Source organism: Mesocricetus auratus, unplaced genomic scaffold (assembly GCF_017639785.1).
Source record: "Mesocricetus auratus isolate SY011 unplaced genomic scaffold, BCM_Maur_2.0 Super-Scaffold_100676, whole genome shotgun sequence".
In the NCBI taxonomy this organism is placed as follows: domain Eukaryota; kingdom Metazoa; phylum Chordata; class Mammalia; order Rodentia; family Cricetidae; genus Mesocricetus; species Mesocricetus auratus.
In genome coordinates this window covers 122396901-122541079 of record NW_024429266.1, presented here as the reverse complement: position 1 = coordinate 122541079, position 144179 = coordinate 122396901, and the positions used below count along the sequence as shown (strand labels likewise).

Below are 144179 nucleotides of genomic sequence, written 5' to 3'. Positions count from 1 at the left end.
TTCTAAGCACTTAACTCTTTCCATTGAGTTTCATTTTTATTTGGGTGCCTTTCATCTTTCACTCGATAAACAAATAAATAATATAAATAAAATGGTTACCAGACTCTTCCCATTTCTCCATTCATGGACAGGACTCTAGTTCACTTTCCTGATCACTTGTTATCCATTGATAGCAATAAGCCACTCTGAACAAGCACAGTTTGCTTTCCTCTGAAACTGGGTTCATTTTTTCTATAACTGTGGTGGTAGAACTTCACATTCAATCTTAGTCCCCAAAGAAATAGAGCAGTGGGCACTGGGTTTATTTTATAAATCTAAACACTCAGAAGACATATTATAAAACACTGTTGTACTGTGCTTATAGGTTTATGAAGGTTCATAAAATATTTATATATTCAAGATAATGAAAATGTATACCTCTCTCTCGATCTGTGTGTGTGTGTGTGTGTGTGTGTGTGTGTGTGTGTTTGTGTGTGTGTGTGTGTGTGTGTGTAGACCAGAGGTTGAGTTTGGGTGTCTTCTAGGATTCTTCACCTTGTGTTTTGAGACACAGTCTCTCACTGAACCTAATTTTGTACTAGACTGTTTAGTTAGTGAACTGTCAGTTCCATCTTTCTCTACCTCCTCAGCAATGGGACTAAAAATCCACACCACGACATTTGGGTTTTCTCTGTGTGGTGAGGATCTAATGTCTTCTCTTCACACTTGCACACCAAGCACTTTAGCCCCTAAGGCATATCCAGAACCCCTGTTTTAACTTTCACATGGTGTGAAACACAGATCAATTAGAGTCAATGAGCTCAGCACTGCTGATTGGCTATAAAGGTATCTATAAAGATAACTGTTCCTCTGTTGTCATCTCCATTTAAATTTGTTTACAAACACTGCTTCCCTACTACTAGCATCTTTGAAAATCTTTTTCTCTACAGCTTTCTTTTAACACCACAGCCAGTTGAAAATTCCATGTTCATAGTGTAACAGCTGTCGTGTGGAACTAAACTGACAAACGAAACCATAAGAAAGTACTTTGCTATTTGCAAAATTGAGCCTCCTTTGTGAGAATATTATTTTGGAAGGTATTATGACAGTGCCAAGGGCAATAAGACCGTCTACAGAGAAGAAGAACATTGTGACTTACTTGAATGGCCTGATATGTTGAGTTTTTTCCGTATTCTAAATTTCTAGTATACAGATTCTCACAAGCAGTACTGAGTTTTCAAAACTATTTTTCCAATGTAATGAATTATAGGAGTTAATATCAGTTAACTAAAAACAAGTTCAACAGATGAAACCTCATTGTTCTGAAGGAAGGCAAGGTTGTCTACCACTAAAATAGTTAGGGATGACAGAGATAAGGAAAGGTAAAATGCAGAGGCACTTCTGCCCTTCCTCTCTTTTGCCTTAAAGGTGGGACAAAAATCTCCTCTGTGGAGATAACCACTTACCAGCCCAGAGACAGATGTGACAGGAAGCAACAAACAGACTGCCTCACCTTAGTACTCTAGCTTCTGGAATTGCTTGCTTCTCCCTTTGTTTGTCACTATCTAGAGTTTTTTTTCTTCTTTCCTTCCTTCCTTCCTTCCTTCTTTCTTTCTTTCTTCCTCTCTCCCTCCTTCCTTCCTCCCTTTCTTTCGTAAAATATATTTGAGAAGGTTTGTTATAAACCACTGCTTTGAAGGAGTCTACTCTCTGGGGAGTTTCTTCCTGACTATAAAATGGAAGGAGATCACACATTAATAAGGTAATTTTCTTGGGATTCCTGAACTTGTTAGTGGACGGGTCTCATGATATTTTTAAATGTATCCTATCATTGGCCCCACTAATCTTAATAAATTACTGCTAATGATCTATAACACAATGAAGTTGTCTTTTACAGTGTTTTTCTGCTGTGTAGAGTCTTGGACTTGGGTTCTATTTGATGGCATGTAGTTTATCTCATCTGTGTTATTTTGTAAGCAAAGGATTTTGTTTTGGAAATAAAGTAGAATAATGGAGTAATCAGAGAAGCAATGGGGAAAGATGAGGGTGCCAGGAACCCCAGCGAGTCCAGCTTCAGGAAAGACATCAGCCCCTCCAAAACCCCAACCCCAGCGAGTCCAGCTTCAGGTGAGATTGGGTCTCTGGGTGGGACCGCCCGCCCATCCCCCATCCCCCTTGATCTTCCAGGTTGGTCATGGGGAAAAAGGAAGTTGAGGGGGTGGGGGTAGAATAGGGGGAAGAGGGAATCATAGGATCGAATACAGATCAGGCACCAGAGTGACCTCGAGTGATCTAAAGGGATAACACCAATTGGCAAGCTAAGCAATAGTGGAGAGACCACCTCGAATGCCCATTCCTAATAATGAACTTGATGTCTATAACCATCCGGGAGCCTTCATCCTGTGACTGATGGAAGCAGAGGCAAACACACAATTAATCACTGAACTGAACCCAAGGAACCCAGTGACAGAGAGAGAGGAGTGATGAGCAAATTGGCAAAGAATGGGCTGGCAAAACCAGCAGAGACAGCTGATCTGAGCAGGGGAGAGCTCTTGGACCCCAGACCGACAGTGGGGAGGCCAGCATGGGACTGATCTGGACCCCCAAATGTGAGTGTCAGCCAGAAGGCCTGGGCAACCTATGGGGCCCTGAGCTGTGGATCAGTGTCTATCCCTGGATACAAACAGTCTTCGTGTGCCTATAGCACAAAGAGGGATGCTCTCTCAGCCTGGACTCTTAGGGGAGTGCCTGGACCCTACCCAGAGTAAAATGACAGACTCTCATATCCCCTATGTGGAAGGATTTGGCAATAGGGTGGGAGGGTGGAGGGGAAGGGGAGTGTGGGAGTAGGGGAGGGAGAGGGAACTGGGATTGACATGTAAAACAAGCTATTTAAAATTTTAAAAAATGATAAAATAAAAAAAAAATAAGGGTGCCAGGCCTCTAAATTTCTGAAGAAACGAAAGTTCCACGTCTGAAGATCAGCAGTCTATCAGAGGGGATAGAAGATGTGTTCACAAAAGACATTTCACATGGATGTGGGCACAAGCATATGTCTTGACCTCGGATCCACCCCGACCTTGCCATTGACCACTGAGGAGTTTTAGAAGTTCATGACTTAGAGGATCCGATGGGCAACACTTACAAAGAACAATGGCAACAGAGATTGTGAAGGTGACTCAATCAAATAAGGCAAATAGCCAACAAGTTACATCACTGTAGAATCAAGAGATAGCAGTGGCAACTTTAACAGGGAACTGAAGAAGGTTCTGGTATCAGCAAAAGAGGCCAAGTCATTATGACTTAGAAATTAACATGATTTCACTTTAATAAACTACTGAGACTGAGGAAATTTTAGACTGCCTAAATAACAAATGTACATCTGTAAGAGCACTGAATTCTGAAATCCCCATCAGTCCCAGATTCTTTATGTATAATTTTAAATCCTAATAAGTTTTATTAGCAGTATTTAATTTGGTTTGCTCAACTTCTTTTCCAGAGAAATTTGAAACATTTGGGAAACTATTGCTTCTTAATGCCAGTTGAACTTTTTCCATACTGGGAACTGAATTCAGTAACTTGCACATGTTCAGCAAGCTCTCTGTCACTAGGATCTATTCTCAGGTTTTTTGTAGATAATTTTCATACCTATTTACTTAAGCATAAATACCATTATCATAATCAGACATTTCAGAATTGGTACAAGGCATGAGACTCCAGAGACCTTAGAGGCATCTCATTTATTGAATAAGTGAATTGCTTCATATTAGCCCCGAGATTCTTGAAAGTTTATTTCTTACTTAGGTAATGTAATACTGTGAATGAAGTATAATACTATTAAATTTTGTAAACTGGGCATTGGCACACACCTTTAATGCAAGCACTCAAGAGGCAGAGGCTGATGGATCTCTGTGAGTAGGAGGCCAATCTAGTCTACAGTGAGTTCCAGGGTCACTCCAAAGCTACACAGAGAAACTGTCTCAAAATGCCAAAAAAAATTTAAACAGGAATTTCTGGGGTCATGCTAACTCACCCCTATCCCCTTGTGACTTGTCATCACATACAGTAAGAACACACCACATTCCCCAAGTTAATCCTCTACTGTCACTCTCAGTCATTACACCCAACCTATCTCCACTCTATGCAACCTCACACCCACACACTCCAGGGACCCCACAGCTGCAGCCATTGTAAGGGACTCAGGTAAGTTACCTGTGCCCTCTTTCCCCTACTCCATTCTGGTTTCTCTAGGGTACCCCTTGACCTGGTTCCACTATCCATCGGAAGCCCACCACCTAGCCTATATGTATTCCCTTAAGACTTGCGGCTCTCTGTGCCAACACAGGATACCCAGAGATCTGTTTCCATTGCCCTTCATGGAAACCAAAAGAGCCTAAACATACTATAATACTGAGCAAGACTGTGAATCGTGATCATCAGAAAAAGAAAAACATTTAAAAATTTAAAAATTAAGCAGCTTTCTCTACATTCAAGAGAATACAAGGAATAAATAATCCCTGAACAGTTAACCAAATGGATAAAAGTTTTAAAAAGCAACAATAATAGAACAACAAATAACAGAAATGAATAAAAATTGTTTACTAATAGCTTTCAATACTGACAGTCTCAATTCCCCTTAAAAAAGACAAATACTAACAACTTGGATTAGAAAGCAGGATCCATCTTACTGCTGTTTCATAAAAAAAAATTCTACTAATCAGAAATAGATCACATATTGCCCCTAGTATAGTATATTAGTTATGGTTTTTTTAATTCCTGTGAAGAGATACCATGGCTACAAAATCTCTTACAAAGAAAAGTTAGTTGGGGCTGACTTACAGTTCAGATGTTTGGTCCATTATTGTCATGGTGTGAAGCATGGTGGAATGCAGACAAACAAAATGCTGGAGAGATAGCTGAGCATTCTATGTCTGGATCCTCAGGCAGCAGAGACAGACACTGAGCCTGATTTGCTCTTTTGAAATCTCAAATTCTATACTCAGTGACACACTTTTGCAAAAGAGCCACACCTACTCCAACAAAGCCATAAAAGTCTTAAAATTAATGTCACCCCTTATAGGCCTATGGGGGCCATTTTCATTAAAACCACCACACATGGTAGTATCTTCAATACCCCACTCTTACCAATAGACAGAATATCCAGGCAAACCTAAACAGAGACATTCTGGAGTTAAATAACCTAAATCAAAGTAATCTAGCAGTCGTCTTCAGAACATTTAACCCAAACACTTAAGAATTCACTGTATCTGGAAATGGAAACTTTTCTAAAATTAACCACATATTAGAACACAAATCAGTCTTAACAAATATAGAAAAGTTGAAATATCTTGCATTCTGTCTGACAAGTGTAGATTAAATATGGATACCAGGAATAAGAATGGCAGAAATTATACAAACTAATGTAAGCTAAACAACTCACTATTAAATGAAAATTCAATCAATACAAAAATCAAGAAGGAGATTAAAAACATTTTAAAAATTGAATGAAAATGAAAAGACAACATAATAAAATATGTGGGACACAACACAGGCAGGTCTAAGAGAAAAGTTGACAGCACTAAGTGCCCACATAAAAAAAAACTGGACAGATCTTATATTGATAACTTAAATATATACTTACAAGCTATAGAAAACAAGAAGAAAACTCCTCAAAAAGGTAGACAAGAACAAGTAATCAAAATCAAGCCTCAAATTATTGAAATACAAATTTCAAAAGTACTAAGTATCAAAGAAAGGAAAAGTAGATCCTTTCAAAAATTCAACAAGATTGACAAACCTTTCATCAATTCAACAAAAATTTTAAAAAAGAATCTTTGAATTAATAAAATTATAGATGAAAAGGTAAACATTATAGTCAATGCTGAGGAAATTCAGAGGATTATAATGACATTAAAATATGTATTTCACAAAACTATAAAACCTAAAGTAGGTGAGTTTCTCTCTCTCTTTCTCTCTCTCTCTCTCTTCTCTCTCTTTTTCTCTCTCTCTCTTCCCTCCATAGATAGATAGATGTATATATGTCAACCAAAGTTAAATAAAGATGAAATAAAGAATTTAAAAATTTAAACAGACTCATAATCCTTGCTGAAACATAAGCAATAATTAAAAATCTTACATCTTAGAAAATTCCAGGACCAGATTGATTCAGTGTAGAATTCTACCAGACATTCAAAGAATTATTACCAGTGACCCTCAAACTGAAGGAACATTTACAAATTATTTTTATAAAGCCACAAAATCTCAAACCACACAAGACTCAAAATAAATTATGAACCAATATTCCACATCAATGTAGATGCAAAATTTCTCAATGAAATACTTGCAAACCAAATTTAAAAACACATTTAAAAAGATTATTCTTCATAATCAAGTGGGATTTATCCCAGAGATTGAGGAATAGTTAAACCAATGTAAATCAGTAAACACAATCCACCACATAAATTAAAAACCACAATCTCATCTCATTAGATGTAGAAAGACTTTAACAAGTCCAAACATCCCTTTGTGATAAAAGACCTGAAAAGATTAGGAATATGAAGGACATATTTCAATATAATGAAGGTAATACAGCAATACCATAACCAATGCTATTCTAAATTTAGAAAGTCTCAATGCATTAAAAACAAGACAAAGATATTTATTCCCTCAATGTCAGTTCAATACAATGATTAAAGTCTCAGCTAAAGTAATAAGATACATAAAAGACATTAAGGATAAACAAACAGGAAAAGAAGAAATCAAAATGCCCTCATTTTCAGGTGATTTGGTTTTATGCCTACAAAGACCCTAAATAATCTTTCAAGAATTGTTTTCAGTCCCCCCCCCAAGGAGGGTCTCACCTTCCCTGGGGAATGATGTGGGGATTGGGTGGAGGTTGGGGGACTGGTGAAGGGACAAGGGAGGAGGGATGGGAGAGGGAGCTGGGCCTGACATATGAAACATTCATGTTTCTAATTTTAATAAAAACATATATTGAGGGTAAAAAAATGAATTGTTTTCAGTTGATATCAATGAAGTAGTATGATACAAAATTAACATACAAAAATCAGTGCCCTTGTTGTACACAATGATAAATATATTGAGCAAAAAATGGGAAACCATACCTTTTTACAATGGCCTCAGGAAAAAAACTATATTGAAGATGGGCCTGGAGAGATGGCTCAGCAGTTAAGAGCACTGACTGTTCTTCTAGAGGTCCTGAGTTCAATTCCCGGTACCACATGGTGGTTCACAACCACTTTGAATGAGATCTGGTGCCCTCCGCTGGCATGCAGGCAGAAGACTGTATACATAATAAATAAATACAATATTTTAAAAAGAGATTGAAGAAAGAAATTGAAAAAATCAGAAGGAAAGAACTTCCATGCTCATGAATAAGTAGTATTAACATTTTGGAAATGACCATTTTACACAAAGCTATCTACAAATACTGGAATCACCATCAAAATTCCAACACAATTATTCACATAAATTTTAAAAAATAATTTCAAACTTCATATGAAGCATATAAAAAACAGGATGGCTAAAGCAATACTGAATAATAAAAAGAAGTGCTGGAAGTATCATAATTCGAGGTTTCAGGTTGTATTAAAGGGCTATCAAATAATACTGAAGACTCACACACAGCTCCACACATCTATTAGCACCATAATTTAAAGAAGGGGATGAGGAGGAAAATAGAAAGAAAGGAAGAGGAAGAAGGAGGAGGAGAAGAAGAAGAAGAAGAAGAGGAGGAGGAGGAGGAGGAAGAGAAGGAGGAGGAGGGGAGGGAGAGGAGGAGGAGGAGGAGTGGGGTGGAGTAGAGAGCCTGATCCGTGACGCAGAACCCATAACAGACACTGTCAATAAGGTGAATAACGTAAGCCTAGACAGTTCATGGGCTCCTGAAAAAAGCCTACAACTATTATTCTGCTAAATGAACACAATATAAAATGACACTGAGTGGCATGTTTGATATTCCCATAAATCAATGCATTGCTTAGGCATCATCAAAGAATGTTCTTCTTGCAGTAGGTAATAATTAACACAGAGACTCACACTGGAAAAAATGTGCAGGAAGTCAGACCTTTGGAGCATCTGGCCCTAAGTTGGATGTCTTTATCACCATCACCACTACCACCACCACCACCACCACCACCACCACCACCACCTCCACCGCCGCCGTCACCTCTGCCACCACCTCAAAGCTCATGGATTTATGCAAAACAGTAAACAGAAAGATTGGAAGAGCCCAAAGTAGTAGCAAACGCCAAGAAAACAATGTATTTGAGACAAAAAGAGCTGATGAACTCCCAGAGACTGTTAGAGCATGCACAATATTTTCATAAGCTCAAGACAGACAAAACTGCAGAATGGAGAAGGAGATTTAGGCATCCTTACCCTGGAAGTTAATAGCAATTGATTGTTACTGGGAGATGGAAAATAATTTCTCTTAAATGAATTGACAACAATTATGTGCACTATAACAGGTCTCATGCTTAGTAATTTTTCAACTTAAAATTCTCGAACTGACTTGTGAAGCAACCTTGTTTCTTATCTAAATTTAAACTGGAAAATAAAATAAAATAAGTAAAAAAATTTTTTAATTTTGTTTTTTAGCTGCGTGTGAGTACACACATTTGCTTGTTTGTGTTTTGTTGCTGTTTTATATGAGAGAAAAAGAACATATGGTTAGGAAGGTAGGAAGGAAGGAAGTAACTTTGTGTCATATGTTAGGTATAAAAGAAAGAATACCTCAGAGAAAATAAAGGGTGTCTCCTCACACCAGTTCTTGGGATGAAGCATGTGAACCTTGAGTTTGATGCTTACCAATGATTTTCATGTTATCTACAGTAATGAGCTCTTGTATTTGATGCCTTTGTTTTTCTACTTTGAAATGAAAGCAAAATTTGTTGTCACCTATGCTGGCTAGTCTTATGTCAACTTGACACACAAACTAAAACTATCTGAAAGGAGAGAACTTCAGTTGAATAAGTGTCCATAAGATCTAGTTATGAGGTATTTTTTAATTAGTGATTTAAGAGGGAGGGCCAGTCTATTCCCTGGTCTGATGGTACTGGGTGCTATAAGAAAGCAGACTGAGAAAACCACAATAGCAAGACAGTGAGCTGTGTCATTCCACAGCCTCTGCATCAGCTTCTGCCTCCTTGTTCCAGCTCTGTTCGGGTTCAATGATGAGAAGCAATATGAATGTGTATGTAAGAAATGAACCTTTCTTCCAACTTACATTTTGATCATGGTGGTCATTGTAGTAGAAACCCTAATTAAGACATTACCTCTCAGGCATAATCAATCCATTCAATTTCATTCATTTGGTGTATTAGTCAGGTTCTCGATGTCTCTCTCTCTCTCTCTCTCTCTCTCTAAATATGTGTGTGTGTGTGTGTGTGTGTGTGTGTGTGTGTGTTGATGTAGGTTTTCTATTCTGCCTACTGATTACCCCCAAATAAACACACAGAGACGTTATATTAATTACTAAACTGTTAGCCAATATCTAGGGCTTCTTATTGGCTAGCTCTGTCTTAATTATTAACCCATTTCTATTAATCTAAGTACTTCCATGTGGTCTTATCTTACCAGAGAAGGGTCCGGACCTTGTTAATCCTTCCTCAGCTACATGACATCTCTTTATGTTCTCTTTCTGCCTACCTTTCCTAGAATTCTCCTTGTCTCCTAGTCCTGCCTATCTCCCTGCCTCTATTGACCAGAGTGTTTTTTCATCAACCAATAAGAGAAGCATATATACAGAACATTCCCCATCACCCCATCATATATATATATATATATATATATATATATATATATATTGATTTACAGGCTATAGTCCAGCTAATCCAACAATAGTTGCCTATAAACAGAAGATCGAAGAATCTCGTAGTTTCTCAGTCCATGAGGCTGGATATCTTAGCTGGTCTTCAGTATACCTAGAATCCCAAAGAAGTAGGCTTTAATTCCAGTGAAGAAATAAACTTGCTAGCAAGGCAAAAGTAAGCAGGAAAGAGCTAAAGCTTCCTTCTACCATGCCCTTATATAGGCTTCCAGTAGAAGGAGTTGCCCAGAATATAAGTAGGTTTTTCCAGTTCAAACAATCTTGATTAAAGGTGTGTCTTCCCACTTCAAAGATCAAAATTAGATGTTGATGATTTTCTTACTTCAAATTAAGCAAAAATCTTTGACAGGTGTACCTTCCATTTTGGGGTTTTAGTTAATTTAGTTAATTGAGCTGGTAACCAAAAATATCAATTACAAGTCCACCCCTTGTCAACTTGACACATAATCACATCTCCTTATGCAATGTTTACTTTCCAAATGAATATAAGAACAGGTCATAATAACACCTAAATATGATAGAACTGTCCCACATACAACCTGAGGGACATTCTTTTAGTGTCTTAGACTTAAAAATTGAAAAAATTAAGAAAGAAAACACAAATATCTGCACAAATACATTCTTAATAAAATATGACAGAAGCACTCATATCAATTATAACCTTTTTTTTCTATAACTGGTCACATGGCCTTAGTTGGTGTTTATTACTACCTTTCTCTACTACACATTCTGTATTTCTTCATACTCTGCAAGCACCTCTATAGTTCTTGACTGATGCTGCAACGATAAACGGCACACTTACTGAAAATATAAGTAAGTATTTATTGTAGAAATTACTCACAAGAGACAAACAAGTAACTCAGATGAGCCGAGAAGTTTTCCACTGCCGAACTGGAAGCCGTAAAGCCAGACTTCCGCTGTCTAGTCTTTTATACCTTCCTCCGTAACGCCCTGAGCCACGCCCAAAGAGGGCCTGGCTAGTGATGTAGTTCACCGCCTACATCCGTATATGTCTTTAGTCATGCCTAAAGTGGGTGTGGTTAGCAGCGTGGTAAACCGCCCTTTTATTACTTCATCTGTATGTGCCTCTAATAAGTCACATGACTAATGTTTTCCTCCTACACTTGACTCTTTTCTTGGAGAAATGACCCATACCTTCATTCTGGATGGGTCTATGCCCTTTGTCATCCTTTAGGGATTAGGCTGTTGTAGTTTCCCTTTGACTATAATCACAGGACATAGTAGCCCTAAAGAATCTCCTGCACTCCAGAAATAATCTTTCTTACATATATTGTGTGGAAGCAATACAATTTCCCTATGATATTCTGTGTCAGTCACCCCTCCAAACACTGTTAATTGTTTCTTTGCCTGATGGTTTAAGCCCAAAGTGGCTAGAAGTCTGAGTGCCAGTTCCATGGATTGTTTGTTGTGGCAGGAATGCCCTCTCTCTGGAAGCAGAACTTCAAGCCAACAGAACTCAAGGTTCTGGGAACAGGAAGCAAATTTTCCTAGTAGGTCACCAGGGATGATAATGATGGAACTATTCCTCTGTCCACCACCTGATTTCTGGAATTGTGGATCCTGGCTATGGGATAAACTATACCATATGTTGATTCATTGCATATACTGCCTTCTGGAGAACTCTGCCCCAGCCTTCCAGGCTCTCAACTGTGTCTTCAAAGCACCATTCTATCTTTCTGAATGGTATGAACACTGTTTTTCTAAGGAATTTGTGATTTAAAGTAACACGAACGGTTTCTAGAAACAAAAAACAAACAAGCAAAACAAGTTATAAGAGAGAATGTTTCCATGCGGACAGATTGTATTCCTGAAGTAAGGGCCATGTAGTGACAGGATTTACTGGAAGTGGGAACTTAACTAGAGTTGACTCTGCATAACCACAGGAAGATGTTAGACTTGAAGACTAGCCAACATCAAGACCCCAGTTACAGAGAGACTGTTTCAATGTGGGAGAATGGTTCCTGGAAAGTACTCTCCACAACTGGCAAGCATCCAGGTATTGGGAGCTCCTTATGGAAAAGAAACAAACAAACAAAAATCAGCAATCAGACACTTTTCCATCAGAGAACCAAATTTTAGAAGGAGAAAGTTGGTGTAGAAAGAGTGTGTCTTTTGAGGTAAACTGCAAGTTAGCAACCTTGCCTCTTTCATCACATGAATACTCCAGAATATAACTTAAAATTACAAAGCTAAGATGACTGATCAATACAACAAGTGTGTTTCTAGAGTTGTGTTGCTAAGCTGTTCTATTATCTCTGAGCCTCTGCTTTGAGTGCTTTTCACAGCTCTAATTTTCTTTTAAGGTAACAGAAATAATCAACAGTTCTCAAGCCCCAAGAGTACCATTTCTATGCATCTTTCATGGGTAACACTCCTACCCTGCTGTGTGTATAATTACACACAGAAAGACAACAGTCCCAATACTGGAGTAATAGACATCTGAAAGAGGTCACCATGATTTAAATATTTACTCTCATCTGATTCCAGGGATGGATTTGTTTTCCTCCTTACAGTTTTTAATATGAAAATTAGAGCCTAACATATTAACATGCTATCCAAGCCCTCCACTACTCAGCTATACCCCCAGCCCAAGAATTGGGCATTTTGATTTAGATTTTTAAGACTGGATTTTGATTTGACCTAGCAATTCAAAGGTTGATATTTCGCTGGCACAGAGAGACTGGGTATAAGATGCTACCTGGTAAGATATTTGAGAATGTGTCTCCCAAACTTGTTTTGCAGAGTTTCCCTTTCCTATGAGATACAAGATGATACACATATGAACAGTTGATCTTTGACAAAGAAGCTAAAATTGTACAATGGAAAAAAGAAAACATCTTCAACAAATGGTGCTGACATAACTGGAGGCTGGCATATAGAAGACTGCATATAGATCCATGTCTATTGCCATAAACAAAACATAAATCCAAATGGATCAAAGGCCTCAACATAAATCTAACCACACTGAAACTGTTAGAAGAAAAAGTGGGAGGCACCCTTGAACAAATTGGCACAGGAGATGGCTGGCTTCCTGAACATAACTACAGTAGCACACACACTAAGATCAACAGTTAATAAAAGGGACCTCCTGAAACTGTAAGGCAAAGGACACAGTCAGCAAGACAAAAAGGCAACCCATAGATTGGGAAAAGATATTCACTAACCCCACATCTGACAGAGGGCTGATCTCCAAAATTTACAGAGAACTCAAGAAGCAAGTCTCCAAAACACCAGAGGATCCAATCAAATAGTGGGGTACAGAACTAAATAGAGAATTCTCAGTAGAGGAGTCTAAAATGGCTGAGAGACACTTGAGAAAGTGCTCAACATCCCCAGCCATCCAGGAAATGCAAATCAAAACAACTTTGAGATACCTTCTCACTCCTGTCAGAATGGCTAAAATCAAAAACTCCAATGACAGTTTATGCTGGAGAGGATGTGGAGAGAAGGGAACACCTATCCACTGCTGGTGAGAGTGCCTACTCATACAGCCACTTTGAAAATCAGTATGGAGATTCCTCAGGAAAATGGGAATCAATCTACCACAAGACCCAGCAATTCCACTCTTAGGCATATATCCAAAAGATGCACATTCATACAACAAAGAAATCTGTTCAACTATGTTCATAGCAGCACTATTTGCACTAGCCAGTAACTGGAAGCAGCCTACATGCCCCTCACATGTAGAGTGGACAGAGAAAATGTGGTACATTTACACAATAGAGTATTATTCAACAGAAAAAAACAATGGAATCTTGAAATTTGCAGGCAAATGGATAGCACTAAAAGAAACCATCCTGAGTGAGGTAACTCAGTCGCAAAAAGAGACACATGGTATGTACTCACTCATTTATAGATTTTAGACATGAATCATGGGAGTGCCAGCATACAATCCCACTGCCAGGGAGTCTGAGAAACAGAACCTTCATCCAGCGATTGATGAAAGAAGGGCCAGATAACCACAGGCAAACACTGAACTGAACCCCTGGAATCCAGTGTCAGAAAGAGAGAACTGATGGGCAAAGGAGTTAAGAGTGGGCTGGTTTAACCCACAGAAACAGTTGACCTGAACAAGGGGGAGCTCTTGGACCCCAGATTGATGGCTTTGTAGAAAGCATGGGACTGCCGGGCGTTGGTGGCGCACACCTTTAATCCCAGCACTAGGGAGGCAGAGGCAGGCGGATCTCTGTGAGTTCGAGGCCAGGCTGGACCGACAGCCTCCAAAACAGAGAAACCCTGTCTCGTAAAACCAAAAAAAAAAAAAAAGAAAGCATGGGACTGACCCAGACCCCATGAAAGTAGGTGTAGTGAGGAGGCCTAGGTAATCTATGGGGCTTTCGGTAGTATTTATCCCTGGTGTTGCTGAGGGATGCTCTCTCAGTCAGGACTCTTGGTGGAGCGCCTGGGCCCTGCCCTGGATGAAATAACAGTTACTGGAGATCCACCATGGAGGGCCTCACCCTCCCTGGGGATCAGAGTGGAGATTGGGTTGGGGACTTGGGAACCTGGTGGGGAGGGCGGGGGAGGAGGGAAGAGAGAGGGAGCTGGGATTGACATGTGAAACAAGCTTGTTTCTAACTTAAATTTAAAAAATTAGAAAAAAAGAAATGCATAAAGACAGCCTGCTTGAGTCTGCAATTGGCAGAGAGGAAAAATGTACGAAATAATGAGGGGAGGCAATCCCTGAAGATGTTTGGATTCCTGGTTCCACTACTACATGATGTCATCTGGACTTCTCTGCTTAATGACCTATTAAATATCTGTCTTTTCTTTTTTATCTGCCTTCTTATCTGACTTTATAATCAAAATACATCTAATACATAGCCTAAACTCCCTCTGTAGCTTTTTTAAATACAGAAAGTGTCGCTGTATGGCCCCAGCTGGCTTAGGACACATTAGCTAACTAGCTTGGATTGATCTATAGTTCATTTTCTGCCTGTCTCAGACTCCTGAGTGATGGAATGCATCCCTGTTCCAATGGTTCCCTCTATAAATTCCCATTAGATTCCAGTCATAGTTTTTTTTAGAAACATTAAGTCAACACAAATTAGAGAAGATTCTATAGTAGACAGAAAAATTTGACCCAAAGAGGTCTATATGCTAATCACCGGGACCTGTTATTGTCTTTCATGGAAACACTTTCTTTGTAAATGTGATTAAGGATCAAGGCCTTGAGAGTAGGGAGATCAATGTTATCAAATTAATCCTTGAACAAGGAGCAGAAAAACAAGATAGAGTCAGTGATGAGATGAGCCAGGTGATTGATGTAACACACCAGCAATCCTAACAGTTACCAGCAGAGGGAGAACGGTTGAAAGTTTACAACCAGCCTGTGGCACATAGTGAGATTTAAGGCATGGTTAAAGAAAACAGAAATGGGAGAATAAAAAGAGATTCTGAGTCCCAACCTGAAAGTAAATGTTTACTTGAGAAAGTGTTCCCTGTAGAATCTGGGAATGGCTTTAGCAGGCAGCAAGAAAATAGACACATAGTCTCACAAATAGGAGGAACTGAGTTCTTCCAAATACCAGAACAAGTAGGAAGCATATTTTTGTCTGTGCCCCACCCCCTAAAGCACCATTCCACTAACACCATGCCTTCTCTCAAGACCACAGTAGAGGTCTGACAAAGGTAAAACCCTTTCAAGTGGTGGTTGTCATCCAAGCAACAAAAAAACTATTAGATATTCATCACTACATTTACCTGAAGAATCAGATAATACCACTAAAGTCTTTTAGAACATATCCAGGGTGAATATGTAAGCACATCCACACAAAACAGATGACAGCAGGGTAGCCCACTGTAGGCAGAGTTTTCTGCCCCTCCTGCCAGCTCCCAAATCAAGACATGGACACTTACTAATTATAAAAGCTCGACTGACAGCTTAGGCTTGTTTTCAACTAGCTCTATAACGTTAACCCATTTCTATTCATGTACATGATGCCACATGGCTCACGGCTTGTTACCTCATCTCCTGCAAGTCCTGATTCCTCTGTATCTCTGGTTTTTCAAATTGACTAAACCTTCACATATCAACAAGAAGGGAATTTTTATTAAAGAACTGTCTCCCTTTTCTTGCTTAATAATTGTAGTGGTGGGGGCAGCTCACTGTGAATGGTGACAACCCTGGGAAGGTGGTTCTGGGTTGTATAAGAAAGCTGAGTGAGGCATAAGGAACGATCCAGTTATCAGTATTTGTCCATGGCCTCTGTTTTAATTCTTCACTCCAGACTACTGTGTTGAGCTTCTTCCCTGACTTCTCTTTGTGATTGACTATAACTTGTAACCTGAAATTAGCACATCCCTCCACAAACTACTTTTGTCCCTGGTCTTTATCAGAGTAATAGAAAGCCTGGTCTGCCTACATGCTCAGTACTCCCCACCATCATAGTGGGGCAGACTAAATATCTAAAACTGTAAACAAGCCCAAATTAGATGCTTTCTTTTAAAAGACTTGCTGTAATCATAATGTCTCTTCATAGCAGTAGACTAAGACAGATAGGAAAGTTAAAGCAGTATGATTGCAATTATTGCAAAAATTCTAGTGTGGCCATGATCCTACAGCCTAATAGTACAACAGATTCACTCTAGTTCCTATTTGTACACCTGGAAGAAGGTCCAAAGTGAGCTCATTCCTATATCTTCACTCTGTCCATGCCTTTAGGATGGTATCTTGGAAACAATCTTGGTAACCATGATTCAAGCATAATAACGAATCTATTATCAGGGTTTTTATGTTGTGATCATAGATACATTGCATATATACAACTCATTATGTGGACTGGACACAGTGAAGGAAAATTCTATGGCCTTCAGGAAGAAATGTATTTATCCCAATGTACCTGTGAATTACAGGACTGTCTTCAATCCAAACTGCCATCATCTTCAAGAGTTCTGGGCCTGCTTGCAAAAATGCCATCACAACTGAGCCTGTTGGTTGTTTATCTACCCTCACTCATAGAAAGAAGGAACAGTGAAGGTCCTGGGGTCCTTTATACCCCTTTCATAATTCTTTCCCAATTGCATGTAGTCTTGTGGTAAGGTAGAATGAAGGAGGAAGTGCACCATGGGAAGCCATCTTGCCTGCTGAGAGTGGACTTTCCAGTGTGGTGACTTTAAGGTCACCTGTGCTCCTTTCTGTAACACCACACCCATTTTTCCATATATGATACTAAAAAATCTTGGATTTCCTGAATAAACTTTGTGGAATTGCATCTCAATTCCATGTTGAGACCTTCGAAGGAGGGGTAGATGTTGTTTCCATCTCTCCCAGGGAAGAAATCTTAGCAGCAACCAAAATGTCTGCTGAAGAGTGTAAGAGTGTCCATGAGGACGCAGCCGAAATAGCTCAGTTGGGAGAGCGTTAGACTGAAGAGTGTCCGTGAGGACAGTGCTACTTAGTTCCATGTGCCTCAACAACGACCTCACGAAAAGGAGATAAAGTTTATGAGGCAGAACTGTTGAGGAAAATACCCTTGCTTTCATTCAAGGGCAGCATTCACTGCACAATCATTCAGGTCAGCTTTCATCCCCTTTTTCTTTCTTTGTTGCAATGGGCTAGCTTTGTATTCATAGAAAGAAAGGTTATATATCATCTGAAAGACTACATTTGAAAAATCCTAGAACATCTGAATTATTCATTAAGTTTTTAACAAGCATCACAATTCTATTCAAAAACACTTTTTAAACTTTGATATTAAATTGGTCAAACTGGAAAGTATAGAAAAACATGAATATTATTGATAATAAAAATAATTCATCAGGGCCTCAAATTTCTGTACACTGAGGAATAATTAGGAGTTAATACAGTATTTCAAAATGTCACAGTTTAATGCACTTTCTGTTTCTGTAAATTATTCCATAAAGCTGATCACATGTCCCGTTAGACAGAGCCAGGAACCTCTCCATACACAACTTGGAAGAAAGACTTCCAGCTAATACTTTGCCTGGGAGGCAGAGCTTGGGAATTTTTTTACAGAAGAACCGGGATTTTTTGGTTTTGTTTTGTTTTCCTGTGAAACTATATTTAGTTTTATTTGTTTATCTTCCTTGCTGCTTAATTGAGATGTGAACAAAGATAAGCTGATTTCTTATCTAGGAATCTACATCTACAAAACAAACAAAAAAAAAACATTGGCATGTCCCTTCCAGGACCCAGGGGTCCCTGTGCTTTATTGCAGTCGCCTACAAATTATCCCCATTACCAGTGGTGAATGGCAGTGCAGTGCCTTTCTTTGATAGTTAAGATTAACTGTTACTTATAATTCTGAGAAATATCAATCAGTGAGGTTAATAGTGTATAGAAACACTGAGTGCGGTTTTCTACTGTTTGTTTATCTTAGGGCAAAAGTATAAAGAACATTAAGCAACTGTTATTAAACGCAGGGCACACTGAAACAAAAAAAATGTGGTGACTTTCTATTTTCCTGCAAATGCTTTTGATTCTTGGATTTCTGGGAATTTCTTGTATAACAAGTCTAGTTTTGTATAATATCAGCTTCTCCCAAAACAAACAAGTCCTGGAAAACCTAGTAAGTAAAAAGTAAAAATAACCAAACAAATATCAGGAATTAAGTTTCCGTTCAATCCTATCACTTCAGCACTGTGTGAGTAGTGGTGAACAGTGTCTTAAAATGATTCAGAGAATTTAGTGGTAGAAATAATCCTTGTCTTGATTCATTCCTCTTTTTCTCACATATCACAGCCCTGCCCTCAGACTGGAGTGTGTCTCTGTGTGGGGGCCCATGTATACATCTGTGTGTGTGTGTGTGTGCGTGTGTGTGTGTGTGTGTGTGTGTGTGTGCGCGCGCTCGCGCGTTCGTCAGTAACCTGTTTTCAGAAGAGTAACTGAGGCTCAGGAATAAGAAGTGAACAGTCACTGCCTTTAAGAGATCCCAACTCCCAACCTCCTGACCAGTTTTCACTTCTGGTGTCCTTTGTCCCTGGAAGATATGAAGGATCATAACAATAGTCTCCATAATGCTGCTGATAGAACATTGGTGCAATAAGGAATGTAGCCACCTAGACCATGAGAACTATGAGACTCAGTTAGATTGTAATTATCAAGGCTAGACACACATCAAAGGAAAATGAGATCCCAGATATGTGGTCCCCACCCCCCACAACTAGTAATCAGTATACTTTTTACAGTGAGACCTGAAAATGTGAGTTCAGCATCTGAAATACATCAGCTCGCTATTTTCTTTCCTTAACACAGGAGATGAATGTAAATTTCTTCCTCCAAATACCAACTAACTTCCTCATCCTTCTACTTCTCCCTCTTTTCTTCATCCCCCCCCTCCCTGCCTCCCTCTTCCTCTCCCTCTCTGTTTTAATTGAAGGAATGGGACCATTTTCTGCACTAGCTAGGAGCTGAAAATCATAACTGTTTCCCAAAGAAGCCAAATTTAAATGAGGAAGTATGTGGTACCATTGAGCATGGCCCAATAGGCCATGTTTTAGTGCATGAAAAAGAAACTAAGAAAGAGAGGGAAGAAAAGAAAGAATAAAAGATGGAAGGAAGGAAAGCCATTAGTTGAGGGTTGCTACATTGAATATGAAAAAGGGTGTTTTCAAAGAGTCAGGGCAGTTGGCCGATTACCCAAGACTACAGGTACTTCTGGGATGAACAAAAAAAAAATTGAATAGCCAAGGACAAAAAAGGTGAAGAAAGATGAAAATGGTTATTTGTTGAATCAAGCAAAGAGCAAACAACAGAAAGTAGCCTATAGGAAGAGTAGGGTCAGCCGGGCAGTGGTGGCACACGCCTTTAATCCCAGCACTCGGGAGGCAGAGGCAGGCGGATCTCTGTGAGTTCGAGGCTGGGATGGACCGATAGCCTCCAAAACAATACAGAGAAACCCTGTCTTGAAAAACCAAAAAAAAAAAAAAAAAAAAGAGTAGGGTCCCCAGTGCTAGTAGACCACCAAGTGGTCTGTAGACTGGCCCTATTATAAGGGCTCTACACTTCTTTCTTTTTTTTTTCTTTTTTTAATTTCAGCACTTGGGGTCACACACCTTTAATCCACTCATATACACTCAAGGTATATAAGATAGAAGCAGACATTTAGTGCTTAAACCCCAATATCAGTCTTTGGGTTTCTATTTTATTTTGTTACTGGTTTGATGAGAAATTTCCCTAGGTCCGTCTTTAGAATCACTCTTAACCAACTAATGAGAAAATGTTATGAAAGAACATGACATAATAAAGGGCATTTTAGGAAAGGTTGAAATAAAGTTCATTCTTCATTGATCAGTTGTCAGGATCAGCTGCTGTCAAAATTATTTAAAGAAAAGACAGTCCTCAAGAACTCAGACCCTGTGACAATAGAGAGAGCCTGATCTGCAGTAGCAATCTCCAGTACTTTTTCCTGGACACATTTCCAACCATTTTTCATGGGTCATCCAGCCCTCTTCCATGAATTATCATCTCATTTTATCACTTCTTACCATTATCAGTAAGCTACAATAATGAACCATTTTCAACCAGAGTTATATTGTCTATCTATGTATCTATGCATGTATCTATCTGTCACCTATCTATCATCCATCTATCATTTATTTATCACTCCTACTAATTTATGCTTCCTTTTCATGTCTTTATTTTTTTGTATTTAAGAAAAAAGTTCTAATAATTTTTTAAAATTGAAAATATAAATTAAATAACAGAATAATGAAGTTATAAGATTAAAATACCTGTAACTTATGCCACCCATAAAGTGAACAAAGACCTTGTAGTGGTCCTAAGGAAAAGTGAGCACATTTCAAAATTTCAAAAGGAAAGAAGCAGTCTTTCGATTAAAATGGAAATAGATTTTGGGAAGCATATTAAGCAACAAGGATTATATCTTTTTATTTTCTTTTTTATCATTTTTATTTTAATTTTAAATAGCTTGTTTTACATGTCAATCCCAGTTCCCTCTCCCTCCCCTCCTCCCGCACTCCCCTTCCCCCTCACCCTCCCACCCTATTGCCAAATCCTTCCACATAGGGGATATCTAGAGTCTGTCATTTCACTCTGGGTAGGGTCCAGGCACTCCCCTAAGAGTCCAGGCTGAGAGAGCATCCCTCTTTGTGCTATAGGCACACGAAGACTGTTTGTATTCCAGGGATAGACACTGATCCACAGCTCAGGGCCCCATAGGTTGCCCAGGCCTTCTGGCTGACACTCACATTTGGGGGGTCCAGATCAGTCCCATGCTGGCCTCCCCACTGTCGGTCTGGGGTCCAAGAGCTCTCCCCTGCTCAGATCAGCTGTCTCTGCTGGTTTTGCCAGCCCATTCTTTGCCAATTTGCTCATCACTCCTCTCTCTCTGTCACTGGGTTCCTTGGGTTCAGTTCAGTGATTAATTGTGTGTTTGCCTCTGCTTCCATCAGTCACAGGATGAAGGCTCTCGGATGGTTATAGACATCAAGTTCATTATCAGGGATGGGCATTCGAGGTGGTCTCTCCACTATTGCTTAGCTTGCCAATTGGTGTTATCCCTTTAGATCACTCGAGGTCACTCTGGTGCCTGATCTGTCTTCGATCCTATGATTCCACTTCTTTCTTTAGATCCACTTTCCCCATACTCTGTCCCTTGAATACATGGCCCTATAACAGGTAATAATGGCTAAGACTTGTAGCCTTATAAGATGGATTGCTTTGTTAGAAACCTATGCAGAAAAAACAAAACAAAAGGAACCTATGCAGTTAGGAAACAGGATGCCATACTACATATATGAGTAGCTGTTTCTGGAGGAAAAGTATTCCATAAGTAGCAAAGATGTGATTAGATTTTCTTTAGCATTAGAGAGGGTGGTCCATTGACTCAAGGAAAACATTGATCCTATTTGGATTAAGATGCCTAACTGAACATTCTAGGCAATCTTCCAAGTTATAGTGGAGGCATGCTATTGAAAAAAAATGCATTCCAATGTTATTAATCATTCTTTTTGAAAAAATAAGTCAAGTTGGAAGATGTTATTATAATTAAAGCTACCCTGGGATGTCCAGTTTTCAGCATATCCCAAGGGCTATATCTCCTGGCAGAAAAAAAGACTTGATTTTTTTTATTAAGATTTTTGGGTCTAATTTTATACCTGGCATTTGAATGACTATTTGGAGAGCTTTTATAACCAGGCTGTCACATCAGCAATTATATTGAGGAAGAAGGACAGACAAGTTTTAGGTTGGATATGACCTCTCCTTTCTAGCATTCTATTGTTTGCCAGGAGGTATCTCCAGTCTGCCTATTGGGTGAACAATGGTCTAGCATGTCCCAGAAAGGTTCTATCTAGCCTGAGTGGTGAAACTTCTGAACTTACCTGTGACTTGGTGCCTGATTCCTCTTTCTGCATTTCCTCCTGCTTTTGAACTAATTCGGAGGATCATATTCAACTTCCTTCTTTGCCACTTATAGGAAAATGGAACCATATCCCTGGTCCTTCTTCTTATATTTTTTGTATGTATAAAATTATCACTGTTCAAAATAAATAATTTACCATTTGACATACTGAAACCAGGTTACAATGAGACAACAAAAAGCTAATAAATGAAGGACAGTAAAAGTATCTTGTGGTAAGGGATCAAAACCAACTATTTGGGTCATGTTCAGGCAAGAAAAGAAATGACTGCTGTCTGAGTGCCCATAGTGAAGAGTGGGACTAGGGCAGAAGGGCTCAAACAGACAATGTGGGTGCCTGCAAGAAGTACATTAGCTACCGTGATAGCTAAGTTTCCCTTATATGTTTGCATGTTTATGCCTGAAAAATATGGGGCAATGGCTGAGGGTGATGTCCAAAGTGGTAGATATAGGCCAGGAAAAAAGGAGGTTGGCACAAGGAAATTATGCAATGGAAAGGTAAGGGATAGAGGACACAAACTGATGGGAAATTTTAGAAAATAAGATGTCACCAAAGTAGGAATACTACTTCGCAATACAGTGTCAATCATGGTTGATGAAATACCTCCATTCTATTTAGAGACAGAAGTAATGCCCAGATGAGGTGAAAAATTGAATTTACCTAGCCATCATGGGTTTATGGGTTGTAACTAGTAAGATTTAGCTATCTCAAAGAAAACAATCAAGTAAAGAAGAACCCCAAAGAATGGGAAAGAATTTTGGCTGAATATACACCTGACAAATGGTTGATGCCCAGAATACACAAAGAACTCAAAACAAACAAACCAGAGTCAGAGAAACAAATGACTCAATTAAGAAATGGGCCTGGCGACCTCTCTTAACCTTTTGGTGCCTACATGCCCTGTACCCAGTCCCACACCCTCCTAGTTCCCTTATCTCATCCCCAAGTCTGGCAAAGAACCCCTGCTCAATCACAGGCCACACTGACTGGAGGAACAGAAAAAGAATAGAAATCAAGGAACAAAACTCCAAACCTAAAAAGACAAATCAGAAATCAACACCTAGGCCTATCTCACCCAAACATAGATGCCTAGATAACAGGTAGGGCAACATGTCACTACCAGAGCCCAGCTATCCTACTACAGCAAGTCTTGGATATTCTAACACTGCAGAAGTACAAAAATAACCTTTAAAACAACTTTATGAAGGTGACTGAGGTCCTTAAAGAGGAAATGAAGAAATCTCTTAAGTAAATCATGGAAAAGACAGATAAAAGATTGGAGGAAATTAATCAATCCCTTTTAAACAGCAAAGAAAGACAAGAAAAACACAAACAGAGGAAATAAATAAAACTGTTCAAGATCTGAAAATGGAAGTAGAAACAATAAAGAAAATATAAACATAAGGAATTCTGGAAACAAAAATTTTAGGTAAGCAAAGAAAAAGTACAGACCCAAGTATCAACAACAGTGTACAAGAGATGGGACAGACAATCCCAGGCACTGACGATACAATAGAAGAAATATATACATCAGGCATAGAAAATGCTAAATCAAAAAATTTCTGATACAAAACATCTAAGAAATCTAGGACACTATAAAAAGACCACAGCTCAGAATAGTTGGAATAGAAGAAGGAGAATAATCCCACCTCAAAGGCACAGAAAATATTTTCAACAAATTACAGAAGAAAAATTTCCTAATACAAAGAAGGATATACCAATAAAATTACAAGAAACTTAAAGAGCACCAAATCGATTGGCACAGAAAATAAAGTCCCCTCACCACATAGTAATCAAAACACTAAACATACTGAACAAAGAAAGAATCTTAAAAGCTGCAACGAAAAAAGATAAAGTAACAGATAATGGCAGACCTATCAGAATTGCACCTGATTTCTTAAGGGAGACTCTAAAAGCCAGAAGGACCCGAACAGGTGTGCTGAATACTGTAATAGATCACAAATGCCAGGCCAGATTATATCCCACAAAATTTTCAACCACTATAGAAGGAGAAAACAGGATATTCCATGATACAATCAAATTGAAATGATATCTATCCATAAATTCATACCTACAGAAGTTACTAGAAGGGAAACTCCAATCCAGGCAGGTTAACTATACCCAAAACTATAGAAATCAATAATCCAATAATCTCATACCAGTAAAACCAAAAGAAGAGAATCAATATCTTTCTCTCTCTCTCTCTCTCTCTCTCTCTCCTCTTTGTCTGTCTGTCCCTCACAAACACACCATCATCAATGATAACAACAAAAAAGAAATTAACAATTTTTGTTCATTGGTCTCTCTCAATATTGATGGAATCAATTTCCCAATAAAAAAGACACTAGCTAAACAGAATTGATACAAAAACAGGATCCATCCTTCTTCTGCATACAAGAAACACACATCAATAACAAAAATAGATATTATCTCAGAATGAAGAGCTAGAAAAAGAATTTCAAACAAATGGACCAAAGAAATAAGCTGGTATGGGTATTCCAATATCTAACAAAATAGACATCAAACCAAAATTAATCAAGAGACACAGGGAAGGATTCTTCATACTCATCCATGAAAAATCCACCAAGATGATGTTTTCATTTCTTAACACTGATGCCCCAAACATGAGGGAACCAACATATTTAAAAAAATTTATTACTAAAGCTTAAATCACAAGTCAGACATCACATATTAATTGTGGGAGATTCCTGTACCCCACTCTTACCAATGGACAGGTCATCCGATCAAAAACTAAACAGAGAAATAACAGAGATAATGGTATCAATCAAATAGATCTAAAAGACAGCTACAGAACATTTCATCAAAACACAAAAGAATGTAGCTCCTTTTCAGAACCACACAGGACTTTCTTCGAAATTGACCATATACTCAGCCACAATGAAAGTGTTAACACATAAAAGAAAATCAAAATAAACCTTCTGCAACCTATCATTACACCAAGGATTAAAGCCGAATTTCAACAAAGACAGAAGCAACTGAAAATCTACAAACACATGGAAACTAAACAACTCTCTACTGAATGTCTACGGGGTTAAGCCATAAGTAAAGAAAGAAAAATTAAAGATGTTTTATAATTCAGTGAAAATGAATGCACAACATCCTCAAACTTAGGGACACAATGAAAACAATGCTAAGAGGAAAGTTCATAGCACTAAGTGACTACATAAAGAAATTGGAGGGATCTCATAGTAGCAACTTAACTGCACAGTGCTGAAACAAATAAAATAGAAACAAGGAGAATAATACAAAAAAATCAAGAAAACAAAGATTTAGCTCTTTGAGAAAATTAATAGACAAACCTTTTTCCAAACTAAAAGATGGAGAGAGAATATTGAAATTAACAAAATCAGAAATGAAAAGAATGATACAATAGACATCAAGGAAATTCAAAGAATCATTAGGTCAAACTTTCATAACCTGTACCCCACACAATTGGAAAATCTAAAAGAAATGAATAATATTCTCCATAAGTATCATTTACCAAAGTTAACCAAGACAGGTAAACAATATAATCCCTAAGGAAATATAAATAGTCCTTAAAAGTCCCCAACCAAAAAATATGCTCTGGGTCAAAGAGTTTTAGTTCAGAATTTTCCCAGACTTTCAAAGAAGAGCCAATGCCAAGACTCCTCTAATTATTCCATACAATAGAAACAGAAGGAACATTGACAAATTCATTTTATGAGGCCACAATCAGCCTGATACACAAAACACACAAAGGTTTAAGAAAGAAACAAAATTACACATTAATTTCCCTCATGAATATAGATGCAAAAATGCCCAATAAAATGCTTATAAAAGAAATCCAAGAACACATCAAAGAGATCATTCAGTAGGCCAAGTATGCTTCACCAAGACATGCAAAACTAGTCAATGTAGTTCACAATAAAAACAAACTGAAAGAAAAATGCCACATGATCATCTCATTAGATACTGAAAAAGCCTTTGACCAAATCGCACACCCCTTCATAATAAAAGTTTCTTACATATAGGGAATTAACATCAAGTCAATAGCCAATATCAAATTAAACAGAGAGCAATTCAAAGAAATCTCACTAAAATTAGGGATAAAACAAACTATCTACTCTCTCCCTATCAATTCAATACAGTACTTGAAGTTCTAGCTAGAGCAATAAGGCAACTAAAAGAGATCAAATGGTTCCAAATTGAAAAAGAAGAAATCCAAGTATAATTATTACCAAGATAATATCAATAGTACACTTAAGTGACCCCAAAAATTCTACAAGGGAACTCCCATAGCTGATACACAACTTCAACAAAGTAACTGAATACAAGATTAACTAAAAAAGAATCAGTACCTCTCCTATATACAAGTGGCAAATGAAGAGAGAAAGAAATCAGAGAAACAACAGCCTTCACAATAGTTACAAACAATATACAATGTCTTTGGGCAACACTAGCCAAATGAGTGAAAGAATTGTACATTAAAACAAAGCCACAGAGAAACCCTGTCTCGAAAAACCAAAAAAAAAAAAAAAAAAAAAAAAAGTTCAAGTCTTAGGCCAGGCCTTGGTGGCCCACACCTTTAATCCCAGCACTAGGGAGGCAGAGCCAGGTGGATCTCTGTGAGTTTGAGGCCAGCCTTGTCTACAGAGCTAGTTCCATGACAGCCTCCAAAACAATACAGAGAAACCCTGTCTCGAAAAACCAAAAAAAAAAAAGTTTAAGTCTTCAAAGAAAAAAATTGAAGAAGAAAGAAGATGGAAAGGTCTCCCATGCTCATGGATTGGTAGAAATAACATAGTATATATGGCTATCCTACCAAAACTAATTCAACACAATTCTATCAAAATTCCAGTACAACTTTTTGCAGACTTTGGAAAGCCTATACTCATTTTTCTATGGAAAAACAAAATCCCAGTATAGCTAAAACAATTGTGAAAAATAAAATAACTTCTAGAAGCATCACCACCCTTGATCCCAAGATGCACATGACATTGACATAAAAACAGGCATGTGGATCAATGGAATCAAATCAAAGACCCTGACATAAATTCACATACCTATGTACGTCAAACTTTTGATAAAGGAGCCAGAAAGACACAATGGAAAAAAGAAACTGTCTTCAACAAATTTATGCTGGTCTAGCCAGATATCTGATTATGGAAACATACAAAATGATTCATATCCATCACTACACATAAACCTCAAGTTCAAGAGGATCGAAGACCTCAGCATGAAATTAGTTACACTGAACTTGATAGAAGAGAAAATGGGTTATACACTTAAACACATTGGAATAAGAGACAACTTCCTGAGCAGAACACTGATAGCACAGGCACAAGATTGACAAATAAATGGGACCTCATGAAACTGGAAAGTTTCTGTAAGTCAAGAGATACCATCAAAAAAGCAAAATGACAAAGTATAGACTAGGGAAATATTTGCACCAACTTCACATCAGATAACGGGCTAATATCCAAAATACATAAAGAACTCAAGAAATTAGATATCAAGAAAACAAATAATTCAATTAAAAATGGGGTAAATAAAATTCTCAGCAGAGGAATCTCAAATAACTGAGGAACAGATAAAGAAATGTTCAACATCCTTAGCCATCAGGGAAATGCAAATCATAATTACTTTGAGATTCCATCCTACACTTGTCAGGATGCCTAAGCTCAATAACACAAGAGACAGTTCCTGAAGGTGAGGATGTGGAGCAAGGGCAACATTCCTCCACTGTAGGTGGGAGTACACATTTGTACTACCACTATGGAAATCAGTATGGCAGTTCTCAGAAAATTGCTAGTCAATCTACCTCAAGATCCAGCTATACCACTCTTAGGCATAAACCCCAAAATGCTTCACCCTACCATAAAGACACTTGCTCAGTTATTTTCATAGGGGTCCTATTCATTACAGATGGAACATGAAAACAACCTATTTGTCCCTCAACCAAAGAATGGATAAAAATGTGATATATTTATTTACACAGTGGAATATTAATCAGCTGTTAAAAACAATGACAACACTGAAATTTTCAGGCAAATGGATGGAACTAGAAAAAATCATCCTGAGTGAGATAACCCAGACCCAGAAAGACAAGAGTAGCATGTACTCACTTATAACTACACATTAGATGTTAAAGCACTGATACTCATGCTATAATCCACAGACCCAGAAAGGCTAACTAGCAAAGGGGGCTCCAAAGGGCATGCAAAGATCACCTTGGGAAGAAGAAAAAGAACAGATTTTGTGAGTGGACTAGGGGCAGGTAGGAATGGGAAGAGGAGGGATCAGGAGGCAGGGGATGGAGAAAGATAATATAGGAGTACAACTGTAATTGGAGGGCATTGGCAGGAAGCAATGTGGAAACTTATTCCAGTAGAAACTCTCAGGATTTTACAAAAGTGATCCTAGTGAGGACTCCTAGTATTGGAGGATTTTGAGCCCGACCTAGCCAAAATCCAGAGGTGGGAATGGGACATCAACCAAAGCATAAAAGTTTCAACCTATAATCTATCCTACCTGCAGGATACACTGGGGAAACAGAGGCGCAGACTTTGTGGGAGTGGCAGACCAATGAAGGGTCTAATTTGAGGCCCACACCACGGGAGGGAATCCCTGCCCTATATGAACTGAGGCTGTATAATCCAGAGACCTAAGATAGGAAAAAAAATCAATAAAATGACTTCTAATGATATCCTTAAATACTCATAGATCAGTGCCTACCCCAATCATCATCAGAGTCGACCATCAGAAGCTGATAGGAACAGATGCACAAGCCTACAGCCAAACATTAGGCAGAGAGCCCAAATAGGAGATCTCCATCAAGTCTCTCCCCTTGGAGCTTGTAGAATACCGTGGAAGAGGGGAAGGAAATACAGGAGCCAGAGGTTTGAGGATACCAGGAGAACATGGCCCACAGTGGAGTCATCAAGCCTGCATGGGTCTGTACTAGTAGTATGTGTTATAGCTGTTAACTTGATATTTTTTGTAGATCCCCAACAGTGAGTAGGGATGTCTCTGACTCTCTCATTTGCTTTTGAAACACTTTTTCTCCTACTGGATTACCTCACCCAGACTTGATATGAGGATTTGTGCATAGTTTTATTGTCTCTTTTTATACCATGCTTGGTGAATATTCCTGGGAAGCCTGCTCATTTCTGAAGAGAAATGGAGGAGTGGATCTGAGGAAGGGGGAGAAAAGGGTGGGGCAAAAGTAAAGTGTGGTTGGGATATGCTGAAACCAAAAAAGGAAAAGAGAGGAGAAAAGAGGAGAGGAGAGGAGAGGAGAGGAGAGGAGGAGAGGAGAGGAAGGTAAGCAGAAAGTTTACAAGAGAAAAAACAAAAATGTCTAAAAAGTACTTCAGAAAATGTTCTTCATCCTTAACAATTAGGGACACTTTGAAAGCAGTGCTAAGAGGAAAGTTCATAATACTAAGTGCCCACATAAAAAACCTAGAGAAATCTCAAACTAGCAACTTAACAGCACACCTGAAAGCTCGAGAACAAATAGAAGCAAACTTATGCAGGACAAATAGACACCAGGAAATATCAATTTGAGAAATGAAATCAAAGAAAACAACACAAAGAATCAGTGAGACAAAGACTTGGTTATTGGAGAAAATCAACAAAGTAGACAAACTTTTATACAAACTAACCAAAAAACAGAGAGAATGTGCAAATTAACAAAATCAGAAATGAAAAGGGGGACATAACAACAGACACTGAGGTAATCCAGAGAATCATCAGGTTATACTTTGAAAACTTGTACTCCACAAAATTGGAAAATTTAAAGGAAATGGATGATTTTCTGGATAGGCACTATATACCTAAATTAAATCAAGAATTGATAAACAGTTTAAATAGGCCTATAACCCTAAGGAAATAGAAACAGCCATTAAAAGTCTTCCAACTAAAAAGAATCCATTACTGCCACTTTGATAAATCAACATAATCCCTTATGACATTCTGGATAGCATCCTGAACCCCACAGATAAGTATAGCTACCACTTCATATCAAAGAAGCCTTTCTTATACAGCAAATGGAGACTATCTTAGTAAACCACAACAGGACACAATTCAGATATCAATGGATTGTGGGAAGCTCAGCTCTAACAGATACATCTAAGTCACAGCTTCTGCATCTATCACTCAAGAAACATAATGGAACAGGAGTGAAAAGACTATTAATGTCAGAATACCAGGAAGTCTGTTTGGGAACAGTTTCTCCTATAAATAACTCTATAAATAAAATCATAACAATAGCAATATCAATGGGCATGTTAATGCAGAAAGGGTTCTACCTGGAGACAACTACAGGCAGCTGTTGACCGCTGGGTAAAGGGGAATTAGCCTTTCCCAGGGGTGAGCTCTCTTATTAGTTATCCAATGCAGAGTGGTCAGTTTTGAAATCATATACATACAAACAACAGAAATGGCACTCAGTAGGATATATATGTATATAATACATATATAAACATATACATGTATATTTGAGAATACACAAATACACATGCATGCATGTGTACATGTAACAAATATAATCAAGGAAAAAGTGAGAACTTGAGGGTGGTGATGGTGGAAAAGGTTTAAGTGAGGATTGACAGGTTACTTCAGAAAATGGGCTTTCTCGTTGTTTCCACAGAAAATGAAAAGCTGTGGATTCCTTCCAGACCAATATGGTTTGCTCAAGCAAGACCCCCCTGAAGCATTGGCCCATCTGATACAACATTCAAAACAGCTGAGATGATGCAGCCTTGCAGAATATTGCAGTCAGGATTTGGACAGGTTTCTGTGTTTTCTGATGATCCCCTTGGTTTACAGCACCCCCAAACAGTAGGAAGCAGTTTGGAATGAACAATGCCCAAATTCCCAAATATTTTTTATAAAACTTTGTCTTCATTTAAATGGGGTTTGTTATAAATAATTAGTGATCAAAGACAATATCTGTTTTAAAGAAAAGGGGGGGATGATATAGAAGTGAATACTTTGCATTGGTATGGATTTTGATTTATTGATAAAAATTTAAGGTCAATTTTGCTTTGTTATATGTATATTTCTCCTTTTGTTTTGATGTTGTGTTTATACAGCTCTTTTTAAAATGTAACATATAATTGAACATAGATTGTAGTCACCTATGATAGTCAAAACTTTTAGTTAGTTTAGGTTTTCTAGATATACAGAGATATATTTGAGATAGTCTTCAAACCTTTCAAAGACATTCATAGTATGTCATTTAAAATGGTTTAAGATTTTTCATAACTATGAGACACAAATGCTCCTGAAAACACTGATTACTGATGAGAGGAAGATGGCCATCAAAGAAACTTATTATAGAGGTTGCTTTTGACAGAGCAAGACTAGCCATTCGGGCAAGAAACTGCTCTTTTCTAGACGTTTTTACTGTATGCTGTATAAAATGGACATACATTTGGCATGCTGAACATGCCAAAGCCAGATGGGACAGCCTTAAAGGGTTCCCGCTTTATGGAAAAGTGCAAGACATTCTTCAGGACACAGAGGAAAAAAGTGACTAACAAACCATCAATGCAGGCGAACAGTTTAAAATGTCCTGCTTCACTGAGAAGTCTGCAAGACACACTAGGCCTGTAGGCTGAGGATGGATGCTCCAACATTACAGAAAAACTTCAGGTAACTGTCCAGGAGGAAAGATGTCTCTGTCAATTCCAGAGCTTATATGTTATCCTTCTGCTTCTTTGATGGAGTTGAAGACGGATAGTTATGGTTATGGTTTTCCTTAGTTATGATAAAAGATAAGTTACATGTAAGACTTTAGACTCACAAAGATAGGATAGGTGACAGAATATATTTTTTTAATTTGCCAAATGTAAAATGGACTAAATATTGTTAACTGTAGTTATTACTTGATAACTGCTTTGCTATATGTAATTTTACTATGTTAAAGTTAAACCTTTCTTTATATTTATAGAAAAGAAGAGATGATGGAGGAAAGTCTTTCTGTATATTTGTTTCTCTTTTTGGTTAATGAATAAAACACTGATTGGATGATTGGCCACACAGGAAGTGACATAGCTGGGCAGAAACAGGAGATCAGCAGGGACAAACAGGAATCACTCTCTTCTCTGGAGATACTGAGCAGTCATCACGTAGCAGGCAAAGAAGTTGCAAGTCCAGCAATCACTGGTAAGCCAAGACCATGTGGAAATATATTGATTTTTTAAAAAAATGGGTTAATAACTAAGACAGAGCTAGCCAATAAGAAACCCTAGTTACCAGCCAACAGTTTCATAATTCACATAGCATCTGTGTGTTCATTTGGGACAAGATGGCTGCAGGACCCAGCAGGAAATCTTGCTACACAAAGTAGATTCTCTATGGATGCTTTCCGGTTGAGTATTAAGAACACTGTACAGCCACACTCTCTAGACTCCTTATCCTACTTATCTGGTACTCTAAGAACAGCATGACTTGGCCAGAATGTGATACATGAAATTTGACTCTAGAAAGTCTAATTCTTTATCAGTTTATTTGGGTACACTTATTTCTCTGATGTGAATAAGAACTGGCAGGGCAGTGGTGGTGTGCACCTTTAATCCCAACTCTCTGGAGAGAGAGAGGCAGGTGGATCTCGTGAGTTTGAGGACAGTCTGGCCTACAGAGTGAGGTCCAGGACATCCAGGACTTTTTCACAGAGAAACCTTGTCTCAGAAAAAAAAAATGATCTGCCATCAAATGGGTTCCACAAATACGTATGACAGACTGTTCTGCGAAAACATCAAAACCATTTCACAGCATACATGGTAAGTCTTTTCTCTTGACACACATGAGAGGATCAAGATTCCCCAAGAGGCACACATGCCAATCTTGATGCGGGCTAACTTCACCTGTTTTTCTTTCTTCTCTAAACATTTTCTAGCTAAGAGGCTAAATCAACAAAAACTATAGGACAAATCCAATATAAGGCTGTTGTTTTTCAATAGTCTTTTCTATTTATATGTGTTCTGCATTTTGAATGGGAACAACAGTAAAGTCCACATTACTAGATCACAAAAGTTGGAGATTCATATGGGGACTTTGGTGAAATAAGCATTTGAGTGGGTTGAAGATGTTGGAGCTAAGGAATACTAGAGATTGAAACTTGACACCTTAAAGTCAGAATAATATTCAAATCCAAAAAGTGGAACAAAATAAGTACTAACTTTGAAATAGAGTGGGTGGAGGAATCAAAAAGATTAAAGAGGTTTAGAAATACTAAGTAAGTTAGAAGGAATGTGGAGGTGGTAAGGTGATGGTGTAGTTGGCAGGGTGGAGCTTTAGTCTAATTTCAAGTATATAGGTGATAAGGTTTAAATTGGAGCTGTGAGAGAACCAATTCCTCTATAAGAATAACATATATGTAGAGACTCAAAAGATTAGTAATTTGTTACTGCCTCTTAAGTCTTTGCAAAATATTACATAATTATGTTGACTCTGCCGCAATAAAAATTGACCTGCCCTGCACAATAACATAAGAGTTACTCTCATCTACCTTTACTTAACAATCTTGTAGTAATGATATATTTTTCATCAATATTTAGGCTTTATTTGGGGCATGAAACTAATGGTTCATTTAAGATATAATATTAACTTGTATTAAAATAACATTTTTTCCAGTGATTTTTCAGACTCTAGCAATGATTTAAACTCTGATCTTTACTCTCACAAGAGTAACCTTTTTCTTCTAAAAGGCAAATGTGAACCATTATGGACTGAATAAAGTAAAAATTCATCTATGAGTGAAAACATGGTTTCTCTTGTTTTCTAGGCCCCCAACTATGAAGCAGCATATAGAACTCAGCATACAGTTAAGTGGTAGAGGTTGGTCCAGTGTATTTATGAGTCCTTTAGTTCAATCCCAAGCACATAAAGAAAGAGGGGTGCAGGAGAAAGAGAGGAAGGAAGGAAGGAAGGAAGGAAGGAAGGGAGGAAGGAAGGAGGGAGGGAAGGAAAATCAGAGGGACAGAGGGAGGAAGGGAGAGAGGGAGGAAGTGGGGAGGAAGCCAGGAAGGAGAAAGAATGTCACTGTTTATCCTAACATTTGAAGCCTTATTTATTTTTGTAACTGTGATTTTGTAGTCATGCAGCTTTCACAAATGTTATGAAAATTATTGATTATTAAGAGCAGTGCATAGGAAAGAAACAAACGGGGCAGACACATGTACACATCTGCCTAAGTGTCTCTGTGTGCTGAGTGCCTACTTTTATTGTTTTGACCAAGTTTCATATAGGTGAAATATTTTAACAATTTTTGATTTTCAATATATATCAGGCCTACATCAGAAATTGGTAATGATTGGGTAACTTTGCTTATGGAACACTCTAATATATCACAAAATTAAGTCATACTACCATAATGAGAAAGACAAAATATGAAATTCAATAGAGAGAGGAGAGAGTATGTGTAAGTGAGAGAGAGAGAGAGAGAGAGAGAGAGAGAGAGAGAGAGAGAGAGTACATATTCTTGTTATTTTGGCCCTGCCCATCAATTTCCCTATTCTAGGTCACTCTGTTCCAACCAAGCATCCATACCTTGAGCCACCATCAATGTCTTTCAATGTCTGTTGAGCTTTCTTTCCTTAATTAGTGAACAATGGGAGAGGACCTTTTCTTTCAAACCAACAAGTTGCCTTTCCAGCCTCTATCATGGCAAGACACTTTGTTACAGCATGTTAATCTTCATGAAAAAAGGAAGTGGTTAGTCTGAGGGTCATTGTTTGTTCACTTTTGACACTAATTATCATAGCTTTCAACATAAACTTCTCTTAAGAGAGCTTTGCAATGTATAGAGCAGAGAATAAAAAAGTTTTATGAATCAAAAATAATAATTTTGCTACTAAGTAGCTAGATGCCGTAAGCACTTTTAAGTGTAATATTCAGTGTCTGGGACAAGGAAATGGATAGTCAAAGGAGCTTCAATCTCAAGGAACTTATCCCTTAGCATGGAGCAGCAGGCCCAGGGAAGGTGTGTTATTCTGCAATAAGAAAACATAAACAGTGACTCACTAAACTGTCTTCAGTCACATCATCATAGCCTGATGACTTGTGAGTTGAAATGAGAAAGGCAGACTGAAAACATTACTAGTGAGGTTGGAAAAGTAAGGGGAGGAGAGCTTGCTCAGTTTCAAGTCATGTCACTGGAAATGTTACAAAGAACTTAGACTGCTCAAGGTTAAACTCTTACCAGCAGTTAAAGTGACCCTTGTTCCTGTTAGAAGAACAGCAAAGTCAGAGAGGGGCAAGAAACTTTCAGTGCAACAATATTCCAGGGCTATTTATACTTCAGGTATGTACATTGACCACTTTAAACAGAGTGTACTCTGTATTTCAAGAATTTCAAGAAGAGAAAGAAAAACTGATTACTGCTACTGTCATATATTTAGCAATGCAAAGATGTTGCCTACATATGAGTGCTGTGGTTTGGATGAAAGAAGAGAATTCACCTATCTCATTCCTGACGACACTGAGTGAAGAAACCTGATACGAATCGGTAGAGTTGTTTACTAAAATGACTTTAAGCATTTAACAAATGAATTAACCCTTAAAAATGGCAGGGCGGTGGTGGTGCACGCCTTTAATCCCAGCACTCGGGAGGCAGAGGCAGGCAGATCTCTGTGAGTTCGAGGCCGGGCTGGACCGACAGCCTCCAAAACAATACAGAGAAACCCTGTCTCATAAAACCAAAAAAAAAAAAACCCTTAAAATGTATGGAAAAATATAGATCATATTCACCCCCAAATACTCATATATATATATATATATATATATATATATATATATGTATATATATGCAAAAACTGCATAAAAACCCCGAAGAACAAAGATCTGTGAGAGCCTGCATCTGAATTCCCTGGAAGTCTGAGTATGACAAGTTAGGGGTGATCCACTAAAGGGAGAAGAGTGAAGCAGATTTGATTCGCTGCCAATGGTGTCATTTCAGATCTCACCTCACAGCTGTACTAGAACACACTGTGTTGTTCCAAACCAATAATGTGTCACAATTTTTTACTATAGTTTAAAAAATACAACCAAGTTAAAGTAAAATCAAAATTTCTGTCTCTAAACCTCATGATAGCAGGAAAGTTTGAGTTTCCAGCACTTAAGACAGTTTTAGAAAGATATCAGATGCTTTAGTGAATAGATAGATAGATAGATAGATAGATGATAGATAGATAGATAAATAGATAGGAAAATTTATTTATTTATTTATTTCTAAACCAGTGCTTGCTCTAGTAACATGTCATCTCCCAAAGATAGAGCAGAAAGGAGCTTGAGTAACATTTCCATGGGGAAAATATTAAACTCTCATTGGTTACCATAAATATAACTATAATTCACAGTTACAGACTTGGTGAGTGTGTATAAAAAATATCAGCCAAATTTTCAGATGAAATTATGACAAATGAGCTTGTCCATGGGTCAATCGGATGGAAATATTTTCTGAATTAAGGCCTCCTTTCCCACATGATCCTGGCTTGTGTCAAGTGGACATAAACAGAAAATAAAGAAACAGAAGGAAGGGAGCTAGGGAGGGAAGGGAGGGGAAGGAAGAAGGAGCAGAAGGGAAGAGAAGAAAAGAAAAGAGAAGAGAAGAGGAGAGGAGAGAAGAGAAGGATAATCATAGCAGGACAATCTTATTATTTATGAAGGAGTAGCTCAATTTCAAACTTTTCTAATAAATAGCTCTATTTTCTTCTCACACATTTATGCTCGTTTCTGTGATGGGGAGAAAGAGGCTTTGGATGTCGCCTTTTGGTACATGTTAGAATTTATATGACTCTGGAGAGCCTTGAGTTCACGTCTATCCTCTTTAGTATCATTAAGACAAAGCAGGTGACTCTCCTATTTCAAACAAAAATATAGCTTGATCTCCTATGACCATATTAATTCTTTAAACTTCACCAAAAATTGAAATGAAGAAAAGGATTTAAAATATTAAGTTTGCTAACTATATCTTCTAAACTCTGGGCACTAGTTAGATTTATTTTCAAAGACTCTGGCTATCATAATAAATTCCAAAAACTTGGTGTGTTAGAATAATTCATTGCATTAATGTTTACAAAAAGTTTATTGTAAACACTTGGACTTAGTAATCCGTCGTTCATGTGGTCAGCAAGACCACTATGATGTCCCAGGGCCTTGCATCTGATGAACACAGAGATAGCCAGGTAGATAATTGACACGGTAAATCTGAAAAGTTTTACACACCTCTACTTCATGGCAAGGGCTAGAATGCATTCATATAACTACACATCTCACTCCTAAGAATGCTGGGAAATCCCATTTGTGTGGTGATATATTACTTATGATTTATGAAAGCTTGCCTGAGGATTCAGAAAGCAAAACTAGACACAAACCATAGAAGCCAGGCACACGCCTTTAATCCCAGGACTCAGAGTTAAGAGGTAGACTGATCACTGTTCATTCAAGGCCACGCTGAGCTACAAGAAATGTATCCAGTCATAAAGAGAAACAGCTCACACAAAAATGATCTCAGCACTTGGGATCACACACCTATAATCCTGGGACTTATGAAAAGTGTTTAAGACAGGAACAGCGTCTCAGAGAGGGCATTCATTCTCCAGCCACATTTGGGATAGGAAGGCATTCAGTCTCAAATTCTCCGACCATATTGACGAGAGCATAGCAGTCTGGGATTAAAGTCTGAGGTCTATTGGAGCCAGGATCATCTTTCAGTCTGAGGTAAAGGTAAGAAAATGGCAGCCTGTTTTACTTTTCTGATCTTCATCTTGAAGCTTGAACCCCAATACCAATCGCTGCGTCTGATCATTTTTAGCTCCTTGCTGGGTTTGAAGCATACCTAGGACTTCGCCCTAAAAGGCTGATGCAGCATCTAGCTTTCCCATCATTAACAAAATACCTGCCAAAAGAAGGTGAGAGGAAGGCTTATTTTAATGAAGGACTTGGGAGACAAAAGGGTCTATGCGGGGGGGTGATGGGAAACTCCAACAACTCAAAATATATCATAGTATCCGGAAAGCAAAGAGACCGACCAGCATTCTTTAACTTTTTCCTGATTAATTTTTCCCCACCTATACCCCATGTGCATGCACAATATGCTAAAGTATCCTAGGAATTCTGTTATCTTTGTTAATCCTTTTTGCAGATGGCCATGTGGATACGCTCATGGATGTGCTTCACTGACCTCCTGAATGCTCCTCAAACTCTTCAAATTTGCAGTCAGGATTAGCCATTATAGGCCATGAATTGGAGATTTGGTCTCAACTCTAACAATGTGAAGAGGTTTTAGATCTCTACAAGTTGGAGCAAAGTGGAAGTTGAGCACATCTTAGGGGTTTCTCCCTTAGAAGGGATCAATGCAGTTCTCACAGGATCTGTTTAGTTCAGACAAGTTATGGGTTTTTACAAAGGAGAGATCTCCACCCCTCCCTGTTCTTTCTTGACATGAGATGTGGAATTCTCTCATTTCCATAATATTCCTGTCATGAGTGACACAGGGATGTCATAGGAGACACATTAGGTTCAGCCACTTCATCTTAACACTCTTCCTCCAAAATTTCTATTTCTTTATTCATTTATTTATTTTGTTTTTTTTTTTGAGACAGGGTTTCTCTGTGTAACCCTAGCTGTCCCGAACTTGCTCTGTAGACCCAGCTGGTTTTGACCTCACAGAGATCTGCCTGCCTTTGCTTCCCAAGTGTTGGGATTAAAGGCATGTACCACCACTGCCCAGCCAAAATTTCTTTATATCAAATAAAATATCTATTCTTGGGTGTCTTGTGATAACACTAAGTGTATAAGACCCCAAAGCATCTGTACCAGCCCCTCCTAGTATCTACAATGCCGTTTTTCACTGAGAACCTCTAATATTTCCTCCGTCATTCAGAAAGGCACACCCCGATTCCCACCCCATCCACATCAGCACAATACCACCCTCCATCTCCTCCACTGCCCTTTTCTTTCATTGCATCCATCTCTAAAATCAAAGCACATGTTGTCTGTGCATCCAATTTTCATGCTTGCTGCACTAGAATGTAAGATACTAAAGTTCAGGCTTTTGTCAGTTCTTTGTTCACTATGTAAACTGCACCTAGAATGCTACCCAGGAAGCATTCTATCAAGTTGATTGAGTTTCTTAATAAACACTTCAAATATGCAAGTACTGTCTGGTGTCTCAATCCTGAGATCAGCCTGGTTATACTTCCTCTAAAATATCTCCTGTTGTTTCCATTTCCTCCTTCCACTAAGTCCTGCCATTGTAAATCCTCATTGCAAAGAGCCTCACTTTCCCCCAAACTTCAGGTACTTATGTCAGCTGATTCACAGCTGACTCATGTCTCTTCGAAAACCAGCTCTTTAAATGTCTAGTATTAAACCTGAGAACTACAAGAAGAAAGAACAAATCTGTGACTGTCTAATTAAAGCAAGCTTTACTAAATACTGGTCAGGAAGATGAACACTTTCCAGGATTATACCAGGTATTCCCATAGAGAATGGCCATGAGCTTCATTTGTCTGATGCTTATAAAGGCAAACCTAAAAGGTTGTATACTTCCCTCCTTCATCCAATAAGGGCCAGGCATATATCCTGACATGATTTCTGCATACCTATATCCAGCCTACCTGTGATGAAGAACATCATATGCAGTTGGGACAACCAACCTTATTTACTGAGGTGAAAACATCTGACTTGTTATTTTACATGAACAACAGTCCCAGTATTTCAGGAAATTATTAGTGCTTGAGTAAGTAGGGCTTACAGGTTAACTTGAGCTACCTACCTTTTCATATCAGGAAAGGACTAGGCATTAAAGCATTCAGCTCACTGATGTCATTGTCTAGTGTATTGTGTGTTTTGTCATACAATGTAAGAAGCATCTTATGCAGCTGAACTTTCTTAGGCAGGTTTAGTAACAATCTAGTATGACATAATTTCTTCTAAATTCTTTAGAATACTAAGAAGGCAAACAAAATCCTTTTCCTGAATCATGTATAATTAATTCATTGACTAATAGAACTATAGTACTTGATTTAAATAAGTCATATAATTCAATACAGTTCAAATTGCTCAGAGTTATATTTGTTTATATAGTACATGGAGAATCCTTAAATAATTTATGTATATGTCTTTTCATATCGCTTTGCAGAATTTTAACATAATACTATTTTAAATGACAGCAGATGTTTTATTACTTGTTTCTATGATGTGTTGTTAATTTTTAAACTAAAGCATTTTCATTATTGAATTAATAATCAGAAAAACCATATCTATTTGTAACTATTTCTCCAAGGAAAAAAATAGTATGCTCCTTTTACATGGCAAATGGATAATTAGGCAGACAAGTTACTAAGTTACTTGCAGAAATAAACAATTTGAAATGATCACCTGAGAGGTGATTGGGAAAATTAAATGTTTTTGTTAAACAGACATGATTTTTTTTTATATTCCGTGTGTGTGTGTGTGTGTGTGTGTGTGTGTGTGTGTGTGTGTGTGTGCGCGCGCGCGCGAGCTCGTGCATGAAGGCTACAGAAAGATTTCGGGTCCTTCATATGAGGAGTTATAGATGGTTGTGAGTCACCTGATATGAGTGATGGGAACCAAACTCAAGGCCCTGTCGAAGAGTAGCAATTACTCCTAACTGCTAAGCTCTCCAGTCTAAAGAGAAGACTTATTAACTGACTTTTCATATATATGGTATTTTCATGAAACCTGGCCATATTTTGATAAATTCAGTTTTATCAGAATAATTTCAATCTCTAAAATTAAAACACTAGACTTTATTTACACATTACAGTTCCCTGAATGAACTCATATATTCTGTGTAGTCAGAAATTTGAAGTACGAGATGTGAAGAACCTTATTCTTCACACTCCAGAATCCCCATGTATTTTAAAATAGCCACTGACTACATCAGACTCTCCATTTTATACAACATAGAAGGCACCATCTAATGAGAACACAGTTTAAGTTGTTCCACTGAGTTAAAACAGTTTTAGTAGAAACTAGCTGAACTTAACCAACCTGAGACAAATAGAAATGCCATCAATCCATAAACCCTGTGCATACAGAGCAAATTTACTCATAATTTAGTATTTACTAACACTGATGTAGACAGTGAATGCCTACATCATTCTTTTTACAATCATTACGGACAACAAATTCTAGAACAGAATCTTACTAGCAATTTAGTTCTGGTTTATTTTGTTTTATGGTGTGATGCCACACAATTCTGTCAGAAACTCCCATAGCTCTACATTGAAATAAGTTCTATCTGGTACACTTTAGATTAGTCCTGTCAAAACAAAGGTCAAGGGCCAGCTGCTTGGATGGCTAATTTAAGCAGGGTCCCTTGAGGAATGTAATACTTGTGTAAGCTTATCATAGGCCTGCATTTAGCTTTGTGGTTTGCTGTCAGTTCTGTTGATTCACTACAGTACAATCAAAGTCCGTGGAAGTTATTTATAATGGAAAAATATATAAGACATAGACAAGAAAACTACAATATCACCAAAGACTGACATACTTGGCAAGATAAGAAATACATTGGTCAGATAATGAATCAAGTAAATAGAGTTAATTGTTCTGCAAACTTGGCCTAAGGACAATGGGAGTTAAGGGTTTATAAAACTATTACATAAAACTAAACTACTTCTCCAAATAGTATTTTCAAAGAGATTTACTGAGATATAATTCACAAATCAGACAATTCACCGCTTTGAAGTGTACATCTCAGTAATTTTAGTTCATACATTGGGTCATGCAATCATCATTATTAAAGATGAACCAAAATCAACTCAAGAGAGAATAGGTTATTTGTTTTATTATTCCACGACATAGTCCATCACTGGGGGAAGCTAATATAGGAACTTGAGGAGAAACTGGAAGAAGGACCTGATACAGAGAACATAGAGAAATACTGATAGCCGATTTGATTTTTGTGGTTTACTCAGCTGGCTTTTTTTTTTTTTTTTTTTTTGGTTTTTCGAGACAGGGTTTCTCTGTATTGTTTTGGAGGCTATCGGTCCAGCCCAGCCTCGAACTCACAGAGATCTGCCTGCCTCTTCCTCCCAAGTGCTGGGATTAAAGGCGTGTGCCACCACCGCCCGGCCTCAGCTGGCTTTCTTATACAACCCAGGATCATTTGCCTGAGAATGTCACCTCTGTCACTGGGCTGGGACCTCCCATATCAATCATTAATTAAGAAAATGCCCCCACAGCCTAACCCACAAGCCAGTTTCATGGAGACAATTATTCAACAGAGGTTACCTCTTCCCACATGACCCCAGATTATGTCAAATTGTTGAAAAAAAAAAAAGAAAAAAGGGAGGAAGGAAGGAAAGGAGGAAAGGAGGGAGAGAGGGAGAGAGGGAGGGAAGGAGGGAGGGAGAGAGGGAGAACCCAGCAAGTACTCAAGCAACATCTATACTTTTTTATTCAGAACCAATCTTATTTTGCACATCAATCTTATTTTGCATTCACTCTCTCTCCAAACCTCCCATGTCCCCCACAGACCCACCCACTTCCCAAGGATAACGAAGCCTTCCATGAGGGAATCATCAAAGTCTGTCACATCACTTAGGACAGAACCTAGGCCCTCCTCCTCCTTGTATCTGGTCTGAAATAGTACCCCTCCATAGGGAATGGGCTCCCACGGCCCATTTGTGCACTAGGGATAAATACTGGTTGCACTGTTAGAGGCCACATAGCCTGCACAGGCCTTCTAACTGGCACCCACATTCAGAGGGCTTGATTCGTTCAATGCTGGTTCCCAAGCTTTACGATCGGAGTCGCTGTGCTTTCACTAGGTCAGGCCAGATGTTTCTGTAGTTTTCTCCAGCATGGTCTTGACTTCTTTACTCATACTTCTTCCCTCTCTACAACTGGATTTGAGGAGGATGGCTCAGTGCTTAGCTGTGGGTGCCTACTTCTGTTTCTACCAACTGCTGGATGAAAGTTCCAGGATGGCAAGTAAGGTAGTCATCAACTTCATTTTAGGGGAAGGGCATCAAAGGTGGCCTCTCCACTGCTGCCTCGATTCTTAGTTGGGGTCATCTTTGTAGGTCTCAGACCATTTCCCTGGGGCGCGATTTCTCTTTAAACCTGTACTGGCTGCCACTATTATGCTATTTTGTTGTTCTCCTCTATTCCACGCCTGATTTAGTCTTCCTCATCCCTCTTGCTCTCCTCTCCCCTTGCCTTTTTCCTACCTCCTTCCCCTCCCACCGGTGCCCTCATTTTGTTCAGGAGTTCTTGACCCTTTCCACTTCTCCAGGAAATAATGTATATCTGTTTTAGTGTCCTCCTTGCTTTCTAGTTTCTCTGGAGGTGTGAATTGTAAGCTGGTAGTCATTTGCTCTATGTCTAATATCATTGTATGAGTGAGTAAATACCATGCTTGTTTTTATGTGACTGAGTTACCTCACTCAGGATGGTTTCTTTCAATTCCATGCATTTGTCTGTGGATTTCAAGATTTCATTGTTTTTATCGGGTGAGTAATATTCCATTGTGTAAATGCACCAGATATTCTCTGTCTATTTTTCGGGTTTGAGGGGCATCCAGGTTGCTCTAGGTTCTGGCAGTTACAAACAATGCTGTTATGAACATAGTTGAACAGATGTCCTTGTTGTATGAATGTGCATCCTTTGGGTATACGTCCAAGAGTGGAATTGCTTGATCTTGAAGTAGACTGATGTCCATTTTCCTGAGGAGCCCACATACTGATTTCCAAAGTGACCACAAGGTAAGAGTGTTCCCCTTTCTCCACATCCTCTCCAGCATAAAATGTCATTGGTGTTTTTGAGTTTAGCTATTCTGACAGGTATAAGAGAGCATCTCAGAGGTGATTTGATTTTCATTTCCCTGATGGCTAAGGATGTTGAGCACTTTCTTAAGTATATTTCAGCAAGATTACTCTATTGAGAATTCTCTGCTTTGTCCTGTACCCAACTTTTTAATTGGATTATTTGGTGTTTTGGTGACTAGCTTCTTGAGTTCTTTGTATATTTTGGAAATCAAACTCTGTCATATGTGGGACTGGTGAAGAACTTTTCCCATTCTGTGGCTACCCTTTAGTCTTGTTGACTGCATCCTTTGCCTTACAAAAGTTTCTCAGTTTCAGGAGGTTCCATCTATTAATTGTCACTCTCAGTGATCTCTTGAACCGCATCATTCAAGAGTACCTTCCATTTTCTCTTCTAAGAGGTGCAGTGTGGCTGGATTTATGTTGAGGTCTTTGATCCATTTGGACTTAAGTTTTGTGCATGGTGATAGATATGAATTTATCTGCAGTCTTCTATATGTCAGCATCCAGTTATGCCAGTACCATTCGTGGAAGACGCTTTCTGTTTTCCATTGTATAATGTTAGCTTCTTTGTCAAAACTCAGTTGTTCATAGGTGTGTGAGTTACTACCTAGATCTTCAATTAGATTCCACTAGTCTGACTGTCTATTTTTGTGATAATCACAAGCTGCTTTCAGTACTATAACTCTATAATAGAGCTTGAAGTCAGAGATAGTGATGCTTCTGGAAGTTCCTTTATTGTACAGGGTTGTTTTGGCTATCCTGGGTCTTTTGTTTTTCTGTATAAAGGTAAGTATTGTTCTTTAAAGGTCTCTGAAATATTGTGCCAGTATTTTGATGGGGATTGCACTGAATCTATAAATTGCTTTTTGCAAGATTGCTATTTTTACTATGTTGATCCTGCCTATCCAAGAGCATGGGAGATCTTTCCATTTTCTGATATGTTTTTGAGTTCTTTCTTTAAAGACTCAAAGTTCTTGTTATACAGGTATTTCCCTTGTTTAGTTAGTGTTACCCCAAGATATTTTATGTTGTTTGTGTCTATTGTAAAGGGTAATGGTTCTCTGATTTCTTTTTCATCCCATTTATTATCTGTACATAGTAGGGCTACTGGTTATTTTGAGTTAGTCTTGTATCCTGCCACTTTTCTGAAGCTGTTTATCAGCTGTAGGAGTTCCCTGGTAGAGTTTTTCAGATCACTTATGTAAACTATCATCTGCAAATAGTGAAAGTTTTACTTCTTCATTTCCAATTTGTATGCCTTTGATCTCCTTTTGTTTTCTTATTGCTCTAGCTAGAATTTCAAGTATACTTTGAAGTAATATTGACAGAGTGGACAGCCTTGTCTTGTTCCTGATTTTAGAAACATTGCACTGAGTTTCTCCCCATATAGTTTGATGTTGGTTGTTGGTTTGCTGTTTATTGTTTTTGTTATGTTTAGGTATGTTCCTGTTATCTCTGATCTCTCTAAGACCTTCATAATGATGGGGTATTGGATTTTGTCAAATGACCATGTGGTTTTTTGCTTTTTCAGTTTCTTTATATGGCAGATTACATCGATGGATTTTCATATGTTGAACCATCCCTGGGATGAAGCCTACTTGATCATGATGGATGATTTTTCTGATGTGTTCTTTGATTAAATTTGCCAGTATTTTATTAAGTATTTTAGCTTCGATGTTCATGAGGGATATTGGTCTGCAGTTCTTTCTTAGTTGTGTCTTTGTGTGGGTTGCATACCAAGGTAATTGTAGCCTAGTAAAAAGAGCTTGGCAATGACCCTTCTGATTCTATTGTGTAGAACACTTTGAAAAGTATTTTATTAGCTCTTCCTTGAATTTCTTGTAGAATTCTGCACTAAAACCATCTGGTGCTGGGCTTTTTTTGGTTGGGAGGCTTTTGATGACTGCTTCTATTTCATTAGGAGTTATAGGTCTGTTTAGATTGCATACCTGCTCTTGATTTAATTTGGTAAGTGATATCTATCCAGAAAAAAATTTTCATTTCCTTTAAATTTTCGAATTTTGTGGAGTACAGGTTTGCAAAGTATAACCTGATGATTCTCTAGATTTTGCCAGTGTCTGTTGTTATGTCCCCCTTCTCATTGCTGATTTTGTTAATTTGCATGCTCTCTTGGCATTTTGGTTAGTTTGGATAAAGGCTTGTCTATCTTGTTGATTTTCTTGAAAAAACAACTCATGGTTACATTGATTCTTTGTATTGTCTTCTTTATTTCTACTTTATTGATTTCAGCCCTCAATTTGATTATTTCCTTGTGTCTCCTCCTCTGGGGTGAGTTTGCTTCTTTTGGTTTTGGAGCTTTCAGTTAGTTGTTCAGTTAAGTCTCTAGTGTGACAATTCTCCAATTTCTTCATGTGGGCACTCAGTGCTATGAACTTTCCTCTTAGTACTACTTTCAGAGAGTCCCATAAGTTTGGGTATGTTGTGTTGTCATTATCATTGAATTCTAGGAAGTCTCTAATTTCTTTTCTTATTTTTTCCTTGACCCAGGAATGGTGCAATTGCACATTGTTCAAATTCCATGAGTTTGCAAGGTTTCTGCAATCTGTGTTGTTATTGAATTCTAACTTTAAACCATAGTGATCAGATAAGATACATGGAGTTATTCCAATTTTTTTGTACCTGTTGAGGTTTGCTATGTTGCCAAGTATGTGATCAATTTTAGAGAAGGTTCCATGTGGCACTGAGAAGAATGTATATTCTTTGTGTTTGGATGGAATGTTCTATAGATGTCTGTTAATATCAATTGGGTCATAACTTTTGTTACTTACTTTGCTTCTTTGTTAAGTTTCTGTCTGGTAGTCCTGTGGAATGCTGAGAGTGGGATGTTGAAATATCCAACTATATGTGTGTGAGGTTTTATGTGTGATTTGAGCTTTAGAAATGTTACTTTTAAGAATGTAAGTGCCTTTTTATTTGGGACATAGATGTTCAGAATTGAGACTTCATCTTAATGAACTTTTCCTAAAATGAATATGATATGACCTTCATCTATTTTGACTGATTTTAGTTGAAGTCTAATTTGTTAGATATTAGGATTGCTACATCAGCTTGTTTCTTGGGTCCATTTGATTGGAAAATCTTTTCCCAACTATTTACACTGAGGTAACGTCTGTGTTTGAAGTTGAGGTGTAGTTCTTGTATGCAGCAGAATGATGGATTCTGTCTTTGTATCCATTCTGTTATGCTGTGTCTTTTTTTATAGGCAAGTTAAGACCATTGATATTGAGGGATATTAATAACCATTGATTGTTAATTCTTGCTTGTTTTGGATTTGTTGTTGGTGGTGGTGTTTTGTGTGGATCCCTCCCCCCTTTTTTTCTTTTGGTGTTTAGTACAGTGGGAATATCTATTACCTATCCTTTTGTTTGTAAGTGTAGGTAACTTCCTTGGATTGGAGTTTTCCTTCCAGTACTTTCTGTAGGGCTGGATTTGTGGATATTTATTGTGTAAATCTGGTTTTGTCATGAAATATCTAGTTTTCTCCATCTATAGTGATTGAAAGCATTACTGGGTATAGTAATCTGGGCTGGCATCCATGGAAACTTAGCATTTGTAGAACATCTATCTAGGACATTCTGGCTTTCAGAGTTTCTATTGAGAAGTCGGGTGTGATTCTGATAGGTCTGCCTTTATATGTTACTTGCCCTTTTTCCTTTGTTGCTCTTAATATTTTTTTATTGTATAAGTTTGGTGTTTTGATTATTATATGGTGAGGGGATTTTATTTTGTGGTCCAGTCTATTTGGTATTCTCTTAGGCATGTCCTTCTTTAGTTTGGGGAAGTTTTCTTCTATGATTTTGTTGAATATGTTTTCTGTACCCTTGAGCTTTATTTCTTCTCATTCTTCTATTGCTATTATTCTTAGATTTGACATTTTCACAGTGTCCCATATTTCCAGGATATTTTGAGTTAGGGATTTGTTGGACTTAAGATTTTCTTTGATCAATGACTCTATTTCCTGTAGTGAGTCTTCAACACATTAGATTTTCTCTTCCATTGCTTGTATTCTATTGGTTATACTTGCATCTGTAGTTCCTGATCATTTATGCAGCTTTTCTATCTCCAGCATTCCCTTAGACTATGTTTTTTTGTTTCTATTTCAGTTTTCAAGTCTTGAACTATTTGAATTGTTTTCTTCACTTAGTTGGTTGCTTTTTCTTGGCTTTACTTGCTTTTTTTGAGAGATTTGTTTATTTATTGAATTTTTTTGGTATGTCTTTTCCTCCATTTCCTGAATTTTTGTGTTGTTTTCTTCCATTTCTTTAAGGGTTTTTCTCATTTCCTGGTTGATGGTTTCTATCATCTTCATACCATTGTTTTAAGGTCTTTCTCTTTTGCTTCGTCTGCCTTGGGACATTCAGGTCTTTCTGGTATAGAGTTCCTAGATTCTGGTGGTGGCATACTGATCTTTCTGTTGTTGAATGTGTTCTTCTGCTATCATCTTCCTATCCTTTCTTCCAGTTCGTGCAGGTGTGGTCTCTTCCTCTCCTCTTCTCCCCCTGTGGGTGTAGGTGGGCCAAGACTTCAATGTTAGCAACTCTGGATGGTCTGGCCTCTCCTGGTGTTTTCTCACCCAGAGGATGTAGGAGGCCCAAATTGAGATGTGGAAGGTCCACTACAAGTAGAACAGACACAGGAAGCCCCAAAGAGGATAAGGGGGATGTTGGGCCTGAGCAGAACCCACACTCACCTCAAGTGGAGGGCATGGGGGTCAAGACTGCAATGTGGACAGATTCCTGATCTAGATTGTCTTTAACTTTAATCTTCCATGTGCTGCTACTCCTGTGAGCACCCCTTCATTATTCTATATTAATGGCCGGAATGTTTCTTTGAAAGAATAAGAGATCAAAGTAAGCCCATTCCTCTTGTACCTTCACAGACTTCATGAATAATCTAATGACCAAATTCTAGAAAATGACTTGGAAGTAGGACTGATAGGGATTGTCCTTCTGTATATATATTTCTCTTCTTGGTTAACAAACAAAACACTGTTTGGACAATGAGGCAGGAAGATAGGCTGGACTAGGAGACAAGGAGAATTCTGGGAAGGGTAGGCAGAAAGTTCTTGTAAGAACTGGGAAGAAAGGAAGCACCAGATGTTCTCTGGTGAGACAAGACCATGTGGAAATACTTAGAATTATAGAAACGTGTTAATAATTAATACAGAACTAGTCAATGAGAAGCCCTAGTCATTGGCCAACAATTTCATAACTAATAAATGCTTCTTTGTGTTTACTTTGGGGCTCAAGGACGGCAGGACCTGCCAGTCCAAGAGTCTCCTGTAACATAGGACAGTTAATTCTAGAAAATAATATTTTCTTTTATGAAGAAAAACAGGTCTCTTTTCTACTGGGATTCTCTTCTTCTTTTCTTGAGCATGGCTTGTAACATATGGTTTTGGAAGAGATGCAGCCATCTTATACACATGGCAATAATTGTATTCGAAGCCCAGTAACAAGAAGAGTATAGGGACATATAAGGTAGAAAAACTGTGCCCACAGAGACAGAGGAATCCAGAGGGTAGAAACATATCCATGGATTATCTGGCAAACAACATTGATGTCATTATTCGGTGGTAAATTGCACATGTGTCTATGTATTGCAATGTGCATGTTATGCACTATGTGTGTTTACATGTTATATGTGCAAGTGCTTATGTACGTAACGAATGTTTGTTTACATGTTGTGGTTTGTGCGTCCGTGTGTATTGCCAGTACTTCCTGTCAGTACAGCTATAATGAATATAACCAATGAAAAACATGTCATTTAGAAAAAAATGTTTAATATAAATTTCTTACATATTTTATATGTATTGTGACCCCTGCACATCATTTATGACTTTCACTTCAAAAACACATGGTATCAAAAAAAGTATTGGGTTAGATACTGAATTTTAGTGATGGTAAAGACAATAAATAGCTGTGGGACACATAAATTCTGCATCCTCAAAATCACTCCTAAGCTCCTGTCTATAAATGTCTTGAGCATAAGAACATTCAGTAATGCTTATTGTTATTTTGTCTGGTGTTTTGGTTTATCATTAATCTGAAAAGTTTCTCTAATGGAATTGGCATCATACTTGGGGATTAGTTAGAGTTTCCATTGTTGTGAAGAGACACCATGATCATGACAACTCTTACAAATGAAAACATTTAATTAAGGAAGGGCTTGCTCACAGTTTCAGAGGTTCAGTCTACTATCATAATGGCAGGAAACATGGAGATACGCAGGCAGACATGGTGTTAAAGAAGTAGCGGAGAGCACTACGTCTTGTAGGCAACAGGAAGTGAACTGAGACACTGGGCAGTATCCTGAGCACAGGAAACCTCAAAGCCTGCTTCCCACAATGACACACTTCCTCCAACAAGGCCATACCCACTCCCTATGAGATTATGGGGCCCTATTACACACATGGCTTTGGAAGTATTTTTTGTCAGTACTCGTTTGTTGATATCATTTCTTGAATGATTTTCATGTGGGTGCTTAAGTTGAAGGAACTTCCCAACAGTTTGAAACATCAGCACAAGAAAGGTGTAAGTGAAACTTTACAGAAGCTTGGAACTCACTCTGTGCAATTGGAAAGCAGAATAAAGACTCTGTGTAGGCCCTGACCTTAGGGACCTGTGAAGATGTCTTCCTTTGTATTGCAGAAGAGATTTTTCCTATACATTAACTGGGTGTGTATATAATTGAAATAATTACAGGAATAAATAATTACAGTAAGAGATCCCTGTAGAATAAGTAAATACACAAACTATTTATCAATCAAAATACAAAACCACCCAAATTATGCCCCTTAGTCCACATCTTCCTTTTGTTGAACCCACAAAAGACCCAAACAATAATTAGGCTTTGAGAACTGTCACTCATGTGGCCTGCTGTCCTATCTGTCTTGATAGTGTAACCCTCTAGGACTCTGAACTGCCACTTCCATCTGAATAAAGTCATCTTGCTCTGTTCACAAATGAGATCCTACTTTCAATTCTTTGGTTAAGAGGCCAGGAAGCTGGAAAGACCAAACCACACTGTAGCCATTCTTGTAAGAAAGCTATTTCAGGAGTGACCTGGGCCACTACAACCTTTTCATTACCCCCTCCTTCAACCAAAAGGAGACTTGAGAACTGCTTTCCACTTCTTTGCTCAAGAGCTAAGATATAATCTCTGAAAAATCCATCTTAATCCACCCTCAGGAAGTAGCTAAAACCAACATTAAAGAAACATATTTAAATTCCCTGGCCTAATGACTGAGACTGTTCGACCTGACCTGGGATTCTATTCAACACTCAGATCCTTGGACTCCCCTGTAGTCCCCATCCCAACAGGATCCCTGGGTAAACCCTGAGTACTAGCTGAAAGACTACTTCTTTGAGGGTTTGGGACCTCAGCCAGGCTGCTTACTACCCCAATCTCAAGCAAAGTTTCAAAACATGATGCACTAGAAGGAGTAACACCCCCTTAATAAGTAGTTGTGAGAACTATAACTGCACATTTTGCAAACAAATATTCAATTATAGTAGTTCTTGTGGTGTTAACACCATCCACAGGAGCCCACTAGATTGCACACCACCTATTTGGTGCTGCCACCGCAGATCAGAGGGGCTGTGTTCAAAGCCATCAGACTCTTGGAGGGAGGTAAGAGGGGGAGGGACCCGAACGGTTTGCAGTGACGATTAAGATAGCGTCCATTTTACAACACATACTAAACCCCAGAGGTGTGCTTTCTCTCAAATCACTGCCTGTGACTTCATAAGGAGCCACCTACTCCTCTATACCCAAACAGTGGATATAGTGAACTGCTCCAGGGAGTAAGGGCTAGACTTCCTGCTGAGTGCTCTGTCTGGGTCCCCAGCCCTCTTCCTTAATCTCCCTCTTAACTTTCCATCTGTCACTTGTCCCCCTACTGCAGAAGCGCAGCCAGCCAGACTTCAGAGCTCCCCAGGGGCACTAGGCTTCCAGCGCTGGGGCCTGGAGGGCCAGCTGGGGCGGAGCTCGGCTCACGGGGAGGTTGTCGAGCCGCAGCCGAGACTCAGAGGCTGGGGCCTGGCCACGGGGGCGCGCAGGGCCGGCGCGGATCTGCCAGCACGTGAACTCCACCTCCAGGCTGGCTTGGCGCCTAGCGGTGGGGCTGCTGGTCTCCGCCCAGCTCCAGCGCCGCCTCAGCTCTTGGCATAGTAATCTCAGTTCCTGATCGCGCAGAGCTAGCTCCAGGCTGCAGTGGACGGAGGCATGCCCACCAGCATCGGTGTGGCCGAGCCAGGGCTGGGAACACACGTGCGACTGGAAGCCTAGTACCCCGCACAGGCAACGGCCCAGCCAGCGACAGCCCGCCCGAGCAGGTAAGCAACCCGCGGCCGGAAAGGAGCCGCCCCCGTGGCCACCTGGCCCAGTGGCCAGCCTTGGGACTGGAGCTGGCATTTTGCCTTGTGCTGGTGAAGGAGGAATTTGGTCCCACATTTTGTTCTTGGGTTCTTTGCCTGTTGCTCACGTCCCCAGCCCACCCTCAGCCCACCCTGCTTCACAGGAAGAGCCATGTTCCCCGCAGGTGATGCGTTTCTCTGCAAGGTTATTGCTCCCTTAAGCTCTGGCCCAAAGGTAAAAGAGAGAAACCGCTTGCTGCTTCTGACCTGGGAATCCTAATCAGTAGGATATGCACACGGAGAATATGCGAAAAGGGGCGTGTGTGTCTGTGTGTGCATGTGTGTGTTTGGCATTTTGATTATTTTCCTATGATTGTTTTCTGTGAGGTCAAAAACCTACATGCGTGTATGTATATGTATTTATTAATACATTTGCATATGTATTTATTCTTGAGCTAGGAAGAGAGAAAAAGAGACAGTCAGGCTGAGGCTGATAAAGGGAAGTCATTGTTGAGTACGTTCAGTGTCTAGAGGTGAACTTTGGAACCACAGCAAATCAAGGTAGCGACTAGAGGTGATAAACCCTTCTCCGGGTAGATTACAGCAAAGGTCTGAGATGTTCATCCAGTACACAGCAAATCTCCCTGCTTCCCAGACAGATGGAAAAGACAGGCGTGGGCAAGATCTTAAAGAGTGGACAGAAGGGAGCGGAGAGAGGGGAGACTTGGTGCTGGAAAATGACTTGGGGTGGAGGGAAGGCAGATCAGGCTTCAAGGGCTTCTGAAGGGTTGTCAAGAGCGGTCACTGGTTGCATGTGGGCAGTTCAAGGTTAGCATGATATGAGAGCATCTGAGGAGGTGGGGGACAGCAAAAGCCTGGAGTTGGTAGGGAGAAAGAGAGCTTTAGGTACCCCCCACCCCCAGCAACCAACCTTTCCTAAAGGTGTTTGCTTCCTTCCGTTTCCACAACACATTCCGTCAAGATCCAGAGGTCCATGCTTTCATTTTATTTTTTCATGGAATCTGGGTCATGACATGACTGGAAGAAACTGAAGTGTTTACAACACCAGAAAGATTTGGAGAGAGAAAGTGATTAAGGCTTCGTTTCATGAAATATTTACACAGCTCTTGCGTGGGCTTTTGTTTGCTCTCGTTGGTGCTTCTGCATATTTTACCTTGCTGATGTTTTGAGCAGACTTCTCCTGAAAGAGCCTATTTTCCAGTTATAAACTATTCTTTCCTTCCCACTGTGTTCACCCTTGGCCTGTACCAAGCAGCAGTTGTGGGAATAAAGATACATGAGTCAGAGTACAAAGAAGAAAATCTTCTCTATCGCTCACCTCAACTGGCCAGAGTTTATGTAGAGAATGTTCATTGATGAAGAGTAAATAAGAATGTTTATTATTTTTTCCAAGTTAGTGTGGTGTGTGTGTGTGTGGTGTGTGGTGTGGTTTGTGTGTGTGTGTGTGTGTGTGTGTGTGTGTGTGTGTGTCTGTGTGTGTGTTTAATGGGATGGGGGGACTGTATTGATACTAAACAGGAAAACAATAAAGTAACCACCACCACCAGTCTAGACGTTCTATGACTAAAACAGAGCCAGGAACACAAGGAGACACATGGTGGTGAGGTGTCACCTAATCACCAATTACTGGGGGGAACATAGCACAGCACGCCATAGCACACTCCCAGGGTAGAGGGATGAAGGACCAGCTAAGTCAAGTCAACCTCAGTTGATGAGGAAGTGTACTTCCAGCAGGAAATACTAAAATTGGAGTCCCTCAAAGACTTTCCCATCACAATTATTAGTTCCTACAAAATTTTCTTGATTATGCCTGAAATATACTTAAAAGGATGCATTTAGATACAACTGTCCTCCACTGTTGGAGTTCTGTCACAAAATCTGTCCCTTAGAGGGAGGCCATTAAATATCAATCATAGAATCACAAAATGATAGACGAGAAGGGCGCAATTTTCATCACAGCTTGCACTGGGGCAATCTGTGGAGGCTGCTTCCGCCCCTTCTGTACTCACTCACTCCTTCATTCAGCCAGAAAGTCACTTGCTCATTCATGCAGTCAACATGTATTTTATTGAACAAGGCATGGTCCTCGAATATGAAATACAAGAATAAATAAAACACAGTGTGAGCTTACAGCACTTAATGAAGAGACGGATGACAATCGCTAAGGGACTGTGAGAAGGAGCTTCAGTGACCAGGCTGAGGAGGAGAGGAGCACAAGGCGAGTTTCTCAGGCACCAACTATGATGAGAGCTGCTGTCCTGGAGAAGGGATGAAGGAAAGGTCTTAAGGAAGCAGAGGCCCGGGAGGGCAATCCTGTGAGTCCATAGCTAGGAGATGGGGACAGAGAAAGAAGCGGTCTATTGCCAAACTCAGTCCAGAAGGGCTTCTACCTCAGCCTTCAGGAAGCCCTTCTGTTTGGAGACAATGACTCCATTCATAGTGAGGTTGTTCTAGATTGTGTTTACCGACATCTATATCCTCCCAAGATCTACAAATCTTAGTTAGCTTCATTTGCAATTGTCTGCTCAGAGGAGAAAAAGGCCTTTGAGTCAGTCCTGACTTTGTGTGCCCCAGGGTCTATCGTCACTTTGTGTGTTGTGAAAGTAATGGAGGGAGGAGAGATTGAGTTTATAGAAATGAATTTTAGAAATGTGGGAAATCTTTCCTGGCTTCTTTTTAAATTTGTATTTTTTTACTTACTTGTTTGTTTTGACACATGATCTTGCTCTGTAACACAGACTACTCTTAAGCTCACAATCTCCCTGCCCCAGCCTCTCGAGTTTGATGAAAATAGGCGTGCACTACCACACCTAGCTTGGAAATCTTATTTTTATGGTAACAGAATTCAGGGATAAAGGATGGATATTAGTGACTACACAAAGCATTTAAATATCTCAAGAGTCTACATGAGTCAAGTGCAATCAACAAATAACAATTTACTCTGGAAAATGGATCAGAGAAATCCCAAAAGCCACATAGAAGTTTTAGTTAACTTTTAAGTGAGAGAAATAGCTATGTCAATCCCATAGTGATCATCAGTAAGTGACCTTCTGGACCTGAACTTTTCAAACCTCAGACATAAAATGACCATGGAATCAGTTTAGTGAATGTGATCAGCATTGTTATTGCTGAATATACCAAAGATCAAGGTCACATATAAAGGTGGATATAGCCCAGGACACTTTTAAATGATATGTTTGTATGTAGGTATGTAATGATCCATGATGTAATCACGTACCTCCTGCTCCCCATGTCCCAAGACGTTTGGGGGCTACTGCCTTAGGTAATGGAGAGGCTTCCAGTTTCCAAGGTGGAGCAATTGAACTAAGATCCCCATCCAGGCTTTTTTGCACTGTCCTGAGCAACACAGCTGCATCACTGGGAAGATAATGCCCACCTGGGAACTGACCATATGGGTCAACAGAAATTCAGACAATACACCCTCAGTGCAGACTTCATCTGCAAAGCTTCTGCAAGAAGCTGGAGCTTGAGTTAATTTGTGAATGAGGGTTGGATTCAAGTGGGTAGTGAGAAAAGCGTGGTATGTAGACATGTGGAGAATAGATGTTTACTATAGAGAAGCCATCAACACACGAATGAATCATCTCCCAGTTGCCCATTTCCCACTGTCTACTCTCCACGCCTGTGGCACTCTACCTGGCGGCGGCAGCCCTCACGAATGTAGCAAACTCTGGATTCTGCACACTGTTACCAATGACAGTCTTCATGTTGTACCCAAGAACTTTAAACTTGTTCTTCCTTCAGGTCTCCTGCTATCTGTCATTTTCCCTACACCTTTCCATTCCTCCCCACTGCCCCCCCGACAACTGCTGTCTTATTCTCTATTGATGAATATATAGCATTTGATGTTGTTGGTTATTTTTCAGCTAAAATTTATTTTCTTAATACTTCTTCTTTAGACAGCATGAATCTATCCTTTCCTGCCATTGTTTTTCTGTTGCAATCGTTTCCTGGTTGGCCCTAGATTCAGTTGAATATGATAATTGAACTACTGACTATTGACAAGATGTACCAAAGTGTAGCATGACTCATTTCTCAGAACAGAGCTACAATCACTGGAACAGAGAGGGCAGGGGATGGTCACGTGATTGTCAAGTTCAAAAAGCAAACACCCATCATAAGCAGAATCCCAGGCTGGGCACCATCACTAAGCAGCCACAACCCCAAAGGGAAGCACACCATCGGCCTTATTGTCTTTCCTTTTGTTTTGTGTTATGAATGTCATCTTAGATTAATGTTTAAATAGGTTTGTGTGAAATTCTTGGGTCGGCAAGATGGCTCAGTGAATAAAGGCACTTGATACTGAGCCTAGTGACCTGTTCTATTCCCACATACTGGAAGGAGAGAACCTCAAGGGAGTGCACGTACCAGGTATAAACTCAAAGGAGGAAGGAAGGAAGGGTGATAAAAATTAAATTTTAGGTGGGAGGTTGTGTCACATCCCTTTAATCCCAGCACTCGGGAGGCAGAGGCAAGCAGATCTCTGAATTCGAGGTCAGCCTGGTCTACAGAGCAAGTTCCAGGACAGGCTCCAAAACTACACAGAGAAACCCTACCTTGAAAAATCATGAATGAATAAATAAATAAACAAATAAATATTTTAAAAAGGCAGTTAGCACCTACCTGTTCTGCTGTGGGTGACCTAATGGTTATTGTGAGGAGAAAATGTCACAGGAGAAAGTTTTTTGTGTCCCCGAAAACTCTTTGCCTTTCTGGCATCTCTTGCTGTCTCTGCTCTGGAATAACGCCACCTTGTGCTATTGGCCCCTTCTGAATGAAGCTATGCCTTTACTCAGAGCCACCGAAAGAGGTCATAAAGATTGAGCAGCCTGAATTCGTTGATTTGGAGTCAAAATCTGAGCATTTTGGGGGTTTCTGACTCCATCCTCCTTTCCTGTAGTGGGGTGTTCAGATCAGTAGTAGTCTGCCAGCTCAGCATTTTATTCAGGATTGACACCTTGAAATCTGTAAGTTTTTTAAAGGTTCCCCAAAGGTTCTTATAGGCATATTTTGGACCATTATATAGTTACAGCAGAGTCCCTGTGAGTCTACATTAGGTTAGAGCCTAGTTACAGGGCCAGGGGGTGGTGGTGGTAGTGATGGTGTGTGTTATCAGAGTCTCCTCCTTGGAGGGAGGAGAAGAGCCTAACTATGTAGTCTTTCCTCCCAAATCTAGGCTTAGTGAAATATGCCTTTGTGAATCACAAGATAACGAGGAAGATCAACAACAACAAAAATCTCTGTGTTTTATTCAGTATCTCTCTCTCTTCCCAGCCAGAAGGCATCAAGAAAATCTGGAAGCCATGCCCAGTTTGGCAGCATGGAGAATTTGTATAGTGTGCTCACTCAGAGCAGTATATGGGCAGAGCTAGTTACACTTCAGACCCTCTCTGTCCCTCTAGTCCAAGGAGTTCGTAAAATTGTGGAGATCAGCTAGATGGTGTTGAGCACACCAGGTTCCATTCGGAATGTTTAATTCCTGGATCCTAAAGCAGAAGCATACCTCTCTTGCTACTGCTAAGAAGTTTTCTGTAGTTAGAATTCACTTTCAGAACCAAGAAATCCTTTCAAAAGAAAGCAGCATCTCTAGGGCCTCCGTAGTGTTGCTAATGAGTGGTAGCTATCACAGATCCAAGCCTCCTTCAAAACTCACATTTGCATATAGCAATTTTCTGAAGAAAAGGAAAGATTCAGAGAAGATATTTTTTAACCCGAATTGCAAACAAACCGTCAAAGTGGGAGATTTACTTTGGGAAGAATAGGATGTTGATAGATTCTTGATTAATTTTCAGGACTATCGATTATAAATAGCCTAAATGTTAAGTACACATATCATTTCCATGGGAAGTTCCTTATAATATATGCAAATTTGCTTAAATGTAACCCTTCAGGAAGTAGAGTGCTAGTGTTAACTCCATTTTCCCATTTTCTGAGTAATCGGAGCATCCTTATTTCAGCACTTGGGGACCATTGATTTCTGAAATGTAATCGGCTCTGCCCAACCACTCCCCTTAGCGAGTACAACTATACAAATTCTCCACATTGCAGAATTTGGCATTGCTTCCAGATTTTCATTCTGAATAGTGGCTCTGTAGCAGAGAGATACTGAATAACTGAGACTTCTTATTGTTCACATCCTGTGTTAGCCTGTGTGTGATAAGAGTGTGCTTTCCCATGATAAGGATTTGTAAATTGTTCAAAAATGCAAGTGCCATTCATTGTGAGCTCCATTTTGTTCAAATTTGGTCTTTGTCTTTGCTGTATGGCATCTAGAAATAAATGCTCATCTCTTTTAAGCCTGTTTCTCAATGTGCTCAGTCAGGTTGAAGCTCTGCTATTTCCACAAACTCTTCTTGCTTCTTGAGCACTGCCTATGAAATTGTTGAATATATACCATGAACATTTTGATGTGTGCTTAGTATATCATTATTTAAGAATGCCCTTTTTAAAAATGCTTCTACAAATTATTTCTGTTTAAAAATGAAAATTAAAATGAAGTAAATAGAGTTTTAAGTGGAGGTTGGTTTTATTTTCATGTTGAACATTTTCTGAATGCAGTCAGAGAGCAGAAACATGTCAGTTAGGGGGTAGAGACTAAGCTCTAAGTAGGGGGATAAAACAACTTTACGATCCTTACCACCTTGGCATGATTTCTTGCCTTTCTGTTGATTCTCGGAACAGATGAAAGGATCTCAGAGATCTTCACTGCATGGGCCTCAGGTTTGTGACACAGGTGCCAGCTTAGAAACTGAAACCCATCAGTCTGCAGGCCAGCAAAAACATCTTAGCCTGCAGGTATTTGCTTTTTGCTAGGTCAACATTCAAGATGGGATCTGTTAGAAAAACATGAAATACTGGCCCCGTGTTGTCTGGGTTGGCACACAAAACAGCTGCATGTGCTACCGGCAGTGAGTTTCTTACAGTCTCCATGTCCCCCTGCTGCCCCTCCGACCTTGAGGTTTCCTGCAAGCCTCTTGTACTCAACCCTTCCACTTTATTCTGAAATGCACTTAGGACTCAGAGTCTTGGAACTCCGCACCAGGTGTCCCAAAGGTACCATGGGACTCCAAAATTCCATGTCTCAGCTAACTCCCATAAGATAGTGCTCCATCTTCAAAATTATGTAGATTAACCGGGCAGTAGTGGCGCACGCCTTTAATCCCAGCACTCGGGAAGCAGAGGCAGATGGATCTCTGTGAGTTCGAGGCCAGGCTGGACCAACAGCCTCCAAAACAATACAGAGAAACCCTGCCTTGTAAAACAAACAAAAAAATATGTAGATTATATAAAATCCTAATGAGTGTAAATTGAGTTGACCTAGTCTGTTAGTAAGAGTAGAGGAGCCTTATTTTTTATTTGGTTAGTCACTTGCTTGATTTTAAGTGTCTTGAAATTGAAATTGTTATCAGGTTTTTTTCCTCTGAAAGAGCCATGGCTAAGATTTTTATCTTGAATTGCTTTACATAATTTTAAATGCATCGTATGTTTACATACAGCATCATATGTTTATATGCCATATTTGCATAGCATTTCTGAAAGCTCAGAGAAAATTCTAGTCTTTGGTGTAGGGGTTCTTGAGTAGCCTTCCAAGAGTTGCATGGATGTGGATCCCAGTTCCTGGCTGGGTCTTGTGAGCTGAGATATGTTCTCTAAAATGACAGTTGGCTGTGCATACAGCCCTTCTCTGAAGCTAATCACTAATGCAGTTGCCACAGGACCCCAGAATCCTGCTGTTGATATGGATAGAGTTGAGGTGACTTTGTCAGTATTAATGAATTTGTGTAGCAAATAAAGACAGATGCCCCCTTTGCTTAGTTTGTTTGTTTGTTTTTTGTTTTTGTTTTTGTTTTTAAGGCAAGATTTCCTGTATCCCAGTCTGGTCTCTAACTGACTGTATGGTTGGAGATGACCTTGACCTTCTGATCCTCCTGCCCCTAGAATGTTGATACTTGTACTACCCAGACCAGATCTTTAGTGGTGATGGGAATGAATCAAATCCAGGACTTTGCTCTCCTCAGTCACTCTGCTGACTAAAATGCACCGCTGTGAGACAACAGGATGCTAATCTCAGGCCTTTCGTTCGGTAGCTAAGAGCTGCCTCAGTAGCTCTGAAGACTCTCATCCTTTCTCAGCCTTCTTTCCTTGTGAACACTTCACAACCCTCCCCCCATGTCAGACCTCCTACCTTACTTCTAAAAACACCCCCTCGTCTAATTATTAATCCTAAAAGTGTCGGTGCTTCGGCAGCCTCATTCCAAGAAGACAGTGCTGAGAATAGAATCATTTGAAGGGAACAGAGGACACGGTACTGCATCTACTTTCTGGAGAAGTAGCATTTCCTTGTGCCATAAGAAGTGGGGAACTGTAGGTGCCATGCCCTCTGAGTTGTCCTGATAGCACATAGGCTATTGATCAATAAAATTCTTCAGAGAAGTTTTTTTCTCTTAGTAAAAGTAATATAGGTTTAATATTTTTGTTAAGAACCTGATCTCTAGATCTCCAACTGATTTTTTATTTGAAACTACAATGATGGCTGAATAAATGACTACCCCTCTGGGTTTTGTGGCTTCTGAGTCCTGGGCCTCCTGGATATAATAATGTAAGCCAGGATGAACTAGGGATATATCACCTACTTCAGTTTTATAAAGATTTATTCTGGAGCTGGATTTATTCTGGAGCTGGCTTTTTAAAATGTGGCTGGGGAAGGCCCTGCTTGGGGGAAGTGCACTTCATTGGTCATTAGTCAAAGCGTGCTGAGCCTGTGCTACGTGCTAGGGATCCAGAGTTGAAGGAAGTAGTCCAAGCGTTTAAATAATCCCCAGACTCCTGGAATACTGCTATCAGTAACTGTGATTCATCAGGATTGCAATGTGCCATTTTCCAGGCCAGGATCTCAGGAATTCCCCCTAGTAACCTGACGACAAGCATCCACCATCTGTCCCCTGCATCTCCTCCTTCATGTAGGTACCAGCAATTAAGCATAGCTTCTGTGCGTCTTCCTAGTTTCACTGCATGCTTGCGTCACCCATGTCCCTTTCTTCCCTGGTAGGCCAACCTGAAAACCAGAAGTAATCCTCAATCTAGTCTTAAAGTGCTTCAGAAAATTAAACCTCTGACACGTGTGTCTTCAGTCTGTAACTGTTAAAAGCAAGAAACAGGTCAAAATGAGAGCAATGAGGCAGACAGAAGAAAAACCTTCCAGTTTCTGTTGGTGGCTAGTGTTAGCACAGGAAATCTCTTCAGTGTGAGTTTGTCACAGCCTCGGTGAAACTTCAAGAAAATTGCCGCAAATGAGGTAAGCAAGAGGGACATTATTACAGAAATTATCAAGATAATATAACAGGGGTTAGAAAAGGTTGCTTGAATTGTAGGTGATACTCCAGCAAATCTTCAGGGTTTAGTGGCCATTGGTTTGGAGAGTTACTTAGACTTGGGGACAATCTCTACCCTAGAGCCACATTATTGGGCTCCCATTTCAGAACACTGGAAATATCCAGCTCTATCCTTAACTGCTCTTTAAAATGCCTCAGACCCTCGTGTATCGCTTCCCCCCAGTCCTCCCCCCCCCACTGCCCCAACTTGGTGATGCCCATCACTCTTCTGTGGGTCTCCTCTCCTCTGGATTCAGGAAGTTTCCTAAGGCAATTGTTCCCATTCCTGTTTCTATTGCAAACTGAGAGGGAGGTGTCCTTCCTTACCTTATTACCCAAAAGGCAAAAGAGGAGGCTAAAGGACAGGGTGCCACTTGTGTAGTGATAGAGCAACCCTATCTGGGGGGCAGGTGTGTGTGTGTGTGTGTGTGTGTGTGTGTGTGTGTGTGTGTGTGTGTGTGTGAGTGAGTGAGGAAGGACCGGGAGCTGAGAGGAACCTTGGAGGCACTCAGTAAAGTTGGCTCCAAGCAGTAGGAGAACTCTATTACAGTTTATCAATCTACTTTTTAAAAAATTGACGACATAGATTGCAACCCATACACCTCTCAAAACGTTCTTCCAGGTTCCCTGTCAGCCTCATTCTGCTGAACCCATTTCTCACGAAAGCTGGAAGGTTGTATTGTTATTCCCCCATTTTAAAAATGAGGAAGCAGGATCTATAAACTACACTGGAGGGAGAGGAGCACTATGCACTCGGAGTCACCCAGCCACAAAGCTAGCTTCCCAATGCCCTTGCTGTGCTGTCCTTCAGAAGTTATCAATAGGAAGAATTAACCAGTATTTTATGGAGAAATTTCTTCCAACTTGGATTTCATTTCATGGTACTTTAAAAATAAACAGGAAAACTTCTGAAATAGTCATAAGACATATTTTGTAATAAATGGGTAAGTTCCAGGACAAACCTTTTAAGTCTGTAAATCATTGTATAGGCAATAAAACCAGCAAACATGACTTTATCAGAATATCCAGGTAACACATATGTTCAGCAAACAGCATTTCTTTGTTTCTCAAAAGCAAAATCAAGTGCATTCTCTAAAGTCACGTGCACAGGCAGTCCACACACGTGCACAAGCACATGAACACTCACGTGCACAGCAAGGAAAAGCCAGGCCTGTGTTTTGTTGAACTCGCTGTGGACTTTGGACCTAGGAACTATTTATAGAATTGTGCTTCCGAGATTGATCTTTTAATCTTAGAGGTTCATTACTCAGAAATGTTAAGCAATGCCTTATGATAGCTTGTAGCTAAGAATTCTACGTGAAAATTGAAAACTGAAAAATGGAAAATGTATGCACAGGAGACTGGAAATACTCTTTAAGCTCTAATGCCAGGCAAATACTAAGGTCTTCGTTTTTTGCTGTTCTTTGTGGCACACGCTATCGGACCAGGGCCTCCTACATGCAGTGAGCTACTTCACTACCTCCAAGCTATGGTTGTCAGACAGTAGTAGATTTGAAATACATCTATCTCTGTCAACTTTGAAGATGAAAATGAACTATTCTTAAAAGTCATTGACATTTTCTCAGAAAGTGAAACATTAAAGTAATTCTCCTCAGGGCTGGTATGGTCCTGCCCCTGGCCCTCTGGAAGTCTTTTGCGGCCATTATCATGTCAAATGTCTCTGTTGCTGGAGGTGGTGGCAGAGAACTGTGCTCTGCTGTGTCTGGAGACTTCCAGAGTAGCGTATGAAGTGAACTTAGGTAGTCATGGGTTTATGTCTAAGTTTAACTGTTACGAAAGTATCAGTGTGTCTTTTAAAAGCATGTGGCTGACATCCCAAACCTGTGAGATCAAGGGTAATAGTCCTTATGTAGAGGCTGATCATTTTCTAAATAGGTCAGCAGTGAAAATCTACTTAATGAAAATAGTCACTGAAAGTTAATTTAGATGAGTAGTATGTAAGAGAAGACCGATGTAAGTTGGATGGAAATGTGCACGTAGCATGGGAGGCCATACTGTGGGCCCCAGAACCTTGTGTTCACTCATTTCCTGCTTGGATGTCAGCTCCAATGCCTGCTCCTTTTCCCCCAGGCCTTCAAGGTTTATTCTTTAGCTGTGCTCCCTGTTCATGGAGTTAAGGTGTCCTTGACACTTTTTCCAACATATATCCTTCTTATCTGTACCCTTCTGCTCACCAGCAAGTTTGCTTTCATTCACTTATACGTGGATTTTTCAGGAGACACCCTATGGACTGTTCATGCTCTATGCCAGTGGTTCTCAAACTGTGGGTCATGAGACCTTTGGGGGCATTGAATGATCCTTCACCAGAGTCACCTAAGGCCAACAGTATGTAAACACAGATTTTTTTTTTACAGTACATTTCATAATAGGAGCAAAATTAGAGTTATGAAGTAGCAATGGAAATAATTTTACAGCTGGGGGTCACTGCAACATGAAGAATTGTATTAACGGGTCACAGCCTTAGGAAGCTTGAGGACCATTTTGCTTGAGGTAGTGTAAATACGTAGGAAAACTGCAGAACTCCGTGCCTCTGTCTGCAGGGTTCTGGGAGTGTGAACATCTGCCATTTATACTGAAGACAAAGCCCTTGAAAGCCCTGGACCTCTGCCATAATCTTTTCTTTGTCCTTCCTGGACGCTTAGCGATCTTCAGTAGGAAGTTCCTTCATTGATAACACGCACCGTAGAGACTCATATGGCAAACCTCAAGGTGTGTTCTAAAGGGTGGTATTATGAGCATGGACAAAGGAGCTCTATTTTCACAGCTAGACACAGAGACTCTGAAGCCACGTTAGATATAGTAGGAGAAACAGGTACTGATTTGGGGGTATAAGGTAATTGGCTTTTGTTCACTTGGAGATTTTTGCAAGGTTGAGACACGTGGAAATATAGTGCGTCAATTTCTTGGAATTTAAAAAAACACAGCTACATAGAGATGGGAACTAGATTTCTTAGTACTTCATTGCTTCTTTTCACATAAATTATCCCCAACTAAATGGTTAAGGTGTAACTATTATTAGGGCTGTTTTTCCTTGGGAATTTGCCCTCGGGGAACATCTCTGAATGTTCAAATGCTCCTGAGCTCAGTGAACATACAATTGCTCCGGCATCTGTGTAGTGTCACATCTGCTTTACTCTGGCTGGCAATTCCTGTGATTTGAATTGGTGAAGAGGAAATCGCTGTGGTTTCCTGTCGGAGTTTCTGTGCAATAGTGAGAAGAGCAGGAGAGGACACATGCCCTTGTGGTTGCCTGCTCGCACACGGCTGCTCTTTTCTTTTTTGTGAACAACAGGAAGCCAAAATTTGTACTTAAATGATTTCAACTAATGTTCAGTAAGGACTAATTTGTATACCAGTGGGGAGAGTGTAAGATGAAAAGAAGATCCCTGCCTTTAATGGGCAAAATTGTAAAAAAGAAAGTAAAATATCTAGAATTTAGACAAAGGAAGAGGAAGCAGGAGAAGTTATCTGTGGTTACTGGAAGCACATTGTGATAAACCTGATTAATAGGAATTGTTTGCAAGTTTTTAGTGGTATGTTTTATTATGAGTAAACATATCTCTGCAAGTAGGGTAGTATTAGGGCATGCTTTAAAGGAATAACTAGTGAACTCTGGTAGTTTGGGTGGTGATTGGTAAGGTGTTTGATTATTTTTGAGACAGGGTCTGACCTTCAACTTACTTTGTAGCCCAGGCAGTGTAGAACTCAAGGCAATTCCCCTGTCTCAGCCTCCGGAGTGCGATGGATAGATTTTCAGTCTAGTTATTAAACCAAAGTGCAAATTATTTTGGCAGTTTTTCTGTTCTCTTAGGTCTAAAAAGGTGAAGTTTTCAAATTTTATGCTTAGGATGGTGAAGGTTCAAAGGGAAGGGGCTGAAAAACCCTGACAGCAAGTACAAGCAAGGACATAAAAACATGAATCATCAGGTCATGCTCTTATTTTGCTAGTGGGTGTCTGAGGTCCTGGGACTGCAGTGGCTCCTAGATCTCTATATGGTTTTGAAGATCCATCGAAGCTAAATCAGCGTTAGGGTGAAATGAGTTAAATCATTAACTGAGCCGCTATCATGGCTTAGCACCATAGAATAAGCACAATACTGGCTGTTCTCTCCCCTGCTTGCACAGGTGACTGTCCTGTGGCTCCCTATTGCTGCTCAGAGTTTTTAAAACAGTTTAATATTATGTGTCATTAGCCTGGACAAAGACCAGATCCCACATTTGAACATGGTTTCTATTCAATGTGTATTGAATATCAGTGAAGTAAAAAAAAAAAAATTAAAATGGCAGTCCACCAAGGATTATCTACTCTCCTGATTGTCATAATGGTTATACCTTGAACATTTGTCAGAATGCATAAACATGTATCCCATAAAAAGAGTAGATATAACTGTATTGAATTGTTTTCATTATTAAAGCAATAAAATCCTACTTAGAATTGTGACCCAGAGTAAAGTAGCCTGTGAATACTATATACATCTGTGGAAATGTGTGTCACCTGGAGAAAATGCTTATCCCGATTCTGTGAAAATGGACCTTAGATTTGAGCTAACAGCTCCACCGCCTAAGATAATGCCATGTTGCCACTGTGTTGAGCACGTATGTGAGTATCATGTGCAGTGAATATATCCTCTGCTGTCTGTGTGACTGGGCCATGTCTGGTGTCCACACTCACATTCAGACTGGGGAATGATGCCTTCCCATTTTTCTGACTCCTGGAAGGTGCCCTGCTTCCTGTTGAGCTACTTAAGAGTCCACATAAGACTAGGGCTTCTAACCTAGCCCAAAAGAAAGACACATGCCTCAGCAACTGTCAGCCAATCAGATTATAGCAAATCCTGTAATCAAGGTTGCCTCCCTGCACTGAGGTGAGAGAGGGATACCAGGAGAGGATTGTGTCACAAAGACTGGCATTTTCCCAGATATTTACATTTCAGTAATTCTAACCTCTTTGAAAAAAATGATTTTTCCCTGCCATTCTCACCAGTTTTTCCCGCACACATTGCCACTCTCTGTATATGGTTGATATACCAGTGCTTTGGGATAGATAGAAGGGAAGGAGGGAGGGAGGGTGGGAGGGTGGGAGGGAGGCAGGGACCATGGGTATGGTCAAGGTAAGCAACACCTGTGACAGAGGCGGAGCTGAAGAGGACAGGTAAACTGCTGCCACATTTTAAAATGGGAAGGATTCTCACTGACTGCAGTCCAGGCAGATTGCTGGAAGCAATGTTTTAAAGCAGTGTTGGAAGTACCGTGAACAACCGGAGCTTTGTCACCATTAGGAGTCACTGAAGGGTTTTTGAGCTCAGACTAATGGGATCAGACAGGTTTCAACAGGATGCCATTTGACACAGTGCGACTGTGAGATACCCAAACCTCATGCTTGGCTAGAAATCAGTTGCCACTGTGCTATTCTACCTGGAGAGGAGGAGGGGAGAGCTGGGACAGTGCTCTTAATTTGACTGCTACACTACAGCACAGCACAGTGTCAGAAGCTGTAGCTATCAGTGATGTCACTATGAATATCTAAGGGGGACCGGAGAGAGTGCTGTGTGGCAGAGAGCTATGCAAGGATGGTTGAGCCTCAGCTGTTACTGTCAGCAACAAAGTTTCTGGCACAGATGAGACAGGAATTGGTGACTTCGTGACTAGAGGCAGGAAGGGTGCCAAAAACACCAAATGACAGAGAAAGCATTGGTGTTATTGACACAAATGGAGATGCCAAGAACGAGAGTCTCTTTAGGTAGAATAGCACTAAATCCAGCGGTAGATGCACAGCACTCAGCTTAGCTGTCCAGCTGCAGAGGGAGAGCTGTGATTCCCAAGGTCAGGAGGCAGAAGTCTAATGAAGGCAATTCAGAGTCGGAGAAGGGGAAGTTGAAGTCAAAGCCACCAAGAGGCCATCTGCCAGTGAGATGGAGTATCAGGCAGAAGTGACAGTGGCAAAACCATACCAGACAGCATTGCAATTACAATTGGGCTCGCTGTGGAAAGGAAATACGATACAGCACCAAGCAGTCTCACCCATAGTAGGCATAAAAGTAGGAGCAGTTACTAGACTGTCATTGAAAAGTCAAACTCATCTTCCCCAGTCTTCAGGAACTTTGAAAACTGTAACCCAGATGTTATGAAGGTTGTTTGTGAGGCTGCTTTTTTTCTTAAAAAAAAAGTAATAGAAAAATCACAGGCTAAATGTCTTGCATAATAACATCTCCTGACCTTTAAGGGGTAAAATGATGGAGTTTGCTCCAGTTTAGGAGAGCTGTGTAGTCCTGACAGAGCATATTGTTTTCCAGTAGCTCTCCTGAGAATGCTCTGTTTGCAAAAACAAATTTCTCTCAAGCAGGCTGAAGAGCAACTCACATGTCAGCTTCTCTCCTCTCCCGTGTAGTGTGTGTCAAAGGCTTGGTTGCAGTCCTGACAGAGGCAGGCATATGGATTTATGGAAATCATTAGCTAAGAGAAAAACTAAAAAGACTGTTGATGGTATGAACACACCCGCAATTTCCTATGCATGAGTCGGACCCAAGAGCACCATCCAGTCTGTTTGCATTGCTCTGGCCCAAGAGGCTAAGTATCTCTACTGTGATGCAAACCAAAGTTAGCTTGCTTTGCTGAGAAATGATTCAAAACGCATCTCTTTTCCAGGATCATCAATATTTCCTCTCTCTCAAATCAGCTGTTTAAAAAATGTACACTAAGAAATCATAGCGAGAAAGAAGAAAAGACTTCAGACATCTGCAGTTCCCCAGGAGAAACCACTGCAAGGAGCAGGGTTCTGTGATCTTTATCTCCCCCATAATACATCATGGCACAAATAAAGTAATTCATCAGAAAGTCTGGGCATTCCCAGGGCCAGGAAGATGGCTCAGTTGGAAAAGTACTTGATATGCAAGCATGAAAACCTGAATTGGTATCCCAAGCACTCTTGTCTAAAGCCAACACAACAATGCACATATGAAATACCAGCAATGAGAGACAAGAGGATCCCTGGGTCTTCCTAGCCAACTAGTAAACTGTATGATCAGTGAGAGACCCTGCCTCAAAAAATAAAAGCTGGAGAGCAAGAGTAAGACACAATATCTACTTTTATCCTACACATGAGCATACACACACACATACACAGACATATACATACCCATATGTATACACATGTATATACACATGTAAATACATTAATACATATATACACATGCAATGCATATAATGCCATATGTACACACATACATACATACACATATATTCATGCATGCAACACATACATGTACACACATGTTTGTATACGCATACATGCAAGCACACAACACACTTATATGTGCACACACTTATATGTATACATGTACACATACTTATGTGCATACACAAATATTACACAAACATGTACACATACTCATGTGCACACTTGCAAACACATACATGCACACTCACATACACATGTATATATACTCAAATATGCATGCATATACATGTGCACACACATACATGCATGTGCATATATGTACATACATATACATACTCATGTACACATAAGGAAATCCCATATATATACACACACATATATATATACACATGTTTACACACACATACATAGATAGATGATAGATAGATAGATAGATAGATAGATAGATAGATAGATAGATAGATCCACACATAGAGAAAATACAATACTGAGCATTTCCAGTAAAATTTTATTTGGAAAAAATGAACACTCTCAAGAAAATTGGTGCAAACTTCTGTCCCTGATGCTGACACTCGAGCCAACACATGAGTGCCTTCGCTCACCTTCATCTCCTGCTCCCTCTGCATCTAGCTGGCAATTCCAGATTCAGATTCTGCCCTTCTTCCTCCCAGCATTCTCCTCTTCTGGCTCTCCTGCCTGACCTTATTCTGTTCTTCTACTGGCCAGTCAGTTTCTTTGTTAAACCAATCACAGTGACATATATTCACACACTGTTAGAGGAATTTTCCACAGCACACTGGTGATTAGAACACTTGCTTGTGCATCCCTATAGAACTTCCTTTTATATGTGCAATCGAAGGGTTACCTTTATTTGCCATATATCCCCTACAATGTTCCAGCAGGATACGAGCATTCAGATTTTGCATGCCTTAATTTAACTATGTAGCACTTACAGAATGTATGCCCTGTACAAGTGGAAGCCTCAATACATACTTACTGAATTTATTTCTATTTTCTATTGAGTTAGGTATTGAATTCCTCAAAATTCTGAGACTAGACTAGCATATTTACAGAAATAAGTTGTTTTCTCAGTATTTTGGTAGAGATGTTTCTAAATTTTTACATCATTTGACAGTGGGTTGTTATTTTTAAATGCTTTGGTATGTTTATTGCAATAATAAAACCATGCATTTTCCATTAGTACTTAGTTGATTCTCTTTTGTTTTTTACTTTTTGAGACAGGGTGTTGTGTCACCCAGGTGGAACTTGAGCTCCTTATACAACTGCTGAAAATGACCATAAACTGATCTCCATCTTCGCCTGCCCACGCTGGGGTGACATGCATGTGCCAACACACTCTGTAGTTACTTTTTATTGCTTTTTTCTTTAGAATTTCATACAAGTACTGTATTTACATCATCTTTCTCTCCTTCTCCCTACTCTAATCTTCCAATTTGGTGTTGCTAATATGTATATGTGTTTAGAACAGACAAATTATATAACCCACTAGAGGTCATATCCCTGGAGAAGGCTGATTCTCCCTCTCTTACCAGCCATTACTTGCCGGTAGCTATTGATCTAGGTCTGAGATTTCTCCCATCCACAGTTACATGAGTTGTCTGTGCAGGTCTTGTTTAGGCAGAAATGTGGTTAACGTGTCAACTGTACTTCTCCTACATATACAGTACATCCCACAAGGCGTCCTGGTCCTCTGGCTCTTACGATCTTTCTTCTCCCTCTCCCACAATGTCCCATCAGTATTAAGTGTAGGGCTTGTATTGTATAAATTTTAGAGTTGGGTACCCCATGGCCATTCGTCTTCTGCATTTTTACTAGTTATGGATTTCTGTAATGGTCTCATCTGCTGCAAACAGAAGCTTCTTTGATGATGGGTGAGGGCTATGTTTATTTGTGGTCATAAGGATGAGTATTTTGCATGCAGTTAGGAATTACACTGGTTTAAGAAAGTGGTGATATCAGGTTCTCTATGGTCCATGACCTCACCAGTTGGTCATGGGTCATGTTTACAGTGTCAGGCATGAATTTCCTCCTGCCAAGTGAGTCTTAAGTAAAACTAAATGACTGATGATTATCTCCAGTGGTAGCCACTTTTGTACCTTTGGTGCTATCTTGATGTGATGGTCATTGTTGTGCTTCTTAAGAATTACAGTTGGGTAGAACTATGTATTGTTTTTCTCTCTGGCAAGTTTCAGTGCACCTTCAGAGAATCTGAGAGCTAGTCCTCAGTGAGGAGGCTTCCAGGCCAGTTTCAGCTTGATTCCTCCAAGTCATGTGTCTGAAGTATGTGGTTCTTCAGTAATAAGGTCTTACCTTCAAGTTCTGGGAGGCAACCATGGGTAATGACAATAGCCCATATTATTTTGAGTCTTCTTGGATCCTGTGACCCACAACTCAAAAGGAAGTTCCACAGTCCTGGCCCTGGAACTTTGTTAGATAGTCTATAACTGCTATAGGGAACAATAGAGGTATAATTTCATTTAAATTGTATATGTGCATACACATATATTTTATGCATGTATTTTTAAGTAAATAATATATTCTCTATGAATTTTCAAACATCCTTATCCCTCTTTCTTCCTTCTCTATTGTATTTACTCCATTACTGTTTAAAGTCCTCCCATTTTTCTCATTTTCTCCTTTATACCATCTGTGTCCCTCCTTCTCCCTCTCTAGAGATCCTTCTTCCCTTTCCCCAAGGTCCCTCTTTTACTTTCTCAGCTTGTGTAGTTATTCCAGGTTATATACTCATAGGTGATAGTTTAGAGAAAGAACCCCCAAATAATAGAAAATGTGCAGCATTTTCTTTTAGGGTCTGAGTTACCTTACTCAATAAGATAATTTCTGGTTTCATCTATTTTACTTGCAAATTTTATGATTTCCTTTTTTGTTACAGCTGAATAATAGTCAATGTATATGTATCACAGTTTCATTATCCATTCATCTGTTAAAGGAATATAGGCTGTTCCATTTCTTAACTATTCTGGTTTGAACCTGTGCATGATGTAATAATCTTTGTGAGTTCATATGTGTATCAATCTTGTGCCTGAACTCTGTTCCCTTGGAGTCATTCACCACCTTTGTCTCTCACAGTCTCTCTGCCTCCTCTTCTGCATAGATCCCTGATTCGTGCGGGGATGGAATTGATGAAGATATCCCATTTAAGACTAAGTGCTACAAATCTCTTACCCTTCACTCATTATCCTGTTGTGGGTCTCTGTGTTAACTGCCATCAGCTGTAAGAAAGGGCTTCTCACATGAGGGCCGAGTGATGCTAGGCTCTAAGGGTATAGCGGTATGTCAGTAAAAGTCATTTTAATGCTATGTTCTTTTAACATAATAGTAGTAGTAGGTGTTCCACCAGGCCCGATCTATATAGCTTCAGGTTTGTGGTGACTTCAGGAGTGACAGGACTGTGTTTTCCACCTCCTGCAGTGAACCTTGAATTACAACGTGGTTGCTTACTCTTATAATTTCTGTTTCACTATTTCAGAAAGGTGATTGTTGCAGGTCACAGGGTTCATAGCTTGGTGATATTAATGATGATTTTTTTGTACAATAGCATACAGGGTACCTTCCAACACTATGAATACTAATGAGTAGGGGTAAAGCTTCTAGGTTAGTACCAGCTTGATTTCTCTGTGCTCAATGATGGAAGTAAACAATGTCTTCACCAATATGGCTTTATTATCAGGTTGTGGAGAGTAACCAGTAGCCTTGGAAATGGCCTGTGGTATTTGAGGTGGGGGGGGGTCTGTGGGACCCCTTTAGCCAACGATTCAACAAGATGTAGCCAACTCCTGGCACAGGAGTTTTTACATGGTGGCATAGGATGTCTAGTTAAGGTTTTGTTTCCCCCATTATATGGTGGCACCATTTAAATCCCTTTAATATGCGTATGTGTTTTAGGAAACTTCTACAGTAGTAGAAGTTAATTATGGGTCTTTAAAAGGCTTTTAGTGTTACTTGTCCCTCCCCCAATAATCCTTCCTTTACCCCACTCTTCCATCCTTCTCCCCCATTTAATTCTTTTTTAGTATCCTATTTATCTCTTTATCACACTGTATTCTGTTTTGCTTTCGTTGGAAGATCCCCTCCCCCTGCCACTCCTTCACTAAGTACCTAACTTCTGTGATTACTCAGATAGAAACTTAAGAGTTAACATCCACATACAAGAAAAATTATGTGACATTTCTGTTTTGGGGTCTGGGCTCCCTCACTCAGGATAATTTTTTATCTTCCTAGCTCCATCCATTGACCACCAAATTTCATTTCTATGAATAGAGTAGCAATAAACTTGACTTGGCAAGTATCTCTGTAGTAAGGTATAGAGTGCTTTGCATATATATCCAAGGATGGTACAGCTGGATCTTGAGGTAGATTGACTTTCACCTTGTAGATGGATCTTCACACTGATTTCCATAATGGCAATACCAGATTGCACTCTCACCAGCAATGAATGTTCCCAATTCTCCACATCCTTGCCAGCATAAGCTATCATTTCTTTTCTTGATCTTAGATGTTCTAACAGGGATAATATGAAACTTCAAAGTAGTTTTAAGGCTAATGATGTTGAACAGTTTTTAAGTGTTTCTCAGAATGTTTCATCGTATGAGAACCTCTGTTAAGTTTTCTACTCCATATTTTAATTGGGTTGTTTGTTGAATTGATGTTATTTGGGTTCTTTATATATTCTAGATAGGAATCCTCTATTAGAAATATAATTGATAAAGCTCTTTTCACAAACTGTGACAGCCACTTTGCCTTTATGCTAGTCTTTGTTATAAAGGCACTTTCCAGCTTCATGAGATTCTATTTGTTAAATGTTGGGCATAGTACCTGTGCTGTTGCTGTCCTGGTAAGAATGTCATATTCTGCGCCACTGAGTTCAATATTTCACACTTTCTCTTCTATCATATTTTAGTGTATGGGGGTATATATTGAGTGCCTTGATATATTTGGAGTTGAGTTTTGTGCAGAGGGATAGATGTGGATGTATTCACATTCTTCTACATGTAGTCAAACAATTTAACGAACACCATTTGTTGAAGATACTATCTTTTCTACAGTGTGTAATTTTGACTTTTGTGTTTTGTTGTCAAAACTCAGGTATTTTCAGTTGTGCTGGATCATGTCTGGGTCTTAAGTTTTATTGCACTGACCACTGTGTCTATCCAATGTCATGTTGTTTTGATTGCTTTAGCTCTTTAATACAACTTGGAATCTGGTGATACTTCTAGTGGTTCTTATATTATTCAAGACTTTTTATATCCTGCTTTAGGGGTTTGCATAGGCAGTTGAATTTTTTAGTAATTTCTGTGAATAACTGTGTTGGAATTTTTACTGGGGATTATATTGAATCTGTAGGTTGATTTTGTGAGGATGTCCATTTTCACAACATTAATCCTACAAATCCATGAGTAAGAGAGATCTTTCCATCTTCTATTGTCTTCTTGGATTCCTTTCTTCAATGTCTTAAAGATTTTATTGTACAAGTTTTTTCTTGCTTGGGTTGTCCCAAGTTACTTTGTTTTATGAGACTATTATGAGAGGTAGTTTTTGTTTTTAATTCCTTTCCCACTATGTTTGTTATTTATATATATAAGAGGCTGATTTTGGTACATTAATTTGTATGCTACTACATTGCTGAGAGTTTATCAGCTGTAGACATTTTTCTTGTCATGTCTTTAGGGGATTTTGTATATAAAATCATGTCAGCTGTAAAGAAAGATACTCTGATGTCTTCTTTCCTATTCATATCCTCTTGGTCCACCTTAGTTGTCTTAGTGCCCTAATTAAGATTTGAAGTATGACACTGAATAACTATGGAGAGTAAGCATCCTTATCTTGTTCCTGACTTAAGTCAAGACTTTTGTCATGAAGAGATGTTTCGTTTTGTCAAAGCACTTTTCTGCAGCTAATGAGGTGATCATATGGTTGTTTATCTCTCAGTATGTGTATGCTGCACCTTATATTTATTAATTAATATATGTTGAATGATCTCTAAATCTTTGAAATGATAATTGCAGATAATCTTTTTATGTGTTCTTATATTCAGTTTGCTAATATTTTACTGAGAACTTTTACATCTGTATTCATCAAGGATACTAGACAGATTATTTTTTAGTTGGGTCTTTATGTGGTTTTGGTATCAGGGTAATAGTTGCCTCATAAAAAATTAATAAATGTTCCTTCAATTTCTATTTTTTAGAATAATTTCAGAAGAATTGGCATAAGTTTTTCTTTTTAATATCTGGTAGAATTCTTGCTGTGTCTGTCCTGGGAGGTTTTTTATTGAGAGATTTTTTTTATTAATGCTTCTATTTCCCTAAGAATTATGAGTCTTTAAATTGTTTGTTTCATCCTGGTTTAACTTTGTTTGTCATATATGTCCAGAAATCCATCCATTTCTTAGAAGGTTTGCAGTTTTATGTAGTGCAGATTTTTAAAGCATACACTCAGGATTCTCTGAGTTTCCCCTGTCTCTGTTGTAATGCCTCCCTTTTCATCTCTAGCTTTATTGATTTGAATCTTCCTTCTCTGTAGTTTGCTAATTTTGCAAAGTGTTTGCCATTATTGTTGATTTTTTCCAAAAGCCACGTCTTTATTACATTGATTTTTTTATTTTTTCTTTTTGTTTATTTCATTAATTTCAGTCCTGTGTGTGATAATTTCTTCCCTTCTTTCCCAACTACTATTTGTGAATATTATTTCCTCTTGCTTTTCAATTGTTTTCAGGTGTGTCATTAGGTTTCTAATATGAGATCACTCTGGTTTTGTTTGTTAGTTTGTTTTTAACTATGAACTTGCCTCTCAGAATCACTTTTATTGTGTTACATAGGTTTGGATATTTTGTATTTTCATTTGCATCCAATTCTTAAAATAGTAGATTTTTCCCCTTAATTTTTTTCTTGACACAATTTTCATTCATGAGTTGTTCAGTTTCCAACATTTTGCATAATTTCTGCTGTTTCTGTGGTTGTTGATACCTACTTTAATCCTTGATGGTCAGGTAGGATATAGGGTGTTATTTCTTTTTTATTTTATTAACTTTTATTTAAATTAAAAACAATCTTATTTTGCATACCAATCTCAGTTCCCTCCCCCTGGGGTGTTATTTCAACATTCTTATATCTGTTGAGACTTGTTTGTCGTCTAATATGTGGTCAGTTTTTGAGAAAGTTCCATGAACAAATGAAAGTGTCTTCTTTTTAGTGTTTGGATGGAAAGCTCTGCAAATGTCTGTTAGGTCCGTTTTATTTATGTTATCATTTACTTTTATCATTTCTCTGTTTAGTTTATTCTGAATTACTTATTAGTGAGGACAGGATGCTAAAGTCTCCTACTGTCATTATGTAAATGTAATTATGTTATTTTTAGCTTTTCTAGTGTCTCCTTTATAAACTTGGGTGCCATTTTTTTGGTATATTAGTGATTAAAATTGCAATATTCTTTTGTTGGGTTTTCTTTTAATATGGATGCAGAGTCCTCCCCTGTCTCTTCTAGATTGTTTTTGTTGTTGAAGTCTACTTTGTCAGATATTAAAATAGATTGCATGCTAGATTCCTGGGTTCATTTCTTTAACCTAAAATAATTGTCTGTCCATTGATGGTGGGGAATGTTTCCTGGATGTAGTAAAAAGTGACTATTCTTTTCTAATCCAGTCAGTTAATTTGCGTCTTTTTATTGGGAAATCAAGACTATTAATGTTGAGAATTACTAATGAGTGGTATTTATTCCTTCTCCTTATTTTGGTGTTCTGGTGCAGGGTTGTCATGGCATCCCCCACCACCCCTACCTTTTGATTTACTGCTCTGGGGTTATTTATTCCTTGTGTCCTCTTGGATGTAGTTAACAGTCTCTTACGGCTGGAATTTTCATTCTAGTGCCTTTGTGGAACTAGATTAGTGGACAAAAATGCTTATTTTTTAATTATGTAAAGCTTTGATTTTTGTTGCTTGTTATTGATAGATTTGCTGGGTATGGTAGCATGGGTAGCATCTATGATCTCTCAGAGCTTATAGAATGTCAGTAGAGGACCTTTTGGTTTTCTAAGTTTCCCTTGAAAACCCAGGTGTTATTCTAATGGAACTCACTTTATATGTAATTTGGTCTTTTTTCCCTTATTTTTTTTATTTTTTTTAAATTTCAATTAGAAACAAGGTTGCTTCACATGTCAATCCCAGGTCCCTCTCCTTTCCCTCCCCTCCTCCCATATCCTCCCAATAACCCCTCTCCTTCCCCTCCCCTAATCCCCACTCCTTTCCCCAGCAAGGGTGAGGCCATCCACGGGGGTGTCCATAGTCTGTCATTTCACCAAGGCAGGGCCTAGACCCTCCTCCAAAAGTCAAGGCTGAGAGTGCATCTCTCATTGTGGGATGGGCACCCAAAGTCCATTTGAATGCCAGGGATAAATACTTCCCAAGGCCCTATAGATTGCCTAGGCCTCCTCACTGACACGTATATTCAGGGGGTCTTCATCAGTCTGAGATTCCCAGCCATCAGTCTGGGATTCAAGAGCTCCCCCTTGTTCAGGTCAGCTGTTTCTGTGGGTTAAACGAGCTCAGTTTTGACCCCTATGCTCATCAGTCCTCCCTCTCTGTTTCTGGGTTCCTTGAGTTCAGCTCAGTGTTTAGCTGTGGCTGTCTGTGTCTGCTCCCATCAGTCATTGGTTGAAGGTTCTGTTTCCCAGACTCTCTGGTCATGGGATTGTAGGCTGGCACTCCCCTGAACCATGTCTAAAATCCATATATGACTGAGTCCATACCATGTTTGTCTTTTTGTGACTGGGTTACCTCACTCAGGATGGTTTCTTCTAGTACCATTCATTTGCATGCAAATTTCAAGATTCCATTGGTTTTTTTTCTGCTGAATAGTATTCCATTCCACATTTTCTCTATCTACTCTTCAGTTGAGGGGCATCTAGGTTACTTCCAGTTTCTGGCTATTACAAATAATACTGCTATAAACATAGTTGTACAGATGTCCTTGTTGTATGAATGAGCATCTTTTGGATATATGCCTAAGAGTGGAATTGCTGGGTCTGTGGTAGACTGATTCCCATACTGATTTCCAAAGTGGCTGTACAAGTTGGCATTCCCACCAGCATTGGAGGAGTGTTCCCCTCTCTCCACATCCTTTGTAGCATAAACTGTCCTTGGTATTTTTTATTTTAGCCATTCTGACAGGAGTAAGATGGTATCTCAGAGTTGTTTTGATTTTCCCTTACAACACTGAATATCTTTTGTTTTTATTTATTATTATGTGTTATAGTGAATTTCTTTTCTGGTCCTGCCTATTTTATGTTGTTTATGCTTCCTATTCCTTGATAGGCACTTCCTTCTGAGATTGGGGAGATTTTCTTTTATGAATATTTAAAAATTATTTTCTGTGTCTTTCTCCTGAGTTTCTTCTCCTTCATCTATACCTTTCTTTGTAGGTTTAGTCTTTTCAAGTTGCCCAAATTTTCTGGATGTTTTTGTACCTAGCCTCTTTTAGATTTAGCATTTTATTTGATAGGTCTATCCATTTCTTCTACTTTTTCTTCAAGACTTGAAATTCTGTGCCCATGTCTTTGAAACTATTGGTGAGACTTACCTCTAATGTATTTTTTGGCTTCCTCAGGTTTTCATTTCCGTTTTTATTTTCACTAGGGTTTTCTTTGGTAATTCTACTTGTTTGTTAAATTCTACCTTCATGTGTTGAATTATTTTTATTACTTCATTCACTGTTTGTCTTTCCACAGTCTTCATTAAGGAATTTATTAATATCCTATCTAAGGTTCTTGAATTCATTCATAATTTGAAGTTGGTTTTGTGTGCATCAGCTTAATTGTTTTTTTTATGGCTGTTTAGAATGAAGTTTCTAGAAGTGGTTTTTGGTTGTTCATGTTTATGGTTTTGTACTGGGTACCCAGTATCTAGAGTTATAAAAAGTTTGGCATTTTTTTTTTGGTGCAGATATCTTGTCTTGACTTTGTTGGGTGGGACTTAATGAAATTCAGAAGCTTTTGCACTGCATGTAAAACTTAATTGACAAATACTGGAGGAAAGATACCTTTAACAAATGACGATGGAAAAACCAAATATCCACATGCAGAAGGGTTAAACGTGATTCTTCTCTCTTACGCTGTACATAAATTCCCAAATGGATCAAAGATCCCACAGGTAAACCTGAAACTCTGAAACTTCTTAAAGAAAGACTAAAGAGTGCACTTCGGGATGTAGGTTCAGGTAAGGACTTTCTGAATAGAACTCTGGTTGCCTAGGAAACAAGACCAACAATCAACAAGTGGGACTTAATGAAATTCAGAAGCTTTCTCACTGCATATATATAAAACATAATTGACTAAAGAGGCAGCCTACATAATGGGGGGAAGTCTTTGCCAGTTATGTATCTGACAGAGGGTTATTTGACTAGAATATACATGAAACCAAAAATACTAAAGACCAAGAAAGAAAGAAAAGAAATAGTGAAACACTGGGCTATGGAACTGAATGGAGAATTCTCAGAAGAAGAAATATAAATAACTAAAACATATCTTTTTAAATGGTCAACAGCCTTAGGAAGCATAAGAGAGAACTACTTTAAGATATTATCATAGTCAGTATGGCTAAGATTAAGAAAACAAAATAAGTAATCCTGGAGAGGATGTTAAGGATGGGGAACCTTCATGCGCTATCGGTGGAAGTCAAGTTGCTGTAGCTATTGCAGAACTTTTGAGAAAATATATGGAATCAGAAAACAATAGACAAAGTGCGGTAATCCCAGCCCAGAAACATAAGCATTGCCTATTCTTATTCATATATGGATAATAGTGTCTAATCTGCAGATTTGTGTGCTTAATTTGGCATACCTAAAGACTCTTGAAGCTAAACAGGAACTATTGTTAGGTAGAGGGAAGAAGTTTCTTAATGCAGGCAAAGAGAATAGAAGAACATAACTGTGCATTCCCCCCAAAAAAGTATCAGGTAGAAGTTTAGACAAAAGAATGAATTTTGTCAGAAGCCACTAATTATAATTTCTTGCCAACACCCCCACCCCCAACCTTTGCTTTGGGTCACACTGGTTTTCTTTATATATCTTTTACCCATGTGTGTCCATTTCTGCTAGTGCATGAGTGAGTATTCAGTAGTTTCCTTTAGAAATGATTATGCAGAAGGGATTATATGTCCTACTTTGTAAAAAATAAAATGATGTGCATTGGATAACAGAAAAAGGAGCCGAGGTTTATGCAACATCACCTAACATTCCCAGTGCAATTTTGAATTAAAATGCCAGTCGTGGACAATGATCCAGTTACTCTGTGAAGACAGAGTGGATATGGTTGGAAGACAGAGAGTGGTGATATGTAGTGAATGAAGAGACTGGCCTAGTGGTGAATTCTATTAGTAAAGAAAGTCCATAAGGTTGAACTACCCTTTATCACTAATGCTGAGACAGCCAGATTGTCCTCGTTGGTATGTTCTAAACCTCCCTGAAGAACAGACACTAGAACCACAAGTTAGGTGCTTTCCCTGCTATGACAAAAACATTATAAATGTTAGGCACCAAGGAATTAATTTACGTAGGGACCACATGGCTAATAAGAGGCAAGCTGGTTGTGAACACAAGCACTCCTGCTCTGGAGCCATACCACTGACACCTGTTCTCTCAAGGACAGTATTTACTGTCAGGCATCCAGTCATTCTGAATAACTAGTACATAGTTCCAGGTTGTGTCTACCATGTGTTGTTGCTGTTCCTCCTCTGTTCCTGTTGTTTCCTTGGCCTTATAATCCTTCACTTGACTAACTCCTCACATTCAGGTCAAAACTCGGGTGCTACCGGGGACATTTTCCCAGGTCCCTTGTCTCACAGACTTACAGTGAGCAGCCTGTATGTGAACAGACAGCATCCACGACCTCATTTACTTTCAGCTTGCCTGAGAAGCCTTGCGTTTTTCTTCCTCCTCTCACCCTCATGCTGTACAGCTGAACCAACATCTTACATGTTCTAAATCCACAGCTTCTCCAGTAACCCTCAGAATGGGCCTCTGTCTCCTGTCTTCACATGCTTCCCTGCCAGGTACACCCTGGACTGTCCATCACCTGGGTCAACTGCATCCTGGTTTTCTTGTTCCCTTTGGCCTCCTCCTCAACAGATGGCTGCTAGGCTGTGCATGTGAGGCTCCAGCAGCACCCAGCTCCTCTTTGTTCCAGTCCCACTGCATCCTCAAACACTCCCCCACACCCTTCTGCCAGCCAGATGTCAATATGCCTGGTCATGTGTTCATAGGCACCTGAAATGCCCTCTGTTCTCTCTAGCAAGCCCAAAACACAAGGTTGTCTGCACTCCAAGGCCCTGGCTCCACTCTTTTCTGGATATAGCAATAGTGTGTGTTCCTGATGTTCTGTGCCGGTCCCTATATTCAAGGGCTGGCCGCATTGCCTTCCAATCCGAAGCAGCCAAGATTCACTGTATATAGTATTACCAGTTAAATACTCATGCTACTGATGGTGGTTCTGCCTGTAAGATTTATAGCAGATGTCCCTTAACTGCCCAGGAGGCTTTCTCTTTTTGTAAATGGAGGAATGGCCCATTATGCTCTTGTGTAATATTAAAATCTTTGCCATTGAAACAGTATTTTATTAGATACAAGTCTCTCAAGTCCAAGACTGGGCATTGGCTGTCTTCCTGACTACTTAACCTGCCACTAGCCTGGCACAGAGTATCCGTTAAACATTTGGGCATGGCCCAAAAAGTATGGTTAATGCATGCATTCTGGCTGCAAAGAACAGGCTGCACCTTCTCTTACCTCATGGCCCTCAACTAAACAAGAGATTTATAAATGGAAGAGTAAAGCCTCCCTACCCAATCCAGCTCTGCTTATTTCAATAATGGATAATCTTCTTAGGCTTGTACAGGAAGAATATTACTAATACTTTAGGGTGAAAAGACCCTCCATTACCACCTGGAGCAACATCATACATACACAGAAAATAATCAAAATGATGAATTCTAAAAAGTTAAAAACTTTCTAATCAAAATGTCTTTATTTGGAGAACCTCCAGAAATTGGTGAGAATGTGGCAATGATTCCTAATTCCCATGGCAACAATGTGAAGATTGTCCATCTCAGTCCAAGGAGAGGTGGCCTCTAGGGAGTACAGTGCCTATACTTCTGACAAGCAGTTTCTTGGCTACCTTTCAACCTATTTGAATTGCGCATTTCTAAATGAACTCTTGAATACCCAAGTGTTGTTCCCCCACAAAAGGTGCATACCACTGAAACAAGTGAGAAATCATAGCACTCTCTATAAGGTGAGTTGTAAATATTCCTGGTTTCCACTTTAGCCTGTTGTTTACAAACATGTATCTGTTATAAATACGTATTGTGTAATGTGTTACAAATTACTGTTCGGAGCATAGAAAAAGATATTCAAAGCAAATAATTCATTGTTTGAAATAGTACAGACATAATTCTCATCATTGATAGTGAATAAAGTTAACAGAGTAATTGAATCAGGTACTATTTTGTATTAATTTTGTTGGCAATGCACTATAGTATATTGCTGACCTTCTGTGATCTCTTCCTTTTCCCATTAAGTTACATCCACTCTACTTAATTATTTTTAAGAGCCCATATGAAGAAAATGAAGTCACAGTCTTCTGAGACAAGTTGAAATCACCAAACCTTAATTAGACTCCTTCCTCTTTTTTTCTTTCCCATGTTATATAAGATAGTGAAGATGCTGGGCAAGACACCCTCATTTTTTTCCTTAGATTTCATCACTAAACTATAAAAAACAAAGAAAATAGCAATGTAGCAGTACATCTTCATAGAGCTATACACAAATTCATTAAAAGGACAAGGATAGCTGAGTTAGGTGATGGCATAGGCCAGGACTTTCCCACATTGGGTTATGCTGCATTGACTTGAGGTTAGCTCTGGAATAAGAGTCAGGACAACTTTCTGGTTTTCTAGAGCTAGAACATTGGAATCAAACAACACACATTTTTTTCTGTCCAATAATCTAGAGAGGCTGTGCAATGCTGCCTCGACTTTGCTGGCTGGCAGTAATTTCTCAACACACTGCACCAATCTCTGTCTCAGTCTAGGAAGATTTTCTCCCATGTGTCTATGTTTATGAATACATTGATCATACTAGATTGAAACAAATTTTAAACCATATAATTTTATCCTGTTGATTATATCTATAAAATTTTACTTTCAAATAAGATCACATTCACAAGTAGACTGGAAATTTAGAGAATCATCCCCACTCAGACCACATTTGAGAAACAACTGCATGGATGAAAGCAGAAAAGCTCTTGCTGTGTTTGGGCAATGACAGATCATTCTCATATTGTTGAGTTGAAACATTTTGGGAATCCCAAAAAGAAGGATGAGGCATGAAGAATAATGAGAGCCTCATTGCACAGACTTGTGTGCCATACTAAAAAGTGTGAATTCCATCCTGAAATGGATGTGTGCCATTGTTCTGAGAGTTACATGCTCAAATTTGCATTTTGGAAATGCTCTTTGGCAGCAGTGTAGAGAATGAAGGTACAGATTGGAGGGGGTGAGTTTAAGAAGTCACTGAAATAATTCTGGCAAGGAATGTTAAGAGTCTACACAAGACAGATGTAGGCTATATTACAAAGAAAACGTGTAAGACTCGGTGGCTAGAAATGTGGAGTTAGAACAGTCAGACATTTCTGGCTTGAATAAAATAATAGAATTTCATTAAAAAGGATGAATGTGATGCAGTAAAAAAAATTATGTGTTGTAGATATCTTTTACAGAGTACCAGTAAGGCTTATACATGGAAATTGTCAATTTTGGAGATTAGTGGAAGCTCTGGGTGGAGACAGAGCAGAGATTTGGAGCCATCTAGGTGATCAAAATTCTAGGTCAAATGTGTGGACTGAAAAGAACAGACTTCTAGGGAATGGCAATATTTAGTAAATCAATTGACAATGGGAAAGGGAACTAAATAATGAAATTAAAGAACCCTCCGTAGAGAAGAGAAGAAAACTAAGCAAGAGAAAACTACAGCTAAATGCCCTTTCAGAAAGAGAATGTCTTGAGATTCCTTTTGCTATGATGAAACATCATAACCATAAGCAACCTAGGGAAGAAAAGGTTTATTAGTCCATCACCTAAACAGAGAAAAGGCAGGAACATGGAGGCAGGAGCTGATACAGAGGCTATCTTTACTAGCTTGTTCCTTATGGTTTGTTCATCTGCTTTCTTACAATACCCAGGACCACTAGCCCAGATGTGGCACCCACCCCTGTGGGTGGGCTCACCTACATCAATCATCAGTGAAGAGAATGCAAAGCAGACCTGCCTACAAGCATTTTCCAATTTAGGTTGCCTCTTCCCAAATGACTCTAGCTTGTCTCAAGTTGACATGAAACTAGCCAGCATAGACACAGTGGCCAAAATTACAAATGTTTCAGGGATGTCTAGACAAGATGAGAGGGGGGAAAGAGTCCATCCATTCTCGTAAAAGCCAGCTAGTTATTTAGCAATGACCATTTCAGTGAAATGGGTATTGACCAAAAAAGACAGCAGATTTGGGAATGACTTCAAGAGACAGTTGTAAAGGGACTGTGGCTTCTTCAAAAAGTTGAGTTGTGGAGGAATTAGAGCTCTACAGAAATCAGTAACCACTCTGGTTAGGAAAGCGTGTGCTATGATATCACTTGTGTGTGAGGATGGAGTACTATAGAATGATCTCACAGGTGGAGCAAGGCCTGGAAAATGTAAGGGCATATCCTACATTGGGGACATGAGGATATGCTTTTTCAGGCACCTCAGGGTTTCTAACATAACTGCTACTATTATGAAACAGGAATAAAATTATTTCCTTCTTGCTTCATGTCCTGGGCATTGTTCACTGCCCACCCTTCCATATCTGTGTTCCTGCTTGTGTGGTTGCTGGTGATGGTGTTGGTTTTTGTTTTTTTGTTGTTGACTCTGGAGACCTTAGATTGGATTTAGGTGATGGGAATGGTGAGAATGATATGCATCCCCTACTTTTCCTGGATGCTTCCTTGTTATGAGTCTGTTACCCTAACATCCATTTCAGTCTGTTCACCCTGGATCTGTGGGCAGGATGTTGTCCCTCCATCTTCCAAGGCTTCTTGGTCAGTGAGGGGAAGCCATGAGAAAGATCACCTATATTTTCTGTACATGAAAAAGGAGGGACAATTAGGTTTTAAAACGAAATTGCTGTATTTTACATATATAAATAATAAACAAAGGTAAAATCAAATTTCAAGTAATAGAAGTAATTAGTGAAATAGTAAATGAAAGGGGTCTATAATTATGTTAAAATACATTAAAGTGAATTAGAATATCATCAGCTAATGTCTTAATAATCATATCAGGATAGTTTAAGAGACTTAAAGTTCAACACAGTCTACAGAATAGTGAGAAAAGCAAATATTAAATAAAACAAAAGCATGCATGGTTATACTGGTGCTGAGTATATAATTTTATCAATAATTTTCAAGTAAAGATTGATGCATTTAGAAATCCATTGTTCGTATAAAATGATATCTATATGGTAGGCTGGAAGAAGGACAAGATAGCTCTGAGAAAAGGTCTTACTGTTTTTCTCTTTTGTACAAGTTCAGCCAAGAATTTCTCGGAATTTAATTCTCCTGAGGTAGACAATGTTCACAGAGTCATCCTTTGAAATGAAGTGTCCCCGGCCTACATTTAAACTGTAGACATTAGTATAATGGATTTGAGCACTGCATATAAAGGCCCCCACCCGGCTTTATCTTTCATATTCCTTTATAAAATGCGTGAGCAAGTATTAACTCACCACATCAGAAACCCACACTACATTTTATTGGTAGCATTATGGTTCAATATTGCTGAGGATGGGGTCAGGGAAGCAAACAGAGGTCTGCTTCATTAAGGGAAGTTAATACCACAGAGAACAGGATAACCATGGTTTCCTCTGCAGCTCTGAGCTGGGCTGCGAGGAAGAAGAAAATTCTGAATCTCCTCCCAGAGCCCATGTCATTAGTATTTTGTTAGCTAGGGCACAAAACTGCCAGGGTGAATCTTATCCAGCTGTTCACTGTTCTCAAGGAAAAGGAAAGCTGGCCCTTTTTCCTCTTGATCTTTTTTCCTCTTATTCCAAGATAGCTCATACAGTCCAAGGTCAAAGAGTATGCTAACTTCATCCAACACTGAGTGCCTGCCTGCTCTAGGCAGGGACAATTAGTTGTGTACTGGTTACACTCGCTTGACTAGGAGAATGCACACATCATCAGAACTTTACAAATGGGTGTCCAGAGTTTGTGCTTGTTATTCAAATCAGAAGCCAGAATTACTTTGGAATGTAGTGCCCTTCTTACACAACGCAATTACTGAAATGAAAAGTATCAGCTCAGGACCCCAAAGACCAAGTTCTCAGCCCAAAGGAGATTTATTTGTCCCAGAGGGACAGAGGGCGGGGAATAAGAGACAAACACAGGATATAGAGGGCCAGTGAGAAGGGGAAGGGAACAAGGGGAAAGGGGAATTTGTCCCAGACAGAAAAAGGACTGACTGCCTCTGGAAGACAGAGAGGAAACACACATAGCACACAGGAAAATAGCAGTTTATATAAGTAAAAGGGGAAACTCTACATTAGGAAGAGGTGTCTAATTTTAATTGGCCATGTTAATTAAGTAAGCCAAAGGGGGATTTCCTTTGTTGGACTTCAATACTTGGATAGTTGAACCTTGGTAGTGAGCTTCAGAAGGCGGAAATAGCCAAATGAGGGAATAGACCTTAGTGGCTAGCTCTATGAATTAAATCTAATGTTTTTTTTTAGCAAGAGCAGAAATTAGAAACAGGCCTCAGCCTGCCAGAGCTACATGCTTGAGGGGCTTGTATCCCTTCCATTGCTTTACCCTGGGGTAGTAAGCGCCCACCACCCCTTCCATATGAGTGCAAAATCACACACAAGAAGGCAAGAGGGTGGGAGGGGGGGAAAGGAAGAGAAGAAAATGGGGGGAGGGTGTCAGTAGGTCTCTGTGCCCTTCCTGCCTTAATAGCCACATTGGGTGCATGGGTGCATGAAACACTGCCACCCACTTCTGTCAGCACTGAATGTTTGCAGTGTAGGATGACAGGATGGCAGCTGCTTGGTCTTTACTAGCTGGTCTCCATATTGATGTAGTTAGCTAAGAAAGCTCACTGGGAAGGCAGACACCCTGGAAAGACTAGGCTTGGAAAAGAGTTGTTTCTGATAGTGACATACATGAACTCATTCACCTCCTCCTCCACAGCATCGACCCAGGAGGCCCCAGTCTTTACAGGTCCCATGACTTCTTGACCTTGATTCCATACAAGATGTTGCCCACCAACCCTTTAGGCTTCTGCTCTCTGCCTCTCTGTCTCTCTTTCTCTGTCTCTATCTCTCTCTGTGTCTCTCTTTCTCTGTCTCTGTCTCTCTCTGTGTTTTTCCGTCTCTCTGTCTCTGTCTGTCTGTCTGTCTCTCTCTCTCTCTCTCTCTCTCTCTCTCTCTCACACACACACACACACACACACACACACACACACACACACACACACACAGAGCCAATTTCCAGTTCCAAGTTAGGCAGAAGGCACTGCTAGAGCAAGCAGTTGAGGCTTAAGAAAGCTTCAAGACAGACATTGGCAGGTAGGAGACACAAGGAAATATGTTCCCAAGCAGATGCTGGCACAGGAAACCAGCTCACTGAGCTGTCTGAGCCGTTCAATCACCAGATGGTCATGGGGCTTCAACTTAGTCTATGTGTACTTTATTGAGAGTGAATCTTCAGTGTTTGATAATACTTGCTTAATTTTTCCTCCTGCAATTAAACTGTTGCCACCCTGCATTATAACTTAGAGGATATGGAGCAGAGCCAGTTGGTGTTGAAAGGGAAATTTGCCCTTGTGCATAAGAAGTCTTTTGGCAGGAAGGATGGCCTGTTAATCAGGCATGAGGCCATCAAACCAAAGAGATTCTGTAGGAGAAGTAAGCACTTCCATGTTGTTGACGTCTATATGAAGCTGCTCCTAGTGCTCACAGACTCTGTAGGACTGGGAGAACATACACAAAGATCTACAATTTTCAAAGCTTTCCAGATTCTTCTTACATTTGGGCCCACTCATCCACATCTACTCAGTTATTTCACAGATACAAGATACTGCTGCCAGGTCAACTCTGAAAACTTCCTACTCTATTTTCCCTGGAAAAGCATTCCAGGCACCATAAGAATCAACAAAATTACATGCATTAGCCTCTCTAAGATGGAAATGTGTTGTGACAAGTGCATTATTAGTTTATCTCATCAGAGTACATCAACAGGGAAAGCAGATGATCTACAGTATGGTATCTTGAAGGAACCAAATATAGTATATAGAATGATGGGGCTGCTGCAGGAATATCATGGGTTATTTCACAGTAGACATTTTATAAGGACAAGTACATTCTAAAACAATGATAAAAATTCGGGTCCAGAAGGTAAGCAAACCAACATGGTCACTTACTGTCATTAGAGAGTGTTACATCTGCATATCCCTACTTGCTCAAGGCTCAAGGCTATTGACAGCTCACTGGGCTTGGTTAGGGTGGTAGCATCATGTTATGGTAGCTGAGTCATCACCTATATGGTGTCACCATTTATGGAAATGCCACTTGTGACATCACTTCTTTATCAAATCAAATATTACCTTTTTGCACCATCAGTGCAAGGACAAGTCAGCTTCAACAAGCAGCATTAAAGGCTGTCATGATTTATCTGGACACAAAATACCTAAACAGTTTTTTATCAGTATCTCTTGGCTCACCATTTTCTCACCATGCTCTGTGTGCTGCAGATGCTATTCTCTCCCTCCCTGCTCAACTTAACCCTGTGTTTTGAGCTCTCCACCCTCGTAGACTTCAACCACACCTCCCTCATGTGCCTTGGCTACTCTGTAATTAGCATTTGTGTTTTGTGCTCTCCACCCTCATAGACTGCAACCACACCTCCCATATGTGTCTTGGCCACTCTGTAATTGGCATTTTCTTAGGCTCCTGTCTTGCTTACTTTAACCTCTCTTCTTGAGGTGAGAGTCCGTGCTTATTTTGTGTCTTCAGTGCCTAATTCATTAGTTTGTAAACTGTGTGCTTAATTGGCTGAGCCGAACTAAGCTGCAATTGGAAATAGAAGGAAGGAAGGTGTGGCACTTGCCAAGGATGTAGCCCATCACTTACCAAGATACAGATGCGGACACGCATCAGGGCACAGCGTGTCACATAGACTTGCTTGTTAAAATGAATCTGTGAATGGGCACTTCTACAATCACTGAGTAAGATTTCAAGGGTTTTGTGATTTCTAGAAATTTCTGATGTAGGGGTGGGTGACAAAGTTCTACTCTAATAATCCAGTCCAGATTCCTACTTCTGTTTCTCCCTTCTACTGTTAAAATGCTTTCAATCACTATAATGTTTAGATTTAACATGGCTATGATCTTCAGAGGGTTAACCCTTGTTTCTCAGTGATGGTTGGATTGCTAACATAATCAAGCATTTTGGTTAATTTGAATTTTAAGTTTGGGAACATATTTACTGAATTTTCATATAGTATTAACTAATGGAGACTGGCATTCAAGAAATGTGTCATGTTTAAAATTAAGGTTATACAATCTTGGGTCTAGAGAGATGGCTCAAAGATGGCTGCTCTTCCAGAGGTCCTGAGTTCAATTCCCAGTAATCACATGGTGGGCTCACAGCCATCTGCAATGAGATCTGGTACCATTTTCTGGCCTGGAGGCATGCATGCAGACAGATCGCTGTATATATAATGAAATAAATCTTTTTTAAAACTATACAAGCTTAACCAAGAAGATAGGATCTGCTCCTTTCTTCTGTATCCAGCACTTCTGGGCACACAATACCGTAGGCCTCACCTTACACAGGAAGGGTGATGGTTTCTTCTGGAGCCTAATATGAGTGACACTGGCCCAAGAACAGAGTTAGGTTTCTCAAATTCCATGTTTCAAGATGGAAGCAGCTTCATGAAGTTAATTTATAGTAACAGAACAAAGAAGTGAATCAAGGCACTTTTCAAATACAGTGGTGGGAACATTAAGAGGTAATTACAGCACAGCAGAGAAATCTCAGCCACAGACCTCAGATGCTGTGTGATGACAGTCTTTTGGTTGGTAAAACTAAGGTTTTGTTAAGTTATTACATTATAAAAGGTTTCTTTCTGACAGTCACAGGTGTCAGGTCTGACACAGAGGAGTGGGCAAGGAAAAGCTGCTTAAGGGGCGAAAGGTGTCTCAAGGTAAATTTTAACTAGGCAATGGACCTACAACATTCAAACCTCCACCTCCTTGAAGTTCTGACCAGTTAATCAGTCTTGCTGAGAGTTCCGGCTGAATGAGCACCTCTTCCTGGGAAGTTTTGTTCATGATTCTAGGGCTCCTTGTGCGGAGTTCTGCATTAGGTACAAGACCACACTCTCAGCACAGGCCTGCACATTCACACATGTGCTGTGTGCCAGGTTCTGTGCTGGGCACCAGAGCACACACTCAGCACATGCCTGTACACATGTATTCTCTATGTGTATCCCCAATGAGTCTCATTAGATTTACAAGAGCATGGATGTGAAGTAATTTATAAGAACATGGATAATTCCCCTTCTCTCTGCATCAACCATTAACTATCAATAATCCTCAGGGAAGGGTGGGGCATCATGACCCCTTTCCTCTTCCATGACAGGATAATGAGGGTGTCAGTCTTGGGCAGGTCAAGTGCAGGTGGTCACAGGTGCCGAAAATTTAAGAGTCAAGGCCATATTATTCCTGGAAGACAGTGTTCCACAGCTTGCCGCCCCTTCCTCCAGCTCTTACATTCTGTATGCCCTCTCCCTCTATTGTGGTCCCCATGCTTTAGGGCAGGTGATGTAGATGTCCTATTTAAGGCTGGCCATTCAACACTCAGTCTGAACACATTGACCAGTAACCTCCACTCACTGCAAAAAGAACCTTCTTTGCCCAGATACGAAAACAGCACTATGAATCTCTGAACTTAAACATGGTTATTTAGAAGGCAATTTGACAGACACATCATGCCCGTTCATCCAAATGTTACCAGTAGTCAGGGGTAGGTCAGATGTTCCCAGGTTCTTGCATTTTCATTTGAAGACTTGAAATAAGTTCACTAAGATTCCAAAGCAGCAAGGGAAACTCATTAGGAGCATGCTGATAATACATTCAAGATATATTTGTAAAAGGGGGCACATGAGGGAGAGCAGCCAAGGGTCCCAAGTTACTCACGATGGCTTGTTTTGTGGAGTCTGAAGAAAGAGAAGGTAGTGGCTAGGGGGAATGCCATGGCTTCGGTGGGAAATGTACCCCAGAGACTCATGTATCTAATCACTCAGTCCCCAGATGGTGGTGCTGTTTGGAGGAGGTCATAGAACCTTTAGAAGGGGCAGCTAAAAAAGTCCATCAGTAGAGGTGAGCTCACTGGTTTCTTGTTCTATCTGCTGCCTCTTGTATACTGATGAAATATGATCAGCCTGCTTCTTGTTCCTCCTGCCATGGCCAATCTGCTGTCCCTCTGGAACCTAATAAACTTCTTTCTTTTCTATGTTGCTTTTGATCATGTTATTTATCACAGCAACAGAAAAGTAATTAATACAGTGTGTAATCTGCATAATTCCCTATTTTAATTGACAGATTTGAGTTAGGAAAGCTTTTGATCACTGTGCACATCCTTTCTCATGATGCACTTGACTTTAATGCATAGGTATAAAGGAATCCCCAGAAAGTTCCAAGTAGAGGACACATTTTGCCTTATTACCCATGCATCCAAAATTATTACAGGCCCAATTGCTCTCTGCCATTTCCTCAATACCTAGTTATACCTGGAGTACATTTCAATAGAAACTGTCCGTAATTAATTTTATGAATTACCAAGAGGAGAAATTATACTATTGTCAAAGAAGGGCCTACATGTAGGTCCACACAGGGAGTGGTCTTAGGCTGCTAACTAGTTGTTGGGGCTCTGTTTGAAGGGGAGTGCCTGGGCATAGAACTTTCAGGCAGAAGTCTATGTTGGCTCTATCCTTGGCTCAGTTCTGTTTTTAATGTATCATGTGACAGTTTCTGTCGCTCTCTGTCTCTCTCTGTCTCTGTCTCTGTCTCTGTCTCTCTCTCTCTCTCTCTACATATATATATATATATATTACAATACATTCTGATCATGCTCATCCTTTTATTCTCTCTTATCTTTCTGATACTCTCACCCCACTCCCAACTTGCCACCAAGTTGCCACTTGTATATCATTGCTTTGTTTTGGTTTTGCTCTGTGACTCACTGGATTTAACAAGGGCCACCCAGGTGGGCATGAGTAAGAAGGTATCTGCTGGAGATTGGTAACTCACAGTGCTAGGGAAGCTTTTGATTAGGTTGTTCTCATCTTGCTGTTCTGATTTTTTGAGTTCTTTTATGATCTGGATATTAATCCTCTATCAGGCATGTAGCCAGTGAGACTTACTCCCATTCTGTGGGTTGCCTCTTCCTTCGCTTGATTTTTGAAATGCTGTGAGTTCCCACTTTTCAAATGTTTACCACATTTCCTGATCAACTGCTTGGAAACTTCCTTTGTCCTCTAATTTTTATAGATTTTCAGGACTTACATTATGGAGATGGTTTTTGTGCAGAAAGAGTCTGGCTTTGTTCTTCAACGTGTAGCTCTCCAGCTTTCCCAGAACCATTTGCTAAAGAGGCTGTCTTTTCTCCAATGAGAGCTTTTGATGTTTATCAAAAATTACATAGCTGTAACTGAATCATTCATTCTTCTCCATGGGACTGTGTGTCTGTCCTTGTGGTAGTATGCTTTTTTGTTATGATGACTTGAAATTAGGAAGGGGTTTGGTTCTAGAGAGTGGTGTTCTTTTTGCTCAGAATTATTTGACTATCCAGGATCCTTTGTACTGCCATATGAATTTTAACATTAGAAAAGTTATCGGAAGATGGGATTGGAATTTTTAACTGGGATATCATGGAACCTATAGATTGCATTGTTAAAATGGCCGTTTTCATGTTTTGATTCTTCTGATCCCTGAGCATGGGAGATCTTTCCATTTCCCAGTGTTTTCTTCAATTTCTTTCTTCATTGTTTTCATAATAGACGTCTTTCACCTTTTTTGGTTAGGTTTATTATTCTAACATGTTATGTTTTATTTTTGAGGCTATTATAAGTGGTATCAATTCCTTCTTTCCTTTTCAGTATCTTTGTCGTTGGTAGATACAGGAAAGCTACTGATTTTTGTATGCTAATTTTGTATACTGTGTACTAATTTTCTATACTGCCATTTTACTAAAACTATCAGTTCTAAATGTTTTCTGTTGGAGTTTTTAGGATCTTTTATATGAAATTTAAGTTTAAAAGAATACAAATATTACTTATGTCAATATTTGATTGGGAGAGACAATTGGTTAGATAGAAATACCTATATTTGCCAGGCGGTGGTGGTGCACGCCTTTAATCCCAGCACTCGGGAGGCAGAGGCAGGCGGATCTCTGTGAGTTCGAGGCCAGGCTCGAAAACAATACAGAGAAACCCTGTCTCGAAAAACCAAAAAAAAAAAAAAAAAAAGAAAGAAAGAAAAGAAATACCTATATTTGGTCATAATAAATATTTAAATTAACCTGTATCAAAAGGTTTATAGTTCATCGATATACGTGAATGGTAGATGAATTTTGTGAAACCTTAATACTTCATTAAATTGTGAGTCCTATTAAACCACTTAGAACAATTAGAAATGTTATCAAGAAAATACAAAACATTTAGAGGAAATGAAGGTTTGAGTTGCACATTCAAGCAATTGGGAATGTAAAGAGGAAATTTTCATCTTACAAATCCTAACTTCAGAGATGCTGAGGTTACCTTGATAAATACCTTTGTGTGACTGACCATGAGTCTTCAAAAGAAGGTTTCTTATGGGACTATCAGATATGTGCACTGGGAAACAAACAGTTCTTAAATTGGGTTCACGAACCTGTATAAAAAATACACTTATGGAAATTGGGAAAAATAGCAACAATAGAATTAATTCAAAATCAAACATGTAATGTATCTGAGGTGTTTCTGGAAGTGTTCACCATGGTGCAGATTTAGTTCTGTGCACGCAACATGTGCAAGGTGCTGTCCTATCCACACAACACCAGTGAATGCTGCCTGAAATACCTCACCTAGGATTCAAGAAACTGTGTTATAACTGAAGTGACATTACTGTACATATGACATTTGCTGCTTCTCCAGAATTATGATATCTTTATTTCAGAACACAAAGACTTTTAATATTTTCTTACGGTGATTCTTTAGCTTGCTTCAAAGTATATCTTTGGATCCTGTCATGGAATGTTTATCAATGCTGCAGAGATGGCTCAGCAGATAAAGGCACTTTCTGCTCTTGTAGAGGACTTGAATTTGTTTCCTAGAACCCACATGGTGGCTCATAACCATCTGTTATTCCAGTGCCAAGGGATCTAATGCCCTCTTTTAACCTCATGCATACATACATTTAGGAAAACACACAAATAAAATAAAAACAAATCTTTAAAGATTATTTTAAATTTCTACTTGAGTTGCTGAATTAAATTTTGTAAAAAATTTGGTTGATGAATTTGAGTTGCTATTAAACCAAAATTTACAGCAATTTCTGAACTTGCCCTCAACATACTTTTGCCATTTTACACACATATTTATGTGAACCAGCATTCTAGCATTGACAATTATACAAAGTACATATCATTCTAAAAAGCAATACTCAGTGTCCTGAAGTGATAAATATTCAGCCAAAGTTTAATTATTTATATAAAATAAACAAGGATTTCCATAACATTAGTATGCAAATTTACTTTAATCCTGAATAAATGATATATTTATATGCATATCAAAGAATTGACTTAAAATAAATTTGTTTTAAATCTACCAGTAATTGTTTAAATTGTGTACTTGTATTGAAGAGCTATTGGATCAAGCAAAGCATTCTGGGAACAAAAATAGACAACAGTAAGAAAACCTTAAGAATTTCTTGGTGATGTGACCCCATCGGTAGTAACATTGACAGTTGCCATGCTGGGTCACTGGTACCACCCCTGCATGACTTCTTTCTGTCCATCCCTTTATTCATTTATTAGAATCCTACATGATGCAAACATTCATCATGATATTGGTTGAATCTCTAGATTTTGGTTTTTGTCTCAATACTCCTTTGCATATTGATGTCTGTCTGAACACATTAAGGCTGTGTGTCAAGAACCATAGACCTGGCAAGCTTAAACAATAGTGATTTGTTCCTCATTGATTCTGGAAGCAGAAAAGGCACAGGCAGACTGGGAGTCTCTGAGCCAGCATCAGGAGGTTCTTGTCTTCTTGCTGTACCCTAGCAAGGGAGAACTGTTGAGAGAATCAGTCCTCTTCACAAGCTCAATAATCACATTCATAAAAGCTGTACCCTTAGGTTCTAATCATCCATCCATTACCCTGGAGGTTAGGTTTCAAAACCTGAGTGTCTGGAATACAACCCTAATTTTAGTTTTATTTGGTGAGTCCACTTGTTTGTGTGGCTGCTGCTGCTACTGTAGATTGATTTACTGTGTTTGCTTTTTGTTTGTTTTCTGTTTTTTTTTTGCTTTTTTTGTTTCTTTTTTTCTGCTTGGTTTGGGCTTGGAATTTGGTTGCTGTTGGGGTTTTTGAAACAAGGTCACTCCTCTCACAGCCCCCTAAGTTCTGGGATCACAGGAATGGGTCAGCACTGTCAGCTAAGTTCTTATAATTCTCTCTGGAAAAAATGTTGCTACAGTCTGGATATAGAGTGTCTCTCCCCAACGGTTCCTGTATTGAAAAATAGGTCCCCATAGAGCAGTGCTATTAACTGATAACTGAATCATGAGACTTTTAACTTCCTGGGTGTATTAATCCACCAACAAGCTCACAGGTAAGTGGAGGACATAGGTCACTCTACTTTAAAGGCTATCATTTGTCCCTGAATCCTTCCTCTTCCTCTCTGGCCCTGTCTGTGTCCTATCTACTTTGAGGTGAGATGATTTACCACATGTTCTCAGCATGACACTCTGTCTCTGTATATACCACATATCTGGCCAGAAACAGTGGGGCCGCGTGCCCAGGGACTGAAGTCCAGGAAACCAAGACAAGTCTTTCCTCCTCCAAATTGATTACCTCAAGTAATTTGTCTCCTTGAGGGAAACTGTCCCGCATATTCCCTCTCCATGTCTTCTCTTTCCACTGGTTGCCCACACTGTTGATTTTGCCATTGGCCTACCACACTCCATCCCCACCCCCACCCCACCCACCCACCCCAAAATATCCTTTGATCCTGCTATCCCTATCCTGGAGTGTCATTGAGCTGGTAAAGAAAGCAGATGGAGGTCAAACACACTGCTCATTGTCTATCTGACTCTGGGAAAATTGGTTAAATATTTTGATCTTGTTTCATCAATTATAAAGTCTGAGTTAAACGAGTACTACCTCTTAGGATTATTTGGGAGTTTAAATGAGAACTATGCAATCTTCAAAATATAGGAACACCTGTAGCATGGCAAATGCTCAACATTATGTTTCCATCTCTTAATTCATCGTCAACCCACAGGAGATGGAGAGTACTCTCTGACTTTGTATAGACTGACACATTGCATCTACAGTATTGGTAAGACTCCTCCTACATCATAGCCTGCCCCATCCCTGAGCAGTGTACATTTGACCTTTCTTTCAGTGGTCCTTCAAATATGCATATGAATCCTTCCAGCCTGAACCAAGTCCCTGCTTCTGCATTTACAGATTATTTTGAATGGACTTGTTTCAGAACATCTTTCTCATATAAACTCTCAAGAGATCCTTAACACTTCTCAACTTCAAATTTTGCTACAGTGAAGCAAATCAGTCCTAAGAACAAGAAGGTTCAGTGTTGGGGCAGAAAGATGGCTCAACAGGTAAAGTTGCTTGCTGTACAAGCCTGATGTCTGTGTTCAGTCCTGAAAGCCAGTAAAGATGGGAAAAGAGAATCAGCTTCAAAGAAATTGTTCTCTGCCCTCCACACGTGCATGCCATGTGCATGTCTATTCATACACACACACACACACACACACACACATGCATACACACATGTTAATTAATAGTAAATTACCTTTAAGGGATTGTCAGTGTTTACAATTATTATCCTTTCTTTCTAGCTATCTCATTTAATAGTAACTCAGTATCAACATTTTTAGCAACCACCATTACTAAGTCTCTCCAAGGATTTTATTAATTTGAAAACACACTTTTTGTATTCCTGTTCCATTTTTTCTGGGAAAGAATTAGAGCCAACTTATGAGATGATTGGAGCAAGAACTAGCTAGTAAGTTGAGAAAGAGCTTCTGGCTCCTACTGAGTAGACACCCCAAGACTGCCAGCTGATGGGACTCCATGTCAGGGGCCTCATCAGTAGGTTTAATGCTGGGGACAGAAATATAGTCACCAGTTATTTGGAGAACTTCTACTCTGAACTTTGTGAACTTCATCATCCCTATGCCAATATTTGATTTACTTTTCAAGCTCAGTTCCTATAGGTAGAATTACCAGTTCAAAGTTTACCCAAATGATGTGCGTGCCTATAATGTGCTTCATCAGTCAGTTCATGTTCCCATAAGCAGGACAAAAATGTCCAGTTTCACACTGCCCCTGTAACTACTGTGCCTATGGTGTTTTGCTCTAATTTACTTTGATGTAGTACCAGGTAATGTGTCATTCTTAACTGTATGTATACGACTTCACCAAGAAATTTCCTTAGAGAAAATGTGGTACATTTACACAATGGAGTACTATTCAGCAGAAAAAAAAAACAATGGAATCCTGAAATTTGCAGGCAAATGGATGGCACTAGAAGAAACCCTCCTGAGTGAGGTAACCTAGTCACAAAAAGAGAAACATGGCATGTACTCTCTCATATATGGATTTTAGACATGGTTCAGGGAAGTGCCAGCCTAAAATCCCATGGCCAGAGAGTCTGGGAAACAGAAACTTCATTCAGTGGCTGATGGAAGAAGAGGCAGACTCCAACATCTAAGCACTGAGCTGAACTCAAGAAATCCAGTGACAGAGAGGGTGGCCGGATGACCAAAGGGATTAAAACTGGGCTGGTTTAACCCCCAGAAACAGCTGACCTGACAAGGGTTAGCTCTTGATTCCCAGACTGATGCCTGGGAATCCAGCATGGGACTGATCAAGACCCCCTGAATGTGGGTGTCAGTGAGGAGGCCTAGGGAATCTATTGAGCCTTGGGTAGTAGATCAGTATTTATCCGGGTATACAAATGGACTTTGGGCACCCATCAACAATGAGAGATGCACTCTCACCTTGAACTCTTGGGGGAGGGTCTAGGCCCTGCCCTGGATAAAATGACAGACTATGGACACCCTCCCTAGGGAAATGAGGGAATATTGGGGGGGGGTTGTGGGAGGGTACGGGAGGAGGGGAGGGAAACAGAGAGGGACCTGGAAATGACATGTGAAGCAACCTTGTTTCTAATTTAAATTTAAATTTAAAAATATATAAAAAATAAAAAGATTTTGTATCTTCTACACAACCTTTTGTGATAGTTGAATGAGAATGGCCCCCATAGGCTCATCATTTAGAATGCTTAGTTGCCATAGGGTGGCACTATTTGAGAAGGATTAGGAGGTGTGGCCTTGCTGGAGGAAAATGTTTAAGCGGGGTGGGCTTTATGGTTTCAAAAGCACATGTCAGCAACCCCCCCTCCCTCCAGTCTCTTCCTTCCTTTGTCTCTGCCTAAGGAATAGAATGTAGCTCTTAGCTACTGCTCTAGCTCCTGCCTACATGCTGCCATGCTCCATGATCATTCATGGACTAATCCTCGAAACTGTAAGCAAGTCCCAATTAAATGTTTTCTCATATAATAGTTGCCTTGGTCATGGTGTCTCTTCACAGCAATAGAACAGTAACTAAGACACCACTGTATAATTAATTGTAGCTAGGGGAGGGAAAGGAAGAGGGACCTGGAACTGACTTGTGAAGCAACCTTGTTTCTTATCTAAATTTAAACTGAAAAATAAATTAAAAAAAATAATTAATTGTAGCTACAAAGCATATTATATTGTTCCAAAAAAATCATCGTAATTTTTACTTCCAATTATACCATTATAGGTTATTTTTAAATAAATTATACTGGCTATATCAACAAAAATGTAGATGCAAAAGGAAGAAATGGCAGAGTGAGGGAAGGAGGGAGGGAGGGAGGGAGGGAGGGAGGGAGGGAGGGAGGGAGGGAGGGAGGGAGGGAGGGAGGAGGCCACCCAACCATAGTATAACCCTAACTTATTATCTTCAGCCTTAGACAAAATCGTAGTAACCGACAACGTGTGTGTGTGTGTGTGTGTGTGTGTGTGTGTGTGTGTGTACACAGCTGCTTCATGAATTCATCACAAGCCTGTGAATACGCAAATGCAGCTGCTCCCTAGATCCGAAAGATATCAGGAGAGACTACTTAATCTTTTTCATTTTTCTATAAATCAATATTACATTTTCTCCTAAGTATTTGAAACAAACAAATGAAAAAACATTGTGAGCACTTGTTTGCCAATCCCCCAATAAGCTATACTCATCTAGACCCCTGCCTGATAGATATAAGATTTATCACCTAGGTGAACTATCCCTTTATATTAAAACAGTCTGCTTATAAGCTCAGGGATAGCCTGGCACAAGTAACTTAGGCAAGACTTGCTCTTCTAACCTTAACACATCACTGTGAACAGCATTTGTTTGTTTGTTTTGTTTTGTATTTTTAGCTGTGGCCTTTGAGAATTGCTTGTATGCCTGGAGCATGTAGATAACCACGATAGATAAGGAAATTGTGCATCATTCAGGGTGAGGTATAAGCCAAAAAATGTAATGAACCGACTTCTTTGGGCTTTTTATTTCTCTTTTTTTCTCCTGCAACACCCCAATTTGACTCAATGCTTCACAGGACTTGGGAGCATAGCCACTTTTATGTTTTTTATCCTGAATCTGTGGCATAGAGGCGCTGAGTTTATCAAATGGATGTATGGGTACTAACAGTCTTACCTTTGAGTTTTACATAGAGATTTTCATTTTAATCAAATCCTGTTCTGTTTACAATGGCTCCTCTTTTCTCTAGATTTACACAGGCAATTGTTTTTTTTCTGAATTTTCAGAATGATGGTGACAAGAGTTCTAAATTGAATTAGATATAGTGTTCTTCTGCTGATTTGAACATCTACAGAGTGTAGATTATTGTTGCAGCATTAAGTCACTTAATCACATACTATTGTGCTCACTTACAGCCTATGATTGAGGTTGTCTCTTTAAGTGGGTTAAATCTCCATGAGGGACAGAAGCAAAGCATGTTTGCATTCCTGATGCCTAGCAGTGTTTTACCTGAAGAAAAGCAAGGTGGCTTGGGCTAGTGTGTTGGGTCACCCCCTTCTCCTCCTCCTTTCTCTTCCCTCTCCCCACCCCCTCCATCTCCTCCTTCTTAAATTTACTTAACTCTCACCTCAATTCACAAACCAAACCCTAAGGATCCCGACTCTAGTAAAGAAGCTTACTCATTCTCAAGAACAGAGCACCCCAAATTCTTTCTCATGAACAGAGCACCCTAGATTCTTTCAGTTACACAGAGCAAAAGGGCTGCCCAGCAGTAGAAGGAGCTGGAAAGCCTAGGCCATTTCTTGGTAATTTATCTCTTCTGGGGTTTCTGGGACTTGAGAGTCCTGTGGGCTCTGTTTGCTGCAAGGCTCACTTTTCACAGCATCTCTTTCCATCACCACCAGTGTAGCCCTCAGACACATTGTCATCAGAGGTCCCAGCATGAGAACCAGAAGAGGGACTCCACATTGATGCTTGATGGGAGCTGAAGGCAGAAACCATTCCAATGAGGTGCTCACCTCAGCCGCTGGAGGATGCCTTTGCCAATAGGAAAGTGAGCTGAGGTGAAGGCTTCATTTTAATGAGGACATGGATAGTGGGGGAATCAGTGATGGGGGGGGGGTGGCAGCAGGACCAGCAAGGTCAGTAAGGGAGAAGCAGCAAGGACAACAGTGTCATACAGAAGACTGAGTGGTGCTTGCTGCTGCTAAATATATCCTGCAGAAAATCAGGATGGGGAGTAGCTTTGATCATATCTAATATGGGATTTTAAAATGCAAATTCGGAAAGTGCAAATACGGAATGCTAGGTTGACTTCCATGAGCTTGTTATTTAACGGCTGCTTAGCCCTGAGATTCCTCCACCCCTTGCATGATCTTTGCAATTAAAATAAGATGACAATTGGAGCACTTCAAAGCTGGGTTGCAAAGGAAGAAAAAAAACACCACTGTATTGAGTATCTATCAGACAAACCAAGAAAATGCTAGGAGTCAACTTGATTACACAAGGTGAAAGTAGAAAACATAAATTTGCAAATGCTTATTCTCAAGAGTTCAAATGAAAAATAAAAAACCTTCAGGAATTTTTAAATTCTGGTTTTTATGTTCAGGCACAAGTTAATCTGGAGGTAGATTTCTCAAGGTTACTGAAATTGGAGTTTTTTATTTTGCTGATCAAAGGCACAAATGTCTCTATGTTGCACTGATCTAAAAAGAAGAGGGAGGGCTTATTGGTGTGCTGACTTCAAGTGAACAGAATGCTTCTTGCACAGGACCATCTTTAGATGGGAGCACGTAGTAAATGTATTTAAATATTGAGCCATATGCCATACATTTCATAGTTTCTTCATAGGTGACCAAATGATTAAAGGTTTTGACCAAATGGTTAAATAATCATTTTGAAGTGGTAATAATAACCCACTACTGCCTCTAAGTGCCAGGAGAAGTGGTACTTGTCTTATTTCACTTAATCTCTATCACACTCTTTGAGGCAGGTAAATTGTATTTACTGCCATTTTCCTGTTGCCTCTGAGAAGATGATCTGTGTGCGGTGGTGGGAAGATTTCCGGAAGTGGCACGTGCTGGTAGTGCTGTCTGGACCCTTCCCTGAAACAAGTCATGATCTTTCCCCCATGCAAAGCCCCCACCCCTTATCCCATCAGGTTAAAGCATCCTTATCATAAGAGAGAAGGACTAGACACAATCTCAAGAAGAGACCTTGCCACATCTTCCCAGTGCTCTGCTCTTAGTCAATCCTCTTTATTCTGCCATCTCCCATGATTTTCCAGCCTAGCATACAAGCCCTCAAGTTTAGTCACTTCTTCAAGTCTTCATTTAATTATATTTTTAGATTTTTTACTTATTATTGTCTATGAATGTTTATGTATATGTGGACCCAGGTACATGTGTACGAAGGGTAGGACAAATTTGTGGAGTCAATTCTCCCCTTCCATGTTTGCAGGGAGTCCATGGATTGAACTCAAATAGACATACTTTCATGGGAGTCACATTCACCTACTGAGGCAGCTTGCCAGCTCTTTTTATTCACTGTCTATCAAGGTTCCTCCACCGTAGGAAGCTTACTTTAGATCCATGTGCATGTGTATCTCAGTACTCTGGCTTCTGTCACTCTGATTTATAGGTAGCATAAAACATATTTAAGCCAGGTGGTGGTGGCACATGCCTTAAATCCCAGCATTTGTGAGGCAGCGGTAGGCAGATCTCTGGTTTACAGAGCTAGTTCTAGGGCAGCCAAGGCTACAGCTATGTAAAGAACCCCTTCCTTAAAAAAAAAGTGTGTGTGTGTGTGCGTGCATGTGTGTGTGTGTGTGTGTGTGTAATCTGTATGCATGAAAAACACAGTTCTATTCTCAGAATGAACAGAAGATATTTTATGCTGACCCAGGTGAGAGTGACCACGGCCTTGTATGGATTCACACTAACCCAAATGACAGGTTCCAATGTGAAAGAAGTTGCTCATGAATTTTTAATAGTCATAAACCCAAAGAAAATCATAAATCAAGGCATTTACCAAATACATTGGCAGAGACAGTAGGTGAATGGATTACAGCAGAGTGACAGAAATCTGCTGTGGGTTTCAAATGTTGTCCATTGAGGATCTTAGCTTCCAGGTTAGCAGAAGCTAGCCCAAGATTATTTTGGCCTGAGATCCCCCAGCACTGCAGCTCCCTGCAACCTTGTATTGTCATCAGCTGTCTAGAATCTTTAACATGGGTGCAGCTTTAATCCTAGGAACTTCATCCACTGTCCTGGGCTGGCCACATTTGTGTCTGTGAACAGCAACTGTTTTAGGTCTTACAGTGACAAGAGGAAGGCTGGTTCTCAGGATCTGTAAAGATAAGACTGACTAGTCAGGAGAACAGTGCTAAGCAGAGAGAACTTGCTGGCAGACCTTTGTTTTCTTGTGAAACTGGTGTGTGGGTGTCCTGAAAAGTTACCAGTGACTTCTCCTTCCTGCGCCCCACATGAGATGACTCTTTTCTTTGGTATCTTTATGATTAGACACTCAGGATATGTCTAAACTAAAAGGGCACAGCTGTGTTGTGCAAGAGGGGGCAATGGGAAAAACAGATATTGGAAAAGAAAAGGGTTAAATGCAAGGAAATAGGGGTTCTGACAAAAACTCTAAACAGAAGTCTGTGATAAAATGCACTGAAGTAAATTAGAGGTCATCCAGGAACCAGCTCCCAATAAACCAATCTGAAGAGAGGAAGCTGTCCCCAGAAAGAACCCTCACAACCACCTTTTGAACAGGCATCCCAATGACTGGGCACAAAGGACTCATGCCAGGACCTGGTGCCAGGTGGAAGAGTCATTACATAGATGGGATCACCTTTGTGACCCAAAACTGGGTGCCAGATTGTCACCAGAAAACATAGAAGGATTAGAGATGTTTTCTTCTCAGGGAAATGAGTGACCATGGTCTGGGACAGTGAATTCAGGTTATCCCAGTGATGTGCTCTAAAGTTATATGAGCTTCTTATAGAAGAAATCATAAATAAAGGCATTTACCATAAACATTGGTGAGGGCATTGGACAGGCAGGATACAGCAAAGCTGAAAAATGTCTTTATGGGTTTTCTATACTGTCTGATGTAAAGTTTTACCTGATCATCATAGAGATGTTGGATCAGTGTAGGAGTAGCAATGCCGGGGATGGCAAATAGCCCAAGATAAATTAATCATGGAACTGCAACATTATAACTCTCTAACAAGTTGTAGTCAGCCTTGTAGAGTCCTCACCACAGATATAGGGCTTTTTTTGTTTTTTGATGTTTTTTATGTTGTTTTTCAGGTTACTTCATTTCATGTTTGGAATATAGGAAGTATAAAATACTTGCTGCACTTTGTAGACTGATCCTAACCTGTTGGTCATTTAGGATTCATGTTCAAGTTATTTTTGATAAAGGGGAAGATGCTTGAGGTCTTCACATTATGTCACTTCCTGGCTTCAAGTACCACTTACTATGGAACTCAGTGACCCATAACGTCAATGGCTCATTCTTCCAAAATGCATTTAGCAGAACTTATAGGGTGCAGCTTACTCCTCATGAACATCCTATCGAAGCAGCAGTTTTGCTGAAAAGGTATCCACTACTATCCATCAGCTGTCAGAGAGCTAGAGACCGAGGTGCTTCCCCAGGTCCTCAGAACATTGGGGTGGCATCATTAAACAGGCATAACATAGGCTAAGTCCTAGTCTAGGGAAGCTGCCACTCCACTGTGCTTAAAGAGAATAGCTGCCTGAGCCTTGCTGGCTTTGTCTTAAATGCAGTGACATCCTGTTGGTCCTCAGCACAAGCTTCCTGTGTTCCTCCTGCCTTATGCTTTTGCCTCCACCCAACACCACAGCTTTGGAAAACCTCATGAATAGCTGAGGTACTTTGATGCCTGCCTTATAGAGTGTGGGTGATATCTGTTATGAAAATAGGGCCTTGGTGTACTCAGGGAACCCATTGTCTTCAGAAAGAACACTGGGGTTGAAGGGAGTCAGCAAGATTAGCACCAGGCTTTAGAAACTTCCATTCAAGCTGTTGGTCAGGGGGTGTCCATGAGAGTCCCAAAACAGTATAGGCTGTTCCTGTGCCCTTAGCTACCTGCCACAGGTGGATCAAGTCCCTATCACTGAAGACACCTTGTGCTTGGAACACGAGACTTGGAGGATTTGAGCTGGATCTGACCTGAGGGAGTAAGGAGAGATGTAACGTGGAAGGAGTTATAGGGGAAATGGTGCAGGGCAGGGGCCGGGTTGGAGGGAAAAGGAAAATGACTAACTTATATTTCAATTAAAATAAAATAACATTTTTGTAAATCAAAGGAGGAATCTGGATTTTTATGAGCTGCCTTTGTGTGACTTCTCCTGGGGACACAGGAATAGACATCTGTGCATAGGGCAAAGGCAACAGGCCAAATAAAAGATTCCATGCACTCCAAGGTGACAATCCAGTAAGGCTTCTGGGACAAATGACAAGGGCATCGCCAAAAAGTCTCCCCAGGTGTCATGATGTCTCTGCGTCCCTGCAGCTCTCTGCCCAACTTGCCAGCGGCTCCACTGGACAGTTTCCTCTCCCTAGCCTTGGCTGCTGTCTATCTGATCTCTGACAGGGCCTTGTAGCTTTCAGGGCTTCCTGAACCTTGTAAGTTCTGAGAGTTATGAATCTCATCAGTTACCTGGGTCTTAGGAACTTCCCTCCCATCCCTCCCTGAGGCGATGCTTCAATTAACTCTTATTAAGAGGAAATAGTTACACAGAAGATCTTTGTAATTCAAGAGAGAAAAATGATGGGAAGGAGAGAGGAAGGTAAGGAGCAGCTCTGCCCGAGGAATTAATTCTGTCCAAGGGCTGTCTTTTGTGGGCACACTGATGTTTCCTGTTTCTTTTGGCTTTGCTGAGACAGGGCCTTGTCCAGTAAGCTAACCTGGAACTCACAATCCTCTCCTCACTCTCCCAAGTGCTGGGATCAGGGTGATGAGAACAGTACCCATTTGTACTTTAATGTCTCTTTGTCTGATGTGGTGGAGATGGCAGGGAAAGGAAGAGAAAATGGGGAGCATTCCAGCACTTGGATGCTGTGATCACCCAGTTACCAGTTCTGCTTGAGAGCAGTATTGATTGCTTATCTACTAATAAGAGATTTGGTGCTAGTGTGTTAGCTGATAATCTTGTCTTTTCCTCTTCAGTCTTAAAACTGATGGATAATTTGACCTCTATTAACAAAAATGATGAGAAGAATCACATTTCCATGCTAAACCAACACAAGTGGGAAATGGAAATAACACGACTTCTGGAAATGCTGTACCGTCATTTCTGTGGATGTCTGTTAGCTTTCAGATGCTGAACTTCAAGCCATTCCTCTTTTACAATTCTACTTGGCACACTCATTTTTTTGAATCCAACCACATAACACAGGAGACAGGCTGTTCTGTTAACTTTATGAGATCTACCAGCTTTTCGTAGCAGGGGTCTGAGCCTTAAAAATCTAAATGTGGATTATAGACACACACAGTTTAATAACTAATACACCATAATTTCCTTACTTCTCCTAAACAACACTCTTTTATGTTTCCATTAATAATTCAATTCATGAATTAAAATATCCCATTAGTCTGGAGTTTGGCAGGCCTTTAGTACTGTCCGTTTCAGAGGGAAACGGCATCAGCTGACCTTTCTTTACGTATAAGACCCTACCCTATGTCCTGTGGAGGGAACAAAGAATAAACCATCCTCTCCCTTCTGGTTTCCTGGGGCTTGCAATATGTGTGGAGAAATGAGGAATTTAAACAAGGACCAGCTATACCAACTAGTATGTGAAAATTGCAATTCAAAGGGCAAAGATGACTAACCTCTGAATGATTTTAAAAAGCAAGACCATGCCTCAAAGGCTTTAGATGCCTTGGGAAAGGAAATAGAATTCAAGGGGGACTTTCAGGACACTGGACGTTTTCTAAGGATGGATGACGGGGATAAAGAAAAGGCATAGCGAACAGAAATGCAGGAAAGCAAGGGAAAGAAAGAGCTGTGGTGTTGCACATGGCGGCACGTCAGTGAGAAACAATAGGAACTCCTACACATGGTGTCACTGTGTGTGCAGACAACAAGGACTGAAGATGGATAAGTATTCAACATACTAATATGCATACGTTTGATTTGTACTTTGATTTCATATGACAGTGTCCCAGGGTAAATAACACTGAGAAGTTTTGACTGAGCATTTGATAGTGAATCTTCCAATGTGAGCTTGCCTATGTCTACATAATCATGCAAGCCATCCACAAGACTTAGAGGAGAAACAAAATCAAAAACAAAATAACAATAAAAACCTCCTTTTATTATTTAAAAAGTATGATAAAACTTTTTTATTTAAAAAAATCCTGGCCCAACCAGATTTGACTTTAATCTCAGGAGTTTGCAGCCTCATTTAAGAATGTCTGTTGATATACTATTCCCCTCTGGAAAGAGACAGGGCCCTTGAATGGTGAAGCTTGAGATACCTATCCAAATCATATGGTCAATTGTGTCAGTGAATTAATGGGGAACCCAGAAAAATTAAGTGATTAGCTTGAAATAACTGCCTGCTTATAAGAAAAATAAACTTACCTGCAGTTACTACTAAATTATAATCTATTGTTTTATCCACATGCCTTGATGTCTAGTTAATCTTCCTAAAATACCAATATAGAAACATGCATATAATTTTTATAGGTACATATCCTAGGTGATATCAGCTGTTTTCAATCAGCATTTTTCCCAAGTAGCTCATCTGTCTCCTCTCTCTGTCTCTATCTCAGCAATCTTTCTTCATTTAATATTTAAGTCTCATCCTAAATGTGTTTAAAATCTGGGTACTCATAAGCAAACCTGTGTGTGCAAACATATGAAGCACCTGGTTATCTTTTGCACAAGAATGAATATATATACTCTTTTCTGTGCCTTGATTTTCTCATTCAACCATATTTGATGAAATCCTTGCCCAGGGAAAAGCGGAAGCCTCCTTATGCCTTTATTTTCATGGTTATGCTGTTTATTTCTTACAGTAGAATATGTCCTAATACTGCCTACTACTTCATTTAGTCTGTGTTTCCAGGTTTTGCTCCTACAAATAACACTTGAAGGAGCATTCTATTTATCATTTATCTTTCTGTTGAGTCTGCTTCATCGGGTCAGGGGTGTGCTTTAACAACTAAACTACTTCTCTAGAAAAAGTGGAGTGAGATTCCCCTGTGCCTGCAACAACTAAGATTCTTTCGTCCACTCAGTCTCCCTGAGGCCCACTGCTGCACGTCTGCCTTTGCAAGTGCAAGTGTTGTAGCATCAAATCTCACTGTGCATTTATCTGATGACAAATGAACTTGCTCTTCATTTCTGAAGCTCATTGGTGTTGGAAGATACCAAACCCCGAGAAGCCCAGCAGATCTCAGCTAGCGACTGGACCGGAAGCCGAACTCCAGGAAAAGAGAGCGAGACTTCCTGTGCGCTGTCTTTTATGCCTTCCCCCGTAACGCCCCTAGCCATGCCCAAAAGTGGGCTTGGCTAGTGACGTAGTTCCGCCTACGTATGTATACGTCTTTACGTCCAGCCGTATACGTCTTTAGTCCTGCCTAAAGTGGGTGTGGTTAGCGGTGTGGTAAACCGCCCTTTTATTACCTCATCTGTATGCGCCTCTAGTAAGTCACATGTTTAATGGCAGCATCAGACTTCCTCCTACAATTCCCCTTTTAGTCTAAAAAGGACAACTAACTTGTGTCCATGAACAAAATGTATCAAACATCTATTCTATCTAAACCTAAACTTATCTTAAAGAAACACCCAAATATGAACACCTCCTTCCAATCCCAACTCTAAAATAATGGAAAACTAACACTAACAGGTGTAAACTTATAATATCAATAGTAGGGAGAGGGGCGTGGAATTCTCAAAACTACTTCCTGCTGAGATGGGACGATGATAATCTCATGGGGACCTGTGAAAAGAAAATGTTAGTATAACAAAATCTGAGTAGATCAGACAGTCTCAGTATGGCAGGAGCTGCTTGATTGAAGTTCCTGACTGAGGTTCTAGTGTTGATTGAAGCTCTTATCTTGAAGCTCTGGTCAGATTGTAGAAGATGTGCTATTTCTGTTCCTTGGTCTGGAGTTGTGTCGAGTGATGTAGTTTCAAGCCAGTTTCAGGATAGTGCTTGTCAGGTGGAGTCAATGATGTGGGGCAATTCAGATGCCTCCAGTCGAATCAGGTGAAGTCAAGGAAGTGGATCCTCATTCTCTTTCGGAAGCAGTTGAAGATTGCTGTCAGGAAATCCCTTGTTCTCTGGAAAACTCGAACATTACTGTTAACAAAGAAATATTTTAACTTTCATATGTAAGCATACAAAAGAGGTGACAATAGGGAAGATGGAAAACCTGGAGGAAATTAGACTGTTCAGAAAAAGAAATCCATAGATAACAGTCCCTCATTTTATTTCTTCTGTCTTATATCAATGGCTCTTTGATATAATACAGAAATTCTGAATTGTATTTAAATAATATGCTTGGGTTTAGAGTAGGAGAGCCAATCCAACTCCAAAGCCAGTTTCAGTTAAATGAATGGGAACTGAGGTATGTGAAGAAATAAAGATAAAGGTGTACTATGAAAAAGCAATATAGAGAGATTTAGACTTTGATACCACACAGTGTGTGTTTGATGGTCCTCAGGGTAGCTATTCATTCTTCTACAGGAATCCATGTGTCCAGTATTCTTTGCTGAGTTTACCTGTGAGGACAAAAACAAAGCACTTCTCTTTCCTTTTAGGAGGTCACTTTACCCATTGTGGACTATGAATTTGTAGATGGGCTGTTATCTTCCTCCTCCTGAGATGTTTTCTGTTCTGATCGAATTTTAATTAATTTTGATGGAACCCAAATCTTTTCTTCTCCTGTGGAAACAAAAGCATAACCCCTTCCCCAACGTAACACATATCCTGGTTTCCAGACTGATGTCATAACATCCTTAAAATACACCGGTTGGTTCAGTTCAGAAGTCTTCTCTGTAGTCCAGTGTCTTTCTGCAGCAGTTTGTCCTTTTTCATCAGCATTAAGAAAATTCAACGTTAGTAAAGCATTGTGTAACCTGTGTCTAGGTGTCTTTGTTTTCCCTGGCTGTTTATGAAGCATCTCTTTTAAGGTTCGGTTAGACCTTTCAATTATTGCTTGTCCTGTGGGATTGTAAGGTATACCAGTTACATGTTTTATATTATAATATTTGAAGAATTGTTCCAATTTACTGGAGACATATGCTGGACCATTGTCAGTTTTTATTGTTTTAGGTATACCCATAACAGCCATTACCTCTAAGAGGTGTGTAATAACAGAGTCAGCTTTTTCAGAGCTGAGGGCAGTAGCCCATTGGAAGCCTGAGAACGTGTCTATAGTATGGTGTACATATTTCAAACTGCCAAATTCTGGGAAGTGAAATACATCCATTTGCAAAAGTTCATTTCTGTGAACACCTTTAGGATTACAACCTGCTGGTAATGGAGTTTGATTGTACAATGAGCAACTGGGACAATTTCTTACTATTTCTCTGGCTTGTTGCCAGGTGATAGAAAAATCCTTCTTTAAACCTTTGCTGTTAACATGGTGTTTCTTATGAAATTCTGAAGCTTCCAACACATTACCTACTAATAAACGATCAATTTCATCATTGCCTTGTGCCAGAGGACCTGGCAGACCTGTATGGGATCTGATGTGTGTTATATATATAGGATGAGTCCTGTTTCTGATGATTTCCTGCAATTGTAAAAACAATGAGGTTAATTCTGTATTATCAGGAACAAATTCTGCAGTCTCAATGTGCAGGACAACTCTTTCTGCATACTGAGAATCCGTGACTATATTGAGAGGCTCTGTAAAGTCTTTAAGTACCATGAGAATGGCATATAACTCTGCCTTTTGTACGGAGTTGTAAGGGCTTTGAACTACTTTACTTATATTTCCTGATTTATACCCTGCCTTACCTGATTTGTTTGCATCCGTGTAGAAGGTAAGAACTCCAGAAATAGGTGTTTGCCTCACGATACGTGGAAGAATCCAAATTGTTTTCTTTATGAATTTGATTCTCTCTGTTTTGGGATAGTTATTACTAATACTTCCCAAAAAGTCACTGCAAGCTATTTGCCAATACTCATTATCCTTCCATAAGGAGGAAATTTCCTCATTCAGTTAACGGTACAATAATTTCAGCTGGGTCTTTCCCAGTCAGTTGACGAAGCCTTAATTTACCTTTTAATATCAAATCAGATATCTTTTCTATATATGTTTTCAATTTTTTATTTTGTTTATGTGGCAGAAATACCCATTCTAGAATGATGTCGTCCCTCTGCATTAATATTCCTGAGGGGTATTCTCTAGATGGTAAAATAACCAGAATACAGTCCAGATTTGGATCCACACGGTCCACATGTGCTTCTAATATTCTCTTTTCTACCCATTCTAATTCTTTTTCAGCCTCAGCTGATAGTACTCGTGGGCTGTTTAGGTCTTTATCTCCTTTTAAAGCCATTTTCAGGTGTTTTAAATCATGCCCTTCTATACCAATAATCGTCTGTAATTGAGAGATTTCTCCTAATAGTTTTTGAAGATCATTAAGAGTCCGGTAACGATCTCTTCTGATCTGTACTTTCTGTGGTCTAATTTTCTGAGCATCTATTTTATAACCTAAATAGTTAATAGAATCTCCTCTTTGTATTTTTTCTGGAGCAATTTGTAATCCCCAGCGAGGCAAAATTTCCTTTACTGCCTCAAACATCTTTTCCAAAGTATCCTTATTTGAATCAGACAATAATATGTCATCCATATAATGATATATTAACGAATGTGGAAATTTTTTACGAATTATTTCTAGAGGTTTATTCACAAAATATTGACACAAAGTTGGACTGTTTAACATACCTTGAGGTAGTACCTTCCACTGGAATCTCTGTACCGGACGGGAATTATTATAGGTAGGTACTGTGAAGGCAAACTTTTCTCTGTCGTTTTCTTGTAACGGTATGGTGAAGAAACAATCTTTTAAGTCTATAACTATAATTGGCCAATCCTTAGGAATTAGAGAAGGTAACGGCATCCCAGGTTGTAGAGACCCCATAGGCTGAATTACCTTGTTGATGGCTCTAAGATCAGTAACCATTCTCCACTTACCAGACTTCTTCTTGACAACAAAAACAGGCGAATTCCACGCACTAGTTGATTCCTCAATGTGTCCAGCATCTAGCTGTTCCTGAACTAACTTCTCCAAAGCCTCTAACTTCTCAGATGTCATAGGCCATTGACCCACCCAGACGGGTTCATCTGTCAGCCATTTTAATGGTAGAGCTTTTGGTTGCTCTGTAGGTTTGGCACTAGCATCTTGCTTCTGCACAGCCTGTACGTTTGGCATCTGTTTTCTGTACTGTCTTACTATATTCTTACTACCACTAAGAGCTTGTCTATAATTCCTAGCTGATACAGGAGGAATTTTAATCTGCGTATTCCATTGCTGGAGTAGATCACGACCCCAGAGGTTTATAGCAATATCTGCAACGTATGGCTTTAACCTTCCTCTCTGTCCTTCTGGCCCAATAAAGTCAATCCATCTAACGCTCTGTTTAACTTCAGATAGGGTTCCGATCCCTAAGAATTGAACATTAACCTCTTTTAAAGCCCAGTTTTGTGGCCAGGACTGCTGATTAAGGATAGTGACGTCACTTCCGGTGTCCAGTAATCCGTAAATCACCCTATTATTTACCTTAACCGGAAGTTTGGGTCTATGATATTGTATAGAAGTTTGCCAAAATATATGTTTTGTATCTCCTCCTGATGTAATTGTTTCATCCTCTGGAGCTAATGTATTATCCAATGCCGTATTATTTACAATGGGCAGTGGATCTTCTAATTGTCCTGGGAGAGGCTGTCCTCCACTGTCACTGGGAATGACCGGATAATCTTCCTTTTCTAATTGTCCTGGGAGAGGCTGTCCTCCATTGTCACTGGGAATGACCGGATAATCTTCCTTTCGGGGCTCCATGGAGCCCCGGAAGCCCGTTTCCCTGCTGCAAAGATCTACCTTGTCTGTCTATTGTGGAAAAGCATTCATCAGTCCAATGGCGCCCCTTCCCACACCTCCTGCATAGACCAGGAGGCTTAGGCCTTCTGTTTGATGCATTCCTGGTAAAAGCATTATTTCTAGGAATGCGTTGTCTACAGTTCCTACTAAGATGTCCTATTCTACCACAGTTAAAGCATGTTGGATCTTTACGCCTATTTAAATTCTTTGAGATTGCCTTCCCTACCCATGCCTCTATATCATCACAGGTAGGGTATTTGGCATCCTGGTGCCTCCTCAAGCCTGTAGAAATAGCTTCACCTACCCAAGCTCCTGTATCCTGACTTTTACATTCCAGGTTCGCTGTATGCAGAACCCATTCCTCCAATGGCGCTGATCTTATTTTTAATGGCCAAATTACCTGCCTGCATTGAGGATTCGCGTTCTCATACGCCAAAGATTCTATAAGAAGACGCCTGGATTCTGGGTTCGCTACCTGTACCTCTACTGCTCTGGATAATCTCTCTAAAAATTCAGTGAACCTTTCCCTTGGGCCCTGTAATACCTTGGTGTAGGGTTGCATTATCTCTCCTGTTTCACAAACCTTATCCAAGGCATTTAACGCAGCTGTACGGCACAAAGACAACATGTGCTCGTCATATGCAGATTGAACCTGCGTGTCAGCGTAAGGACCCTCCCCAAGAATCTTGTCTTGGGGTACTTCATGACCGTTCTGCAATTCCTGAATCTCAATTGCTTTTGCTTCTTGCCTCCACAAAGCTCTCCATTGAATTTGGCAAGAATTTTCGAGCACTGCAGAGGCTAATTGGGCCCAGTCTTTTGGGGTTACTTTATTTACAGTAGCCCATGAGGTTAGGAGCTCTCTGACAAAGGGAGAATGAAGACCATACATGACAATGGCCTCCTTAATATTTTTTAGATCCTTCATCTGTATAGGCTCCCAGTGATAAGCAATGGGACCATTTGATTGTTTTTTCGTTGCTGGTTTTTCTGATACAGATACTGGAAAAACCATAGGGGAACGCATAGCAACCTTAGGGAAATCATTCCGGCATTTGAGAAGCTTTGGGAAACTCCTGTCCTGACCTGTTGCCTGTATTTCTGATTCTGAAGTATCAGATTGAGCGTCTTCTAAATCCTGCAGTCTATTCATCATTGTTTCTCTGAGCTCTTGAAGTTCTTGGGACAAATGATTTTCTAAGGATGTCATGGAATCTTTCATCTTTTTACATTCATCATTTACATGTGATTCCAAATTTCTAATATTCTCATCCTTAGCAAGTACCTCAATAGCATGTAAACTGCCTTCAACAAATGATATTCTATCAGTTAATTTATCATTGCTCTCAGACATGGAACAATTCTTTTCTGCTAGCATTTCAATTTTATGTTCCAGTCTTTGTAATTTGCTAGTGAAATCATCAAACATGGAACCGTGTTTGTCGTTAAATGTTTCCACATTATGTTCCAATTTTTCAATTCTATCTATGGAACACATTTTTCCTGAAAATAATTCAATTTTGTGTTCCGTCTCTTTAAACCTGTTCGTCAGACCTACATTATCATTTTTAATATCCTGAATATTTTCTACCAACCCTTTCTTACTCTCCTGCAATGAATTTTGCATTTCCTGAATCCTTTGTATTAAGATTTCAAAACTATCCTGCGATGACTGCATGACCTGTATAAGTTTATTCCTATTTTTGAGCCATTTCATTAACAAAATTATATTGATTATGAAGCTAATAATCACCATCGTGGGTAGGAAGTACCTTTCAGGTAGGTCCTCAACCCTTTCTAAAATCCCATCCATACAAAAAACAAGAAAATTCTTAACATCCTGCATCATAGTGTTAGCTGTTGACATTGTATAAAGCAGTTACGTTTGTTACCAATGGAGTAATTCAGGCCAAAATCAACAGGCTGCCAGCGAAAGAGCACGTGGCCGGAGTCAGCTGGCCGCCAGTAAAACAGCACGTGGCCGTGAGAGAAACCTTGGAATTCCGCCTAACCTTACCGGCAGGTAGAAGGTGCTGGTTCCTGGCGGCAGGAATCGTGCCTTGCCGAGCGAAGTAGTGAGGAACTTAGCGAAAGGAGAGTCCACGTGTGCCTGGTCGGGCCGAGAGAAGCCCTGGGTCCCGATTCCAATCCCGCTCCGACACCAAACTGTTGGAAGATACCAAACCCCGAGAAGCCCAGCAGATCTCAGCTAGCGACTGGACCGGAAGCCGAACTCCAGGAAAAGAGAGCGAGACTTCCTGTGCGCTGTCTTTTATGCCTTCCCCCGTAACGCCCCTAGCCATGCCCAAAAGTGGGCTTGGCTAGTGACGTAGTTCCGCCTACGTATGTATACGTCTTTACGTCCAGCCGTATACGTCTTTAGTCCTGCCTAAAGTGGGTGTGGTTAGCGGTGTGGTAAACCGCCCTTTTATTACCTCATCTGTATGCGCCTCTAGTAAGTCACATGTTTAATGGCAGCATCAGACTTCCTCCTACACATTGGTTATTGGTCTCTTGTTAAGTGTGCTTTCCCATTATGTTACCTACTTTTCCAACAGATTCTTTGATATCCTTTAAATTTTTTTCTCAATATATGTTTTTATTTAAATTAGAAACATGCTTGCTTCACATGTCAATCCCAGCTCCCTCTCCCACCCCTCCTCCCTTGTCCCTCCACCAGTCCCCCCAACCCTCCACCCAATCCCCACATCATTCCCCAGGAAGAGGGAGGCCCTCCTTGGGGGAATCTCCAGAGTCTGTTATTTCATCCAGGGCAGGACCTAGGCCCTTCCCCATGTGTCCAGGCTGAGAGAGCATCCCTCCATGTGCAATGGGCTCTCAAAGTTCATTCATATGCATGGTAAACACTGATCTTCTGCCCAAGGCCTCAGAGATTTCTGAGGCCTCCTCACTGACACTACATTCATGGAGTCTGGATCAATCCCCTGTTGGCCTCCTTTAAAATTTTAAGGGCTTTTGCTATAATATAGATATTTTCAAAGGACTTCCATTTTTTGCAAACTTTTCCCCCTCAAATATGTAAGCTAAAATATATTTTATGAAATCTTTTGTTATGCAAGAGTTTTGAATTTCATGTAGCTATCCATTTGTTTTTTGTTTGTTTGTTTATTTTATTTTGTTTTCTTAATTTATGCCTTATCACAAAGCATACTACTGCTGCCACTATTACAGCGATGGTTCCTAGATTTTATTTCTTACATGATCTTTATTTATGTCTTACATTTTAATGCCTTAGTCCATATAAATACATCTAGGATTGTTGTCAACAGGAATATGATTAATAAATCAAGCCTGCTCTGTCTTTCCTTTTAGAGCAGTTGTTCTCAGTCTTGATAATGCTGTGGTTCTTTAATACAGTTACCCAGATTGTGGTGATCCCAACCATAAAATTATTCTCATTGCTACTTCATAACTATAATTTTGCTACTATTATTAACCTTAATGTCATTATCTGTGTTTTCTAATGATCTTAAGTGACTCCTGTGAAAGCTTCATTTGACCCCCTAACCCAAAGGGGTTATGGCCCACAGGTTGAGCATGTTGAGAACAACTGTTCTAGATCATTTACTAGTCCTTTCTATTAGATCCTTTAACAGACTTGAAATGCCCTTTTATCAAAGACTAAAAGACCCTCTTATGTCCAGACCTAATTCTGGATACTCTGTTGCAAAGACTTCATCTCCTCGTGTCTGCTCAGTGCTTCACAGAGTTAGTCCCAGTGGCACTGATGGATTTTACTTTTCTGGCAAATCAGATTACAATGATGACTTCTGAAGTAGTTATAGAAGGTAGCTCAGTTAAAAACTCACCCAATGGGCAGCACCAGAATGTGAGCAGAAACCAGTCAGTTGAAATAATATTAGTACAGTTAGGTTGTTTTTTTGTTGTTGTTGTTCAGTCTTTCTACCTCAAGTAGAGTTTTGAATCAACAGATTTGAGAAGTTTTTTTTGGTGTTGTTGTGTGTGGTGTGTGTGTGTGGTTGTGTGTGTGTGTGTGGTTTTGTTGTCATTTGCTTGTTTGTCATTCCTATCGAAGGAACCTGTGTCATCTGCATCTCATTCTAGGAGCTGCTCTGCTGCTGAGCTACCCCCCAATCCTTTACACATCTTTTAAGAGGATCTCACTCCCTTGCCCGGGCTTTCCTGCCACTTGCATTCTAGCCTGAGCAGGCCTTGAACTTGTGACTCTCCTGCATTTGTCTTCTGAGATCTGGGAAGGCAGACCTGTACCACCAGTCTACTTTCAAGCAGAGAAGTTTTAATGAACTTATGTGATCTTACAAAAGTGGCAGTTCAGATTTTATTTCCTCCTGAAAAGGTATGCCATATTAATGATGGTGTTTGCTTGATTCCCTAGGCCAGTTCACCAGAGGACTCGTCCCTATGTCTTCCCCCTGAGTTCTGACTACTTTCCAGTGGAAAACAGACGTGAGACAGGCACTGGAGTGCTCTTGGAGAGAAGTCCCATGGGGACTGTACCTGACCCTCTGAGAGTGACGAAGGCCTCCATGGTGGCAGCTTCTGGGAAAGAAGAGGGTCGAGGAGAGCTGCAGAGTATCTCCCCACAACAGGCTCAGCCAGAGAAGAATGCTAGTGGCCTTGGCAACACCCCTGCTGAACTCAGCCTCAGGCTCAGTGCAGCTGCTGAGGCCCTGATGCAAGCATGTGTGCATGAGACCAGCCAGCAAGACATGGCCGCGCCTGTTCTACATGAGGCGGCACCAGTGTCCCACACACACAGCACTCCCGATGACCCCCAGCTGCAAGGAAGCCAGGAGCTGGCAGCTCCAGGCCCAGATCCTACTGCAGAAGGGGAACTTACACCTGCACCATGTTTAATGCCAGCCGTCCAGCTCACTCACCATGCCACCCGAGGTGACCCGCCAGATACTAGCACCTCTCTGGTACCTGAAGATTCCTTGGTGAAGTCAAAGGCAAACTCAAACAGTGGCAAACCTGAGAAGTCAAATTGTTGCAGCAGCAGAAATGAAGTACTCTGTGATTTTCCTTCTCCAGAAAATATGCAGGGGATTGTGCAGGCTTCAGACCCGGCAAGGGGGGTTCCCTCATCCCCTTCTGCTGACAGACCTGATGGGGAAGGGCAAAAAGTCAACAGTAATACCACAGTAGGGCCCAAGGAACCTCTAGCAAGAGGAGGATGCTCAGGGAACAATCAGCCCTCTGCCACCGCCTTGGACACCACAGGTGAAGGGTCTGAAAAGCTTCCCGCAGACCCCCTGGCCAGCGGAGACTCCACATGCTCTCCAGATGCAAAGAAGGTACCGCTGCCAGTGCAGAGTCCCGTGTCAAGGTTCAAAGAAGCCAGTACCATGACCTGCCAAGCTGAAAGGGAGACTAAGGAGGTCCCTGGAAGGGCTTGGCAAGATGCGGAGGTGCAGGCAGTGGCAAGCGTGGAGAGCAGGTCCGTCTCTACTAGCCCCAGCATCCTCCCCGCATCCTTAAAGGAAACTCCTGTTCCTGAGCAGGAGAACGGGCAAGAGCAGCTACGTGTAGTGTGCCATGGTGAAAGCCGTGGAGGCCACTCACTGGAACTCTCTAACAGCATGATAGACTCCCAGGAGTCAAGGCAGTACGTTGCCTTTGTGCCACAGGTGCACATCCAGCCAGCTGCTGCCACTCCGGCAGCTTCCCAAGGGGGATGCCAACCGGAAAACCAACCGGGGAAAGCCTTTAAACCCTCACTGATGGCCTCCAGTCAAAACCATGCTACAGTGGGTGATGGCCAGTCTTCATCAAGCAAAGAAACAACCTCCAGGCAGCTTACAGGTACTAATCCTGGCTCCCAGAAAGGCAGCCCCATTGGCCAGACTTCCCTCATTGCTGGAGGTCAAGCTGAGATAAGCCACGGGTTAGGGAACTCTGAACCCAGGCCACCTGAATTTGTAGTGAAAACTACAAATGACCACAAAGCAGAACCAGACTGCAAACTACCTGACTCGCGCGGAGGTGCCAGTACAGATGACCAGCTGGAGAGCTTGAACCCCAGCGATAACAGGAGGGTAAAGGACGGGAAGCCCGCTTCTCCTCCTATTGTCAAAGGACACGCACCTGGAACCACCTGCACCCTGGATGCCAAAACCCTACTACTAAATCCTAAACCTCAAGAAAGTGAAGGGACAGGATCAGAGGCCAACCTTGCACCCTCCCCAGGGAGGAAGAGCCAGCAGAACACCATGGAAGAGCACAGACAGGCCAAGACAGCCACGAGTCTCAGCCTGCCATCCGATGACACAGGCGAATCTAGCCCAGGATCTGGCAAGAGGACCCCTTCTCGCTCGGTCAAGGCCAGCCCACGCAGGGCCAGCCGGGTGAGCGAGTTCCTGAAGGAGCTCAACGTGACGGCAGCTGCTGCCCAGGTGGGGCTCACACCTGGAGAAAAGAAGAAACAGATGGGTGCAGACTCCAAGCTGCACCTGAAACAGTCCAAGCGAGTCAGGGATGTAGTGTGGGATGACCAGGGCATGACCTGGGAAGTGTATGGTGCTTCCTTGGACCCAGAGTCCTTGGGAATTGCCATCCAGAACCATTTACAAAGACAAATTAAGGAACACGAGAAGCTAGTTAAAACACAAAGTGGCCAGACTCGAAGATCTATTTCCTCAGATTCCTCTTCAAGTAAGAAGCTCAAAGGGAGACAGCAGGGCGTTCTGCAGTCCATGCTGCAAAACTTCCGGCGCCCCAACTGCTGTGTTCGCCCTGCCCCGTCTTCTGTGTTGGACTGAAAGGAAGCAGCGCCGCTGTATGGGTTGTGGTATTCCTTCTGTCTATCCCTGTCAAACCTTAAGAGTTTGGGTTTCTGTTTTGTTTGGGGTTTGTTGTCACTGTTGTTTTCTTAAGAGACCTAGGAGTAAAAGCAACTATTAAGTTTAAGATTTATCTATTACTAACTATCCAGTCCTACATAAAAAAAATGCCATTTCCCATTGACAGAACACAAGAAGTGAAACAAAGCTAGGAGATGGTCCGCACCCCTAATTCAGAAGAAATAATCCTCACTGAGGTTTTTTGTTTTTTTTTTAAACACGTAATTGTTTATACAGATACATTTTCACTACACATGCGCCATTTGGTATTATCACCTCAGTCTATTGCAGAGTGGTATTGCCACTAAAATATCTGCTTTACATTAAAACTAGCAAAAACCACTATTAGCAACACTGTGATGACTTCTTACGAAGTAAGGATGCTAGCACCACGAAGGTTTAAGTAGTTCATAAGAACCTCAATATGAAAAACTGAAACAAATTCGATTCATTCCTGGGACAAATAAGATGAAATGAAAGTAATCAAAAGCACTTACTAACAAATATGATTTGGCTATAATCATCTGAAGCTAACCTGTTTTTTATGTGAACAAGTTCTAGCTAGAAAACTTAGCTACGCCTCCAAGTATGAGTACTGCCTGTACCAAACAGGAATTTAAATCTGTACGTTTTTCTGCACTGAAAGCGAAGTGTGCCTCTGTGCTTCTGAGCAAATTAAAGTGGTATTTTCTCACAGTACACGAAGTGTCCACGACTAGAGTCATGAAATGAAGGATAACAGTAAATTTTGAATTGTAAATTCATCCTCTGGTAACAGTTTCTGCTTCCTCAAATGTACAACCTGGATTCCTTCAAGATTTATCTTTTTCTTTTGTTTCGTTTTTTTTTTTTTTTTGTTTTTTCAAAACAGGGTTTCTCTGTGTAGCTTTGGAGCCTGTCCTGGTACTTGCTCTGTAGACGAGGCTAGCCTCTGCCTCCCAAGAGCTGGGATTAAAGGCATGTACCACAACCGCCAGGCTCAGATTATCACTTTTAAGAGACATACTTCAGAGATCTTCATGAAATCTTGAGCTTGGGTGGCCATGTTCTCTCACTGGTTTCTACTGAAGGATAAACATGGGTCATGGGAACATCCTTGGGGCCCTGAGCTGGGTTAAGAGCAACAGCTTGCACATTGGGGTTGTATGCAGACCAGGCATTCGGGGAAGACCTTCCTTTTGGCATTCATCATCTCTAGCCAGTGCTGACCTGAAGGTCGCTGTTAATACACTCAACTAAATGTGAAAGAAAGAGCAACCGCTAACTGCTTTTGCCGAAATCACTCCTCATGAGGCTCAAGTATCAATGGTATACCCAAATATCTATTTTGGCTTTTTCAAATTATTTCTAATTTGTAGATCATAAACATGAAAATTATACCTGAGCTCTGAAACTGTTGCATTTGATTTCTAAGAAAGCAATGTAACTGTGTATGTGACTGCATAAGTAGGCCATGGTGACAGCACTCTCTGAGTTGGAGGATGATAATTACAGTGTTATACTTGGAACTTACAATGAATTTTTTAATAAGGCACATTTTCAGTTTCTTACCAATTGGCCTCTATTAAGAATGCCTTATAAAGTAGAAATCACTGCCAAATTACTGATCAAATTACTATATTAATGGTTGGAGATTTAGCCTAAAACTCTCTTTTAGTGTAAGTACTCATTTGTCTCAGATGCCTTTGCTGGAACTTGATCTGTCTCCCATCTTGCACACACTGGGGCCTTCTGTCACCTGTCAGCACTCACACTGTGCATACCCTGCATACCCAGGAGCAGCTGTCCCCAGGGCCCACTCCAGATGGCGGGCCCTAGCAATCCTTTGCTGTGAAGTGCTACAACAGGAAAGAAGAAAGAATTCTGATCAGCAATAGTGTTTGTGGGTTTAGAGGAAGCATAGCTGCCTAGACAGATCAATGAAGCCGAGGACTGGGAGAGCTGTAGGCATCTCTGTCCCAGATTCAGTCAATCAAAGCTGCTCGGTTGGGTGTTACAGTTGCGCCTCTCTAATCCAAACCTTAAGAAGAAATATTTGATTAATAAGTTTGGTTTTCTTTGGTACTAGAACTAACTTCATAATTTCTACAAGACTGAAAAAAAATCACAAAATGATAAAAAGAGGTTTTGTTCTTTGTTCATTTTGAATCTTATAGAATTGAAGGCTTTTAGAAACAGCAGTGGAAATGCCTTACCAAATGGATACATGAAGCTGGGAACCTGTTTGGGTGTTTATATCATGGTACCTACCTGTAGACACTCTCATAGTAAAATCCTATGTAAAGATTTTCCTTCCTGTAGGTCCATGATGTAACATTTGACCTTCAGGACATCACTGGGACCCCTTGCCTTCTTTATCCAGGGAGGCACGTGGTGGCTTTCCTGGCACCCTCATCATCGCTTGCTGTGCCTGCCTTTTCTGTGTAGCATACACTAGTTTGGGAGTTATTTGTGTCAGCCATTAATTTTTTCACATGTCATTTAGACCTTCCTAATATATCTCAGATTTTGAAATAGAGATAGTAAATGTTTTATTAAAGAAAGAAAGAGAAAATATTTCCTGCATCAGTAATAAAGGAAGTGAGAACTCAGGGTCTAGCAGTCCATTCAACATTTTCAATGCAAAAATGCTAATTAATAAATACTGTGATTATTCTGTTTCTGTGACTGTGAGACAAACACCCCAACTTCCACTATAATTTGCTTATTCAATGATTTTATAACAACATCTGTTTGAATTAGTGGGTTTTGATGCCGTGACCATCTGATCAACCCTTCATTTTGAATCAGTGACATTAGATAAGCATTATATTATGTCAAAGTTAACCAGAAACCCGTTCATGTGTATGTATGTCCAAAATGAAATAGTTGTAAAACAGATTCGTGTTTTCCTACCTTGACCAGCTCAGCTATGTAGAATGTGATTTGATCTTTGATAGATTTTTATTCTTAGAAATCATCTGATACACATCATTTTGGATATCTGTATTCCCTGTGTTGTAGATTAAATATAAAACTGAAGTAAGTTGGACTGAATGTGCATGTAAAACATTAAGGTGCAGAGGTTGGACTTTGTAAGCAAATCCTTAACCAGAGGTAGCTATCTCAAAGTAGAAAGATAAACATAAGGAAACTGTCATTTGATTGGATCTGAGAGACTTGGGATTTTGCTGTTCCCAGTTGGTTCGTTTTGCTTCCTTTTGGGATCCTCCGGCATCTGGGCATGGTATATATACCACATCAAAAGTAGAACACAATGGTATTTCAGCTCTTATTTGTAGGGGATGTGTGAGAGTGTTCCCTTAATGTCACTTGCCAGCCATTTTTGTATTCACTCTTTACATTTACTGCAAATATGTGAGAAATCACCGTCTCCTTTCACTTCTCCAGTGAAAGTGTTTTTAAAAGGTCCCCTTCTAGTGCCACGTAATTCCCCATATTTCTTGTCTACTTTTTTAGATAAGTACAAAGAAAACAATGTATTAGAATAACACCTATGTATAGGTTTATGTGCTTTTATTGAACACTGGCCTGCCATTTTCTGTAGACTCAGATTTACTAATTATCTACAGTGCTGCCATGGAGATGAGGATGTCTACTTTCTCCTGCTTTATTCTAAGTGGTGTATGAGAAATAAGCTTAAAAACTCCCCAGTGTTGTGACATGGTGGAACTCTGAAGGATCTTAAGTGAGCTGATGTCATTGACACTACCACTGCTTTGTCTACGTGACGAATCAGAAGTCTTGTTTCTGTCCCCGTCAGTACCTACTGTGTCACATTTCTAACCCAGCATGTCATTTCTGTTAGCCCTGTGGCTTGTGTGTGGCCTCTTTGGTTGGTTCTTTCCAAATGCAGGTCACCTGCTGCCCCCTGGCAAATGAAACTGCAGTCTGTGAATCTCCTGCTGTCCTTAGGACTCTACCCTATCCTAACAAAATTCTACAACTGATGAGTGATTGTAAAAGTTATCTGTGCACACACATAGGCTTATGAATAACTATGTAATTTTGAACAGTTTTGCAAAAATAGCTTTGTACATATTGAAGCAGTTTTCCATGAACTTTATCTTCCTTTTGGAAGAAAAAGTATTTTCTTTGGCTACGAAAATCAAATAAGTTTGATTTTCAATGACCAAGAAAATAAGTGAAGAACTGAGGTGGAGCGTTTATGTCTCACAATGATATCTGCAAGAGGTCTTTATTGCTGTGTTTAACGCTGAACACTCACCAGCTCAGCTACTCACTTGCCACAACCAAATAACCTCTCTCAAAGCAAACTCAGTACATCTGTAAATGTGTGTCTGTATAAACACACAGCAGACAATCCTGAAGACACTTCTGCTGTTAGGAAAATCAAGATGACAATAATTATAAAGGACACCGAAATAAGTGCAGACTCTGTGAGATGGTGGTGGGGTCCCAGAATGGTGCAACAAGATGCTATTTCTGCATCTGTTTCCTCAGACCCAGGTATCTCAGAAGCCAATTTGAGAATAAAGACTGTTGACTGTGAAACTAAAGCTGAGCAATACTGTGCCAAAAAGAGGCAGTTGTACCAGCAAGTGCACCAGCACATATTATATAACTATAGTTTGCTCTGCGAAGATGGACTAACTCAGGATATGTGGAGGGACAACTTCTGCTTTCTGCTGGAAAGCCTGGCTCAGTGCTTCACATGTGGAAGCAGCACACCCATGACCAGGAGCAGAGATAAGCTTGCATCTCTGTCTCGTGTCAGCCATGACAGAAGAGGAACCACTGAAAGTCTTGCTGGCCTCAAACTCAAATCAGCTGCAACCAGAACCTTTGTCAAATAAAAGGACTGAATTTACAGGAATTTCTCTTCCTGGACACTAGAATGCCATATGCAATTCACTTAAGTGGATATAGTGGTTTGCTGTACTTAGCAGTGTAAAGCAGGCTCCCAAAAGTGCAGAAACGTGACCCCTTCTCGCAAAAGGAACATCAAATAATGCCTTACAGAGAAAGTTCTAGATGATGTCTGAGTACTAATGACTCATCAAGTGTCTTTCTGGGTTCAAGTTCAAAATTAATTGGCTGCAAAGTATTAGGAATTAAGTCACGTATTGTGCACTTCAGGAAAAGACAGTGATGATCAACTAACAAAATGATAATTATGATGAAATGTTCTCATGAATTACAATTGCTAGGGAAAAGTAAATGGGCGAAAATGTCTAACCTCTACATCTCTTCAACATGGAAAAGTCATCAGCCCCACCCTGGGGTGGGGCTAGAGAAAATTATAATTTGGGTTTATTTTGTTTTAACATTGCTGCTAGTATTAACTTTTGTTATTTTAAAAATGAACCTGTCTCCTAGGGGAGCACTTCTAAATATTAAATAGTTTCTGTCTGATGCATGTAGTGTATAATAGCTCTTTGTGAAGGTGGTATGTGGAGCAAACCACACCAGATGAGCATAAGGAGCTTGTCTGTGTCTGGAGGTACTCTTACTGATTGACTTTCTTTTTGGGCCTTGTCTCAGAGTAAGTCACTGTCTGCCATGTCTTAAAATAATATATTGTGGGATGGCAGGGTCCTAGTCCTGCATCTCAGTCCTTAAAAGGGAGGAATGACTACTAATGCTTGCTATTAGGGGATCTACAGGTACCTCCTATCAAGCATGGCAGAAGTCAAGTTGGCCTGAAAAGTCAAGAAAAACTCTCTGAGTAGCAATTCCTAAATCTCTATATTTACTCCTGCTGTACCAATGTGTGAAAAATATGTTGTGCATAATACTGTAGCTGGTTGTGGTATATCTATACATTCTGTAAGTGTGCAAAATCTGTGAGTGACTGTCACTTTTATGTGTAGAAAAAAAAGCATGCTATCACCCATTTAAAGGCTATTTCTTATTATGAGTTAGGCATATGCAGGAAAGTGAATAAATACAACAAAAGTGCTCATGTATGTTCAGTGACAGAATGTATCCTTTCAGTTGAAGGTCAGGAGGAACCAGGCTTGGTTTGTTTGTTTTTTTCTTTTGTTTTGTTTTGTTGTTTGTTTTTTGTTGTTGTTTTTGTTTGTTTTTTATCATCTACAAGAGTAGCCAGCATAATTACCACAAAGGCTGAATGGAGCGGTCTGTACATTGGCATGTTACTAAATATGCCAGAGCTAATTTCACATGCCATTAGTCACAAGTAAGGTCAGTTCTTTGACCACTGGGTTGATTTACATTCCTCACACATCCTCTGTGCTAAGTGTGTGACTGTATGTACATACCATGGGTGTGATTGTGTACATACCTTGTATGAATTACCTAAATTCTCTAAGCAGTTGCAGGAAAGCAAAATGAAGAAACAATTACTCAAAAGCCTCAAAAGGGCTAATCAATGTGTATTTTCATTTTCTACACATAAAATGTATATATAACCATATGTAAATAGCATATTCAAATAGATGTACACGCAAATACACTTATTCATACTACTACATTAGAATAAGTCATTAACAAATTAAAACAACTAATTTTTATGTGTAAGAAAGTCCAGCCTATTTAACATCTCACTGAGTCTGGCATCTAAACAGTTTCAGAGGATTAATGCTGTTTCCTAAATACAGAACTATATCTGGAAATGGCACACACTGGGGAAGACTACTTATATTTTGGAAGCTGAATTTGGACTTTACCAGCACGTATATTCACAGCCTGACAGAAAGATTACATTTTTTGTTGAAGTCTCTCTGAATGTCTCCAGTGTACATAATACTCAAAGTAGAGACAATCACGGGCCTTCTCTTGAGATTAGTGAAATGATGTGTACCCACACTGAAGAGAAATAAAAGTTCAAAGTGAAAATTAATTATAGGCCATGTTGATAGATAGGACAACATGAGCAATTGGGAGTTCCTTAAGAAAGACTTGGTGCTCTGCAGACTAATCCCAAGGCCAGTGTCATTAACCAGTTATTGACAGTGTTGTATGAAAACACCCAGCTTATTGGTTTTCATCAATGAATTGATCAAAGTTCTCTCATTTCTTCTCAAAGAAAATTCTTTGTTAAATAAAGATCAGAGACTGGCATTCTTAAAAGTAGTATCATTTGACCCTGACTCTGTGGCACTGAAAACTGTTAGCTAGTTGTTGGACTGACAATATGAACAGAAATATCAGAGTTGTCCCTTGATAGAGAATTATATTAGGAAAGCACAAATACAGCCACTTTTCACTAAAGGTTATGAATAACATTTGAACACACATTCATGGTTTGGAGAGTCTATGTACAGTCTTCACACCTTAGAGATGGGTAAGGCTAATCAATTGTAGAGACACTACATGGTGACTGCAGCTGCCTGGGTTTACCTGTGATAAAAATACAATTCCTGAAATCTTGATGTTCACCAGTGTTTGCTCTTACATTAAAGAAAATGTATGTACTCTTTAAAAATGTGTATCAGTTTAAATATCATCAAAAATCCTGTCAATGTGGCAGAATTATTGAGAAAGACCAAAATGAACTACCATATCCAATCACTGAACAAACACAATACTCATATTTCAAAGAATGAAAGTAGTTATGGCATCATGTCTTTCTACAAAGATAATTACATAGTTTGTTTAAGAAAGCTTGGACATGGTTCAGTAACCCTTCATTTACTGGATAAAGATGGAAGGTCATGTATATTCAAAGATAATGATTTCATAGACTCCAACCTTCATTTTGCATTTGTTTTAATTGGTTTTTAAAATACTGAGATTCAGCTGGCTAGCTACTTTTGTCCCTAATGGTTTTGAAATATGATTTTTTGCATCTCACTTCCCATAATAAATACAGTATGGAATATAATGTCCTATTCTAATGTTGTGTCTATTATAATCACTGTTTTGGAAATTGCTCTTATTCCAGTTATCTAGTCAGTTGATTTCTTGTCTGACACTTTTCTGCTAGGAATGTGCAGTAGAATCAAGAGTGTTAACCATGAAAAAGATGTCTTTTCCTTAGATTACATAGAATTCTTACTGAGTCAACAGTGCCTCTCGATTATCTTAAAAACAGGTTCTCTTGCATTTGATAGAGTGAGGTGGTGGGGAAAGAAAAGATGTCTGTGTGTTTATGTTCTTTTATTTTTCATGCGTGCATGTGTGTTCATGTGCACAAGCCTTTATAGAGAGGTGCAAAGCTTAGTGCTGCTGGAGCTGTAGGCATGGTGGTGAAAAGGACATCTAGATTGCCTCATATCCACACTTACTCCCAAGATCATCGCTGTGCACTTCCAAATTCTGTTTGCTCCTGAGTAGGTTATGGGATCCTGCCATCTTGATTCCCAGAAGGCAAAAAGATGATTAATGAAATGAACATTATAATTGTATCCCTTTTACTTCCTTAAATCTGTCTTCCTTTTATCAAAGTACTTTCAAAACAGTATAAGGTTTACAAGCTCAAACTTTACAAATAGGTTTGAATTTTCCATTAACTTTAAATCAGTCCTTCTTAGCCTGTGGGTCATGACCTGTTTGGGGTATTGCATATCAGATATTTACATTACAATTCATAATGGCAATAGTTATGAAGTAGCAATGAATTTTATGGTTGTGGATCGCCACAACATGAAGAACCATATTGAAAGGTCACAGAAGTATTTGTTTAAACAGTGATAGCTTTAAATTTTCCTGGAGTCATGCATTCTTTACAACTAACATGTACATCTAAACACATGCTGTCACATTGTCAAATGGTGCCTGGGGAAGTTATTACCCAGATCTTCTATGCTAAGACATTCTATCTTGACCCAGTTAAGCCTCAAACATCTCCATTCTAGTGGACATTGTCAGGCAGTGGTCAGAGGGTGACTACCCTAGATTTTTTGTCTTCTTGTGGGACTCTTCTGCCAACCATTCTCACCATCCCCATTTTTAGGTTTGGGAAACACACAGAGGAGGTTTGTTTAGGCATCATTTGGCTTAACTGGAGTAGTATTAAATAAAGCTTCCTCTTGTACAAGTAAAGCTGTTTGGGCAAAGGGTTGTGACACACTGTAGCATTCACAGTGAGATTTTTTTTGTAATCTTTATTTTTTACCTTTTTATTTTCTTTGGGTGGGCAGATGTGGAGGGATGAGGACATGAGTGAGATTGGGGTGGATGATGTGGAATTTACAAAGAATCAAAAAGTTAAAAATGAAGACAACAATGATTGTTTATGAAGAAATAATCATCCCTTTATAAACTTTTCAGGATGGCTTTCCCAGTACCATGCTATCTGGGTCTATTTGAGCTCTGTACTACACATCATAAACTTGGTGACTCATAAATGTGTTGTTCACATCCTGAAGCTAAGAGGTCCATCAGAAGAAAGTTAATTTGCTGTCTAGTGAGTGGCTCGTTTGACTCAAAGATATACTACTTCTCTGTATCCTAACATAAAAAAGTAGCAAGGAGTGTCAGGCTTCTTTTATAAATGTGACAAAAGTCCCATCAGTTCTTATGCCCTAATCACCTGACAAAGATGGCACTTCTGCCACCACGTTAGAAGATATGATTTCCACATGAATTTTTGATGGATAAATGCAATCAGACAACAGAAGAAACTTTATATTTTTTATTTTCTATTCAGTAGTGTTTGTGCCATGTATGCAGTGCCTGCAGAGGCCAGAAGAGGTTATCCAACTGACCAGAACTAGAGTTACAGATGGTCATGAGCTCCCCTGTGGCATGTGGAATCTTGGGATCAAACACAGATCCTCTAGAAGAGCAGCAAGTGCTCTTAACCATTGAGCTATCTCTCCAACACCATTGACACATTTTTAATAAACTTATAAATTTACTAATCTCCAGCTAATGTTGTAAATGCCAACATTAGTTCATTTCTCCCAACACCATTATAAAGTATCAGTGAGCTAATTTTTCAAAATTTGTAGGTGTAGTAACTACATGAACAGTGTTCTGTATCCAGCTTTTCTGAATATAATGTGGAGAACTAACATTAAATTCATATTATCTGGGTAAACAATAAACATGCTTGCAGTGCTGATCTGGAAGGAGTATTGGCATTTCTGGAATGGAATTTCTCTAAATCATGTTCGTTCCTGCTTTACACACCTCAGTTAAACTGTGTTTACAAGAAAGATAAACTTCATGAAGGGATGGAAAGTATTTGCTTGTTACCTATATTCTTTTAGTCTATCATTAAAACTAAAACAATGGTCACATACCAAGCATTCCTCTGAGCACTTCCATGAACACCTGAATTTCAAATGATGCTGTGTAAAAACAGATGTTAATTCCCAGTAACACATCTTTTTCCTGTTGGAAGACTCTTCAATTTAGATGATCAAAGGGATGCAGGGTAGATACTCAGGCTTGGTATTAACAGGCCCTTGGCTCAAATCTCATCTTCAAATTTATAAGCTGGATTTCTTGACTGATTAATTTTCTGAATCTGGGAGCACTCATTAACAAATTGAGGATAACAATAATTCTCAAAAATTGTAGGAATTTAATTAGAAAGACAAAGCAATTCCATTCCCAAAGCCTTTGAGCTTTGTTTTCTCTGTAGATGGAACATTATCACTCTATAGCTGAGATCCTGGAGTTTTGTCATTTTCTTCTACACTTTTTGCAAATCTAGACAACTACTTAGAATAGTTTTAAACATGGCTATGAAACATCAAATTTGACTTTTAAATTATTTCCTTTTGTTGTTTGAAGCATGAGGACAGGCAATATTTCAACCATTTACAGTTGTCAGCTCTTTGGAAAATAAGAAAAGATTTTGATTAATTTTGTCACATCAAGTATGATTTATAAGATAAAGTTAAATATTAATATCAAATGTTGCCAGTTCAAAGAAGGAGAGGAAGGAAACAAACTTGGAAACTTTAGCTACACGAGAACTTAAGCCTTAGATATGATCTTTTAAAAAGATTCTACATACAAATTTCTAGAAAAGTCACAATTGACATCATTAACTAAAATATAGGAAGAGCACCTACAAATCACTTTGAGATGAGACCAGTAGAACAAAGACATCTTGAGTCCATACAGCTTAATCCTGACAAATGAGAGCTTCCATGATGCTAGAGGTTGATCTATGTCAAAGGGTCAAGATAAAGTATTTCCCCTTACTAAGAGATCTAGAAACTGCAGCTTCCTGGTATGTGAGTCTGTGCATGATGCTGAAGAGGAAGCAGTCTCCAAAAACTCTACAGAAACCCAGGCAGTCAGAAAGGAGCACCTGCCACTTGTGAGACTGCCGCCCTCAGATAAGTATGAGCCTTCCAGATCTTCTCTTCTCCACCCTCCTTTACCTCTCTTAACCCAGACTGTCAGAAGCAGAACCTCTGAGAGCAGGAAAAAGGAGTCAAAATGACTTGACCTATACAGTCAATATATCTATCTATCATCTCTATATTGCTCTATTTAAATACAACCCTGCCTACTTATGAAGAAGTTTGTCTAGGCCACTTTTCTAGAGATTCAAGGACACAGCATTGCTTTGAGGTCCATTCTCAGCTGTACCACATTGTGGTTAAGAGCATAATTAATACGTGTAGGAGAAAATGTGTGATTATGTGTGAAAATAGGAAGACAAGGACAGAGAATGAGTGATTGCAACTTTGACCCTTTATAACAACCCTGTCATGAAAACTACCAAAGAAGTCACATAACAGCTAACACACACTCATAGAGATAAAGGTCTAAAAATAGACTCTGCTTCCCAAAGGGTTCACCCTAGCCATAAAGTCTTCAGTCACCATGGGCCCTTTGGGGACACAAGTTATATTAAGACTACAGTATCAGGCAACAGGAAAGCCCTCAGATAATAAAAAAGCATTACTGTTGCAAGAGATTTGTCCATACAGACATTCCACTGTGTCAATAAAGCAACCTTGAAATGAGGATTGAATCGCCAACTGGCTGAGCCATAAAGTTCATGGAGTACTTTGCAGAGCAGATAGAGAGGGCAGAACGGGACTTGATAGGAGTAGGGGTTGGGATGCAGGATGAGGGTGGGGTGGAGGCAGTTCTAGCACTGAGGTTTCAGGAAAACATGGAGAAAGGGTCAGCCAATCGCTCCACTTTCCTTGGATTCTTTGGGCCTTTATTTCAATTTCTGACTCCCGAGTTTTTTATTATACTAGAATAAATTAGGAAATCATTTCATCTGGCAGCCACTCATTAAATTTTTTTCACATGAATGTTACATGAGACTGGATGGTTTATCTTGGAATTCAGACTACATTTGTAATGTTTAATAACCTAATGGTGATGGATTCCCCACCCCAAATTAGGTAGGTACCATCGCTAAGGATTTACTTGCTGTGTTTGAGTCATGGGGCCTGTTATCCCCAAAGCATTTGTACCCCCTTCTGGTCTAGAGGCGCCTAAGTTACTACATATTTTGGAGGTCAATAACATCAGACCCTGTAAAGGAAATGGAAGCAGAATTCATTCTGCTTTATTCCTGATCCCTGTGTTCTTCAAAATGCTAAGATAGCCCACAAAACTTCTTCTCCCCACTTTTATGTGTCTTCTCCTAGTTACTGAGTCACTGTTACTTGTAATTCGAGTCCAAAGTCATATGGCCTTAAAATACAGTTATCTGAGTCTGAAAAATCATCATAAGCCATTAAAAATAGTTTTCTCCAATTGATTCTAGGAAGAAATGTCAGAGAAACAATTTCTAGCAAACTGGCCTCTAAGAAATCCACTTGCCCCAGAGCCCACATCTGCTGATGTGTTACCTGACTCTAGTGCTGAAAGAGGACCCTAGCTGATAAGCTAGGAAAGAAAAGGCACCCAGTTCTTCATAGGTTGTATAGAAATCAATCCTGCCAAAAAACAGTCAGCTTAAAGAAGAACACATGTACTCAGGGAAGGGATGCTTCCTTCATCATCACCAACCTGGATGTTTGCCAAGCAAAACCTGAGCAAAGAAGTAAGTCACACTGTGACCTACAGAAACTGAGACCGTAAGTGTGATGGTCAGCTTCAATTGTGACAATATATAGTCCCCTGGGAAGAGAGTCTCGGTGTGGGACTGTTTTACTCTGAGTTGGCCCAAGGATATGTCGCAGGGAGGGATTGCTGTAAGCTATGACCCTCACCACCGTGGGTAGCACTATCCCAGGAAAGAGTCTTGAACTGCATAATAGTGAAGAAGTCAAACCAAGCCCAAGCAGAAAGGTGAGTGTGTATTGCTGTGGATATGATATGACTAGCTGTTTGAAGGCCCTGCCTTGACTTCCCCACAATGGCAGGCCATAAACTGGAATTGTAAGCTAAAATAAACTCCTTTTTTTCAAAAATTATTTTTGGAGGAAGTTTTTTTTAACCACAGAAATGAAATTAGAACATTTATCTGAAGTTTGATTAAGTTGCTCAGTTTGTAGTCACTCATTATGTAGTAATTGAAAATGGATACAGTACGGTTTTACTCAAGTGGAGATTCAAAATTGCTAAAACCAAATTTGTATTCAAGGATCTGCTTCTCTCTATGCTACCCTCATCAAGCAATATAGACACTCCTATTCTGAAGCATCAATGTTTCTAAAATGTTTAATGGTATGTTTTCTTTATTATATGATAGCTATTTTCAATAAAGGAGAATACTGGTACAGAATAAACACTAAGTTTTCATAATGTATGTACAATTCATGAAAATATATGCCTTATAATCCTTATTCACAAAGTGATATAATTTGTTGTATTTGTTCTTGCTTACAGGTAACTTGTATATAATGTATATACTTTGACTTTTTCCAGGATGCTCAATTAAATTAGCAATGACAATTAGTCACTGTCTGCTATATGATAGTTGTTATTCCAAGAGTCCTATCCTACCGCTATAAGAGCTCTATGTTTTCATCATTACAATTATTGTCATGCTTAAATAATCATGACATAGTGCAGAAATAGATGAAATAGTCAAATTACAAAGAAGTTAAGAACAACAGGGAGTTTGTATGGCACCCAGACTCTCCGGGTATCTTTGTTATCTACCCAACTAGTCCAGTGTGGCTACCTTACTAAAAACCGACATGCTGAGAACCAGAACCACTGGTAATCAGAAAGCCAAACACTATTTGAATGGTGGTTGTCTTCTTACTACCTAATATTTTCTCCGAATAGCCATTATAAAGGTATACAGGCATGGGCTGCCAGGGAATTAAATTGTTGTCATTAATAAAGTCAAGAGAATTATTTCTAGTAGAAAATGAAGCTCATTTCCATTAATTTCTGTCCATAAGGACAGAAAGAAAACAAGCATAGTAAGGATAAGAATTTTTTTATTTGCATACAGAACCTCCAAAAACCCAGATCTTTTTTCTTTTCCCCAAAAAAGGAAAAAGTAATTTTAGTTTCAGTAAACATTTTTTTCTTTATTTTTGCAGTTCTGGAATTAATTGTTGTCAATATGAGATTTATTTGCGTGACAGTTGAAATACAATTGTACAAATTAGGTCATTCTTTGGCTCTTTTGCAAATGACATTATGGAAAATGAGATTTCTTTCTACCTTCACTGCTCTTTTAATAATTATTAAGTTAAAATTTTATGAACTTTGCAACTCATAAAATGTATGAATAAACCTTGAGCAAATTCAAAGTAATTAGTAAAATAATTGAAATTTATACAGTTTTAATCAGGTCACCAGCCTTTTTAATGGGAGAAGAGAAGCCTGTCCTGACTTCTTTTTCCCTTTAAGGTAACATTCTTGTCCAAAGATACTGATCCTAGTAACACTAGACAAATACATGGTCAAGATATTAAACCATTTAGGAATTTATGAATGCTAGAATGATTCCATTTTTAAAAATAGGTGCACTTGTTGGGAAGTATGTTTTCACAAAGTAGAAGTCATATATCTGAAACAGCAGTTAAAAGTCTTCAGTTCTTCCCTAAATCTATAGTCTTCTGGAATTTTGGGAATGCACAAAGGTACAGGCATAACTAGCTGCTTTTTTATTTGATTTAAGACCAGGAACCCATACCAGCAACTGTTAATAAGGCCAAAAATCTGAGACTAAACAGGTCATGGTCCTAGGGAAAAATCTACTACTACTGGTCTACTAAATTAACACAGCAATAAAATGACTTTCAATGACATATTGCTATACCCACAAACTAGGGCATCATTCCAGTAGATGGTGATTAACAGAGGTTCACAACTGGTCAATTTTGCTGAGGGGGAGAGACTTTGAAACCCTCGGGTCCTAAATAGGATTTCTTTATCCCACTCCTTCCCTCAAGGCTCAGGGATCTATGTAAAAGAATGGCAAAATGATTATATGAGCCAGAGATAATGGTGACTCCAAAGAAATAGTTTTCAAACACAACAGAGCTCATTCACATGTGAACTTTGAGAGTGTAATGGCATAACAGATGACATGCACTAGTTCAAACCAGACAAAATCCCATCTTGGGAAAGGGGAATGGACACAAACCCTCACCCCTAGCCAAGAAGCATTTTGCAATTCATACCTGATGACAAAGGGAAAATCAGCCTTCTTAAATAGAGTGACATAGGGTCTGTATGGGATATGAACCACACTCCTGGGCAGGCCTCATGCTCAGAAGGTAACAGAATAATGCAAGCAGACTCCAACTTTTGTTCTTGTTTCTTCATTTGTTTTGTGCAATCTACTTGTTTTCTTTAGGTTATTTTGAGTTTTTGTTTGTTTTTCGAAAAAGACAAAGAACATTAATTTGAGTGGAGGGTGTCTTAAGAAAGAAAATATATAATCAAAATTCACTATTTGAAATTAAGTAAAAAAATGTTAAAAAAACAGCTGTTTGGGAGCAACTCAATGAATTTGAAGAAAACACAGAGAAGCATCCCTTTCTCTTTGAGAGAAACCTGGTAGAAATATGAGTGTTATAAAATTATAGCTTAAATCCTTGAATTTAAAATACACTCAGAGAAATTAAAACTGTCTTAGAAGGTACTCATCACAGAGTAGATCAAAAAGAAAAAAGAGTAAGTCAATAGAAATACAGCCCACTTGACGATATACATTTGGGGAAAAAATGGAGTAAAGAAAACTGACAGAAACTTTAGTACAAAGTTAAAACAGCAAATATTTGGGGTGGTGTCCCAGAAAGACTGAAGAGTGCTAACGCCATAAAGATTTTTTCTAAGAAAAAGGTGCTCTTAGCCTTGCCCGTGTTAGTTAGTTATGGTGTATGTTTTTATTGGTATACCATATTTGATTTGTTCCTGATAACTCAGATTGGAATTCTTTCTGAGAAATAGAGCAGTAAGGCAGCATCACCTTATTAAAATGCATTTAAGCCTTAAGGAAAAAAAGTTGAATTATTAGAAGTCAAGAGGAACCAGGAGAGGTGGTACACAACCTCAATCCCAGCACTCAGGAGGCAAAGGCAGGCAAATGTCTAAGTTCGAGACCAGCCTAGTCTACAAAGTAAGTTCTGGCACAGCCAGGACTATTACACAGAGAAACCCCATCTCAGGAAAATAAAAATAAGTCAATTACACTAGAACTAAGTAGAGTGATGTCCCGCGCTACCGTCTCGCCAGCAAGAACGACGCGGCACACTTAGGATCCTTCTGCAGAACAGCTTTAATGTGTCTTGACAGGGAGAGCATAAGCTTACAGAGCGGAGACCCCGGGGAGCAAAAAAACCCAACCCTTATATAGCCAAGCAGTCCCCCGCCTCGGACGTGTCATCTCCTGACTGGCTCCTGCTCATCAGCCCATATGACACCACGAGAGAGGCAGAGAGTAAGGGATGGAAAAGTACCAGGCACATGGGCACTCTACTTGTTTGCAGGGCATAACGGCCGGATGTCGGCGCCATCTTGTAACGGAGAATGTAGGGGCGGCTCCCCACAGAGTGAGGGAGACCAAGGTAGGGAATTGTTGATTAAAGTCTTGTGCGTGCACGCATGTGTGTGTGTGTGTGTGCATTTTGCCTGCATGTATATCAGTGGACCATATGCATATAGTGTTAGAGGAAACCAAAAGATGGTATCAGATCCCCTGCAACTGGAATTAGAGATGGCCATTGTAATAATTGATTATATGACTGATCCATGTCATCATTAAGGGAAAAGGTTTTGTAGTGAATATGAGAGAGAGAGTAGCTTGAGGCAACTGCAAGAGTCCAGAACACAAAGAGAAACTAGATTGAACATGGCCAGCCGCCTGGCCATGGCCGGGGCTGTCTACAGGAGAAAGGGCAGGATAGCAGGAAATAGAGAAATCATAGTGAGAGGAGCAGAAAAAGACCAGAGAAGGGAGGTAGGGGGAGCACACTAAGAGCAGCAGGATTATAAGGAGAATGAGTAGCCAAGGAGGCGGGAAGCCTGTAAGCTAGAGGGAGTTCGTGGCATGGATCTTTTTTCTCCCACAGACACATCCTGACATAAGACTGAGATTCTCTCATTCTCAGTGCCTCTCACGTCCAGAAACACCCCACAAAATATTCAGCTTTAGAACCGAGGTGGACACATGTGTTGCCAGTTCAGCCAACAGCTACCGTCTACAGATTGCTTCACATACATTAGTGGAGACAGCTAAAAGCTACTGATACTCAAAATGATTGGGAAGGATGAAAACAAGATAGATAGTCAGACAAACAGACCCGAGGGTCTGGAGAGATAGCTGAAGAGTAAATAGAGTGTGTCCTGGACTTTGGAGATCCCCATGGAGGGCCTCACCCTCCCTGGGGAGCAGTGGGGATTGGGTGGGGGGTTGAGGGGGTTGGGGGGCCAGGGGAGGAGGGGAGAGAGAGGGAGCTGGGATTGACATGTGAAGCAAGCTTGTTTCTAATTTAAATTTTTAAAAATCACAAAAAAAGATAGTGTGTCCTGCTCTTGCAGAGGGCCTGAGTTCTGTGTCATGCACATCAACATACCTGTTACTCCAGCTCTAGAAATCTGTTGTCTATGCCCTCTGTGAATATCTATACTCACACACAACCTCATGCACATAAAAAGAAAAGGCAATCATAAGAAAACAGACTCAACTTCAAATGCTGGTTTTATCACTTTGTGTCATTTATCTAAATCTGAATGAAGGAAATGAACTTATTCCTAGAGATGATAGAATCTGATGAGCTATGACCCACAAGAGTGCTACACATAAATAACAGTGCATATAGAACTAAAGTAGCATGTTCCCAAAGAACTTAATTATGGTAGTTTCATTATTATTTAATATATAAGTTTAATTTTACCCTATATTAATATACTTACACTTGGGAAAATTATATATGTATATATATATGTGTGTGTGTGTGTATATACATATATTAAAGCTTATATTCTTTCCCTCTTGTGAATTTGAGTGACATTACATTTTCATTGCAACCAGTTTATCTGATTGGTCATCTTCTTTTGTCTTAATCTTGTCTGTAGTAATAACTTCAGTAAATCTCTGAACAGCTATAAAAAATGTTCACAGACAAGTGAAATTATTTCTTTTTCCTATCTCCTTGATGGTATCTGCTGTCTGCCGTACCATCTAAGATGATAAGATGATGGAGAAATCTTGATTCTGAGGAAGTTACCCAGCCTGGAAGGTCTAATTTTGACACAAAATCCAAGGGTGACTAAGCCCATAAGTGTGTTCCACGTGAACTAAGCTGCACTAAACACAGAAGGAGGTAACCTTGCCTATGTTAGCTCACACAAACCCATGGAACCTGCCAAGGAAGCAGGGTCAGGTCAGTAGGCCCTCCACCCTTATTTTACAGGCTTCTTCACCAATTGCCCACCCCATCTTTATTCTCTAGACAGAGAGGGAGAACACAATCATTTCCCTTTCCACATTTCCTTCTACATACACTAATTCACGACATATCCCATCTCATGGCAAACCAACTGTCCTCAATGGCATTCACAATGACAAATAAGGCCTTGGTGGTGATCAGTTTGAGCCCCGAGATAGGTTATCCTCCAACTCTTCTTCCTGGTCTTTCTTTTTTAAAAAATAAACTATAACTTAATCACCCCCCACTTCTATCTCTTCCCTCCAAATGTACTCTGCCTTGCTTCCTCTCAAGTTTGTGACCTCTTTTCTTTTGTTATTGTTATCTATATGTATGTAAATGCTTAAATTTATAAATTCAGCCTGTGTAGGCTCTTCGGTGTTTTCTTGTATGCATCTGATTTCAAGGCTGAACAATTGGTATTACATAATCAGTCAGCGGCCATATCTTTGGGAGACACTAATCCTGCCTCTCTCTCTGAAGTCATTAACTGTCCATTTTTCTTTGTCTAGAGGTGGATCCCAGTGAGGCTTCTCCCTTTCTTGGTAGCATGTCTATTGGTGTTGTACCCATTCAAGTGTTGTTTAAGCAACGGTTCAATATTAAATGGCAAAGTACAGCTCAAAGCCACATGGAGATACCATTGGTATATGAGCATTAGTTTGGTAATTAATTGTTGGGATGCCCTGCTGGTTGGAGGTTGCAGTCTACCATGGCCCAACATCTCTCTCAAAGCTTAGCAACATGGAGGACTCTCCCATCCCCCTATACCCACCTAGGCAGAAGGCACCCTGTTCTCTACCTGAACAGGATGTCTGACTTACCTCTAGTATGACCCTTGACACATTTCCCTGCAGAAGCCCCCACCCCATTGTGTACTAGGAGCCTTATGATAAGAGCAGTGCAGACACCCACCGCTAAACACTGAACTGAACTCCAGGAATCCAGTGACAGAAAGGGAGAACTGAAGAACAAAGGAGTTAAGACCGGGCTGGTTTAACCACAGAGACAGTTGACTTGAACAAGGGGGAGCTCTTGGACCCCAGATTGATGGCTGGGTGAACAGCATCAGACCCCCTGAATGTGGGTGTCAGTGAGGAGGCCTAGGTTATAATGGGGCCTTGGGTAGTTGTTGGGGAAGTCCTGTGCATTTGTCAATAAAGCACTGTCTGGCCAATAGGGAATCTAGATAGGAGGGACTAGGAGTCCAGGAGGACTCTGGGAAGGAGAAACACGAGAGCTGAGATGTAACCGCCATGGGGTAGGAAGCCCAATTATGGGGTAGTTACTTAAGTCAGAGCTAGCCAGTAAGAAACAAGCAAGGCCAACAGCTTCATAATTAATATAGACTCCTGTGTGTTTATTTGGGACTGATGCGGCTCTAGAACCAGGCTGGTGGGAAGGCTTCTCTCTCAAAGGAAAAAGCTTCTCTTTTCAGGTAGTATTTATCCCTATCATACAAATAGACTTTGAGTGCCTATCCTACAATGAGGGATGCTCTCTCAGTCTTGGGGAGGGCCTAGGCCCTGCCCTGGATGAAATGACAGACTCTGGGGATCAGAGTGCAGATTGGGTGGGGGACTAGGGGGCCTGGTTGGGAAGGCATGGGAGGAGGGGAGGGCATGGGAGGAGGGGAGGAGGGAAAGGGAGCTGGAATTAACATGTGAAACAAGCTTGTTTCTAACTTAAATTTAAAAAAGGAAGATAAAACAAAAAACAAAAAAAAAGAGCAGTGCTATTTAATGCAAATTAGATGATACCCCAGTCACTGTCCCTATCCTATATATCTCCCCTCCTTCTGGAATAAAGTTGACCTGCCTCACTGAAGTTGTCTCCCAGAGAGCAATCTCTTCCATATTCACAGACTGTGTACAAAGCTTTCTGTCACCAGTTCTGTCCCTTTGGTAGCTTGGACTGGTGACCAACAGTCCTTGAAGGAAAAGGGAACCACACAATTAATATCAAATATGAGATTTAAATTGGTAATTAAAATAAGTTTTACTCAAGGTGTTAAAATACTAGAACCACATACATGGCTAGTGAGAATGTATTATGGTCAGTCTCCTTATGGACAAACTTGCCCTATGACGTACCATGTCTGATGTCCTAGTCAACTTTCTATTTCTATGAAGAGCCACCATAACCACAGAAGCTCCTATAAAGGAAAGCATTTAGCTGAGGCTAGCTTACATGTTTAGAGGTTTAGTTCATTGTTAGCATGACAGGAAGCATGGTAGCATGCAGACAGACAGTGTTAGAGGAGCTGAAATTTCTACATCCAGATTCACAGACAGCAGGAAGGAGAGAGACACCAGGCCTGGTTTGAGTATTTGAAACCCCAAGCCCACACCCAGTGACACATATCCTCCCACAAGTCCACACCTACCCCAACAAAACCACACCTCCTAATCCCTGTCAAGTAGTGCTACTCCCTAATGACTGAGAATCAAAATATATGAGCACATGTGGAGCATTCCTATTTAAACAACTACATTCAACTCTCTGGCTCCTGTAGGCTCGTAGTCATATCACAATGCCAAAATGCATTAACTCTAACTTCCAAAGTTCCCATAGTCTAGCACAATCCCAATACTGTTCCAAAGCCCAAAGTTCAAAGTCTCTTCTGAGACTCAAGGTAATCTCTTAACTGTAATTCCTTGTAAAATCTAAATAAAAAGGGAGATTGAGTGCTTCCAACACACATTGGCACAAATAATATTACCATTCAAAAAGGAAAGAAGGGGAATATAGTAAGAAAATACTGGACCTGAATGCAAGACCTATAGCCAGCAGGGCAGAACTTCAAATTCTGCATCTCCATGTCTGATGTCAAAGCACTCTTCAGATCTTCAACTGCGTTCAGCTTTGCTGACTGCAACACACTTCTCTCTCTTGAGCTGATTCACTCCCAGTTAGCAGCCATCCTTGACTGGTATCCCATAGCTCTGGCATCTCCAGCACCTTGGGGTCTCCAAGGCAATCCAGGCTTCACCTTCACAGCTTCACGCAATGGGTCTCCATGCAAGGACATCCTTAACACAACTTGGCCTCAATATCTTTCCTTCACCATGGAGGGAGATTCCACAAGCCGTGTCCTTTAGCTCTAAAACCAGAACCACCCAAGTGACTGAAGTCACCAAGTTCTAATTGCTGGGGCTGGAATTGACCCCCTCATTCAAACACATTTTCACCACCTTTTTGTTTTTGATGGTTTCCTTAATTGCCTAAACTTGGCTGTCCTGTAACTTGCTCTGTAGACCAGGCTTGCCTCAAACTCAGACATTTGCCTACCTCTGCCTCTTAAGTGCTGGAATTAAAGGCATGCACCACCATGCCAGCATGTAGGCTTTTCATTAATTTCTTTTCATAAATTAGAAGCTTAGCTGAGTGGGGTCTTTCCCTGATGTCATCACTCATTCCTTTTATTCCATTTAGGATCCTTCTTTTCTCTAAAATTTTGATCTCCTTGAGCATTAGACTAGGCTATATTATATCTTCTGGCATTCCTTTTCTCCTCAAACCATACATTTTGAACTTCTCCTTGTTCATCTTGTTCCTTTTCATTATAGATCTGCATAAAAGGAACCACTATCTGTGGCCCTGCTCCAGCCATGTTCTGTGTTGATAGCCATGGCTGCTTACACCCTGATACCATCAAAAGCCGGACAGATGCCCAAGATTTGAGCCACCACCTGGGTTTATGCTATTGTGTGAGGATCATCATGCAGCTGGGGTAATGCTGTTTTGAACCTGGGGCTATGTTGACATCTAGGTCTGAGATGCTGCTGAGAAACATGACTACGGCCATGATTCTACATCAGCCTGGCTCTGTGGTGATGTCTATGGCCCATGTTGACCCCCAAAAGCCATAAGAGCCTATTGCCTCTGGACCACCACCTGTGTCCATGCTGAAAACTGAAGGACATATCACTGCTGGGACCATGCCAACCTCAGGGGCCTGCACTGCTGCCTGTGATCATAGTGTCATCTGAGCCCAAACTGCTGCCAAGGGCCATGTCTGGCCATAGCCCCACCATAGTCAGAGTCCTCATCGATGTCTGAGGCTACAGTTACCACCAAAGGTAATGAAGAGGCCTGGGTTCTGAACCCAAGAATGGAAAGCTGGCTCCACCCCTAATAGGAGAGCTGTTCCCCAACCCTTGGGAAAAACTCACCCCACCCCTCACCATGGGCCTGGAAGAGCTGGCTGCACTTCTCACCAGAGTGTTGTCCTAACAGTGCAGAGTGACCCACTCAGCTGCCACCCGGGTACACAACCCAGGCTTGGAGTTGGCACACCACAACATCTGCACTATCTATGACCTACTTGGAGTGTTTGTAGGGATTGATTCTGTGGGATCATAGCTGTAGGATCTCCTTGACTCTGGGAAACAGCAGGATACGTCAGTGGGGGACTCAATTTTGATGATGTACCAAAGCTTGAGGTCTTGAACACAACCAACAACTCATAACACAACGAACATTTGCAAGTAATGCTGTTTGGACAAAAGGGTTACTACATGATACACAGAAGTTTCCAATGCCTCTAAGATGAGTGCAGAGGTGATGGATTGGCAGGAAAGGAAGAGGAGTGAATTGTTTTTCCTTTTAAAAATACTTCTCATTTTTACTCATTTTTAGCTTTTTTTCATGGGGTATACTACAAGAGTGAGGGGTGGTTATGGGAGGGATGGGATATGAGCAGGACTGGGGTACATGATGTGAAATTCCCAAAGGATCAATAAAAAGAAAAGGTCACCTCTAACAACCACATAACAGAGTCAATACTAGGCCAACCCAAAAAATTCTCCTCTGCCAATGCTCTTAATTCAGAACTCTTCAATTTAGCCTCTAGTAGATTTCTAGGACAAGGGCAGAAAGAAGCTGAATTCTTTGCCAAAATATCACAATGGTCTCTAGGCCACCTACTGTCAACGTCTAGTGAGTTGGGGTCCCTGGGTAAGGTCTCACCGAAATCAGGACACAGGAAGTACAGAGTAGAAGCAACTTTATGTTAAACTTTGTTTTTGCAGAACTTTTATACATAAGCTTATGCAAGCTGTCTCACAGTCTTCAAACCCACAATACCACACAAGTCATCAGGAGATGTCTCCCCTATGAAACAATGTCTCTACTGTATTTAAAGTATTATGTAACAACTAGCACTTCCCTATATCTATAGAACAGTGGAGCAAAGTTCACTGACCCTGAGAGCCACTTCCTTATCCTGAAAGCAAATTCCAGCAGATCATCTGAAACATGGCAGCAGAAGTGTGCTTCCAGCTATTCTTGATATGCCAAGTCTCATGCTTCAAACTACACCTCATCCGACCTAAAAGGAGCCTGCACCTCACTAAGCCAGCTCTGTATTCCACAACCTACTAATATTCTTCCCTTCTGAAACTTCTTCAGCTGGACTCCCACAGTACAAGTCACCCTTAGCACCACTGTCTTTTACGCTTCTAGTAGGATGGCCCATTAAAATCCACTTAGAGTGCCCAATTGCTTTTCCTTTTTTCCCCCAGAGACAGGGTTTCTCTGTGTAATAGCTCCCTAGCTGTCTTAGAACTAGCTCTGTAGACAAGGCTGACTTTGAACCCACAGAGATCGGCCTG

At 39.9% G+C, this 144179-nt stretch overlaps 1 protein-coding gene across 1 annotated transcript; it reads left to right on the top strand.

The window, feature by feature from the left end:
* Positions 1-51866: 51866 nt before the first annotated feature.
* On the top strand, positions 51867-127676 carry Gprin3 (GPRIN family member 3). Its single transcript, XM_005076053.4, has 2 exons — positions 51867-52346; positions 117400-127676. Exon 2 carries the CDS (start codon positions 117509-117511, stop codon positions 119783-119785), a length of 2277 nt encoding a protein of 758 aa, XP_005076110.1. The 5' UTR covers positions 51867-52346; positions 117400-117508; the 3' UTR covers positions 119786-127676.
* The last annotated feature ends 16503 nt before the right edge of the window (positions 127677-144179 follow it).

What these genes read in the sequence shown, in the direction of transcription:
- Gprin3 (XM_005076053.4), top strand. Translation starts at nt 117,509, where the DNA reads ATGGGGACTGTACCTGACCCTCTGAGAGTGACGAAGGCCTCCATGGTG.